This window comes from Colletotrichum orchidophilum (assembly GCF_001831195.1).
Source record: "Colletotrichum orchidophilum strain IMI 309357 chromosome Unknown Scaffold_43.1, whole genome shotgun sequence".
Classification (NCBI taxonomy): Eukaryota; Fungi; Ascomycota; class Sordariomycetes; order Glomerellales; family Glomerellaceae; genus Colletotrichum; species Colletotrichum orchidophilum.
This window is the reverse complement of record NW_019172999.1, coordinates 1-118,563: the sequence shown is the minus strand read 5'-3', so window position 1 is coordinate 118,563 and position 118,563 is coordinate 1. Positions and strand designations below refer to the sequence as shown.

Sequence of the window (118,563 nt, the reverse complement as noted above, 5' to 3'; positions counted from 1 at the left end):
TCGCTTCCGCCGTCAGCCGCCAACGTGCACTTCGCCTGTAATTGAACGAGGGGGAGGATGGATCCACACCGTGACAAAATACACAGATGGATCAGTCCTAGTCTCGCCACTCCTTTCATGATGCTGTTGGAATGATAAGTCATGTCCAAGGGAAGAAAGTCTGGCAACCTAGCTTTGTCACCGCCACCACATCGCACCCGCGCTTCTCTTCTGCCTCCGCCAGAAGAGAACAAACCCCCTAATTCTCCCCTCCCCCTCCCCACTAGCAGCTATGTCTCTGCCCATTCAACCAAGAGGGCCCCCTTTTCTGTGAGAATCAAAAGATGTATTTCCATCAGGACAATCCAAAACGCCCCAAGCTATGCTACAAGACTCTAACCTTTCTCCCTGCGAGATCTCGATAGAAAACCTCTCTTTACGGATATTTACCTTCCTGTATCTCACAATTTATTGTACTCTCTGTTCGACAAGGCCCAGTCCTCATCACCGACGGAAGAAAACCCCCTATCCTCTCTCCCCTAGTCCATCTTCCCATCTTCCCTATACCTCTCAGCATACTCCCCCTCCTCGCCCTCCCCATCCTCATACTCCTCCGCCTCCTCATACTCCCCATCCTCATCATCGATGACAGCCTCCTCATTATCCTCATTCTCCAACAAAGTTTCCCCCTCCGCATCCGTAGTCTCATCCTCGATATCCGTATTCCCAGAAATAAGTAGACTCCTAAGATCATCCTCGCTGAGAATTGTCTCAATACTACCCCTCCGGATCCAAGGCCTCGTCTCCCGCCTCCCTTGCTCAATCAACCTCTCAATCTTGAGCCGGTTGCCGACAAACTTGAGGATAGGGTATCCGCGCTGCTGGCCCTCGTGTATCATGCGCGCCAGCCGCGGTGGGTCCGGGTCCGAGAGGATGTGCACGAAGTCTGAAGGCACCGTCTTGGGCCACACGGTGATGGTCCCGCTAAACGTCTGCAAGAAAAGCTGCGACCAGTCCTGACCCAGAGGCCGGGGCAGCAGCTCGGCGTGGCGGATGAATTTCAGCCATTTCGTCATGTCCAGCTTGAGGTAGTGCTCCACCGCCGACATGACGTACCCCCCGCGCCAGCCTTTGCCCTTGCGGTGAGTGACGGGGTGCCCGACGGACCCTCGCGAGGAGAAGAAGAAGAGGTTGATGTGCGGGTTGACCTGGCTGACAATGGTAAAGTTGACGTTGAAGTGTAGGTTGAGGGCCTTGATGGGAATGTCGGTCCGTAGGCTGCCGTCCTTCCACTTGTGGCCAAAAGAGTAGGGCACCAGCGTCCCATCGCGCTGCTTCATCATCAGCACGACCGGGTTGAGGATGCCCGGAACGGCAGCGGACGCCAGGACGGCGGACCAGATGACGCAGTCCGGGCTGGTGAGGTAGTTGCACAGGATAGTGGGCGAGTGCGGGTCGGCGGGCACGCAGGAGACATTCAGAATGCGGCCCGTCCGCTCGTACGCCTCCCGGAAGGTCATCGAACCTCTTGTCCACCAGCTGCACTGCTTGGCCCAGTCGACCGAGTCGAAGCGGGCGCCAGTCCTCCACCACCGCGGGATCCACGTCCAGAACGTCTCGCGGCACGCGGTGATGCGGTGCGCGAGCGCCGGCACGAGGAGCTGCCTCAGCTCGTCGTCCGTCCGTGTCGCCACGAGGGCCGCGACCAATGCGCCTCCGCTGGTGCCGGTGATGACGTCCGGGAGCAGGTCCGCTTCGAGGAGGGCCTTGATGACGCCGAAGTGGTAGTAGGCAAAGGACGCGCCGCCCGAGAGGCAGAGGGCCGTCCGTCCGTAATTGGCGTGCATACCCTTGAAGATGGAACGCTTCTCCTCCATCGACAACTGCTTCGTGCTCAGGATAAACTTGATGCTCCTCTCGACTGGACACAGTTAGCCAAACCCATTTCAAACTTACACTACGACACGGTCCCAGACACATACCTTCATCAATAAAGTTCTGCACCAGGTTCTTCGTGCCATAGTACGTCTGACTATACAGCCTGGGGTTCTCAACGCCCACAAAATTGCTCTTCACGCACGCCGAAAGCAGCGCATGAAGCTCCTCGACAGCAGGCTTTCCCGACGGCTTCTCCTGCGCCCCCTCGTCGTCCGTCTCCCCGTTCTCCACCGTCTCGGCCCTCTGCCTGCATTTGCGCATCTGGTCCCACACCCTCTTGACCGTCTTGGAGTCGTAGTACGCGAAATCGTTCTCCTCCTTCCACCGCTGCCGGTCGAGGTAGCTGTCCAGCTCCTTGGCCGCGACAACCCAGTCGCGGTAGTTGTTGGTCCGGCGCATGCTCCGCCGCAGCCTCTCCCTCGTGCCGCGCCACGTCACAAAGTGCTCGTACACCCAGATATACAGCCGTGTATATAGATACGTGAGCGCGAGCCCCGCGAGCCAGGCGCCAACGAAAAAGAGCATCGGCCACTTGAGCAGGGCGTAAAAGATGCCCTCGCGCGTCTCGTCCTTCGTCCTCGTGCCCAGGAGCGCCTCGGCCGCCCCCTTGGCCCGGTTCCTCCGCCTTCTCGACCCTCTCTTTGATATTTTTTGATTCACAGGCGCCCAGTCGTTCTGCGCCGTGATGAACATGTTGGACTGCGTTGCCGAGCCATGGTGGTAAGCGCCGCCACCATTGGTGTAGGTATGATTCAGCAGCCCCGGACCCGGAGCCGTGACGTCGCCGGCAGCAGCAGCGGCCGCTGCGGCGACGGCTGATGGATCCTCCCTGTCATCATCGTAGACGGAGCCTCGCTTCGTGACGTCGAGTGAGCTGTGGCTCCGCAGGCCGGGGGACCGTAGGGATGTTGTCTCGTCGGGGGATTGTAACGGGTCGGGCGCCTGGAGGGCCTGTATGAAGGCGGCGAGGTCAGCGTCGCTGAGGAACTTTGTGTTGAACTCGGGCAGGCCGTCGGTGCTGAAATTCTCGGGCGGGAAGCCGTAAATGTCTGTGTTGCTGCCGGTGCCGGTGCCGCTGGGCGATGAGCCAAAGGAGACTCTGGGTTGGTGCTCAGCCATGTCTACGGGCTGCGTCGTTTGACGAGTCTAGGCGCATGATATGGCAGTAGCAACACCTGAAGGGTGAAGAAAGGGCGAGACAGTCAAGATGTGAAGTTACTCGGGAGAAAAGGACGTGTGAGAGACGAGGATGAATACTGACGCGCCCAGAGGAAAGGGATGGGTGCTCTTTCCGAAATGAAGACAAAGTTCCACTAGGGGCGGGTATATACGAAGTACTTTGAGTGAACTTGGTTGCGTGAGTAAACCTAATGTAAGTAACAGGTAGGGAAGTAGTAATCTGCAGATGGACGGGTGATTACAGGGCATTTGTTGGGGAAGATTTAGAGATGCCTCGGGGTGGTGGTGGTCTGTCACTCTCGGCCGGGGGAGGCTTCTCGTTCGAGATGCGCAGACCTCCCTAGGGAATGCGCGCCCGTGATGCCACGGGGTCGGATGACGTCGGCAGTAGCTCGAATTGGATTTCGTTGGGACCTCGGGCGCCTGGGGCGAGGGACATCTCAGGGAAGGCGAGGTGGTGAATGGCCGCCCGCTGCCGGTTGGTCACCAACCGCTACGGCTAACGAACCGCGAGGTGGCAGGGGGGGCCAGTCCCCTCCTCCGTCACTTTCTTCGCTTTCTTCAGTGGATGTTGTACCTGATTGAGGCACTCTAGCGGGATGCAGTGCGAGGAAGGCCACCTTAGTTTGCACCACAGGCAGCCCAGGCCGACTAACACGAACGACCCGTCGTCTGTATGCTGGAGCGAAGCATAATGCCAACATGATATAGATGACAAGCTCAAGCATCACCCTATCTGAAGGAGAAATGTCAAAAAGAGGCAAGTTCTTGTCCACTCGACGGCACCATGAAACACAACCCCCAAAAGGCCGCCACCCAATCCCTACTTTCCCTATCCGGTCCCGTCTCCCCCTCTGTAGAATAGCACCTTACCACGCCTCCGTCAAGATTCAATGTACCCATCAACGGCTGGAGGAGCTGAATGGGAGGGCGGTGGCCTCTGGTGTCGGTACCTTACCTGATCCAAAGTAGGGTGACATGCGGTGATTTACTTATACCTTACTCAAAATACTGATTCATCGAGACGTCAGCGAAATAGAGACCAAAAATCTTGGTAATACACAACCGGCGAAAAGTGTTTGCTACTATCCAGAGAAACCAATGTGGCTTGTGAAATGCTAAATTGCCACACATCTCATTCTCTCCACTGTCTGACGTATGTCCATCATCGCGTTTCCCGCCCCTGACCAACCAAACTTTCACGACTTTGACACGGTGGCCTCGGTCACCATCACCCCCAAGGACAACGCTAGGAAAATCCCAGACCCTAACTGTTTTCTATACGGATGGCAGTATTGACGTACCATCGGGTTACGCATCTCGTCTTTGAAACCCCGCAATACTCCAATTTTGCGTGTCCACGTTCAAGTCGATTTTGATGTCAATGTGGTTGATGCAAAAAGAACTACGCAGAGCAGGCTAATGATTGAAAAGACGCAAATAACCAGATTCCGAATCCCTGAGCCCAATGAGTATTCTAGCCTAACAAGCGTACAAACTGCCTCGTCTCTGGCTATAGCTGGATGCCCGACTGAACAGTACTGACCGAGCAGAGCAACCTGGGCCAAAAGAGGACATTTCCTCCTCCATGTGAACAGATGCAAGATGCCCAATAGCAGCAGGTCAGCCTATTACGCACTCCTCTACCCGTGTTCCCCGAGGATATTGGGCCCAAACGCCCCAAAAGGGATCTTGTTGCCTCCCTCGAGCACTTGACCGGAGCTATCGTAGACGTGGCACCATGATTTCGTTCCTGCGTGGACGTTCCCCATTGCCATTCTTGCCAGATCACCCATGTGCTACTCCATTTCTGCCGTAAGCATCCCCCGCGAGCTCCTTCCAGAGCTTTCGGTCCATGCTTAGACGTACTGCGAGAGCCACCGGATACCGTCACCGTATCCTGTCTTGCGTTAGCTGACTGACCCGAACCGGCCTATCATGTCCCAGAAAGCAAACGCACCTTGTCTGAGGACAACAGAGCACATGAAGACCTCGATGGGTCGGATTCCCTCCAAAGGCACCTTGCCCTTACCAGTCGTCTGGTACATGCCGAGCTGGTGACGGAGCTCCTCCTCCGAGATGGCGTCGGGGTGGTCAATCTTGTTGCCGAGGATGACAAAGGGCACCTTAGCCAGCTCCTCCATGGACAGGAGGGCGTCGAGCTCGGCCTTGGCCTCAGGGAATCGCTCGTGGTCCTTGGCGTCGACGAGGAAGACGATGCCGTTGACTTCGGGGAAGTAGTCCTTCCACAGGCGGCGGGCCTGCTGGTGACCGCCGAGATCGAAGGTGGTGAAGCGCACGTTGCCGATGGCAAGCTCCTCGGAAGCTGGGTGAGGGTGTCAGCTTCTGGACACGTGCGCAGAGCTCATGTCACTGGCTCCATGTTGCGGAAGGGATATACTCACTAGGATGGAGGGTAGGCTGGAGAATAGCGACACGGTCGTTCTGATAAACACGTTGATTAGCAGCTGTTACTCCCATCAATATCGCGGCCCAAGAATTCCCCATATCAGCGCATCCGACCTCCGGTGGGCTCATGGTATCGACATGGTGCGGCTGGCGGGTGTCGGGCGGATCGTACCTTCAGCATGTGCAGCAAGGTGGTCTTGCCGGCATTGTCGAGGCCGAGGAAGAGAAGCTTGGCATGCTTGTTGAGCAAGCCGAGGCTTGAGAGGACGTTGTAGACTATAGAAAGAGAGAACACCAGTCAGTCCGTCATCGTTCAACTAGGGATGGATGATTGGCCACAAGCTGCGGCGGCAACAGCGGCGGCGCACAGCAGATTTGCCCCGTTGGAGGAGGGGGATCGGGCAAACGCAACGGATAGGAAAATAGTAGAATACATACACCAATCAATAATCCACATCTTGACGACGAAGGCGCGAGATTATTGTCTGTATTGTGAGGGTGGTTCGTGGATGACGGTGGAGTCGGTAGGATGAGGTCGGGGAGGTTTCGTCGTTCGGGCTTTTGCTCCCAGGAGACAAGGCGACTGCGTGTAGAGAGGTACCAAGGTCTGGACTGGACGGGACGGGACTGGCTGAGCTGGGGGCTGCCAGAATAGGTACGCTGGCAGGGGAGGTGAGTGAGGTGGTGCGTGGTGCGTGCTGGCTGGCGCAGTTGCTGTTGCGAATTGCAGTGTGTTGAGGTGGGAGTGCCTTAGATCTGGGGCCGCCATGTATCGGAGATGCTCCACAGCTGCACCACTGCTGTCAACTGCAGCGTGGGAAGCACAACAAGGAATTTCAAAGTATAGGTGCGCAAGTCTAGGGTTGCGTCAGAGCGAACCTCACTGTCGACTCCCTTGGGAAGAGACTCACCAGAATAAAAGCGAGGTAACAGTATCAGGTGGATGAAGCGCAGTTTTGGCGTTGACGGTTTTGAGGCCCAAGGTGCCGTGGATACGTGCAAGAGTCTCCTGGCTTTATTCTGGGTAGCCTAAAGAGGGGGGGCAAGGACACCTTGCCATGGCAATTCTGACCCTTATGCTCTCCCGCCATGAATCACCAGCACGTTACCATCTCGGTTTGAATCAAATCATGGAGGCTGCTTTCTGTCAAGTCAACGCCCAACCATCAAAGGTGCCACGTGACCAAGGAACAAATGTTGGAGGTCTGCGATATCTCGCAGGAATGCAGTTGTTGATCAGGCTACCTAATGCTATGTGTTTGCTCGACAACCATACAAGCCTTCATACACGCTATTCCAGGGGGTATTCGTGCTCCAAGTCCAGATGCCGCTGGACTCCCAAAATGATGAAGAATAGAAAATGAAGCGAAAGTCCATGTACGGAGCCCTTGTCCATCCGAGGACAATCCGTTGTTAAGGGGAAAAAAAGTATGTACAATCCAAAAGACGTGAAGATAGTCTCATATATATCATGAAGCCCACCATGCCATGCACCATCCGATGCTAAACGCCTTGCGAGCCGACTGTTGGTCTCGCTGTAAATGCAAATCAAAGACTCCGCCCAATGTAAGTTGTAAGTGTATATCCACCTTTAAACAGAGAGGACGTAGTTGCCCTGGTCGATCTTGCCGGCCATGAGCAAGCCCAGCTCCCTCATACGCTCGCAGCCGAGGCCGCGCTGGGGTTTGCGCTCCGGTACTTGTCCCTTGCGAGCGCGGTTGCAGTACTTTTGGTAAAACTTTTCCTTGCGACGCTGCCGCTTGCGTTCCAAGCCCTTGACAATGTCAATCGCGCCGCGAATGTGAAGATCATTGGCGGGGGCCTTGGGGCGACGTCCCTTGACCATGTGGGGGAACATGGATGGCGGGCGAGGAAGAGACTTGGTAACGGTGAGACCAGGGCGAGAGGCCAAGGTCTTGAAAGTAATAGCGCCGTGGCCATTGCGAGGAGAAGCGGGAGGAGACCTCACCATTTGAGGAGCCGGGGACCTCAGGCGACGGGGTGAAGGACCGTCAAAGAGGCGGCGAGGGGAGCGGCCACGAGCCTTGGGGGCCGGAGAGACACGGCGCTTGATGGGCGGGGGAGAGTGGAAGCGCTTGGGAGGAGTGTGTTCAGGCTTCTTCTGGCGACGGCTTCGGTCGTTCTTGTGGTGCAAATCCTCCATCTTTCCGTGGAAGAACATCTCGTCATCACTGCTGTGGTGAACGGGGTTGTAGATCTCTTCCTCGCCCTCATCCTCAGGGTCAGATGCAGGGAAGCTCGGATCAATGTCCTGAGGGATCAGCTGAAGCTTCTCGCGTCTGCGGGCGGCGAGGCAAGACATGTAGGCATCTTCCATTGGCCTGTCCTCATCAAGAGTGCCACAGACGAAGTCGGTGCTGTCTGGAAGCTCGGGCGTGCCAGGACGGATCTTGATACGCTGGGCCCGGCCACGACGAGCTCGGAGACTGCTGTGAGAGGCGATGGACGAGTCCGAAAGCTGTTCAGGTAGGGACGGTCTGCGGGCGATGGGAGTGCTGTCAATGTTCTGGCTGGTAGAGCGACCTGGGGTCCACAAGCGGAGGTCGTCGTCTTCCTCCTCCTCCTCTTCAGAATCAGCGAATCCAGTTTCCTCATCTGTCTTATAACCGTCAGAGTTGTCATCCTCGTCAGAAGCATCGTCCTCGTCATCCTCCTCATCCTCATCCTGTCCCTCATCTTCATCATCATCGGCGTCATCCAGGTTGTCGAGGTCCTCATCATCGTCAATGGCGGTTGCCAATTCTGCCTCCTCTTCCTCTGCCTCCTCTTCAGCCTCAGTAGCTAGCTTACGGATTGCGTTCTCCTTCTGAAGAGTGTCGTTGATGGTTATGCGACGTCCTTGGGAGGAAAAGGCCTGACGGATCCAGTCATCCTCGCGGGGAATGTCGCTGGCGAACTCGTGGAACTGAGAAGACTCGTTGCTCAAGTCGGCGGGGTTGGCGGTAATGTACTTTTTCGTGGTAGGGGACTTGACAACAACGTCAACATGGGGAGGAGCAAGCGTGGGCCTGGGGGATCGGGAACGCGTCTTGCGAGTTGTTGCAGGGACAGGTGCTTGCAGTCTTGCGGCGGCCATCTCCATTCGCTGGGGAGGGGTGTTCTGCGTAGACGCGGGGCGTTGAGGGATGGGGCACGCGAACTTGATGCAAGACCTTCGCTGAGGCTCCTGGGCCGAAGGCGCCTTCACCATGGGCTGGCTCCGGATAGGCTCAACAGGATTGTTGGGCTTTGCAGCGCAGGCAAACTGGATGCAGCGCTTCTTGGGCGCCTCCTTGGCGGGCTCGTCATTAATGTTCAGAAGACGCATTTCGGGCAGGGGAGGGCTGGGAGTGTTGGCGCGGGACGGGCTGGTCAAGCCAGTATCGCTCGTCAGGTCGGCGGTAGAGGCCAGGCTGATATTGCTGGCCATGGAGCGACGGCGGGCGAAGAAGGACATACCCGGGCGGGCTTCGGGGTCCTCATCTTCGGAAGGGCTGTGAAGCGCCTTGGTCAACAGAGAGGCGTTGTGGTCGAGGGTGTTGCGTCGGATTGGGTTCCGCTTGAACATACTGGCCATGGGAGAGACGGGCAACTGCGTTTCCGGAGGCTCATCGACGTCAGCGGACTCGTCTTCTACCGTGGAGGGCATGTTTGCGCATTGTGTGGACCAGGCCAGGACGTTTGACGTCGCGGCGTCGTGTGTTGTGCGGTGCGTCATGGTGGAGTGGTGATGATGTTGGTCGAGGTTGGGTGCAGGGGTGATTTTCGGGCGCTCGGCTCGAGGCGTGGCGAATGGTTGCTAATTCCAGGCCAATCGATCAACGATGCTTCTAGCAGGCGCAACCGGTCGAAGGTCGACTTCGTAAGAGCTGTTGGTAGTAATAGCAGTAATAGTAACGAGGCTCCTTGCGAGAAGCGGCTCTAGTAGTTGGTGTTGTTCAGTTGTGTGGATAGGTTGATGAGAGGGGTTGCCCTCAAGAGGACGTGCAGCTGAAGATCGTCTCGAAAGACAACTGCTGCAGATCAAGTCGTGTCCCTAGGGACCGTTGTGCTATAAGAATAAAACTGACATCTCGAGGAAAACAGCGTGATGTGTAGTGATAGTTGCCGGGCAGATGGGGGAGATTATAGGATGACCGGGCGTTGCCTCAATGTGAGGCGCGGTAGTGCGTTGATTCAGGGTCCTCGGGGGTACAAGAATAACTATATCGACGTGCGCAGATCCTGGATGAAAAGGGCGAGCGTGAATGCGGCCGTGGGCGTGGGCACAAGGATTGGTGTGTGCGCTGGGCGAGCAGATGACGTCGGGCCTAGCGTGGCGCAGGGAAATGGCGAAAAGAGACGGAAAGGATGGGAGAGTGAGGGAAGGGAGAGGGAGAGAGACTCAGAGAGACTCAGAGAGGGACAGAGGTGGAAAGGCAATGGGTGAGAGGCCGCTGGGATAGACGGCCGGACAGAGAGGAACTTTAACAGGTTCCGGGAATATTCTTGGCAGTTGGAGGACCAAGGCGGGAAGAAATTCAGGATTTTCAGAGGCTGAGGGCTCGAGCGCTCTTCTCCTTGCCGATGTGTACGGAGTACGGAGAACTGATAGCTAAAGCAGTCGAGTATTGAGCTGGGGGAGACCTGACCAGTTGCTGGGGGCTGTTGGAATCCAGGAGACAACCTGGGAGGAAAGGCGACCAAATAGTAGGTGGCGACGGGTAGAGGCCGCGACTAGAGGAGGTCAGTTGGCCAGTTTTGTCAAGGGCGGGCAAAACCCTTTACCGCCTTGTTGGTGCTGCCGTTGCCGCGGGAGGTGTACTGAGTAGTCGGATGGGGGTAGAGCGGAACGGTGAGGTGGTGTGTGTGTAGGGAGGTATTTGTCTGTGGTGCTAGCGTGTGTGGTGTGTGTGGTGTGAGTGGTGTGAGTGGTGTGGTGTGGGTGCTTCTCGTTTGCCAGAAGACGGCAGAGAAAAGATGCGGTGCAGCTGTAGTCAGCCCAGCACGCGACGTAAACGGCGGGAGTTTTCGTAGCAAGCAGGAGGTCGGGAGAAGTGTCTGACTGAGAGGGGAAGAAGTGGGCGTAAGGTGACTGATTGATTGACTGGTTGTTGATTGAGAGACAGAGCGGAGCGAGAGAGGGTATCCGTAAGTGGGCGCGCGCACGCAGTACGGAGTATGCGTATGGCGTATGCAGCTCAGTATGAGGTAAGAGTGGGTTGTCCACGGGTGCGTGGGATATTTGTCGCCAGGAGAGCCGAGAGTCGTCTTCTGTGGTAGAATTGCTCGTCAATGCGTATCCGTACTCTCTTTCCGCGTCGTCCTGGATGAATTGGATTGGTGGTTGCAGTTGATGGTGGTGGTTTTCGGGGTCAGGTGGGCGAATGGGCCGGGGTGATCACTGATGGGTGGCCGGAGAGTCTGATGAGAGAAACACTGGCAGGGTAAGTTGCGATTGGCGTGTGTAGTCTAAGGTGGTTTTTCGGGGTCTTTGTGTGTGCGTGTGCGTGTGCGTGGGCTTCTGCAGTAAGAATACTCCGTGGGCAGGGAACACGACGGGAGGCTTCCTGCGAAAAGGGAGGCAAGACGCGGGGTGGCTGCCAAGCGGTGTATGTGAGGCAGTGGCAGCGGCAAGCAAAAAGAAAGCAGGTGGGATATCCGTAGATGTACCAAGGCCAAGACCAAAGGGAAAAGGCGGAAGAAGCGCCAAAAAGGCAAAAGGGAGAAACACCACAAGGGTATGAGATTGGGATGTTGCTTTTTCGCTGGGCTTGGCGAGATCAAAGTAAGATGTTTGAAGATTCTGGCAGAGCGAGCTGCTGCGCTGTTGCAGGCTGCGGACCGCGGACGGTGCTGGTGGCAGGTGCTTGGCAAAAGCACAGGATAAGCAGCAGCGATAGCAGCAGCAATAGCAGCAGCAGACAACGAATTCACTGCAAATGCAAATCGCATCCAGTGCAGGGGGGCCAGCGCGCGTAGGGTTTTATTGCGATGCGTCTTTTTTTATTCCCTCAGCTCAAGTCTCGCAAGTGGAAAGTAACTTGTGCCTCTGTCCCATTCCCAGCCCGGCCCTGCCCTTATTTTCACTTTGCAGTGTGCACTTAGAAGAGAGGGAAAAAAAAAAAAAAAAAAAGGCCATCAGCATCTGGGTAATTTTGGCAATTGTTTTTCCCCCGACTATCCAGTCGTGGTTTGGTCCGCTCGTGAGTCGGGGCCCCATTGCATTCCCTGCTCTACGCCCCTGTGTAAGGAGTATGATTGGTCCCAACTCTTTTTTATTTTATTTTTCAATTCCGCAAATTTTCCATGGCGCTCGGTCCAGTCTCCCCTTGGAAAATTTCCCTCGTCGACTTTCCGTGGGGATCCCGCCCTTCTTCGAGAATTTTTTTTTCCTTTGACTGCGTGCTTCTCCCGAGACCCGTATGCCTCCGGGGGTGGCATGGACTGAGTTGTCAGTTGTCGATGGGTTGGACCCAGAAAAAAAAAAAACACCGCTAGTCCGGGGACACGCCTGTCTTTCAGGGCTCGCAGGGGGCCCCCCCCATCCTTCTATCCACCGTCGGAGTGAAAGAAGCGCAGGATTTGGGAAGACCCGAAGAGACCAAGACGGGGCCAGCTCCATCAACAGGCCAACAGGCCAACACCAGCGCGGGAGATGGGAGACGGATCGGAGTAGCGGGCGCCACACAGTGTGCAATGACTGCGTCGAGAACCTTTACCATTGTAGAAGGAGTGATTTGGTTGGAAACGCCCAGGGGACGCACGGCTGGAGCGACCTCTCGACATGCGCCGGTGTTGCGGGAATCTGCGGCACTTTCTCGCCTTGCCTCGGGTACCGCGCCAAGCACGCTCAAGCTTCGCGCCGAAAACGGAGCTAGCCGGGTGGGGCCCGGAGACCTCAGACGAAAAGAATTCCTCACTGTAGAAGACAACTGCGTGATTGGCCAGGAATTCTGCGACGAATAACCGTCAAACACCCGAGGGCCCCCATCCGTTCAGGTACGTATCCAACATCCCCAGTTCTCAACCCACGCTGAGCTGCCTGCCCCTGCTCCTCGAGTCCTTCTCAGCCCCTGTCCATCGACATTCAATCGGCACAGCTCTCCATCGCTGGTGGGTGACCAATGACCATTACTGGCCTCACCAGTGGCTGTATCTGTCGTCAAATATCCACACTCACTCAAATCACACACAAACTCTTTCGTTCGCTCTCTCCCTCTCTCTCTCTTCTCGAGGCAAATAGAGGAGCACTTGCGACAGTCGAAGCTGGGCCCTGGCCCTGGCCCTGGCAACCTGGCAAGGTCCAAGGAAGGGAACGAAGCTAGCCCAGGTCGGCTTCTTTGCTAGGACCGACGAGGAAGAGGAAGGCAAAGGAAGAAACGGATCCCGCACGCCATCTCGCATCTGCAATTCCCTAATTGCCCAGGCCGGGTCTGACCTACCCTTCTACGGATACCCACCCCACCCTCCCTTGCCCGGGCTCATCTCATCAAAAGTGACATGCGTCTGCCATAATCTCTTTGTATGACACGCAGGTCACCGCTGGTTCACCTGGGTCTCGGGAGCTAATTCTTCTTCTCTCCAGTCCCCCTCGTCCCCCTCGTCCGGGTCTCCAAATGTCGACACCGTCAAATCACCGACTGACCACCCACTCCGCACAGTCACGGTCATTATCCGTCCTCTCAGAGCCCACACCCCCTCGGGCTTTTTTCTCGACGCCTAGAGAGCCGCCTTGAGTTGCAGATGCAGCTGTCCTGTCCTCGTGAGGTCCTCGTGAGGCAGCCGTCGATTTTCCTTGGCCCATTTCCCACAAGTCTCATCCCATTCCTGTGTTGAGAATCCCACGCTCCGACTCGTCAATCTCCAGCTCAGACTTTCACCTCGACACATTCTCTGCCCAGCCTCCGTTCGTTATGCCCTGACCTACCCTGCCCTGCGTCCAGTCAAGTTACTCCAGAGTCCAGACCCCCCAAAGTACCTAAACAAAACCATCCGTCGTTTGTTTCTCTGTCTCTCTAACACACACACACACTCTCTCTCTCTCTCTCTTTCTCCGCTCTGCTCTATTCCCGGAATGCCGTTGTGTCAATATTACACTACTGTTGACCCGTTCTTACCGGGGAAGAAATGCCATCAACAACATGCAACCCCAAACGCAGTGCCTTGACTCAATGTCAAAATCCCCCCCCGTATACCCGTACGAGCCACCCATTGGTTTGCGTCGAAGCAGTCCATCAAAATGAGACATTTACCTCCTTTCCCCAGCGCTCAGTCCGACTGCAAAGGCTAGCCATCCTCGTCTCACATCTTCAGGTACACCCGCTACCCGCGACCTGCCCCCCTTGGCTTGCACTGCGTTTTCCGTCTCCTCTCGAGCACTTTGGAAAATTGAGAGGGATATACCTTCAAATAACGTCGGGGGAACGCATTTGGAACCTTAGCATCCTCGATTGCTCCTTGTCACATACAGGCAATCCGTCGCGAACATCAGACGGAACTGGGGCCCTCGATACTGGGTACAGGATCGTTGGGCCGTCTCCGATTTCAATGTAGCTCAGGCAGCTGAGGCAGCTCAGCCCTTTAGGTCTATCTCCATGCAGCCAATGTGCGTTGCCAATGGCATTTACGGACACCAGCCAGGAAACCAAAAATACGGTGGCGCGCCCGTTGTTGTTCGTTGCGCACCATTTAGAGTGTCCTAGTGCCGGCCGCGACCATCAACACCACAGGAGCCGGACTACGAAGAAGTTGGTGGCTTCATCTTTCCCAAACCTGCAAAACAAAACATTCTCCATTGACGCTTTAACTAGCGCTATTTTGGTTGTGTTTGAATCTTGCCGGTTTCTTAACACCCCATGGGCATGGTTGCACAAGTTGGCACACCTTTGATCGTGGTGGTGGACATGCAGGGCGCTGCTAGCTGCTTCGTCCGACAGTCGGCAGGTTGTGTTTCCACATGCAAATCCTTGTACTTGGCTTGTGTCGTTCTCCTCGAAGAAGTTCCAGTCAACTCACTATTGGAGAAAGACGAGAGACCTCCATCACCAGAGTGGTTCTCATCCCGCAAGCCCACCGCCCATCAGCAGAGAACAAGCTTCGGTCCGACAGCCCTAACCCGGATCATTCCCCTTCCTGACTCGCCCGGCGCATCGCGGGTTGATCAAGCCTCGGGTCACAGGAAGCGCCCTCCATCCACTTAGGGTGAGAGTAGACTCGCAGGGCAGGAAACTGTGACAGTGATTATATCATAAGCCGAGCAGTCTCTGAGCTTCGTGCAGCTGTACCTTGCCGGCGAGCCGCTGGCATGCAGGATTCCAATGCGAGAGATATACTGTGGCCCTTGACACATTCAGGCTCAAGCCCAAGCTCAAGTTCGGATTTTGAGGAAACTACGCAGCCTTGGAGAATTGGCATGCAGCATGACGGCAGCCAATACTCTCTGATACTCTGCAACAGCTTATTCTTCGTGCTGCGACTCCTTGGCATAGGAACTGAAGGTACACAGGTGCTGAGTTGCCCGCGAGAAGGGGACGAGGGCAAGATGAATGGTTGTCCCAATGCGGCCACTGCGGAAATGCGGTGGATGTGCCAGACCGCTAGCATCGCGAGAGTGAATGGCCCGCCCGTCCCTAAACCGATTCCGGCCGCTTAGCATGTGTTTGAGGTTTCGGGAGGTGAGAGGGCGAGAGATCTAGCTCGGACCCGCCAAGAGATCCAACGGCTCTCCGAATTACTCTTGGTCCTCGCGCGGCGAGACTTCATGCAAGAGCACCGCCTTCCAAAATAGCAAAGGGAGCCTTAACACATGACAAACGTGAGGCTCGAACTTTTGGTCGATTTCTTGGCATAGAAACCGAGTACAAACATGGGAGGCAAGATCACGGTATCGAAATCGAAAACGGAAAAGTTTCATTTTCGAGCAACGCTCCCGGCATGCCGTCTTGGTCTCTTGGGGCCGAGCAACTGGCCGGCCACTCCACGTTTTCCCGCCCCTCCTCTCGGTGCTCCCCACGCTCAGCTCCTAATGTGGGCAGGCGAGGATGCCAGCGGGCGCTCGACAGGCGAGGAGCAGAAAGCAAGATTTATCGCTGAATACTCCGTACTAGCTGACAACAACTGTGCGGAGCGGTGATTACATGGCATTTACGGCACCTCCTCTCATTTCGTCCAGCACTGGGAACGGCCTTGTTCGCCTTCCGAGGTGGGGGGGGACTTCAATGTTGTAAGTGGCAATAGTCATGCCAATGCCATATCTGGTCTCCATCAATGAGACGGATCTATGAAAGCTTGAGGCTTCCCCTTACTTCTGGTCATGTACTAGCATGGCGACGGGGATTTCTCGTCACTGCATGAGCTTGTTTGTTGACAACATCGCACGCCTTTAGCGTGACGATGTAAACGAGTACCTAGGTATCCGTACGACGACGCACTTTTTCGGGGCTCTCCCCAGACAGGACTCAGCCTCGAGCGTGGGATGTCGGACCGGCGTGATTGTTCTCATCACTCACGCCGCTACTGTATGCGCGTGAGCTGTCCCTCGTTCTTCCCCTCCTTCTAAACCACAAGCAACTTGCAAGCAGCAGGTCGCAGAAGTCGGTCGAGTCGTGAAAATACCCCGCATTCTGGAACGAGGGGCAGGAGGAGGAGGAGGCGTGGTTGCGACGCCGCCAAGTGTTCATGGAACTACTGCAGAATGACTGCAACCTCCAACGCTTTCTTTACGCGGTAGCGGCGCGTAGCGTGGGAAATCCGGCCTCGCATCGCTCTCACAACGCAAGTGGTCAACATGCATTACCCACATACCACCCATTCGAGTCGCCAGGGACAGAGACACGCAGCAAGATCGACAGGTTCCAACCAGAAAGGAGCCGGTCAATCCCCCTCAGATCGACCGATGAATTCTTTCTGCCTGTTCATGCCCTCGTGTGGTCAAGCTCACAGCTTTTCCCGCGGCACGGGTGAGGGGCGAGGGACAGCTAGTAGCAAGAGTAGTACGGAATGCTAGCCATCTTATTAGAGTTGCAGAGTAAGCTTCTAACTCTGTGCTCTTTTCTGTCTGTTAGTGCCGTTCCCTCCGTTGTTTCCAGTTTTTTTCTTTTTGTCTTTCTTGTCTTCTCTTTTCTGCTGTCGTCAGACTACTAGTGTGGCAACCATACCCACACAGAGAAGGTAGACAGCTTGGTGGAAGGAGCTTCTTGACATATGAAAATGTGACAGGGGCGGTCAGGGTTCGGGAGGGTTGCAAGTGCACGCGACGATGGCGTCGACGATCAGGAAATCTGGGTGTGGGAAACCAGATACTTTGGCACGTTTGGGAATATGACCACCATCTTCGAGACCTTCGCTAGTTATCAAACTGGAAGCAAAGGAGCTAGCTACGCTACCGACTGGACCTATTCGAGGAAGAGCGGTGATCCCCCTCCCCCCCATTTCCACCTCCAACAGAACCAAACACACCAAAGAAAAGCTCCAACACTATGGAGACGAAAGAAATGGGTGGTCGGCCTTACTACCTAATAGCGTCCCCTCGTCCTCCTTCACCGCCGGGACTGCTGGATTGGAGTGGTGTAGAGGCTGTTCTCGGGAGGCCGCATTGGGAAACTCCAGACTCAACTTGTACCCCTTGTAGTGGTGGTTATTATTTGGCAGCCTGGGGAGGATGGAGATGGAAGGGGGGCTGAGGATGGCTGAAGCTGGGCCTAAATTCCTCACCATGAGCCAGCCACACTCATCTGACAGCGCCAGCCACCGCTTCGACGAGATTGTTTTGGTTGCTTACGGCTTATTAACACGCTAGTTCTTACCAAGGCACGTCTACGTCTCTCTCTCTCTCTGTGTGTGGTTTATTTTACATTTGATTTTTCATTAAGGGGGCAATTGACTCTCGTAAGCTCGAGGCTTTGGGCACGCCCAACTCCAAGCGTCTCAGAGGTTTTGGGCCGTGGCAATCCGATGCTGGAAAGTTTGGCTACGCTATTTTGTTTTATTTCGTGGCATGGTGGATTTTGTTCTTAGGGTCTGGGGATTCGGTTCGTCAACGAAAGGTGAGGCAGTTTCACAGTCTTCAACGCTGAGAGAAGTGAGGCATCCCTCTCACGATTCACTGCTACCGTGTATCGCAAATGGTAGAATCCGCCATGAAGCACTCTCGTCCCCCCTTGTCGTGTTTCGCATGAACGTTTGTGACAAAAAGCTTAGCAGACGAGAGCGAACATTTAGCTGTTAGGCTTCCTTCTCTGTGTCTCGCGAATGCCCAATCGTCATCGGGTCATCCAGTCATGGCTTGAGCACCTTCCTGCCTCGCCTTCGTCCGATCTCATCGAGCTTTCCGTCTCGGTTCCTTCCAGAATATTCAAGGGAAGAAGCCCGACCACATGGTTTCCCATGTTTTTTGACGGGCACACACACGCACACCTCTTTCCTCGGCAATCGGTTCCGGATGCTCGGTGATGGATGAAGTGCGTGAGGGAGGGAACGGTGACACGGCGAGTCACGGATCGCGAGCCGTGACCATATTCTCTCTCCCGTGCCATGTGGTTAGAAAACCCTGAGACGAGGTTTCATGAGCCGCGGATCTTCACTTTCCTCCACGGGCTTCGGGAAGGTGGGACATCTTCTACGGGCCATGGGGGAATCGGCAGTGCCATCAGCCGAAGCAGGGTGGGTAGATTCGCCTCGTTCGCCTTCCCTCCGATGACGGCTTCCCCGGTTTCAAATGCCCAGCATGTATGTGTGTGGCTGGTGCCCTCGAAGGGTCGGTCGCTATTCCTGATTTGTTTTCGTTTTTCCCTTTTCTTGGTTCTTTTGGTGTCGATCTTTGCGGCTGGATGTTTCGTTTCAAAGGAGGCGAGGGTCGCCAAGCCATTTCTTCCTAAAGTCGGAGAATTTTGTTACATTTGTACCTTCCTGGTAGATTCGCCATCTTGCGAGGCATGGCATCGCGGTCAAAGTCTGGCAGGGCTCCTTTCCCATAACGGGCGATGATTGAACCCTGTTGGACAATACTCGAACGTGGCGGCTATCGGTTGTGGTCTGATGGCAGAGGACGATACATATTCATTGTGGAAGTGATTGACGGTACGTTGTTAGTGATCGTCGATCATGAGTGATGCATCAGACCCGGCCAATATTGTTGCCTCGTGTGAGGCTAGGTTGATTATGCTATCCACTGTCCGTCGCGGGTGTCGGAACGTGGGTGACTTCGAGCGAAGTTCGATGTTGATCCGGGACTCGACGAGTCATTTACCTGCTTGTTATCCTTTCGCGTGGCATGTCGTGTATCGTCAGATCTCGGATGTCACGAGGCCGCATGTCATCTATGCTGCTTACATACGGCGAGGCAGGTGAGTAAGTAGATATGAAGTCGAAGATGTAAGTCTGTGTAGGTAAGCTGATTGGCAAGTAAAATGTGACGCAATATGGTTGACACGTGGCTTGGTGCTGGTGTCTCCTGTGTTGCGTCGTTTGATTTGCTTGAGTGTCGATGGCGAGTTGAAGTGTCTTAGAACTCGGTTTTGGTGACAGGTCGGAGCTGTGGGCTTCAGATTAACCATGAGTGCCGAGGGATGTTCTTATCCACAAGCCAGAATCTCTGTTTCTCTTAGGAACACTTTCGACCACGGCAGAGAACATCAATGATACCGTATGAAGAGACTCGGTTCGTCCGTACCATAGAATGTAGTCATTCGGGAGTGTGAAGAACGAGGAATACTCTCCAAAGACAATGTCATGGTGAGCGTGGCCATGCTCTGGAACTCTCCACATGGCCGGTGTTGAGACATAGATTATGTTTGTGACATTCTCGCCGACGGATGTCGAGAGGTATTTATTAGAGAGCAAGACATCATGGAGTGGCATCTGCTTGATACCCACGCAGCCCCCTTTCCTCAGTCACTCCTTGTGCGGTGCTCAGCAATGCACTTGGTTCGAAAAGCTCTGCAAGACTCAGAAGGTGTCATCTATGAAGTTCCAGGAGTCCTATGGACATGCTGTGGTGACTTGGTGTACCGCAGTCGACTCTGTTGTACGTGAAGCGATGGTATGAAGACTAAGGACCACCTAACTGTCTCTTTCATCGTCCCGAGCATCTCGGATATTGTCCTGGCATCTTGACTGCCCTGACTCTCACCTCTAAAAGCCAGAAGATCGTGACCAGTGGGTTTGGATTAGATGTCTTCGTCCTTCGACTAGGTATAGGTATCTAAGTCGTTGGGCGACTGAGCTACAAAGGATGTGAGTTAATGTTGCCCAGAGAGGCTGTCCTTGATTCTTTAGTAATGATATCTCCCGGCCGCGACTTTGCCCGTTGTCCTTCACAAAATTTATGGCTACAACTTCAGGAGACGGACTAAGACGAAAGTGCTAGATTTGTGTAAGGGGCAAGTTGATAGATGTCCATAACTTGATAGCTAGTAGGGCTGTATCGAGTTGGCATTTGCCTCAATAGTGTAGCAACCTAGTGTAGGAGTGGATATAAGTTACATGAGTATCGGTTATTGAGTCCTGGAGAGGTCCTCTATAAGTAGTTATCCCTTGAAGAGGACACTGCAAGCCGTTGAACTTGACACCGTACTCCGCAATCGATACAAGCAGTTTGAGGCTATATTAATGTCAAATGAAAACATCCATAACGCACGCTCCATCATTCGCTTACTTTGGGCAAACTTGTCTTCATTTCGGGCTTCATCTACTCGAACTTGTTCAAATAGGAAATGTTATTGATTGAACAGACGGAAATGAAAATATGGCGAGAACATAACCTATGAGGATTATGATGTGACCCCGTGCTATTTAGGGAGTTGTCTGCCGCTTCTTCAACAATTAGAAGCTGCAAACAAAGCAGCTGTAAGAAAGAGAGAAAATATTGCCTACAAAGCGGAGCTTAATTAGTTGACCAAGCCAAAAATCGTATCAAAGACGCCGGCTGCGGGTGAACATCAACTTGACCTCAGAGTCAAAATCGCTATTAGAAACATACAATCTTGCCATCTTCGAGCATTCTTGCATTGGTACGCCATTGGAAAATATCCGAAACAGAGTCAACGACTTTCGAGCAGTATCATTCAGCCTACTTAAGCGAGGCCAGCCGATTTTGATTTCTGTGAATAAAGAGAGACGTAGTAGCCATCCGCGGCGGATAATGTACGCGAGCAATTTCGGAAGCAAAAGTTGTGCATAGCTGAAGGGTACTGACTTGACATCATCCAAGATGCCTCTAGCATACATATCTTGTGCAATAGGTTACCTTCTGCTGCTGATATCACGTAGTAGTGATGCAACATCCTTCGCACCGGGGCTAGAGTTATCTAAGTGAAGCAGACATCTGAGGAGGAATAGAGGTCCTGAGCATTATTACTACGATTTTGTATGTACTTCGTAGCAGCTAACTATTTGACACAGTAGATCAGAGAGAGACAAATGAGTATGGAAATAACCGCACACGTAAGCTTGCTTCCTGAAAAGAGTGCCATTTAGAAAAGTTTAGTCCGCGATTGGAGGTGTGTGAAGATCGTGCATCATCAGAAGCGATTCTTGCGACGTTTCGGATGTGAATGAGGCCCAGAACGCGCATCGCCATGGCACCACTGGTGCAATGAGTAGACCGAGGTTTTCGCGGGACTGTAACTTCGTCGCTCTTTCGAATTGATGCATGGCACTGATCCTGAATGACGGCCACTTTCAAGGTCAACCAGGTACTGGGTAGGTGAGACACCTTGGCGTCACATTCAGGGGAAAATTTGAACAAATCGAACATCAAAATCACTCAGTTAAATGGAATCTGCTGGGATGAAGAATGGTTAGGGAGATGAAATCGACATGTATAGGAGGAGAGCCAGGTCTTAGACGATGTAGTCGGTGGTTGACCAATGGCAAGTACCAACACGCCTTGAGAAAAAGAAAAAGAACCATAAATTCAAACCTATGGAGTCATATCAGGGCGCTGGATATGCTCCATACGTGCATTTTCCGCCAGCGTAACGACTTGGTGTATGTAGACGAGGTGGCATGTTTTGCCGCAGCGCGAATGATGAACGATGTGAGTCTGAGCCCGTTAACCACGGTTCTGCGTGACGGCTTCTCCATCCGCATCTCCTAATGTTTACTTTGAACGCTTTAGTCAAATATAATATTGTAATGCTGGCCTGCACGTCTATATCGAAGTTGCGACATGGGTGTTGTGTTGTTACAGGTGACAGGCTCGGTGTTGATGAGTTATCACTTAACAGAGGTCAACAAGCTACCTTAAGGATTATGCTGTTTGAGAGCATAAAGTTGCGTCAATGCGTGCTCCTGTGCTCAAATAGCTAAATCAGACCAAACGGGGCTGCTCCGTGCACAGCGGGTCATGTGCTCTACGGCGTGACCAAAGTTTCTCCCGCTAGCCGAATCGCGAATGGACTCTGAGCCGAAAGATTCCTGCCTGCGACCTCACCCGAGCTGCCTCCAGCAACACATCCCCATTGCCAGCTCAGCCCATCATGAACTCCTTCCGCTTCGCGCGCGCGGCCCTCCGAGCCCGCCCTGCTGCCTTCCGCGCTCCCCTCCAGCGCAGAACCTACGCAGATGCCGTTCCGGACAAGGCAAGCTGCCCGAGCCTGCATACTCCGAGCCGGAGGCATCCCGAGTACCCGCTGACGATTTGCAGATCAAGCTGAGCTTGTCGCTCCCTCACCAGGTACGAATTCGATAATTCCCGAGCTCACTGAACGAGAAACGAGACGATGGAATAATGGGGACGCGGTGCGGAAGCCAATTGAAGGATCAGAGCTAATTGCCGCAATACGCAGTCCATCTACCAGTCCCAGGATGTCGTCCAGGTTAACATCCCCGCCGACTCCGGCGAGATGGGTGTCCTCGCCAACCACGTTCCCTCCATTGAGCAGCTGAAGCCCGGTCTGGTCGAGGTTGTTGAGGAGAGCGGCCCTAGCAAGCAGTTCTTCCGTATGTTGCAACCGAGATGGCGCTTCCCAAGGGATAGGAGAGAGGCAGGAAACTGACGAGCGTGTCCATAGTGTCCGGCGGTTTCGCCGTCGTCCAGCCCAACTCCGTTCTCAGCATCAACGCCACCGAGGGATACCCCATTGAGGACTTCAGCGCTGAGGCTGTCAAGTCCCAGCTCGCCGAGGCCCAGAAGGTCGCTAGCGGCAGCGGAAGCGAGGTGGAGATCGCTGAGGCGAAGATTGAGGTTGAGGTGAGTCGCTCTGCGAACGGGATGTTTGAGAGATGTAATGGAAATGCTAATTGGAATTTTCTAGGTTCTCGAGAGCCTCCAGGCTGCCCTGAAATAGAGTGTAAAAGAAGGTCGTGGCAGACACATGACGTTGTACATCAAGACTCGGATTCCCTTAACTCTATCTAACATCGCATAATTGAATCCACTTGCGACGTTTCCAGCGTTCTTTGTCGAAAATCATCATTGTGTGTATGTTGTGGATTCTACGTCATGCATGAGGCGGTCCTTCCGCGGAGTGACTGCACATTGCGAGGCTAAGTACCTACTAGGTATCAGGTCGATCCTGTCTCCTGTCCATGAGGAGGCCCCTGCCTACGTTCCGCCTTTCCGACTTCCTTCGAAATGTACTTATCCTGACCTCACTCGAGGCAAATCCTCTTCCCTAGGTAATGTTCCGCATCGCCCGTCAAGGAGCATCGTTTCTCAAACCGCCACGGCCCATCCAGTACAGCACCAATTCGCACTTCCCACGACATCATACAGTATTACTCAATCATTGCTCATTGTTTCTCAATATGGAAGATCCCTTCGTTGACGACTTTTCCCCATCCCGAGCCAACGTCTCCACAACGGAGCCCGACGATGGCGAAATACCAGAGGGTCTAGTAACTGCTCGACTACAGAAGTTCTCAAAGCAACCTTCTACGTGTGTAGTGAGCCGCAAGCCATCACCTCTAGGCGCGAGGGAACGCGGGAGCACTTGGTCCGGCTAGGGTCAACGCACCAACAAGGTCTTCGCGAGGCCAGCAACACGCAACACGCAGATTGCAGAGTCTGGGGTGCCCTCTCAAGACCACTCATTCCATGGACAGAGACCAAAGAGAGGTTCCAGAAGTAAAAGCCAAGCTGCCACAACTGCGTTACGTCTGCAGCCATTGTACCTCACCCCTCCGCGAGTAACCGACCCACACTCTTCACAGCTTCGCCAGACAGCTTCGACTAGCCGGCTTCGAACGAGACCGAGCAGGACGCTGAATCGACCTCCAAAGATGCCTATGGCTTCGATATCGACTTCGTCAAGCCCGGAGAAGCCCCGTCACTTATCCAACCACTCTGTTTCCTCCACACAGTCCCACGGGACGGAGCTCACTACTTCGACCATTCGAAGACGCCATGCTCGGGACATCTTTGCCGAATTTGGCATTTCTCGTCCGTCGGGATGGCTTTCTGACGACGAAGAAGAGGATTTTTCGCGTCACCGAGACGGAACAAACAGTATTCCCAGGCATGTACTCAATACGTGCCATTCCTGCGGCGCAGAGGTAACTTCTCGCACGTTTTGTACTACATGTGGCCATGCGGTGTGCCCACAATGTGCCAGCGAAATCCCAGACGACGGCTCAACCGACTTCGAGCGTACAGAGAGTACGCATCAAAATGCTGCATTCAGCAAGCATCACACTTCGAAACTGAAAGAGGAGCATATTCGATCTTCGTCCAGTCTGGAAGCTACAGAGACATCGAAGAAGAACCAAAGGGCCACGGCCACCTCGATTAATCTCAACGAAAATCCCTTCATACTAGCAGATAGGATGACGAAGATCACCACAGCCGAACCTCAGATCACTGACATGACGGTTCGCGCTGGACAAGCATCAAGGCTCTCTGATTGTGTTTCCAAACGGACGGACCTGAACATTGCGGAGACGCAGGGAGATTATGGGAATCCTAGATGCAATGCTACCCATGCCGGGCACCATCCGGGCCGTCACAGTATTGCATGCATCGTGGAGCAGCAAAGCTCATTGGACATGGATGACTCGGAGCCGCTGCGGCCTCATTTGCCGTTGACAGACCCCGTTCAAAACAATATTGACAAATTGTACCACCGCGCTGAAGATCTCAGACGCGCACAGCACATCATGGAGCACCTTGCTACTGGCTCTACCGGGATTACAACAAGCATGCAGACCTCTCAAAATACGATAATACCGACTCCCTCTGAACAGCAGATGCCGTCTCGAACCGAAGGTTATGATTTCAATCGCGCCAACTTAATCAGCTTTGATACGGTTATGGCCGAAAATAGCGAGAGCGCTAGGGCTTAGGACGTCCATGGTCTCGAGAGGTCACAGTCTCTCGACGTGGATCCTGTCAAGAAGAGAGGCTCAGGGTCTTTATCTGTCCGTGCTGGGGGACGACTCTCTCGGTCTCCGTCATGGCTAAAAAGCCCTGGTCATGTGTCAGATCGCATTAAGAGCAGACTGACCGCAATGGAGACCAAGAGTTCACCCCAGATGAAGACACCCAGCAAACGGAGTTCCGTCACGGAGGATCTATTGCAAACAGAGGTAGCCAGTCCAGCATCCGCAATATCTGTTCAGAGTGCCAAGAGCAGTGGTCACTTGATACAGGGCCAATCTGAGCAACTCAGTTCCCCATTAGGCGAGGCAGCTATCCGGTGGCCAAAGTTGAAGAAGGTTTCCAAAGAGGCAACATTTGAGGCGGAAAAAGAGCCACTTCCGTGGCTCAAGAGACCGTTGCGTCGTGTGCACAAAGAAGAGAATATGTCGCAGCAAGCCCAGGAACAGAAGACTGCTGATGTTGAGTTATGGAGATCGCAGCTTCGAAAAGTTTCAGGCGGAGAAGCTGAGTCTTCCGAGGTACACAACACACATCACGTCGATCGCAAGCGAGCAGACACTTGCCTCTCCTGCCGTCATGATACACCATCACAATCGCATGCCCATGCCGATGACAAAAAGAGCAAGTCGAATACTGCCACGAACTGTGCAGAGAGGATCGACAGCACGAAGCAAGGTGTGCAGGAGAACCAGGCTTACGCAATGAGTCAAAATGGCCTTGAAGAGGTGAAAAAGTCGATCTCTCAGAGATCGAACTCGAGAAGCTCGACAACGACGGATGTAGAATCGAAGAATGTGAACCAAGTCACCCGAACTTTGGAGGCTGGCTATTCTACATTGGAAAGATTCGAAGCCGGTGAAACCAGGATCAACAGCAGCGTGCAGCAGGTGACTCGATTGTCTCGATCCCTTGACAACGAAATTGAGGTCTTCAGTCCGCTACCAATCATGCCACCGAATCACACATGCTCTTGGAAGGAGCGGTATCTGAATTTGACAGCAGAAGTGCGGCAGTTGAAGGCGGAAATTGTGTCTCGGGACCGACGCGACACGCCTGGATTGGTGGATGTGGGTGTCAACGTCAATCAGGAAGATGACTATGAATTGGGTGTCGAGGGGCTCACCATTGTCATGCATCTCAGAGGCAAAGATGATTTAATCATCAACACAGACTTGACCCATGCCTCTTCCAGACTTTGAAATCGGGAATACTGATGGGTTAGAATTGCTATTTGGACGTAGCGGATGGGCAGGGCACGGGATTATGATAGAAGCATGGATTAGGCATTGCGAAAACCGGAATAAATTGCTTTCATCGCTACGTCGCTGACTGTGTCTCTGGTGATTGTCTAAGATAGCTTTCGCCAGACGAGGCTCTGAAAACGGGTTCAAGTAGAACAGATATTGTTCCCCAAAGCTCTCATAAAGAGAACGGGAACAAGGCCATTGAACATGACATTGGCCTTCGATGTGGGTTCGGGGACATTTTGCCTCATCTGTTAGCACACATGGTAGCCGTGATCAATTGGCATATGCGACAGGTAGATAACAGGTCCCAATGGCTGGAATATCTCGAATCGAATAGGAGGCGGCATCAAGTAGGAAGCCCTCTGCCGGCCGGTCGTTTTACTGTCGTTGTTTCGGACTAGCGACGCCGAGGGCCGTTAGCACGAGTTGACGGGACTTAGGTAAGTAGCCGCATAAGGAAAGGTGCCAGGATGCCTGGGCCCTGGAGGAAAGAATAATGGGGACCTCTCGAGCTAAAAAAGACACTTGAGGGGTTTGAGCCAGCTATGGAGCCTTCTAAGGCGCGAAGTACGCACTGACTACCGGACGTTGAGTTGATTGGATCCAATTGGACCTGGCCATTCGCACTGCGCACGCAGCGAGGACAGGACACAGTGACCTCCTCCGGCGTAAGGTACCTAATTCTCTGCCTTACTCATACATAGTAGTCCCTGCCTTACCTTACTGGCCGACCCCTGCTCGCTCTTCCGGAAACTACCACCGCAGAAGCAGCACCAGCGCAGGCACAAGCACCAGTTATTTCTGGAGGCCACGATTGTCAAAAGAAAGCGACCTGGCCAAAGCCAGCAGATTGCGGCCACCCCATTCCCCAAACCAGTCCCACGAGGTAGACATCATTCCCTCGCGGTCTCTGACTTGTTCCCTTTTCCTTTGATTTCTTCTCGGTCTCGTCTACACTTCTTCAAGTGCAAGCTGTTGCGACACTCTCGCTCTTGAAACCTATTTTTTTTTCTTTCCTTTTCTACTGGGTTGAACTATTGCACAGCTGTCTAGCGACGTGTCCGGATCCGCGCGCAAGGCACCCACTCGGACTTCGATCTCGACTTTACGACTAAGCACTTCCCACACCCAACACAACGACACCAACATTCTAGAGCTCCAGAGCTCGTCGCAGCACCTGTCAAGATGAGTTCCGACTACTCGTACGACGCCGAGGCGCAATTCTACCCCTTCTTCATCCTCGCCATCAGCAGCATCATCACCTTGCCGCTCGGCTACACCCTCGTCTTCCCCTCCAAGGAGATCGAAGCCAAGGCCCCGCGCATCCAGAGCGATTTCAAGCCCGAACATGTCGACCTCATCGACAAGCAGCGCAAGGCCCACGAAAAGAAGCAGCGCCGCATTGTGCGCGTCATTGCCGTCCTCATCGGCCTTGCCGTCATGGCCGGCATGATCTACCTCATCATCCACACAAAGAGCGTCACACAAAAGATCTGGAACCCATATGATATTCTCGGCATCTCTGACGTACGTTGCCTGCCTTTCCCCTACACCTCCAGATAGTGCTGACACGCTGCATCTAGTCCGCCGACGAGAAGACAATCAAGAAAGTTTACAAGCAGCTCTCAAGGAGACTGCATCCCGACAAGGTCAAGCCCGACCCCGCCAAGAACGAGACCATCGAGTCCCTCAATGACGCCTACGTCGAGATCTCCAAGGCCTACCAGGCGCTCACCGACGAGGAGATCCGCAACAACTATATCCAGTACGGCCACCCCGACGGAAAGCAGAGCTTCAGTATCGGCATTGCGCTACCCCAGTTCATGATCTCTGACGGCAACGGCAAGTATGTCGTCCTCGCCTACACCCTTCTCCTCGGTGTTCTCCTGCCTTACCTGGTCGGCTCTTGGTGGTACGGCACTCAGCGCATGTCCAAGGATGGCGTGCTTCTCGAGAGCGCTAACAATCTCTTTCGCGCATACGACGAGAACGTCGACGAGGGTGGCGTCGTTACTGCCCTCAGCAGTGGCAAGGAATTCGACACTGTTCTCAAGGGTGACAAGGCCGAGTCTGGCCTCTCTAAGCTCGAGTCCAAGCTCCTGGCCAACGCCGAAAAGGCTGGTCTCTCTCAAAAGGACAAGCAAGCTCTTGAGGACCTCGACAGCGGGGTGCGCCGCAAGGCTCTAGCCCTCCTGAGGTCTTACCTTGGTCGCGTCGAGCTCGAGGACGCCGCTCTCGACAGCGCAAAGTACGAAGTTGCTCCCGTTGCACACGCCCTCACCCGATCATTCTCTGCCATTGCCCAAGCATACGGTAACACTGGCCCTATTCTGGCGGCTTACTCCACCAGCCAGCACCTCATCCAGGCTCTCCCACCCAAGGCCTCTCCCCTCCTCCAGCTTCCCCACTTCACCCAGGATATCGTTCGCCAGGTCGAGGGAGGCGACTCCAAGGTACACATCTCTCTCCAGCAGTTCATGGATTTGCCCGACGAGCTTCGCAGAAACCTAGTCGTCCGCAACAACCTCCTCACCGAGGCTCAGTACAAGTCTGCCGTTGGTGTCGCTCGACAACTGCCCCAGCTCCGCGTTGCCAAGGCCTTCTTCAAGGTTACCGGCGAGCGATTCATCATCCCCTCTTCTCTGGTTACCCTGGTCGTCAAGGGACGCATCATTCCCCCTGGTAGCGAAAACGTCTCCGAGGTCAACGAGTTGGACCTGGAAGACATTGACCCCGCCGAAGACGACTTGGAGGCCTATCTTGGCCGCAAAAAGAAGACCGTCAAGGGCCCCGATGGCAAGCCTGTCCCCGTTGACGACAAGCCGATTCTCCCTCCTCTCGCCCACGCCCCTTACTTCGCCCGCGATCACGCCCCTAAGTGGTACGTCTTCTTGACCGACTCCAAGCAGGGCAAGATGGCTGTTCCCCCCTTCACCTTCACCCAGTTTGACCAGCCTATTTTTGGCGATGATGGCAAGCCCACCTTCAACATGCAAACCCTCAAGGCCCAATTCGCCGCTCCCCCCCAGGCTGGCCACTACACCTTTGTTATGCACGTTGTGTGTGACAGCTACGTCGGCTTCGACACCAAGATGGAGGTAACCCTTGTCGTCGAGGAGGCGAACAAGGCGGCAGCGATGGTCGCCGAGGATGATATCAGTGAGCCCGATGAAGGTATGGAACCTCCTCTAAAACCAAAAACCCCACCCCCCCCAAAAAAAAATCGAAAAGGAACATCCATATACTAACAGCAATAATCAGATTCGATAGCCGGCCAGATGCAAGCCCTCAAGGGCGGCAGCGTACCGGGCGCCACCAAACCCCACAGGAAAGATGACGATGACTCGGACGAGGAGAGCGGCACGGACGACGACGTCCAGGACGACACGAGCGAGACGAATACCGATACAGAGGACGAGTCATGAAGAGGGGTGGAGGCCCTTTGAGTCTGGGCGGTTAGTTGGCGGGGGAAGGGTTGCTGTGTACGAGGCGATAGAAGAAACCAAGACGTTAGTTGCACAAAAACAAAAAAAGTGTAAAGAGATTCAAAATATACCCAAGTCAGAACATCATCTACACAACACACAGCATGAGCGGGTGCTTAGCGGACTGGACTGGCAGGCTGTTCCGCTGCTTGGGCGGTGTCATCTTCGAACATATAGCTACCGGCGTTGCGTTTGGGTATCCGCGTGTCTTGGCCGCGTGTCTTGGCCATGTATTACTTCCTTGAATCAAAAACGCTTTTGTATTGCATCTTCATCATCGTGCTGTTGTCTTATATCAGGCGATGCGCTCTGAGACTGACACTAGGTAGGTAGCCAACCAAGGTGGATGGTCCACGAGTGAGTAGAACGATCCCGTGGCCCTTGACAACATTAAACTCGGCGATCTCTGCAATCACGATGTAGTCATGACCGGGTTCTATGCTTGAAATACTTGAATGCTCTTCCACAATACCAAGAAGGTGGTCTTTGGTTGTGGTCGCTTGCTGCTACTGCATCAATCCGCCTCGCCGTACATGATCAAATCAGCCAGCCAACCCAAAGACCCATTCTTTTGAAATTATTAAAAAGAAAAAAAAACAACGCCCATCGCCATGTCTTTTCCCTCCCTTCTCTCGCCTTTGCAAATGCGACAATGATTCATGTACACTTCTCTCCATCTCCTACCCATCCCCACGCATCCGGGGTATTTAGTATAAAATCGTTTCAAACCCACCCGCCGCCTCCTCCCTTGAGAATCAAACTCCAGTCGCGCCTTTCCGCCAAGTAACTCGCTTCCGTTCGCTTCGCAGATAGACTTACTCACTAAGAGCCTGGAGAGCGTGCGTGAGGGGAACGACGCGCAAAGATCTTCCGCGCTTCAGACCGGACGCCGCCTTGGGGGGCATAATGGTCGGACTGGACTCGTCTCGCCACTTGCGAAACACGCTCTTGAGGTCTTTCGGGATGCCCTCCAACACGACCGTCGAGATAGGGATAAAGGGCCGATCTTCCATGCCACTGGCCAAAATGGCATACTCCTGCGCAAAGTCGAGGGCGTTGCGGAAGGAGCTGTACTCGCTCTGCGCTGTTCTGCCGACAATGATGTACATTTCAAAGAAGGCATCCAATACATAGATTGACGAAGGGTCCAGGTCAGCCTGAGTAAACGGGCTGATTTCGGAGACCTGTAGTTATCATGGTTAGTGGTGGACTGGAGGACTGTGACGCCGTTCAGCTTACCTGCTGAGCCACAGACGCGTCGGAACGGAAGAGTCTTTGGCAGTACTTGTCGTAGTTGGACTTCAAACGCCAATGGTCTGCAGAGTGCGGCTTCGTGCCATCATGAAAGATGGCCCAGAAGCTATCCGGCTCGCTGCCGTCCTCGATTTCCAGGAGCTCGCCCATCAAGCTCAAGTCCATACCAATGAGACGGGCGCAACTCAACTCATCTACATCACTGCCTTTGCCCTTCCAGAGGTAGCACTTTCCTGACTGTGTAATCAAGAAAGGGAACCCAGAGCAAAGGCTCGCAGATGAGAAGTCAACCTCGTCAAATACAACCTGGCCTAGCATCCGGCGGCCACATAGCATGCTGGGTGCCAAGGAGTCGTATTTGGTGTTGGTACCGCGGCGGGTCATGATCATGCCTCCGAGTGCCATGATGAACTCTGGGGTTTCTCTGCCTTGGTGCATCTTGACGACCTTGCCACCGAGCGAACGAGCCTCCCGGTTGACAAAGAGAGTGGTGTCTTCCACAGTTGCCGCTGATACCTCATCACCGGCCCAGAAGTACACCTCCGTCTCTTTTCTACCAGACTCGTTGGCGAATGTGTGGGCGCAAATGTACATTTCCCGCTCGAACAAGATACGTTCATTATGTGCTTGGACAGGGATCTTCTTTCCGTCTCCAGTAATTTGGAACAGTCTCGTGCCCTGACTTTGAATGTCGCGCACCCGGGGCTTGTTCATCAGTATTTCCGTGGTGTCAAGGCGGTACTCTCTCTGTGGTCGCGGCGTGCCAAAGAAGTCATCCAACAGACTTGAAACCTCCGAGCTTGACTTTGTGGGGGATCGAACAGGAGACGCGATGGGTGTTGGAGAAGAAGGCTTCGGTGGAATAGGTAGAGGCCTGGTAGAAATCCTCGTGGGAGTACCGGTCCTTTGGACTGGGGGCGCAGGGCTCTCGAATCGCGACTTAGCCTCGAGAGGTGGCGACCGTACGACAGCCCCGCCGAACATTGAAGCAGCATTCTTGACGGATACCACAGGCTCGCTGTCAACCCTGTCATTCGACTTTTGAGGCGAACTAGGCCTCGACAGAGGTCGGCCAAAGGTTCTGAGAGGTGCTACGTGAGGGCTATCAAACTGCTCATTGGGCGGCGGCGACCGAACGGGAGACCGTGTAGGTGACCTGGGAGTTGGTTCGGGCAGCGGGCGTCCGAAAGTCTTGATGGGCGCAGGAACTTCCTTCACCTTGTCCGAGAAAGATTTTGCCGGAGAACTCGGCTTAGGCTCGGGAAGAGGTCGTCCGAAAGTCTTGACCGGAGAGACTTCTTCGGTTTTCTGGAGTGCAGGGCTAGGTGGCTTCTCAAATACTGGCTTTGGTCTGACCTCTTCCGCCTTTTGAGGTGGAGGGCTGAAGGGCTTCTCAAATACGGGCTTCGGCTTGATGCTCGGCGAGGAAGCCGGGCTTTCCCTCTTCGGACTGGCAATCTTGGGACTGACAACCTTAGAAGTCTCGATTCTTGGGCTGACAATCTTGGGACTCTCCATCTTGGGGCTCTCTTGCGTCGGGCTGTCCATCTTAGGCGGAATGCCCGTTTTGGGGGGGCTTTCCATCTTGGGGCTCTCCCTTTTAGGACTTTCAGGCTTTTGGCTCGACTGGTTCTCTTCGAAGAACCTTGACATTCGCTTCATATCCAGCTTTTTAGGTGAGGTGGGCTGGGAGGCGGGTTCGCTGGGTTTCTCCTCGACCGGCTTGATCGGGGAAGCCTGGAGCTTCATCGTAGGAGATCGGGACCTGCGCTTTGAGACAGGCTCTTCCTCCTTGGCGGGAAAAAGAGGCTTCTCTGGAGACTTCTCAGCAGGCCTCTCAGCGTGGGCCTCAGCAGAGGTTCCAAAGGGCTTGAGAGGTGCGGGCCTGTTCTTGGCAGCTGCTTGAGCAGCGACTTGAGCTTGGATGGACAACGGCGCCTCCTTTTCAGAACTCTTTTTGGCTTCGTCTACCACCACAGGCGGTTCTTCCTTCGCCGGTGAGACGGAATCCGGACCGGGCTTAGATTCGCTTGCCACTTCTGCGCCGGGTCCAGCCGCGGAGGTAGTTTTGGAAGACGGCGCCTTTCTTCTCGGTCCACGAGCACGACCCTTAGTCATGTGTGTAAGCTGAGGTCCTGGAGCCGTGGGTTCGGCGGGCGCCCCGCTGGATTCTTCCGACTTCTCAGCGTCGCGCGCTCCATTGGTAGTCATAGGAGGGGGGCCACGAGCCAAAAGTCCTGCAAGTGCAGGATTGAACCGGTTCGCTAGGCCCCCAGCAGCGGCGCGCCCTTGAAGTCGGGTAGGAGCACTGCTCTCTTTCTGAACCTCAGTCGTGGGTCCGGGTTGCATCGGAGACTTAATGGAAGGCGATTTGAGCGTGGGTGACCAGTCAGAGGGCGACTTGACGGACGGCGACTTGAGCGAAGAGACCGACTCGTTGGAATCATCCCTGTATGACGACTTTGGCCTCTCGCTTACAGACTTTCGGTGCTCGATAGCGGAAGGCGAAGTAGCGTCTGACCTGCCGGATATCGACTTGCTCAACGCATGTCTCTTCAACAGAGCTTCCGGAACAGGGTGCTCAGCTGCATTGGACTTGGTTCTCGTCACGCCCTTGCCCTGCGATTGAGCAGCCTGGAAGTCGTGCTTCTTCTTCAAAATCGCCTCCTTGAACTCATCCTTGCGCTCGCTCGGCTTCGGCCCACCGGTCATATTCAAGGCTGCTTTGCCGCGCGAAATGTTACCCTTCAGCTCATCCGGCGCCACGTAATTCTGCGTCCTTGTCCGTCGCAAGTTACCAAAAACGTTTTGCAACTCGTTGGCCGGTTCTTTGGAAGAAGCAGCGTCGCCGGAGACGTTTCTAGACTTCAAGCCAGCGCGGAAGTCCTTCTTGGGAGGGGTTTCGGGCTTGACCTTAGCCACAGAAGGGCTGTCAGAGACTGAAGAGCGCTTTGGAATATTCACGGCCTCGGTATCTCCTTCAGGCTTATCCTCGCTGCCCGGGCTTTTGATCGTGCTGGTCCGCAAGCTTGGGCTGCTGATGCTGCCGCCTGTCTTGTGAGTTTGCACTGGCGGTGTATATATACCCTTGAGGCCACTCACAGAGGGCTTGGACACATGGCTTCCCATAGGCGACGAACGCATCAGCCCACCAACACTGACCTCGTGCTTCTGCGATGATACTGAGCCGCTTCGACCAAGGTCGGCACTGGGGTTGGCAGCCTTGTGAGCCTTGGCTTTGTTGAGCTCCACCATCCAGGCTGGCTGGTTCGAAACCGGTGGAGGCTTTGGTTTTGGTGACTCTGGCTTGTTCAGCGCGGTTTCCAGCCAGCTTGCCTTCGTCGGGCTCCATCTCCTAGTATCCATGGTCTTTGAAGGGCTTGATGGCGGCGTCGTTGCATCCTTGTTTTCCTCCTCCTTGTTGTCAAGCTTAGTGTCGAGCTTGACATCAGGCTTGACATCAGGCTTGACATCGGGCTTGACATCAGGCTTGACAGCAGGCTTGATAACGGGTTTGACATCGGGCTTGGCCTCGGACGGAGGTGCCACAGCAGGTGCTTTGGGTGTGGTCTCGATCTCGTCTTGTTGTTCCTGGTTGCTATGACGAGAGGTAGGGCGGGAAGCGGGGCGGGACAGAGACCGAGAGTGAGATGATCCGGTAGGTGTTGAAGCTCCGTCCCGCATGTACATGCTCTGCGGACGGGAGCGAGACTCAGGCCGACTTGCTGCAGCTGAATCGGCGCGCACGAGGCCTGGGGGAGACGTAACACTCCACCTCTTGACGCTATCTGACCTCTTCATCATGGCGCTTTGGACAAACCCACCCATGCCCTTTGTAGGAGAAACAGGTCGCGTGGGCGACGCGCGACCGGATCCTGATGACACGACTGACTTTCGGCGAAGCGCCGTGGGGTCATTCTCGGAGATCTCGGCGGGGGGGTCAAGCTTCTGGGAGCTGCTCAGCGACAGCGGGGAGCCGACTCTGTTCTCTTTCGTCGGACTAGACTGCTCGAGAGATAAGTCTGTCGAAGGACTGCGACTCATGCCGGGGAGCTGGTGGGCGCGCATTGAGGACATGTCGTTGGTGTCGGTATCCTCAATCTGACTTTTGCGGTTGGCAGCCGAGCCGGCGCTGGCTCGATCGGCCGTTTGCCGGAACCACGCGGGGTCTTTAGAGCCCAATGATTGAGAAATTTGGTCCCTGGAGAAGGTCTGCTCAGTGGCAGAGGGGGGGTCTGGAGTTGTGTTCTGTGAGGTCCTGGTCGCATTCTCGGCAGCAACGACGGACAGAGGACGGTTCTTGGATCGATCCGAATGTTGAGAGTTGGGGCGTCTCTGCCATGACAGGGGCCGCGCTCCTTGTACGCCGCCGGTAGGAGAGGTCACGCTCGATCGCTTGCTGTCGGCATCAAAGGGGGAATCGTTCTCCTTGGTTGGAGAGGTCGAGAAGCTGTCCATGGTGTCGGGAGCTACGATGCCACGTGAGTGAGAGCGAGGGCTGCCGGTGTGTTCAAGACCAGGAGAAGAAAGTCTTAGGTCATCGGAAAGCTGTGTCGTGTTGCCTCGAGAGGAGGGTGGTGGGGTGTTGGCCGGGGATGACTTTTGAGGGGAAATGGATCGAGCGCGTTCTGTCAAATGGAGTCAGAGAAGGCGATCCAAATTTTCTTCTTCTCGCAAAACACAGTCGCGCAACGAGGTGGGAGAGAAGAACAGTGTCAATTGCAAGGGAAAAGTGAACGTCGATGATTTCCCTGAGGGACCCATGTGGAAAACAATGGACGAAGGCCGTGTGTGGTGGTCATTGGGGGTGGGAGTCAAGGCGTTGAGGCGTCGCCCGCGTCTCGCCCAGTGCGGCGGCCGTCCCGTCAGTAGCTCAGCTCGTTGGCCAAGGGCAACCTGAACCTGAACATAGCACGGCACGAGCACGAACATGCAGATGGCACACAAGGCAAGCCGCAAAGTAGGAGCTGTGCCTTGGCCGAGTCGGGAAAAGAAAGCTTGTTGAATAGGGCAGCCAAGCAGGTAGATGATGGATGAGGTGAGGGGAGAGACAAGCAGCAGTAGTCACGGGCCACGGCGGGACGTGACAGCAACGACGCAATGCAAGGTGTGGGAGGAGGGGAAGCAAGGAGAAACACAGACATAAATGGACGTACCTGCGCGACGAGCCTGTCGTTCCCTCTTCTCCTGCTGTATCTTTTCGTCGAGTTCGCGTTGGCGGGCGTCGTCCTCTTCGGTTCGGCGAGCATTCATCTCCTTGACATCTTGCAAAAACTTGGAGACATCGTCCATTGTTTGTTCCGACATTTTGAGGGAGACAGAGTCATGACACGGTTGCGGGTGGGGGAGGAATGGAAACGGGTGGTTCTGTATGCGCAGGAATCCCCCCGGTTAGGACGTATGTCGTGGCAAGGCGAACGGGTAAGGTAGTGAGGTCTTTGTTGGAGAAGGATATGTTGTCTATTTTTTTCCCTCCCTCTGTCGCTCTAGTCTTGGTCTGGTCCGTGGCGGGATAAGGATGGGATGGGATAAGGTAAGGTAAGGTAGAATGGGCAAGGTACCTCTGGTTCGTCACCTTTTGGATGGGTACCGCTAGGGAAATGGCACCAAAGCAAGGATCTTGGGCCAAGGCGAGAGCGGAGCGCCCTCACAGACACCAGGTAAAGTAGCCCAAGGTTGGGTACGGATGGATCCAAGACCTGTGCTGCGGATGGAGACAGACTGGAGTCGGGTGACGGGTCTGTGTCTCTCTGGCAACTTTGTTGTTACTTGGAGGTAAGGCAAAACTAGGAACCAACCTTGGGTAGAAGTACGAATAGCTGGGCTTGTTGGATGCGTATGGTTCCCGAGTGTCTGGCGATGTGGGCGGCGGCGGCGGCGGCTGCGGCTGAGGCTAAGGAGCAAGAACCACAATCCTGGGAAATGCAGTCGGCGGAAGCAAGTTGCAGAGCTCTGAATGCAGTCAGTCTCCTTTGGTTTTGGCGAGGCCAGACTCTTGTTTTGTTTGGACAATTGTGCTCGCTGCTGCGCCTGCAAGGTTGAAAGTAAACAAAGGCGAGACGAGGGAAGCAGGTTTTGGGCAGATGGCGACGGCGCTTCGCATGCTTACCTACACAATACTTTGGACTTGCTGCTGAGGTGCTGCGCTGATGCGAGCAGTTGCATCCCGCCCAAGCTTTTGCCTCTTTTCCTTCCATGCCTTGCCAATTGGGCAGGTGAGCAGGCCCCCCTAACAACAGCAAGCAGCCTGCACGTCAGGTCGCACCAGGTCTAGCGTTGCATCCAATGATTTCTTCGGTATGCCCCAGACAGACTACGTACACTAGTAAGAGACGCAATATCAGCAACAATTTCTCCAAAGTCCAAACCATGAACAACAGAGCATCCTCCAACCTCGACACCATCCCCCACTCCATCCTCCGATATCTTTCTTGCCCTCGATCACCTGCGCCGTTGTCTCAAATCATTGCAGCAAGCTTGCAAGCTGCTCCAAGGGTTTCAACTCAGCTTGCCTCAGCTCCGTCAAGCTGTCGTAGTGCGGCCAGACTCGGCAACCTCGTCAAGACCTTGGGGGTACGGAATACTTGCAGGTTGTACACAAAGAAAGTGGAACCAAAACAACCAGGGTACGTACTTCGCTAGGCATGGTGGCACAGACGGGAGTGCTCCGTACCTGTGCCCAACTCCAAGACGCATTGGCCACTCACTTCTCCACACTCGCAACCCCTGTCTCACATTGTATTTATTTCGTAACTGAGATTCCTTGCACCAAATTTCGACATTCAAGCGCCCTTACTGGCTCGATGGGGCGTTTCAATCCCATCGTTTCAAACCGCGATTTCGGAGGGATGACCCGGTCGGTATTCGACTCCAACGGCTGCAATCTTTCTGCTATACGGATAGTGACTAGGACAAAATACACCGACTTCGCTGGAAGGTGCGGATACCATGACCAACCTAACGGACGAGGGACGCCGGTGCTGACACTGAGGGATTCTATCGTCCCCTCGTTTGGGTATTTCTTCTTCTCGGACATCCTCGGACCAGCAACGACCCGATTTTAAGCAGAAGGACGCGATGGACCACATCACCAGGCACTAATTATGCCCCATCCACATATGGACGCGGCCGTCATTCTCGACCTCAGCGGATATTTTGCCTTGCTAGCACGAATATTGATCGTCTCCTATTCACCAATGTGGGTTTGCGTTTCTCGACGCTGGGTCACCCATCTATCTGTCACCTCATTACACAGTCTATCCCGACTCCCGAGCCGCCACAGAATCACTCGGATCCGGCCCTTCCTGGGACCGTCCTTCGAGAACAGCCTGACACGCTTCATCATGCCTCTTTTGACCTGGCCATCTTTATGCCCGTCCATGTTCTCCTGGCCATCTCAGCTTCCTAACGGCGCGCCCGGGAACTAGCTGAGCAGTCTGGCCAGGACTACCTGGAATGCTCGCCGAGTGCGAGGGGAGCCGCACCGTAGTAGTGTGATCTGGCCAGAGGCTACTACCAATGTTACTTGACTGCCTTTGCCTCTAGTATAGGAACAGCCTCTTCTTTGCGTCGTCCACTACCCAAGCCAGGCCTTCCTTGAGGTTGGCGCCGGTCATGGCACTGCATCGCAGGACGTGCCAGCGATGTGTTCTGATCGCCTCCAATTGCAGCCCCTGGAAAGACAAAGTCAGCTTGTTCTCCGGCAACGGTTAACATATCCTGGCACCAACTTGATGAATTTCCTGCTCGTCCATGCATCCGTTGACGTCGGTCTTGTTGGCAAACACTAGCAAACTTGCTCCAGAGAGTCGCTGTCAATGAGGTTAGCATCAATGGATCGCATCCACTCTATACGTGTCGTCGGCGGATGAACCTCTTCTTGCAGCAGACCGTGGAGCTCCTCTCTGCAGTCCTCAATTCTCAGCCGGTCTGTGGCATCAACAACCCAGATCAGCGCATCCGTCTTCTCAAAGTAATTTCGCCAGTATGAGCGTAGTGTTTTTTGCCCGCCCACATCCCCTGTTCTGGTCAGAGTGCCTCCGTGATAACATCAGCTGGGGGACACACAAATGTTGAGCTTGTAGCTGGCATGCCGTTAGCACTGCACTGCGCGGGATGCAGGAGAATGCCGACTAACCCGTCGTAATCTATAGTCTTGATGATGAACCCTAAAGTTGGGCTCACAGTGTTGACGTCTTCACCCATAATCTTCTTGACAATTGTGGTCTTTCCCGCATTGTCAAGGCCTCTGTAAACATCATCAGCGGCGGAAACGGTCCGCAGGCGGGTGACAAAACTGACAGCATCAGGATCCGCATCTCCTTGTCTTTGAGACGTGCCTTTCTCAGGATGGACAACATGACGAACGGATAGCTGAACCTCTCCCCGGCATGTACCGACTAAAGACTTTTGCTTGCAAGACTCGTGTTGTCGGACATGCTCATAATCGCCGTAAGTTTTCTTTGTCAGAAGAGCTGGTGTACACGCGCAGACAGAGGTTCGTCGACGCTGCCTGAATGGATCGATTGGCTACACGTGACCCCGCAGCTTCGGTCTAGACTCGGTGAATACATTACCACCTGTGCTCACCGACCACACCGAGCATATGCCACATGGACTACCAACATCACCAGATGCCTAAGTATGCTAGGCATCTCTCACCATGCCACAACGGGAACAATATGAAAGTCTTGGGTGAATATGCTGAAACTTTCATGAAATGGGGAGTTGAAACTATTCTAGATGGGCTTGAATTCCAATGGGAGTCAAACATCGAGCCTTTCACACGATCAAGGCGGGTTACTGGTTGGTGCAGTACGAAGTAGAATCGGTAATTCCATGAGGTAGGCGGTATTCAATTACCTTAAGTTGCATCATTGGAAATGATAAAAAGGGTGGAAGTATTCACACAAGCCCAAGAGCTTCGATCTACTAGATGACACTGGAGCGACCAAAGGCATCCGCCCAAAATCAGTTGGGAAGAGGGAAAAAACAACTGGGTCATGCAAGTTCCTCCTGCCTCCAACAGGTGAGCAGCCACGACTTCCTATTCTTTGATCTGAAAATATCGTCCTCAAGACAATAAGTTCTGCGCATTCTTCCCTCTGCGAATCTTCCCGACGAAGCATCTCAGCGCCTACCTTGCCTCACTGAAGTCTCTTGCTCTAGCACCCTCAACGCTCTTAGCACTCAACGCACCCTTTTAATTGAGCCTTGAGATTGAACTCTTTCATCATATACATGTAAGTACTTTTGTTCTTTCTCTGTAAAAAAAAAAAAAAAAAGACATACATGAAAACAAAAGTGCTCTTGGTTGGCTTATGACCATTGTTCAGCTAGCTACAGGACTCATTGTGTTTGTTCAAGCACACATCGATCGCCAACATGTCGGCCCGCAAAGAGCCCACTAGCCAAGAGAAGCAGACTGGCAACAATGAGAACCAGTCAAGCCGTGATGCAGAGTATCGAGGCGAACATACTCCCAGACTAGGCAGCCATTTTTCCTGGTCGTCCATCGGCTTGCATCCACAGGAGCTTGGCTCAGCCCGGTTCACATTCCCATCTACCAATCTGACCCCACGTGAGGGCAACACTGATCAGAAGGTCCAATCGAGGGCTCCTTCCTTGAGGATTCCTTCAACAAAACTAACTGAGCCTATCAAACGCTGTACCTCTATTCGATGGGCCAGGGATCTTCCGGTACCCGATAGAAGACCCCCCCTTCCTTCTTTTCTGAACGAACCCACTGCCAGCCTTGAGGCTCGACGAATTAATTTCCAATTCAATAACCGCAGTACCCTCGGCAAAGATATTTTTATCACTGGCCCAGGTTCCGCTGACTACGACTACCTTGCTGAGAAGAGAATCTACAGGGCAAGAAAGAATTTTGAAAGGACCCGGAAGAAAAGGGAGGCAAGAATCGCTTCTCAACGTTTGAAGGCTCAATCCGACGGCGACGACGACGACGACGGAAACCACATGATGACCTCTCCGCTTCCGTTGCCGAGCGACTACGTCCCTCCTCACAAGCGATCCGCCAAGGCCAAGGCCGAAGATCCAGTTGTTGAGACCCAGGAGCAACCCACAACCACCAGCTACTACGCGGAGTCGGACACGGAGTCTTCGGACGATTATGCTGACTCAAGCGTTCTTCTTTCTGAGGTATTCGGGGAGCTGGCACCTCTGACAACCACGGCTCTCGAGGATCTCCCAGAGAGACTAGGCGTCATTTCCAAGTCGAAGAAGAGCCACTCATCTTGGGAAGTCAGCCTTGACGATGAGAATTCGTCCTCTGGTGGCGCTGGCTCGAGCCAGGACAGTGAGGATCTGAATGAGGATTCTGTGCCTGATTCTATCATCAAAGCCTCTCCATGGTTTCTAGCATGGCTCCAAACTCTGGATGGCGAATTCGTCACTTCCTTCCTGGCCGAGAACCAGGATCACCACAACCACGATGTTGACCCTGCCACTGGACAGCTGCTGCCCCGTATTGAGCAACCAACCACTGTCGCTAATATCGAGGACGGGCAGGATATGACGTCCGCGATGATTCACCGTCGCCGCGATTGGACCAGCAACCTGGTAATTCATCGCGAAATTACTGTTCGTAAGAACATGGCCCGTCGTCAGCAGAAGGAGAAGGAGGAGCGGACTAGTCAATCTGCCGTCCAGGCTCAAGAGAAGAAGGAAAAGAGAGAAATTGCGGATGCCACGACGACCTCTGTGGCATCTACATCGGACGGGAACAACCTTCTGGCAGATTGTGTCCTTCGCCCTGGTCAGCCAACCGACGCCGAGGCCTGCGCCGAGATATACAACCTTGCCGTTGGTAAAGATCACCTGGTGATCGACACCTATCCAGTCTCTGCCCAGCGATTCGAATACATAATGGGCGAGTGCAAGAGACAGAAGCTTCCATTCATCGTTGCGACTGCCAAGAAGACCGAATTGAACGACCCGAAGAACTGGCCGTCTCGTGACGCTTACCGACAATACATGAAGTGGAAGAAGTCTCATTCCCAGGAGGAATTGGCCCCTGAGACTACCATATACGGATTCGCCTACCTCCGGCCATATGAGACAGGCATTGGAGGGCTCACCGGCAACGCGACCCCGACTGTCAAGGCTACTATCTTTGTCCACCCTGAGCATCGACGTGGTGGCATCGGAAGTGCCCTTCTCCATCAGCTCCTCAGCCAGACTTCGATCTTGTATCACGGATACGTCAAGTGCAAGTGGGCTGATCCGGATGCTAACGAAGACGCCTTCCATAAGCCCGACTTTCGGGATATTCACCGTAAGTCCTCGACCATGAAAACTGTATCAGAGTCAATAGCTAATAGTCTTCGTTAGGTATTGTCGTCCACACAATGGCCCAGAGCGAGGGCGGTCACAGCCTCAAGTGGATGGAGAACTTTGTGGCGAGTTTCCAGTTCGAGCAGGCTGGCCATCTTAGCCAGGTCTACAAGGTGACCCACTCTCACGGCGCCGAGTGGTATGACCAAGTGATTTGGCAACACTGGGCGAAGAAGATCTCCCCGAAGACTTTCTATCTCGGAGACGAGTCTGAATGCTCCTACGACTACCCCGGAAAGTCCCACTCGCTTGGAGCTCGAAGAGTTGAGTCTCCTGTTCCTCGCAAGGATCACCAGCACAGCGATGGCTATGATAGCGACGACATCTTCAGAGGCTAAGCTTAGTCTCATGCGCTCAAGTCTCGTAGGGCTCTACTAGTTTGGTCAGCCTTTAACGCAGAAGCGAGATCCATTGCCTTGATGGATGATGATGCATCTTGGAGGTGAGTTCTTAACGTCAGCTTCCCATAATGATTAAGACTAAAGTTTGCAAATGATGGGTTCAGTCACCGGAACAGAGCCAAACTCCACAAATTGCGAAGAACCCTTTACCCATTTCACTTCATGCCCACACCCTTCCTATTCAACGCTTGGAAGAGAGCATTGGACACCGACGTCGTGTGCCTTTTAACACGATCCGACTCAGTAGCTTCGCTCGCGGCGCAAATCGGCATCTTGAAGCAACAGGCACACGACTCTGTTTCCGAGAGACTCTTCACTGCTTTTTCCCCATTTGCTATTTTTCCTGTTTTGTTTCACGCCCTCGTCACAAAACTCCCTTCCCCCTTCTCAGAACCCCTTAATTGGATTTCAGATTACACATTCTTTGCGCCCTGACCAAAAAAAAAACCAGGGTTTGAGTTCCTGCTCCCAGGCTTCTCAACATTCATGTTTTCGGAGATCACGAAAATATCATCGTAAACAGTTGAGCGGGAATGGGCCGATACAACTATTAGAGCTTGCTTATAAGTGGACCAGAAGGCTGCTTTAATGATCTCGGGGAAACGACTTGTTGTTGTCTCTTGATATTTGGTCACCATGGCTATTGCCATGGATATTGGAATCCTCTAGATCAGGAAGTTGGTATGGAGGAGGGAGAAAGAAACGAAAGCCCTAGAATGCTGAGGGCAGGTCTTGGTTTTTCTTTCTTTCTTTTGGGGATGTGTGTGCTAACTACCCATAATACTGTCGCGGTAGATGGCTCAATCTTCTTAGAATCCCATCTTCTCTATCCCTGCTTGTGATATTGTAACGACGATTGATGGGTACATTGTGGGGTCCTCCCAAAATGAACGCACAGTCTTGACGGCCCTAGTAGTGGAAAGTCTATTGCTGGAAATGATGCATGTGCAAGAAATCTACGTGCCCAACCCCTACTACCTACCATTCCTACCAAACCAAAGCAACATCTCCACGGAGAATAACCATGACAAAGCGTTGCGAAATGATCATCACCAACGCCGGAAATTAATAAAGCTCATCGAATCATCAGGGTAAATCGTCGAGACCTCACTCATGGGCGCCTGTCCTGGTGCCGACACTATGCTGCGTACGTCGTCATCGTCCAAAGGCAACACCGTAGGCACCGTCCAAGAAGCAGGCGACGACGGCCCAGGTCGCGCAGAGCCTGTCGGTGTTCTGGACCCGGCCTCGGACCCGGACGCAGCAGATCCGGAAATGTGGTCCTTGAAACTCGGCCGGCCGATGCGTCCCATCTCTTCCAAATAGGCTACCCTCTTGGCCTCGCCGAGGTACCATTCCGCCTCCGTCGGGGACAGCGACAATCCTCCGGGAGGCAAATCTTCTGCGCGGGTACCGTCCTGTGTCATGACGTTGTTATTCTGGGGCAAGACGGAGGAGCTACTTACGATACCGCCTGGGCGAGGGCGGCCGGAAGACGGGCTTGACCGTTGTTGTGGCCAGGTGGTGACGACGGATGGGGGTGCGGAGACTGGGGGGTGGGGCCGGGCCAGCTCGTCGTTCGAGTACACACTGACGTCCGTATACAATGGGCTGCTCGGAGCTTCGTTGCTGTACTGGTTGTACGGCTGCGTGTCGAGAGCGGCGGTGGGGGTAACAGGCCTAGGCGTGACCGGTTCGGAGTCAGTGTAGACGCTGCTCGAGTCTACATGTCGAAACCGATTACGGCGTCGGGCTTCGTCTTGGAGCATTGACGGAGGGAGGTCAGACGAGCGTAAACGCTGTTGTCTCCTAGCGGGACTGTTAGCAACGGCATCCTGCCAGAGAGTCTCTTGCTCTTTTCGATCCACCTCTTTTCCCGTACCAAAATCGCGACGGAACTGAGGGTCGGGTTGAGGCGCCGGGTCGCCAAAGGTCGGGTGTATGGAAGATCGGTCGAAAGCACCGCCTTTACCGTTCGCGACGGCCAGGCGCTCGTAATACCCCACAACCGCATCTTGCCACGGCCGGTTCTCAGAGTCAGCGTTTCCATCGTACGGATCGGCGAAGGGGTCCTCGCTGATTGGCATCAAAGTCCGTTCATTCGTGGTCGACTGCCCACCCGTGATGAAGCGCGGGGAATCACTTCCGGATTTCGTCTTGGTGTCCCTACTGGTGATCGCCGACGCCTTAGCTCTTCGTTGTCGAGAAGCTGCGCGTCTCTCGTGACGCGCTATCCTGATATCCTTCAGCATGGTCCGAATCTCCTCAGCCAAAAATGCACTTCTTTTGCAGAGCTCTGTTCGCCGAGGTTCCGGGAACTCGTTGATCCACGCATCCACGACCCTCTGCAGGCATGGCGTCATTCCCTCCGTTCGGGCGATGCAGTGAGCGCGAAGGTCGCCGAGAAAAAGGGGACGAGATCCGAGTGCTGACAAGATACATGCCTCACATTTCGACCTGACCCCGCTCAACACTTTCGGCTGACGACCATAGAGCAGTTCGAAAGTATACGTGTCCATCCACAAGGCCTGCATGTCATCCAGGCGACGAAGAAATTCCTGGATCGATGGTCCAAATTCCGGACCTTTTCCGCGTTGTCGGTCGAGTCGCAAGCGGTCCGTGTCCACTGTGATCTCTTTCAAAACCAGCGCAAAAAGGGCGTGGATTGTCCACGGGTTCAGGCCGTGATGGCTTGGGCAAAGGACTGCAGCCTGTGGTGTGAATGAGGGGTTATATTTCTCGCTGAATCTCATCAACCCACGAGTGACAATGCTGACCACGTTAAATTTGCCGCGTGGGCGTAGACAATCGACAGGTAACTTATTCATCGTCTCCTCTTGCTCCTTGAGCCAGTGCTTGGGGGGCTTTGCAATGCTATACTCTGTCGGGAGATAAAGGTATCGAACCAATCTCCTAACAGAAATGTCTGTTAGATCATAAACACTTTGATACGGGCTGGACATGGTTGAAAGTAAGTGTGGAATGCTTGGGTGAATTGGAGAGTAATTTTCGGAATGACAATCGCTGCCGCTGAGACTGGTTGTGTTTTGCTGAAAATGAACCAAGAGCAGCATCGGACTGTCCTTCTATAGCCAAATGGCGGCGTCGCCAGGTTGTGACCGAAGAATCTCGAACTTGACATCGTCTTCGAACCGCAACTTGCTTGACCAAGGAAAGCAAGTTTGTCCTTTGACTCTCAACGACACAATGCAAAGCCATTGCTGCCTATGGCGTAGAGAAAGTAGCTTTGGGCTGAGCAACCAAAGCGAGAAACTGTCCTGCTTTGTCCTGATCTCTCTTAATTCCCAGCCACACAATAACAGCACAGGCACTCCTTTACGTGGTTTTGTTGCCGTTGTTCGCCAATCCGATAAGGCCAAAATAGTCCAGGCCGCGGTTGTGGTCGCATCGTCTATATCGGTTCTGACCAATGATACCGGGAAAAGCGAGAGGCTAGAGATTGTCGCCGCGCCTGCAGTTGGTCACGTGTGGAGAAATACGGCGTTGGCTCGAGCCGTAGCGGCAATCGTCGGATTGCGAGAAGAGCTGTAACCAGATTCTTGGTTTGTTTGAACCTGAACAAAAAGCGACTCATGTAAGCGACACACTCTTTCAAAGCATCTACCGTCCTAGGAACGACTCACAAAGCAACTCCTCAGCCAGTAGTCGAGTTCTTAGATCTTATGAAAGCCGGAACAGTCTACTCAAATCAGTTGGGGCCTCCAGATAAGTTGAATGCATCGGTCAGTGGTCACTCCAGAAGACTGAAGAGGTGGTTGGCAAGCTGGGGAAGCTTGCGGTGGTCAACAGAATCGCTCTATTGGGCCTGGCGACAAGGCACGACATCTCTCTCATCAGAACGTCTCTACTAGCAACGCTGTCCAGGGCGTGGCTCGATCGTTCGTGCTACTGTCTCGTGTTGCTGCGAGTTTGACCCTTGTCCCGCGAAACACAACCCAAAAAAACCCTCCACATGCAATCAAGCCTGCTGCTATTAAGAGGCAGAACATGGCTGACCTCTGGGAGGCCCATGTTGGAAAAATCAAGTTGCACGAGCGCCATGCCCTTCCAATTCCGTCGGCCCCCATCGTACAGACCAGATATCAAACGGCCCAACTCCCATATCATGCTCGAATTTGTTCGTTATAGACGTAAGGGTTTGGAAAAGAAAACAGCTTCCTTTGTAAAGCTAGGGATCATGCGTGGTATCGGTGATCCTGCTCCTGTCTCATTCGCTCCAGGCGGATCTTGGCCGCTTCCGTACCATCGTCCGGTGTCGCCGGTTCCTTGAACCAAGGATGTTGCAATGCCTGCTTCGCTGTTATGCGGTGCTGGGGGTCGTAGACAAAGATCTTCCGAAGGAGATCCAGAAAGTTCTTGAAGTAGGTTGAGTTTGAAGGGATAATGTCCTGCAAGGCATTAGTGAGCGTTCTTTTGGAATCGTGAATGGCTGTCGCGTACCTCCAATCGTCTCATGGCCTTGACGAATCTCTTGGAAGCTCGGGTTGTCTCGGGCGTAGGATAATCGAGTTTCAATCGCTTGAAGTATCTGCACGGTATGAGTTAGCACTTCCCTTGTCACTGTGCCATGAAACTCTTACTTTGAGGCAGGGTTACCACCACTTCTAGTGGCCATCTTGTTCACTGCTTGGACAAGGCTGGAGTCTATCCTCTGCCCAACAACCATCTCCATCATGGCGAGGTGCTCGAGATTGTCGTGTGTTTGAAACAATGCATCGCCGGTGAAGAACTCGACTAAGATGCATCCTATGCTCCAAATGTCGCAGGGAAACGACCATCCAAGTCCCAAAATGATTTCTGGCGCTCGGTAATGACGAGTGCTTACGACGGAGCTGTGATATTCGTCTTGGAAGGTAGCAGAGCCAAAATCAATCAGGCGAATTTCCGTGTCTAGTAGGACTCTGCGCTGGTTCGCTTGTCGATTGACGGTTGTAGATGAGGAGGGTATCTTTCGGTTGTAGGTAAAGGTCTGGTAAGCACTGTCGCACAAAAGAATGTTCTCTGGTTTCAAATCAGTGTGGATAAGGTTGAGATCGTGCAAGACTGGAATCTGTTAGTAGAAGACCCATTTCGAACAAACCGTCCAAAACTTACAGGCAACGCTGGTAAAGAGCTGTCGAGCAAAGCTCTGAATCTGGCTGTTGGGAAAGGGAACGAAGCTATTGCTCTTAAGGAAGTCGAAAACGCTCTGGCCAAGAAGATCCATGACGATGCAAATGTGACCGCGGTAGTCGAAACAGTCCCTAAGGTGGATACAACGATTGCGATTTTCGTCGTCGTTGGCCTTTAGTGTGGCAAGAACTCGGAGTTCGATTCGAGAGGCATCTCGGTACTTTTGCACGGATCGGATGATCTTGATGGCAACGGACTTGTTCCTCTTGCGGTCTCGAGCCTGAACGACTTTGCCAAACGTTCCTTGCCCAAGCAGCTTTACCATCTGGTCTGCGTAGAAGGTTAGCCGTTTGTGATCGCTAGATTGTGTGTCATCAACCTACACTTATCCGTGAGGTCCGCATCGGGAACAACAATGTAGTGTCCGTCGTCATCGTCAACTTTGGCATTCTTATTATAACCCTGCTGAGGAGACATTAGCACCTTGACGAACGACGTATTGCGATAGACGACGATACTTACATCCTGAACCAATCGTACATGAACGTCGGGCGCTTTCTTGGGAGGGTATGGAGGCGGCTTGTAGGTAAGGAATGGGTCGCCTAGACCTTCAACCTCTCTCTTCTTAGCCTCTTGGGCAATCTGCTGGCGAGTTCTTTTACGCTTCTGGCCAGGCTGGGCATCGTAGTACTCGTGTCCGTTTGAAGATAGGGACGTGGCAGCGGTGGTGTGGATGGCGGAGTTTGTAGTGCGGTCGGTGGAAATGGTCGATCCGCTGGGAGTGCCGTTGTGATGAGGAGTGGTGGTGTGAGAACCAGCGTACTTATTGTGGTAGACGGGGTCGTAGGCCTGAGGCTCGTCGTCCCTTTTCCGCTTCTTGGGAACAGGACGGCTGGTGGCACCATTGGTAGCGGCGCCGTTCACGCTGCCGTTACCATTGGATACAACCCTTACGCCGTTGCCGACCGTCTTGCCGTGCTCTGGCTCGGGGGTGTCATCGATGACGATGATTTCCTTGGGGAGGCCATTTTTGTAAAATTTGTTCCAGTCAGGCTCCTTTGATCGTCTTCGCTTACGAGCGGACTGGGAGGACTGGGAGAGTGAGTTGGTGGCAGGCATGGTGGTGGTGAGCGAGTAGTTCGCGTCGGGACTCGAGACGTCGTGAACGGTCCTCGAACTGGCTGACGAGGCTGAAGGGCCTAGGCCATTGGGACCGGCGTGGCTAGCGGTGGATGTGGTAGAGTAGGCGATGCTCGACGAGTTGGCGTATGCAGAAGGCAATCTCGTCGTCGCTGTGGATGAGGAGGTAGAGAGGATTGGGTTCGCTGGTTGGCGGTACGAGGAGCCTGTGGCAGTAGAGGCCTGGTACGGCTGATGTGAGTAGGGATAATGGGGATGGTGATAATGCGAGTGAGGAGGCAATGTCGCTGTAGCCGTTGTGGGAGTCGACATGATTTTCCTCGTGTCTTGCCGGTGTCGAGAGAATTACCCTTGGACACAGTGAACGAGGGCGCGGGCGGAGGGTGAGGGCGAGGAGAAAAGGTTCGATGATGGAGGGAAGGCGGAAGGAAGGTGGTTTCGCAGGCCTATGCTGTGCCGGTGTGCTGGGCGCTGAGCGCTGGGTGCTGGCACTTGCCCGACTGTACTTTGGTTTGGGGGGTGAGTGGAAGGTGGAGGGTGGAGGGTTCTCAAATCCAAACAGTGGACCACGAGGCAGGTCGTCGGGGTTAGTCCCAGGTATCCGTAGTCGATCCAGCCCTGGGGGGATGAGGGAAGGAGCGGGAAAGCGAGAGAGAGCGAGAGAGGGAAAACAGAATGCAAGCCAGTGTTGTTGGCGTTCAGTGTTCCCTCAGCAAAGAGTGTGCGCTTTGTGTGGCCCTGGGTAGTGGTGTCTGGAAGTGGACTGCAGGTTGACGACGTGGGTAAAAAGGCAGCTTTGCGGTCTTGCCCTGTGCCTCTGCCACGGCGGCTCGTCGCTGCGGTACCGCTAGCTAACCTTGAAGAGGAACCCCAGGGTCTCCGGCCTTGATTTCCCGAGTCGTGCGCAAAGTGTGGCTGGTACGGGTACAGTGTGCGAGGTGGACGGGGGTCGTCGAAGATTCGTTTGATGACAGGACGGACGGTACGGGTATGTTAGGCGTAGGCTTGTGCTGTCTGCGTTGGGAAAGCCTCTTTGCTACATCGAATAGACCGCGACGTGATATGTGTTTCTTTGGTCCGAGAGGATGAAGTTACTGGCAGAAGTGGTGGAAGAAGAAGAAGAGAAGTTGGAGGCGAGTCAACAGGGTAGATTGATGGCGATGAGGAAAGAGCTGAAAAAAAAAACAAGCAGCCCGATCGCTGTGCAGTGGACTGGACGTCGTGGTCAAAAAAGTGACGAAGTTCCGAGGGATGACCGGCCTCTTCACTCTTCTGGTCCGTGGGGAGCAGATGGTGAGGTGAGCAGGAGGAGGGCCCTGACGGGAGGAGGCGACCAATTGTGGAGAATGGACGACCTGGGGGACGAGCACGAGAGGACAGGACGAGGGCGGCGCCGCGGCGTGGTCGTGGACACTGGTGTGGGTGTGTACTGGGTACCGGTAGCGTGCTTGCGAGCGAGCGAGTACGTGTGGGAGCGGAAATGGAAGCAGTTAAAGTGGATGGGGACGACAGGCTACCTAACCTTACGGAAGAGACGAGATGGGGGAAAAGGTTACGTTGGTTAATAGTATCCAGCCTGTGGTACATGAGGTTATGCTGTTAACTTCCCCCATACAGAAGTATAGTCCAGTCTGGCCTTCGCATTTCGGCTACCTCAGCTGAGGACCTGAGGTATCTGCCCAAGGCACCTCACCTCACAGTACCTAGGTAAGGTACCCACGACGAAGCCTGTTTACTTAACTTTCTTGAATTAATCTTTTCTTCATCAAGGACCAAGCAGACCGACCGTGAAGCCGACAAGTCGAACAGACAGAAGTAATGTTTGCTCGTGATTCCAAGTCTCCATGTAACCCACTTGGAGCCAAGGCAGAAGGCGGCAAGACGGTCAAACTCCATTCGCTTTCTCGTGCTTCGAGTCGAGGGCTGGACAAGCAAGGGACCATCGACATGGAGGGAAGACTGATGTGCACTGGGAACTTGGGAAGCGTCATAAACCAAGCACGTAGTGCGTCTGTTTGTGGTGTTGTTGGCCTGAGGTGATTTATCTAAGGTACTTAAAGTACGTAGGTACAAAATCTCCGCCTCAGCATCTGTATTCGTACAGGAGATGGGACAAGTATCTCGAAGGGAGTGGGAGAGTGGGGTCGGGGCGAAGCGCAGGATGGAGGTACTTCCAGACTGTGCCCTGCTGCCGCACCTCAGCCAGATGGCAAATGTACCTTGGATTGACTGAAGCCGGTACTTGATAACGGCTGCAAACCAGTGCCGTGAGGCAGGTGTCTTTCTCGCCTACTCAACATCGCTCAGAGTGTCCTTGCCGCAGCGGAAGCGGTCCCATGCAGCACTGGTGTGCTTAACGTGATTAGACATGTGCCAGAGGCCTTGGGCGGTCTTGGAGGCAGAAACGGCAGACTCTGGAAGACAGCCTAAGACCTGATGGTGATGAAATCGGGATGGGGAGAACGCGTCCGCAGTCACAGTAAGGTATTGCGGAAAGGCAGAGGGGTACTTCCGATATCGTTCCTTATCAAGCGAGATAGGGCGTGTTCCAGGTTGCCATTTCGTGCCGGACCATCAACCGCAGCGATGTTGTCTTGGTGCATCGATCCAGACAGGATGACGGGACGGAAAGCACTTGGTCAGCGGGCTGCAAGTGCTTCCGTGCTTTTAGCCTCTCGCCTACTTTACATCCGGCAGGAACAAGGGGCCTGTCACCGACGTGAGGTACAGGGCATTTCGGTCTCGACGCACACCATATTTCGTTTCCAGTGACCCGTACTTTATTTCGGGGGCTTTGGCGGGCGGTTTCCGGCTTCTTTGTCGAGGTCTCGTGGTGTGCACCAGTAAGGGTTGAGGTTTCATTCCATCAATCGTTACTGCTTGAATCGAATCGAAGCATCTTACTCAAGAAAACTTATGTATGCCCTATCGCGCCTTACCGGAAACTCGAGGCAGGTGTGTATCTTTAATGGAAGACAGGAGAAGGCAAGCACGGGAATGTCCCGCCGTTTCTGGCGAGGAAAGCACGAGAGCAGCAGGCGCAACCCAAGGCACACACCTGCGCAGGGCAGTTCAACGTAGGTAGGTAGAAACCAGCGATAGTGGAGGAGGGCAGAAGGAGCACTTGGAGGAAGGACGCGCTAGGGACCTTCCAAGTTACCTACACTATCCGTAAGGTACTCAAGCAGTGCCTTGATGGGACTGCCCGTCTGGCCGCATTCTAGCGTCTTTGCTGACCCACCGGCTTCATAGGTAGAGGAGACAATCTTCTCGTCCTCTTTGGACTGTGATTGTTACATTGTACCGATACTCTTGTCTGCAATGTTGTCACGCCGCACCGTTTTCTAACAAAAAGTCATTCCGTCGTCCTCTCATCGATTCGCCTCACACACCCTGGTCGACACCCAGCCCGTCTCCCCTCTCCAGCTCTCCAGCTCTACAACTGTCTCCCGCCGGCTCTTTCCTTTTCTGGCCAGAAACCACACCACCTGCAAGCCCTTGTTAACCACGTCTCAATCATGGGGATTGCGGTATGGGGGAAATCTCGCGGCATTGAAGACTCGATAGCCTGGCAATTTGTCCGCCATCGCATCCAACTACTTTCATCCATCGTCCCTATCCTATCCCTCAAAGGAAGGCCAGACATACGGCAATGGTTACATACCCTTTCGGCGAGGATTCGCACTGAACTGTCGAGGTTGTGCGCCCCAGGAACCCATGTCCGATGACTTCGCCCAAGGCTTGACCTGTCACGCTGGCCAAATCAAAGACACGCCAATCCAGCGGCCGCCGCCGGCTTCACGCCTCACGCTCCTCCTCTCACCCACTTCACGCACTTGGCGGGTCGCTTTGGAGCCCCAGCTTTGCTACCCGCCAATCTGCCTGCACGATAATCTTTCAGACGGGTTTAGCGTCCCGCCGGCCTGGTCAAGTCGCCTCTTCCAAAGTCACGTCGTTGCACAGTGAGTGATGGGCTGCTTCTGCTCTATCACTTTGTCACTCCGTCACAGCATATCGCCCAGTCCATGCTCTTTTCTCTCGCAGTTGCGTTGCACTCGACCGCTGCCTCCCTCTCAGTACTTATGTGAACAATATTACACACCTGGGCTACCATGAGAGCCTGGACTGGGCGGGACTGGACTGGACTGGCCCGGCCTGGTCTGACCATCCACACAGAGTACACACACACCAGCCGCCTTCACGATGTGTGGACAAACGAGTGGTTAGGTGAATGGGGCCAGTCCCCACCAACCAACCCCATTGCTACCGCTCCACGGCAGGCAGGGCAAACCAGCAGAAGCAGACACAGCCTGACATATCGCGGCTCCGTGCTGACAAGAGAAAGCCCTGCCCATCTTACCTTAATTCGAGGAAACGCGACACTGTCAGCATCACATTGGTTTGCTCCGAAATCCCATAACCTTTGGCTTCAGCAGTACGTCAGAAGGGTCAAATAACGCAGACCGGATGGATCCCTAAATGGGTCCTGATACTGGCTTCAATGTGAACTTCACATCGTCTCGCCCTAGCCGGTTGTTCTGGTTAATTCTGGCCGCCTCCCGCATCCGCCTCTATAATTCTGGGTACTCTTGCATCATTGCCCTATTACCTCATGGCATGGCACCGGACGCTTCAGCAACCTGAATACCGCCGACCGGCGGTTGGCGGCGTAGAGCATCAGTCCAAACACGACCCAAAAGCATGATCCACGCCTTCCTGGCAGTTGCCCAAGATCTGATCGTGCCGAAAAAGCTAAAGGGCATACCGAGCCGTACCAAGATGCACAGTGGAGAAAAGACGACAAACTCTTCAGCATGAGCCATGGAAATGGGAGCGTTTAACCTGGGCACTCATTTGGCCAACCAGCACTGGCCGCCTTCTAGGCTCAACATCCCTATGGTTACCGCTGCTTTTGATCTGATCCCACCGTCTCCTCTATGGCAACCCAACAGTGCACACTGGCAGCACAATCACCCACAATCACCGACGAATCTCCAAGCACTTCCTAGCGTCTACATCCCTGCTTCCCGTCCAAAGATGCGCCAATGGGGCCCTCGGGGAGCAACACCTTCTGGCGCCTTCGGCCAACCATAGATGCAGGTCACAACACAGTGGGGAGAAGAGGCAAAGGGTCGCAGCCATCACGACGCTTGTGAAAGGGCTCGGAGGCTTTGAGGAATACCCGACTCGAGCGCAAAGAGGCAGGAGGGATTCGAAGCCCTTCTTCGACATTTGGTAGACTAGTTAATCAGCGCAGAGCAGGGCAGGCAAGCAGGGCAGGGCAGGGCGGAGCGGACAGAGGGACATCTGTGCTGGCATCGGCTCCTCTCCCTCGACCAACATCATGCCTGCAAACGCATCTGCGCCTCACGCAGCTCCGTCGTACTCCATCGGTCACGGGTTGGTCGTTTTTCACACCGTTGCAGAATGCTCAAACACAAAAAATGCAGCATTAGTCTCAAAATCACGATGTTGATCACGTAGCGTCCATCGCCCACTGTCAGCCCGTTGCCGAAGACGAAATCAAACGCCTTCGATAGGCTTTGGAGAGGAAAACGGCCCCTCGTCACGTCGACACTCACGCATGGTGTCTCCGCGTTGTACCTGGCCAGTATGTGGCGTAAAGTGCCTGCATGACTCCAGGATACTGAGCCCGTGGCAACCGAGACTAGACAAGCGTAGGCACAGAAAGTGTGCCTCGCCGCGAAACATGGGTGATGAGAGGCCCAGAACAACGGGCCTATATTTCCCCCTCATTATAAGAGCGTTCAACGATGTGATGGGTTGCTCGGCCATCCTGTCAAGACAAGCGATGCCAGTTGATAGTTCAATCCTGCCAGCATGAGCAGCCAAGCATCTGCACCCGAGCTGGATAGAAATTCACAACTTGTCCCTTGACGCGCTGGCCCCATGCATCATCCTAGACGGAGCGTGCTGATGCCATCTGCCACCACTGACGGCTGGAAAGTTTCAGTTCCATGAACGAAAACACGCCGGCGGGTCATTGAGCTTTCTTTTTCGTTACCCAGAGCCTTTGATCCGTGCTTACATCGCAGGTACGTACGCCCGCCTCCCCTTTTGCATGCACGTAATCGGGAGATAAACGTTACCCAATGGCTGCTGCCGGCTTCTACAACCAGAAGAGAGTTTCATAGAGAGAACACGAATTACAACACCGTAAACCAGCTCTGAAAAACATCTTAGGTCCCCAAATCCTTCCTCGCCCTTGTTTCATCGTAAATGAGGCGAGGCAGAGTCATAGTAAGGAGGAGTCAATAATGATGAATGACGCCGACTCGAGGGCGCAACGCTGGCAAGGCACCTCGTCGTTCGAGGCCATAGAAAGCAGCAGAGGTTGCTGATGGGCTGACCATGCACAAGGGCCACGCACCCGCCGCTTCTAGCATCCTAGGATTCCCACGAATCTCAGGATGGCTCTCATTGAACTGCAACAGTACGTGTAGCGATGTAGCTATTCATTCTCGTAGACCTGCCGTCCACGTTCTTGGGCGACAAGTACGACTGCTAGCTTTGGTTTGCTTGGCCTCAACAAGCTATAAGCAACCCTGGTGACCCGTTACCCCTCCCCTCCTTTGGTGGCGATCCCGAGCCAGGCTCGTGATTGCATCGTCCTACGTGAGGTACTCCTCGAGGCGCATAACGGGCGTGGATGGTAATATTTCGTTATAGCCGGTTAAGCTGCCGCTTGTCGTCATCGTGGTGTAGTACTCCGTACTCGCCCGGAGAAAAACGAAGTCTGTCTCTTTTCGATGGCTAAGCCACCTCTCTAGTCCGCCTTTGGCGATATTGTAAATCACTGGGGATGTGATAACAAACCCTACTAACGTTTAACCTCACGCATTCAATATACCCATGCGGATTGTCATGTTTCATATGTTTTGTTCCAAAGTCTTGATCAACTCGACTCTTTCAACGTCACGGCACTCCGTTACATATTTGCGATTCCTCCAAAAAGTACAAGATGGCCAATGGGTCTACGGGCAAACTCTATGCCTCATGGAATTCCCTTTGGACATGCATCAAGGCACAGATCTCCACAGGCTATGCATATTAAGTTGCTGCGAGACAATGACGCCTGGCCTTTTCATTTTCATGGTTCAGAAATGTGTCGGACGGGGGGGTCGGCGAAGCTGCCGTGCCAAGGACGACTTGGGAGCGTGAAACACTTTCAACGTCCGATCTGACACCGGATTCCCAATCCCATCTTACGCTCGTCCGGGAGGACGGAGATCACCCTTTCCCCTTTGACACATGCGATTGCGACAAACGTCTCTGGAAAGGAAGACTGCGTTGTAAGTGGACAGCTGCTTCGGCAAGCGTATCCTGATCGCATGGGAACGCGCAGGCAACGAGAAATATCCGAGCCCCAACGTCCCCTCCCCTCCCCCTCTTTTTCCCTTTTAAGCTACGCACGCTTTTTGAATTATTTACAATGATACATCACCAGCCATAAGCAAACAAAATCTATATACCCCGGTTGAACACGACGAGGCCGCCCTCTCCACCCCGTCCGTGGAATTCGGGCTCGAGCTTGTCGGCGCTGATGCTCTGTCGTTGGGGAAACACGGCGAGGGCGAGCGGGAGGACGGCGTAGCTCGTCACGAGGATGAGGCCGAGGTTGACGGGCACGGTGAGGCGCGGGCGCTGCTTGAGCCACTGTTGGGCTTGCAGGCGGACGAGGACGAGGGGCGGGATGACCATGATGGGAGTTGAGTTGAAGACGCGGCTGCAGGCGGTCTCGCCGACGGCGATCTGGGCAGCCTTCTTGCTGCGGCCTAGGGATTGGGACTGTTGGCTGGCAGCGGCGCCCTCGACGACCTCCTTTGGCTCCGTGTTCTCCTTCTTCTCCGCGAGAACGGGGAAGACGTCGATGCCCTTGCGCATCTCCTCGCCGCGCATGAGGAGGACATTGAGGAAGCCTGCCGAGGCGACGGCGGCGAAGGGGACGAGGCGGGTGAGGGTCGTGCGGGTCGCAGGGGTGAGGTTCTTGAGGCGGGGGACGAGCTTGTTGAGGCCGACGGCGACGCCGCAGGAGACGGAGACGGCCATTGCGTAGGACTCGCCGAGTTTGCGCCAGGATAGCGGGGAGGATTTGTTTGCGTTTGCCGAGTTGATGGCTACGTTAAGGGATTGGTTTACGACTTGCCATGCGATTGTGCCCGCTGTCTGTTGCGAATGCGATTCGTGTTAGGAATTGGCCTCCTCGTGGAACATTGTTTTGCGAAGAGGGAGGGGGGGTTCAAGCACTTACTCCGAGGCCGGGCTGGAGCATGCCAGCCGTTACAACCAAGTTGGTCAGGACAAAGGCGGACATGCGGAACGGCAGGAAGACGGGTTCGGCGGTATCTAGACGCCGCGCGCGTGCGCCGCGTGTTAGTCTCGGTACGGGGGGTTGAGGCAAGCAACGAGCCGTTGTCGTGTGGGAAACGAGGCAGGCAATGATGTGCATTATGGGCTCGTCGCACCTGGGTGGAGGGTCGAGTCGACGACCTTTTTGGCTTTCCAGAGCTCCGGGGTCATTGTCGGGATCTTGCCCTGCTTGTAGTCGGTGAGGAGGGACTTTGCTTGCTCGAGACCTGTGCTGCCGACGAGGAGGGTGCTGTTTGAGAAACATGTTAGTACTTGGTCTTGTCTCTATGGGGGCTTTTGGTGTAGGTAGAGGGAGGAGAAGGAGAAAGAGGTGGAGGGGAGTGGTGGTGAGGCATAAAATACGCGCGAGCAACTCTTGATTGTCACGATGCGATGCGATACGCGCGCAGCTAGGAGGTTTCTTGGGGGGGGTTGACGTACCTTGGATCGGTGAGGCCCAGGTTGTGCCGTACGCGACCCCAGTATGTGCCGAGATCATACTGCGAGGCGGGCAGCTCGCGGCTGCCGGGGAGGGAGGCCGACATGTGGTGAGGTTCGAGAGGTTCTTTGGTGGTGAGCTGATTTTTGTGAAATAACGAGGGTTCTACAAGAGGATCGCCGTCCGTCTTTCTCTCTCTCCCGCGATTGAGAGCTCTCCTCTACGTTGATATGCCCGAATGAGAGAAGTGAGGGGTAAGCAGATCCAATGCAATACCACGCGACGAGGAGGACGAGAGCGGTGCCAATGACGCTCGTGGTACGGCGTTTTTTTTTCCTCTCTTCCTTTTTGGGAGGGTGATTGCGGTGGGTGAAGGTTCTCGTGGGACGGAACTTGGGCTCGCGGTTTTGGCAGACGAACGGAAAAGATGGGTTATCGTCGGGTGAGCCAGCCCCCGAGATCGGTGGGAAGACAGACAGACCCCGGAGGAGGTTATCCGAGCAAGATGATTGGGCGGCGGAGCTTGGACCGTGAAGTGGTCGCAGCTGGCGGCGGGTGGACGCGGGCCAGGCCCAGGTCCAGTTCCAGTGTGTCTGAAGTGGACGACGGGCTGTGACGGTGCAGCGAGGTGATATTGCAATGCTGACAGTGCGATGAGGGGCACTGCGCATGCGAACGGCAAGATTGGAAGTGTTAGAGAAGAGACGAAATTCAACATGCAAGAATGCATATTGCGCAGCAAATGAAATTATTTATTCTCTAGTAGTTCATGAAGAAGAAGAAAAAAAAAGAGACGAAAAAGGGATTCGTATCGTTGGGTGGAAAAAAGCAAAAGAAGAATCGACCTACGTAGGGATCGAACCTACAATCTTCACAGAGTGACTAGGGAGCCGAAATGTGACGCGATGCCATTTCGCCAGCAGGCCTGGTTGATGAGAAGAAAAATTTGGCAACCTATCAAGGGCGCTCCGACACCTGGTCAGTGCGCCAGCTCTTGATGGCGGCAAACATGCTGTTGTGGGGAAGTGGCGGGCTTGTGGGTGCGTGTCTACCCCCCCGTCCCATCTTCGGGTTGGAACGGCCGGGTGGCGTACCGATGCGAGGTCGGGATGGTTTGGCCTGCGAGTATTTCCAAGTAGTCTCTGGTTTCTTAATCTTAGTCTTCGCTGGCTCTGCTTTGATGTTCCGTTAGATTCATCCCGACTCTGATTTTGCTTTGGGGCCTGTGTCGGAGGTGACGAGTGCACGCCGCTATGCTAGGAAGACGACTATGGCCACAACGTAGCTGTTCAATACTTCATCTTTTGAGTGAGACAGAGTATTCTGACTCCTTTCCGTGGAAGAAGCTCCGTGGATCCGGCTGTGGTGACCTAAATGTAAAAGGGATGGTTTATAGAGACTGCATCAAGGTTGCTGGGTACCTGCCTAACCAGTAGGTGAATGCATCTGTTATGACGTTTCGAAATGCCACAATCATCAAAGACGCGATGTGATGTTTGAGAAACTATATGGCGACGATAAGACGCATGAGACACCAGAGATATCATGAGCCGCGGAACACCCTTCGACGATATGAGCAGGAGACCAAAAGCGAGCTTCGAACCACGAATTGGGCGAGACAGCGCTTCACAGCTGCTAGAGACCTTGGGAAAGCTAGATACGAAGAGTCTTCCTATTACCTATGCATTGAACCCGGCCCGCACAGTCTATCTCGTATTTGAATATGTCCTCACTTGCTCTACAAGCAATTCAATGCGAACACCTTCTGCACCAACCACAGACTCCAAGTTTCGACAATATCTATCTATTTGGAGCATTGAGAAGCTGTATACTGATAGGTATCGGCCGAATGCAGGGTGAAGGAAGGAGGCTTTTGACTTCTCAACTCTTGATACTTACGAAACAGATGACGTGTTATCCGTCACATCAACCATCACAGTTACCTCATCACGAGATGGTCCTGACCTGACAGCACTTGCTCCCATGCTCTTCAATGATATCCGCAGCCTGAAGGGTCATGGCGTACATGGAAACTTGCAAATTGGCCGAGATGGAAACCAGGAAGACGAAAGAGTCAGCAACGAACAGACCCGTCAACGAGCTTGACACTGAGGTTGTTGTTGACGACACTAGGTACCCATGACGACCGTTTCGCTAGCTGAAAGCATGATCTGTGTCCAAGGTCAGCTCAGTTCTGAGTGTTTACCAATGGCAAGAACCTCTGGTGAGATCTCGACTCGCCCGTCAACCTGGCCGGCGCGTACGGCAAACGCCTCATGGGGGGAAGCCACCGTCAGAGGCGTGTCGGCCGTAAGCTCGCCATCGAGAACGTCGCGACCAACTAGCTTCAAATCGCTTCTCAGAAGCTTGGTGTCGAACTTGAAAGCCTCCCGAACGGCGTACCTGTCCACCGCCGTGCTGAGGTAGGTGGGATCGATGACGGGCCGGTCGTGGACGTTGGCCGACGAGATGCCTACTGGGTCCCGCTAGGTGTCGATCAGGACCACGCCCTCGTCTTCGGCGATGGCCACCAAGAGTCCTTCCCTGACAAGTGTGAGGGCGGCGAGGAAGTCAATCTTGTTGCCGAGACCGTACTGGGATTCTTTGAAGAGCGGGTTGTCCGACACGTAGGTCCAGTCCTGGGAGGGGTTCTTGACCTTCCACGCCGTGGGCATGAGGAAATGGTCGTGCAGGATCTGGGCGACCTCGGGCTAATCGAGCTTCATCTCGAGTACGTGGTCTGTCAGAACATCTGCGGCAGAGCATGGGAATTTGGGGGTTTCGGTAGGCGCCGGCGCTGAGGATTGTCTCACGGCCCAGGTACTCCGTTCCATTTCAACGACGATGAAGTCCCACAACTCCATTTCCGAGGCTGCACCTATCGCCGGCAGAGTAGTTTTTGAAGTCGGATCGAAGTTCCTTGCTTATGGGTGGTTGAAGTTGAGAAGTCCCTCTCAATGATAGACAATCTCTTGCGTCCAAGCAAACAAGCATATTTATGTCGCTATCCGATTTACGGGTTGAAGCCTAGACTCTTCAATCTTCTAGCAGAGATGTGTCTTTGCAGCAATGAAGCCCTCAGCAATAGCACGGACCCCAGCAACGAGAATTGGGCTGTGGTCGATTTCCACGAGTTATCGAGGAAAGACTGTGGTTGCGAGAACAAACGGCATTGGCAACGCATGAGTAGATGGAGATACTCACCCTCGGAACCTTGACGCGGTCGTCTTCGACAACAGAACACCTCTCATAAAGGCGTGAACTGCATCTTTAATCGAGCGGTATGGTATCCGCAGCTGACCAACGGCAATGGGGTGCAGATTCTGGCGTGTGGCCGGCATCGATTCCGCTGTGCCGCTTCGCTGCATCAGCTTGGCAAGGCTTACGCCGATAAACTCTCGGCACCGAGGTGTAGTCACCATTTAGACCAAAAATATCTGAGCGCGGCTGTATTCGTGTCGAAACTGGCCGAATAAGCACAAATTTGTGCGTCAAGCCGAGCTCAAAGAGCTCTCCGAACTGGGGAGGTTTCTAGACACATGATGTTTTTCCTCGGCCTTGAGCTCATCACACGAAGCCAAAGATGACGACGAATCAAGAGAGGTTTGATGAACGGGAACTCGCCAGCAAAGATCATTTTCTGTTGGCCGCTCCGCAAGACGTATCGATGTTTAGTCTAAATCTCTTCATTCTTCCTGACTGTTTTAAATATAGAAGAAGAATAGAGAGAGAGTGTGTGTGGAAGTGAGAAGAATGTGCCAGATTAGAATAAACCTACAATCAACTCAATGGTTCACAGAATTAATTGGTCTCACGAAGGCTCATGTGTCACATAGGCGTTGTGCTTTGTGAGGTAAGGTTAATTATAGAAAATGCCTTATTTACCCGCGTCATTGAGTCTCTGGGTTGATTTGTGTTGACCTTGCATCGTCTGACGTATTTTCTAAACCATACAAAGCAATAACTAACACGCCGTAACAAGTGTCGTAAGAGCGAAAGGGGCGATGATGTGTTGGCTTTGGGATTATTGTGTAATCGTCACGCTTTCTGATACATGTGATAAATCCATCTTTCGCTGCGTCGTCGTTTATATTTAATCATGCATAATTTGCCGTAAGGTTTTAATCCATTGCCGTCGACTTGACGACTACCTCAGAATTTACCCAGACATGAATATTTTGCTTTCCCCCTTTTCCCTCATCACTGGAATACCTCTCAATATCCGTGTCCCGCGCTTGGTTATATCGAATGTCCGGGCCCAGAATCGACTCAGCGCTCTCATTGTCACCGAAGCCTTTTCCAGCGGATCTCGTTGTGCTTCCCTTTGGTTCGTCGCCGCTTCGTGCCGTTCCCAAGTCCAAATCTGGGGCCTTCAAGCCAACCCTGGCGGTGTAGTCGGTGCCGCCGATTGTCTTCAGGCCGAACCACATGTTGGATCCGGTTGTGTCAGTGTATGGCCCAGGCTTACTGCCGTTTCGGGACGTCCACTTGCTCAGCCAGCCCTTGAAAAGGGGACGGCACACGGGAATTCCGATGCAGACAAGAGTAACCGCCAGTTCTGCCGCGTGCCAGATTATCAGGCCAACCGTATCTTCTATTGAGTGCTCAAGTCAAAACCAATATACTTTAAGGCTGTATAGAGACGACCTGAGGCTTGAGGAGCCACAGGCTCCAGATTTGTGCGAGGTTGACTTACTTGTAAAGTTCACGCTATTCAGGTTTTTGAGCTCCAAAGCCCTCAAAATTCCGCATGCGCCAGCACTGTCATACACGTCAACTTCATGTCACTCTAGGGCGTCTAAATCGACGGTACGGGCTTCCAATAGCATGGGAAAGACTTACATGACGCCCAAACTCATGCTCACATTGATGAGTAGTTTCTCTCTCTTCGGTATCTGAACGTTCCACAGTAATGCCCAGGGCGTGATGGCGTACCAAAAGTCGACAACGACGCTCCAAGCTCCCGCTGCCGTGGAGATGGGACCGGGGTCGATGGGACAGCTTCCGCCGGGGATCAATCGGTCCCAGAGAAAGTTGATTGGCGTACACGAGAACCAGAAGACGAGTAGGGAGACCAAGGCGAAGAGGAATAGGATGATGACGGGAGCAAGAACGAGAATCTGGTGTAGACGAGTGTTCACGAGGCGGAGGAGGAATAATGCTAGAGAGGCCTTTGAGACGACGATGGCGGAGACGAGGATTGTGCTGCCGATTGCCTCGTATAAAATCGCTTTCGGTATGTTGTCCATCTCAAGCTCTAGAATGTTTCTGCCAAAGCCATAGAACGAAGAGATGGTGAGCATGACATCGTAGGCGACAAAGAGAAGCTGAAATAAAAAGCATTAACAGATAGTTGCGGTACAGTTGTGTTCAGTTTCTGTAGACAGACCACTCACGAAAGCAAAGTTAAAGAAATGGTCGTCCACGCCATACGCTTGAATAACGACAAGTCTTGTGTATAATCGCAACAGCACGAAGAACAGAGCAAGACCCGTCAAGGCCCAAAGGACGGCCAGGGCCATGGGCGCATCGCCGCCTAGTCCTATCATGATCTTCAGATCTGTCTTGCGTCGATCTTGAAATCGAGACAACATGGGAAGACAGAAAAAGAGATGGCCTCGAAAACCAATTGGGCTACCGGCAATTAAAGGTTCGGCGGTTCCATCTCCCTCACTCAATATTGCTCCCATTCACGAGTCAAGTTCAATCGGGGCCAGCGGTTGGTGGTAGCGAGACTGGAGAGTCGCAAGGAGAATCAGACTGTTCGAGTCCTTGCTTGAAGGAAGCGGAGCTTGGCAGGTGAATGGACCTCATCTTTTTGAGTTCCGGTGCCCCCCCCCTGGGCGAGACCACTTGACAGGTCGATCATTGACCCAAATAAGACATCTGGAGGCATATTGTGGATAGATTCTGCGGCGTACCCATGTCTTAATTCAAACAAAGGGCAGAGGAGATCGTCACTATCAACGAGGAGTGCCTTAACAGCTGGATCCACTACCACGTCAAAGCACGCGCGCGGCAATTGGATTTTATCCAACGGAAGTAATTGTACTGGCCCGCAAGAGCCCTGATATTTCAACGGCCATCAGAAAACCCCAACTATCTCGATTTCGTCAGCCTTTCCGCTGGCAACGCGAGGAAAGTAGGCCTGCGGTTGGCAGCGTGATTCCGTTGCGCTGCTTCGAGAACAATGACCCTTATCGGTCACGTTAGGAGACAGTACGGATGGCGGCCATCCATATTGTCGACTAAAAGACCGAGAGGTAACTGGGAGTCGATCTGACGAGGAGGTCCAAGAGCGAGTCTATGGCTCGCTACTGTGTTTGCTTGATGACCACACGCTGGTGAAGATTTCTGCCCTCTTCCCCGGCTCTACCCATGTACCAGAATATCAAAGGGCTTTGTTTATAGGTAACTATATGGCGGACGATTCTGGACATGTACACTTCTTAGCCTCGAAAATAGCTTCTCAAAAAACCTTTTGTGTTCACGGTAGTGCCGGTTTGAAGGGGATCATGGTGTCCACATATCTCAGAATTGCCGAAAGATGATGCATTGCAATCTCCACAGCGAAGACATGGTGTACCACATCCGAACCCTGGACTGTCCAATCCTTTAGCAGCGTCCGCTGATGGCATGGACTTAGCAGGGATTCACACCCAAAGTAACATCCACGCACCTTTTCGTGATCATTTGTCATTTCTCACAGCAATGCTGCTCTTGCCGAATAGATCTTTCTCGGTTATCAGTTTCGTCTTGGTGCATGTGGACTCGTGTGGATTGCTGATCTTGCGGCAAGATAAGATCATCTGGTCAAGCTCGGAGCCCCAATACGGCAAGCGACTAACCTCTCAAAAGAAAGGAGTGTGATATCTTACTGCCTAGGGGCAGGCTGACTGTCTGTTTGATTTCTCTCGTGCGTGTATGTGTGGGGGGAGAAGTCTATGTTGGTTTACGTAATCACAGGGTGATTTGTTCGATCGAACCGTGGTGACGAAGGGCCAATTACTCTTGTATTGATCTCTGCGTGAAGTGGAAAAGAGAGGTTCCAACCGTTGGTTGGATCGCCGGTCAAACGCTGATATAGAGACCCTCAGATGGCCCCTGCGCTGGTGCTGACTCGAGGTCGAATTGGGCTTCCAATCCGACAGTCTAGCCTACGATGGGGCCGCTAACTTGTACTTGCACTAGACATCGTACCAAGTACTGCCGACCACAAGCCGTCCCATGATCCCAAATTCCATCACTAATAGAAAGAAAATTCTATTTGAGGGAAACTGGGATGCATCTTTGCCGTTGCACTTGGTTGAAATGTAAGGTGCCGACCAAATGTTTGTAGTGTTGATATCAGCGCTCACAAGAGAAGCTAGGATGCTGAGTAGCAAGAGTTTCATGTTGCTATAAGAGAATGGTGTGGGGATAAGAGTACAACATGCGGCGAAGGAATTCTTACTGACAGTAGTAAAATTATTCAATAAAAACGGGATGATGTCGGGTGATTTAGGGTGATGTATGTTGCTTAGCACAATGAGAAGATATCTGAGTACGAGATTAACCAATTATTCGTTGTTGAATTTATAGTTGCATCGAGGTTCGTAAGGTTTATCCAGATGCGCTGCATTCGTTCTCTCATTTCTCTCAAGTTGCATAAGCAAGCAGACGGATTCATACGCGCTAAATAAGTGACTCGAAGTAGCCGGTAGGATGTGATGAAGAACAGGCGGTTAACCTGTCGAGCAGGCTTCACCTACTCTCAATTGTAGGTTTATAGCTCGTCTTCACAAGCGATGTAGTTGATAGAGTCAATGAGGGCAAGCACTAAGACGACTTGTTAGTTTGGGCCAGTTGGCTGATAAACTTCATTTCGCGCTGGCGGAAGGAGCTACTCGAAGAGTCATGTAAAGGCGAGCCGAGCTAATTAATTATAGCAAGTAGTCTACTTTAGCAACAACTGTATTTTCATTCAAAGACCACCACTCGAGTAGTCAAATGAGAACTCTGATGCAACAAACAGCTAGACTGAACAATCACTTTAATTTGCTTAGAAGCTCCCCCAAAGGTTTTGCCAATGGTACCCAATAGCCCGCACGCCGGTTCTCAATGTCTTGGGTAATGAGCTTGAAGCTTATATAAAACCCCCGAAAAAGTACTGTCCAAGTACAATTGCGCAGGAAATTCCAACAAAGGCGAATAAAAACTTCGCAAACATGAAAAGCAAGCCTGTAAACCGGTGCGGGAGTTGGCCCAGACACCCGGGTCGTCTCCCAGAAGGGACATGCTCAGCAAATGCTAGACCGCCCTCCAGCATCGCCATCTTCCTCTCCATGCCTAGCTGATACTCTTCGTCTGCCAATCGGTCGGCCTCAAGAGTAGATTGACCGCTCGTCTCCGGCAACCCAAATCTCTCATCGACTTGAGGGTTGCTGAGCGTTGCATTCGGGTCCAGCACAAACACTTCGTTGGCGAGGAAACCACGAACTCCATCCTCCCACTTTGTCTTTTGCGCGTAAAAGTTGATCAATTTTATGGACTTTTCGATGGCGTCTCGAGCGCCGATGATGTGATTGAAGGAGTCGAGGTCCCTCGGGTTTCGGGGTTGCTTGGACTCATCGTAGTGCGCGTGACGCTTGGATTGGCCAGAATAGGTGTGGAACGTGATGATGGGCCCGAGTCTGGCAAACTTGCCGGGCTTGAATCTGACAAAACCTGTGACGGGAGTCAGATAGGTGTGGGACCATAGGGAACAAGGGCAAAGCAAGCAGCGAATTCTCGGGGTAGGGCTCGTAAGATCTCACCTTCGTCATCTTTGCCGTCCAGATCTCCTGAGTTGGAAAGGCGACGGAGAGTGTGTCCGACTGCGTACGAGTCTTGGACCATGTGAAGGCAGTGGCCAAAGGCGCGCTTGGAGATGTTTATCTTGCGGTACGAGGGCGTTCTGCCTAGGAATAGCTGTCTCAGGCTTGCGTCTCCGGACGGATCAGAAGAGCTAGAGAAGCGGGTTGGGAATCGGCCAGCAAGGCTGTCAGTCTCCCTCACGTCTTGGACGCCGATTGCGAGCTTATAGATGATTTCCAACCAAGAAAGCATGTTTGCCTTGGTATCGTGCGGATCTTCGTTCGACTGGGCGGCCATTGCGTGGAAGAATTGCAAGTCTCCAAAGTGGCTCCTTTGCGTTAGACTGCTGGGTGCGCCGGCGTAAAAGTCGGCAAGAAACTTGTCGCCCAGCGCCAGTTCGCTGTTGCTCTCTCTGGAGTCATTGAACAATAGACACAGCGGATCGTCGCTCCAAAGAAGACCGCGCATGTATTCCCACTGGGTAGCATCGAGGTTGGTGTACTCGGTTCCCTTTGGAAAGCGAATCTTGGATGTGATGAAGGCGGCGATGGCGATGTCTTCATGGACTGGATCTCGGATCTTGATGCCGAATGGGCCGTTGAACCCGATTTCGAAGGCTGCGCGGACGTCGCTGTTGGCGCGAGGCGCGACTTGTGTCACCAGGTCTTCACCAGAGAACACCTTATCGCTGGCTGAATTCTCGGCCAAGTATACCTCGACATGGCCTGGGCAGTCCATTAACAATGGCATGGACGGTACGGATTCTGAGAGGGAAATACCTGTAAAGGGGTGGCCAGTAAGGGGGTAGTCCAACACTTGGCAAGAGACCAACTTGGGATTACTCGACTTTGTCCGCAGGTAGTTATCGTTCCATTTGCCGTAAGGATCGCAGAACTCGACGTTGAATGAGAGGGGAGTGTCAGGGTCTGAAGGGTGGTACAGCTCGTACACAACCTCTCCCTGACTACCCGAGAAGCCTATGTTTCTTCGTATTAGCTCGCGATAATTACCCGTAGTTCAAGAAACGCCGTTCTCGTACCAAAGCTATCGTTCAGTTGAACTAAGGCTTCGCCCCCAGCCTTGATGGTGTTTGGGGGGCATCCTTTGGCCCAAGAGCCGAGAATGGCCTTTGAACGATCAAGTGCAAAGTCCACTTTTGTCTTGTTGTAAATGTAGATGAATGACTCATAGCCGCTGGCTGGTGTGACGATGGGCTCTTGCTGATCGGCCATTGTTGATATTAACTGGTTTTGGGTTTGAGTTGATAGTGAGGCTATTGTCATTACTTACCTCACGACAGGACTTGTCTTCGATCTTATACAATTTTTGTGGAAAATGTCGTACTACCGACTGATGGATACTAATGCGTCTTGTGACCGCATTGCGATCCTCAAGCTCGGCTGAATTGCCATTTTAGTCCTCCATGCTGACGATAGACCACAGCCCAGGACCCGCAAAGTTTAAGGTGAAAGTCAGCTTCTTGCCTACCCGGGAATTCCATGGATTTACTGCAATAATCAGATTTCGGTCGCGAACCAGTGTAGTGTCCCTATTCTTGCGGTAAGCAGCCAAATCAGGACGCAAGCCGAGAAACAAGTGCCGTTTGGGTGGCAAGGCCCAACTTGTCCATTTCTGGGAGAGCTGAAGAAACCCGAATCGGGTATCTCTGCGGCAGGTCTACGAATGAATACGGGGATAAAAGACTTCCGGACAATCACCAAACCAATTGGGAACCCCGGCAGGTGGGTTGGGCAAGGTCTGGACTCCAACAAGCAGCACCGCGCCAGTGGTTCTGGAACCGGGACCGAACAGGGGTGGTCTGCGGCCTTCGATAGTACCAACAGCCTCACGTCCCTAATAGGGTCCCATGCTCTGGATCGAGTAACGCTTCGGCGTGTCCTATCAGTTCTATGTCGGGTTGTCAAGACTGCCAGTTTTAGCTGCGGACTAGTGAGGCGATCATGTATGGTAGATATTTTCAGCGGTAGGAAGGGTCCAATGGATTCCCTGCGTGCCTGTGAAGTGGCGGGCTGAAGAGTGAGAGGAGGCTTTTCTATCAGAATACGACGAATCGAATATTGTTCAATTGGTTCAGCGGCATTACATGTTTCATACTTGAAATGGACATGGTTTTACAGGAAAATCCCCTCAATAGCGTTCCTCGAACTGAGCTCGCATGCCTTGATGCGACCTCAAGCGTAGGGCTCCAGCTCTTTCTCCGTCCAATTCCACAAGCTCTCTGCGAGCTCCTCATTCAACGCGTTCTTGGAGTCTTTGCCCTTCACACCCACTGGCCAGTAGAACACACCAGTCTCGGCATCCGGACTGACCGAGGCCCACAGCTGGTTCAGAGCACCCTTTGAGACGGGGGTCGACACCAGCCAAGTGACGATGCCCACGATTGGTTTGACGAGAGGCCAGCTGGCTACTGGGCCGCTGATGAGGTTCGTGTTAACAGCCCCGGGGTGGAGCGAAATGCAGCGAATCTCAGGATACCGCTTGGCGAGGGCCTTGGAGTGGTGAATGTTGGCCACCTTGGAGGCGCCGTAGCGCGCCCAGGTACTCGTCGAGGCCATATCGGTCTTGAAGTCGTCAAAGTTGTAGAGGTCGCTTGGAACCCAGTTCTCAGCCGCCGAGGAGAGCGAGATGATGCGCACATCCTTGTCGAGGCCGACTTTGGCGGTGTGCTGCAGCGTCGGCAGGAGGAGCTTGGTGAGGAGAGCGTGGCCCATGTGGTTTGTGCCAAACTGGATCTCATAGCCCTCCTTGGTTACGCCGGGCGGCCAGGCCATGATGCCGGCATTGTTTATGAGGATATGAAGGAGCTGCGATTTTGACTGGAATTCCTTGGCAGCGCGCTTGATGCTCTCGAATGACGTCAGGTCGACCTCGAGAAACGAGATGGGGGCCGCGTCTGGCACTGTCTTCTGGATGTCCTCAATCGCGGCCAAAGCTTTGGACTCATTTCTGGCTCCGAGGTAGATGTGGGCAGGCTTGTGCTTGCTAAGCTGGGTGATTGTCTCCTTGCCGAGACCGATGTTGCCTCCAGTGACGAGGATGATCTTGCCTGAGAGGTCAGGAATATCCTTAGCTGTATCGAAGCGCACCATTGTGTTGATATGTGAAATTCAGTGATGTGGTTTATCAATGTGCAGATGGCAAGAAGAGTAGCTTATTGGGCTTGTCGAGGATGCTAAGATAGTCGAAATGTTCCCCCGAGGCCCCTCTTCAGGAGGGAGCAAGGGCGAAGACGTAATTACGCCTAGACCCAAGCGGGGTTGGCTGAAACTTAGTTTTCTAAAAGCCGGCGGAGCCCGAAACCCGTGTGCGGACTTGCGGAGAAGGTGGGCCCCGGTCCGGCATCTTGGCGACCTCTGTGGCGCAGTCATCGGCCGGAGTAAGCCGGGCCTACGCCGTTTGAGCTACGGCTCTACGTCTCCAGATCAGTAAGCAATCAAATATTTGTGTCATAAAGCGTATAATGTTCTTCTAAATTAGGCAGACAAATTCTACTCCTCGGTTGAACTCGGTTGCAAAACTCATACCCTCTCTGAGTCTCTGACTACAAAAGGGTACTTTTATTACCCACACTTTCACGCTTTGGGAATGGTCCCATGATTCTCAAAGAGCTCTTATTAATGATTTATTGGAACTCGTATGATGACCAGTCAAAATAGCGAAATACCTCATTTCCTAACCTTCGTAATCTTCGACTGCGAATTCCGCCTTAACAGATACCTACTTTCTACTTTCTAGAGGCGAAGTCTCTATCGATAGGCTGTATGATCACCCTGAAATAGCTTATAAAATCAGGTGAGCCGCTATCCGTAATGTCGAGTATCAAGTGCAGCGAGAGACCTCGCTCCTGGAGAAGTTTTTGCCTGACCACAATGCAGGATTTCTCCGCAGGTGGAATCTTGGCTTCCACCTTACTTGCGTCATCATTTAAAGCCTTAATCTGAATGGCAGACACCTCCAGCGTAAGACATATCTGAAACGAGCTGGGCTCGCGGTATTGGCGCCATTTGAAGTTGAGTTTGTCACTATCAGCATTGTAACTCTCCGTTGCATCGAAAGAAACCAGACCTGCTTGGAGTGCTTCAAGACGTCAAATCTGAGGAGAACCATTATCAGTATCGTGCACATATGCATCCAGAGTTTCAATAGAATTGAAGTTGTCACCAGTTATTTCACTTGTCAGTAATCCGTCTCCTTGTTAGATTTGGCTATGCCTTGAAGGCATAGAACTCCATTAAGATTAAAGGCAACTGTACTAACAGTTGACTACACTACTCCCAACTCGCTGGTTACTCTAATTCAATGAGCCACCAACTTCAGATCGCTCAACCCGTTGTATCCATTGTCGGTAGTTTGGTGGCTGCTGCTATAGTCGACAAACTGGCCGACAGAACCTTACATTGTACGGTCTGGCTATCCTTACAGTGTTCCTCTTGATCACATGCGGGTTAAGAGTGGGCACCAGCCAGCCCATGGCCAAAGGAACCGTTGCTTTCATTCTCATCTAAAGCTGGTAGTACAACGTCTCCGGTCTCCATTGGATCAACCGACTTTTCTTCGCTTGTCGAAGTTTTGACTTGTAGCTTGAGAGCTAAGACTGTCGCTATCAGATACGCATTGTAAAGCCCTACCAACGACATGTGGCAGTTTGTCATATCATACATGTTCAACTTGAAGGCCAACTTCGGCGCCAACATTGATTTCATCTTTGGTGGCCTGTGATTCTTTTGCCTAGTTTATCTCAAGCTCTTCCAGCCCGAAACTGGCGGTCTGTCCTACGAAGAGCTTTATGAGATATTCGCAAAGGACGCCACGGTGAGAAGTTTCAAGTCGTATCAAACGCCGGTGCAATTGCGAAATGAGACTGCTACACAAGGTGCTAGTCATTGACGTGAAACACGAAGTATAGCAAGTCGGGTTTGGGCCAAATATCCTTGCGACAACTGAGACTGTTTTGCTTCGAGTATTATGTACCTATCTAGCCTGAAAGCTGGCAGTTAATCCAAGAATTGTATTACTTTCCCCAGGCACACCGGCAAACTAGTGAGTCGAGTAAGACCGTCAGGAGAATGTGCAAGTCTTTGAGCTATTGTTCATTCAATCGTTAAAGGCCGACTTACAAATCCAAACATCCGTGTCTAGGACTAATGCAATAGTGTATCCTTCTGCGCATTCCTGAGGGTTTCTTGGAGCCAGTGAGGCCAAGACCGTAGTCCTGCTGCTCTGGCATATTCCCCTGGCAAGTAAACATGGCCACTGCGGCCGGAGACAATTTGCTTGAAGATGGTATCCACGACAGGCTCCGGCTCAAGCATCTTTGATTTGAAGGGACCCAAGCTGTGTACCTTTTCGATCAAAGCTGTTTTGATGTAAGTTGGATGAATGATGCTATGCACAAGCCAGAGTTAGTTTTCGGAAGCTCTAGTACTAGGTGATCGCTCTCTCTCAGTCTCACCTCGTGCGCACTCTTGGTGCTTTATATCGGTGTCTCAGCTCCTGACCCAGCCCCTCATGAAGAGCCAGCGCGCCTGTCTTGGAGCATGAGTAGTCCACGTTGTTGACCCCGGTCACGAAGCTTGCCATGCTCGCGACTGTGACCACGTGGCCATGGTTGTTGTGGATCATCGACGGTAAGAATTCCTTGATCAAGAGAAAGCTGGCAATGATGTTGACGTCAAAAACATTACGAATCTGCTCTTCCGTCTCGTCAAGAATCGAGGCTATTTTCATGACTCCTGCATTGTTCACCAGGACCGTAGGATCGCCGTGGTCTCGGCGCATTCGGCCTGCTACCTCTTTGATAGACTTGCTTGACGTGATGTCTACTTCATAGAAGTAGGAGTTCGATGCTGGTCGTAAAGTTAGCGGCAATCGTCACCTGAGATGGGTCAGAATCGCGGAAGACTTACGTAGAGGCGTTCTTGGGGGAACAACATCTAGGCTGATCACTTTGATGCAGTTCTTGGCCAGCTTGCGCACCAACCTGTCCCCAAGGCCGCCGGATCCACCGGTAACCACCACCAACTCCCTTCGCCAGTCATACTTGTCTTGGGTAAAATTGTTGAGAGTGGCTTGGCTCAGGAGACTGTTGGTTTTCCGAAGCGCAACTACCCCGAGCAAAAGAGACAGCACAAATCTGGGCCAGCCACGCCGAAAGACCAGCTTCAAAATGCCTGGCGTTTTGAAGCTGCGTATCAGCTCGACCAGTTTACCAGACAAAGTCGCAGGTGACTGGGTTAGTGGGGAAGCCATTGCTGCTGGAGTTCCCCAAGAGTGAAGAGGAAGGATTCGAGACCACGAACGCCTGACGCTACTCGCCGGGCACTTTCAACACTATAGTCGCCGGACCGGCGGATGTACAGCAAAACCGGTGGGTATCCAACGTTCTCCGGCTGATGCTTCCCCGCAATTACAACGTCCACTTAAGATCAGGATAGTTCCGTCACTGTGTAGCAATGACAGCATCTCCGCATCATGTGCCGAGGCTTAATTTACTCAATTTAGTCCGTGCAGATGAACGTGCGACGCTCCTGTATTCAGAAGCCCGCAGCTGCCATTCGCTGTCGGGGTGTATCGAGCAACAGATTAATGATCACACAACCGAACGAGTACTGAGTTGAATAGAACTAGGCAGCAACTCATATAAATAGAGTCTTCTTGAGGGCTGTTTCCATCTTCGCGACGCTTCATACGAAGTCAACATGGGATTCACGATCGAAGATCGGTTCATCACATCGAGCCGGAATGGCCAAAAGATTGCTGTTTCAATCTACAAACCTGATGGATTGAAGCAGCCTGCACCTGTCATTGTCATGGGCCATGGCATCGGCGCCATCAAGGCCGCCGGCCTGGCCCCTTTTGCAAGTCACTTCACCGCCGAGGGCTACGCCGCCGTCACATTCGACTACCTTGGCTTCGGCGACAGCGAGGGCTTCCCGCGCAACGTGCTCGACGTCGGACACGAGCTGCACGATTTCCGCGATGTCATCAAGTGGGTCCGAGAGCCGGAACAAATAACGTGGGTCGACACTGCGCGCATCGTTGCTTGGGGGAGCAGCTTTGGCGGCATGCACACCACGGCTCTCTTGGCCGAAGACCACGAACTGGCGGCCGGTATAGCGCAGTGTCCGCTGGTTGACGGGTTAGCTGGTGTGATGCAGATACCGCTGCTGCGGTCCTTGAGACTTGCGACGACGGCTGCTGCTGATATCATCGGATTGTACGTCCTGGGGACCAAGGACCCGAGGTACGTCAACCTCATTAGCGACGGGTCTTCTACAGCCGTTATGGCATCTCAAGAAGCTTACGAGGGCTGGACGCGTTTGGCACCTGACGACGGGCGCGACTGGCCAAATGTTATTGCAGGACGGTCTCTTCTGAACATCATGATGTCTCGACCGCTGTTAAATATTCATAAGAGTGCTCGCCCGTACCTGGTCGTTCTTCCCACCTGGGATCATGAAGCATCATTGAGTGCTGCCGAGGATTGCGTTAAACGTGCTCCGTTTGGAGAAGCGTTGAGGGTTGACGGGGGGCATTTTGACTTGTATAATGGAGGCATCGCGTTCGAGAAGAATATTGCTGGGCAAAAAGAGTTTCTTAGACGTGTACTCAATACGGAATCAGCTCGAAATTGAAATTTCTATCAAATTTTGAGAACACTTGGAAACATCAAAGTTTATGGCGCCGAAGTCTCTTAGCCAGAGATTGTTCACGGGTTCCAAGATGAGGTGAAGGAGGTAGTCGAAGATGCTGTAGAGGTCGTTGAAGCTTCAGAGAGCGTAGAAGAGCTCGAGGTAGATGAAGATGTTGACGAGACTGACGTTAAAGTAGGTTGTGAAGTGAAGCTTATCGAGGTCGTCGAAGAGGTGGAAGAAGACGTTGTGGTGACTGGAAAAGTCAGAGGATTCGACGCATATATGTTGAGACGATTGTTTTCACCGAAATACTTAGCGGTGTTGCCCTTGCAAAGCATATCACAGTCGTCCGACGCTGCTACACCTCCATCCCTGATCTGGCCATCACACTATCATTGTTACGAGTACCTTACTCAACACCGACAATGAGATATTCAGCAATAGAACAAGCTGAAACATAGCTACCAACAGAGATGTTCTGAGAGCCAAGGGCAACACCAACATTGACTGTGAGAGCCCATCCAAGGACGTTGTCCTTCCAACATTTCTTGTCGGCCTAGCCTGTGGGCAGGACGCTGGGAGTCTTCGGCTTGGCTGATATCAGCGATGCTAGTTTTTTTCGGCAATCAGACAAGGATGCACTACTTCTCGACGCCATTGCTTCCCACCGAAGGAAATATGATGGCGGGTTTTTATTGACCATGCGCTTCTCAATGCAACACCACGTGTCTGTGGGCTTATGCCAATACCTGGGGAGATATATAGTCCAGGCTCTTTCGACGCAACGAAAACTTTTCGTCTTGATCGAGCACGTGAGGTCGTGAGAGGTCTGTACCTAGCGTCCGTGAGTTAGCTGGAACTAGTATGAAAACAGTCGAACAGACTTGGCCAAGTTCCCAATCAAAATATTCCCCCCTTCATTATAGTCTAGAACTTGTGGTTCGAAACCTGCGCTAGTTGGTGAGGTGATCTTTGTCGGGTGACACAAATATTTCATCCGTAACTGTTGCCGATCAACGATGTCTCAGTGTCTCTGTGTGGGTATGCTGAAGATGCCTAGTGAGCCACCTAGTCAGGATGAACAGTAATTCATTCACGGGGCGTCAAATGGTGCTAGTGCCTCTCATAAGGTACTTTATGCATAATGGCAGCTGGTAACTTGGACTGCAAAACTAACTTGGCCGTCTAGACACCATCAACTGCTGGTATTGATGTAAGTAAACTTCCCGACAAGCATTCATAGTCTGAGGCATCAATTTGAGATCCAAGTGCGGCCATATCTCTCTCTTTCTGACCTTTGGTGAGCAAGGTGGACAAGATGCGACCTTGCTGAATAGGGACAAGTGCGCAAACTATTCAAACAGGTAATTGCACCACAAAAAGACTAGGTCGACTGCTCTAATGCAGAAGAAATAACAACGGAGGCGGGTAGGTAGATCATATTCGTAGTCGCAAAGACTTGAAGTCGTCCCCTAGCATAGTGGAGCTTGGAGGGAACTGTACCTAAATTAACTTTACTCTTCTAATCTAGAAGGAGCGCGAACCTGCTTCGTTCTATACCGACAACAACAAAACATCAAGATAATTCTCAATGTTGATGATGCCTTATAATTAAGCATTTAGCATTGTCCCTCTTCTATCCACGGTATATTGGCAGGTTGGCCGCGGTTGTGTCTCTCGGTCTCTGTAACAGGCACTGATCAAGATCAGCACGGTCTTCTTTCTTCCAAGCATACAGCGTTCGCCAAATACCTTTGTGAGCTCCAACTTCTATGGAGAGCGTGGCCGGTACCGTCACTGTCGAGAGTTGAAACCCTGCGGAGTTTTGTGTAGTTGGCGCGTCCACACTCTCTCCTTCTCTCTCTTGATATACTGTTTGCGTCACGCCGACTTTGAGCCATATCCCTGGATCGCGGCAAAGGCATTAGGTTTAGTCCTTGGAATACGTAGCTACCCAGAGACAACCGATACTTGAGCCATCTAAATCCAAAGGCAACGTCTTCAAAAAACTTTTCCTCAAAGAATATCGTTCCGTGTAAGTATCCATCATCCATTATCATTATTACTGGGAGATAGGTAGGGCATCATCGTCTACATCATCTACATTATTTACATCATCTTCCAAACCCCTTTCCACTCACCGTCTTAAAAACCTTTGATCCCCCTCAAAGCCACTCCTCAATATCCCTCCTCAACAAAACCTCCCCCCCAGCAAGCGTGCCACCCGCCAGGGGAACCTTCAAAATCCCAGCACCCACCAGATCCTGCGCAAGCCTGATAATGATCCCATCACACCCCTTAGCCGCCATGACATCCACAGTAACAGGCAACATCTCGGTAGCATTCGTCACGGAACTCACGCTCCCAACCTCGCCCAGCGGAAAGACGTGATCCGGCGCGCCGCTCAAGACGCTCAGCCGCCCGTTGGAGAAGCCCAACGGCACGGTCGGGGTCGTGTTCGTCGGGTACCTGTTGCGCGGGCTCGCGCGGCCAGAGGAGCCGACGTAGAGGAGGAGGCCCGAGGTGCACGCGGACGACGAGACGTTGGAGACGGCCGTGGCTGGGGGGAGGATCTCGGTGTTGAACCAGTCCATGAAGAGGGTCTTGTTTGCCTTTGCGTCGGCGAGGGCGGTGGCGGGTTGCGTGTCGCCCCAGCCCCAGCGTGCGAGGGGGACGGGGTTGACAAAGGGGCGGCGGCCGTCGTGGGCGGCTGGGAGTAGTTTGATGTTTTAGTCAGTGCTTTCTGGGACTATGGGGAAAAGAGATATTGCGGGGGGGAGGTTCTTCTTTTTGAAGAAAAAGCAAGAATAGGGAAAAGAAGGAGGCATAAAAAAAAGGAATGGAGCTTACCGGCATAATCAGCATAAAACGGATCACGCACGAGCGCCGTCTGCTCCTTGGTAATGAGCGTAGCATAGGTCAGACCAAGGACCTCGTCCAGGGTCTGATTCCGCACCGCATCCGGACCAGAGTCCGCCCAGGCGGAAGACAAGTCGAGCGCCGTCAGCTCGGTCCCCAGGAAAGCGACGAGGTCGTCCGCAAACTTGTTCAGCATGCGCGCGGCGGCGCCGTCGTCGGTGGGAAAGTCGACAGTGTACACGGTCTTGGGATACGTCACTTTCGCCTCGGTTCCCACCAAGGAGGTATAGTTGGTCCCGTACAACGCCTTGCTCGCCGCGTCCCAGACATATGGATCCCGCGTCAGGAACCCGGCCGTGTCGAGCGTGGGCGAAAGCGGCATCACGCCGTCCAACGCGACGATGCCGTGCGAAGGCCGGTTGCCAAACAGTCCCTGCACGGCCGACGGTCCGCGGATCGAGCCGCCCGTGTCGCTGCCGACGGCAATATCGAGCCAGGGGTAGGAACCTATGGACGCTCCCGCGCCCGAGGAGGACGAGGAAGGATCATTGTAGCCGTCGCCGCGCGGGTTGAAGGGGGCGTGGTAGTCCACCCAGTCCGCCGTCGCCGTCTCGCCGTTGGCGAACTGCGAGGGTTTCTGGTAGCCCACGATGATGGCACCCGCATCGAGGAGGTTCTGGATCGCGGGTGCCGTGGATTTCGCGGGGGGGTAGAGGGCGTACCAGGCCCTGTTGCCGTTTGAGCCTTTCACGCCGGCGAGGGCGTAAATGTCCTTTACGCCTACGCGGACGCCGGCGAGGGGCTTTGCAGGGGTGCGGGTGAAGTACAGGCGGGAGGGAACGCCGACTGTGAGAGAGGCGGAGGCGGGGACCTGGGCGGAGAGGGTCTGGAATGTGTTGTCTGGGGTCTGGAGGAGGGATTCGGAGAAGGCGCCGGCGTAGTCCGGGTAGAGGCGGAAGGCTTGGTAGACGTCGCCAGTGTGGGTGTCGAGGAAGTAGGGTCCCGAGGGGAGTTTATTAGTCAAGGGTACGACGATGGACTGCGTCTGGTTGCTGCCATCGTAGCTGGCCTTGGTCAGGCATGGGTTGTCAAGTCCGGCAAGGAAGATTGTGCTGAGAAAGGCGGTCTGCCAGACATCGTCTTGGTTCGTCCAGTTGGCAAAGAGGGACTGGAGGGCGTCCTGGGGCACGGGGTCGGAGACGACAGTGACGGGAGTGAAGCCAAAGGCGCGGGGGAGGGATTTGATGTTGAAAGAGCCGTTTGAGGGCTTCCCCTGGGAGAAGGGTGAGACGAAGTAGTAGACGTCGTTGAGCTTGAGGGACGCGCCGGTCGAAGTGAGCTCGGCGGCGGCGGCCCCGACGAGCGCCAAGAGTGCGAATGCCTTCATCGCAAGGAGTGACGCTGGGGTATTGAAGTCTCAGTTCCTACGCCGGTTTCTGGCCTGGCATAGTAGCCTGCTGGACGTAGTGGATGCGACATCTCTCTTATATGAGGAATGTGAATTCATTCTGGGGCACAACTTCCAATCAAGATGACCAATTACCCATATCTGAACGGTAGGTTCCTTCGGTGGAGGGATTTCCTTTTCCTTGCCCAGCGCAGGTTTATCTCTGCGCTCTGTCTATTCGTGCCTTGGAACCTGGGTTAGGTCCAAATTGTCCAGAAACAGGACCATTGCCAGAAAGCAATAATGCTCATTATGCAGACAGGCTTATCTGATTCGGTCGACTTTGACGGGTGCCCTTCGGTGGGTATGGCTGTTTACAGGGTTGCAAAAAATACTACTAGTATTTAGTCTAGTATAAGTATACTTAAGCAAGTCTAGTATTAGTACAAAAAGTCAATACTAAGTCTAGTATTAATAAGTATTAATTTTATATAAATTAATATTAATATACTTTAATATACTTAAGTATACTATTTAAAGTTTTTTCATTATATAATTATATATAAAAAGTTATTTAAATTAATAATTACGTGATAATTTATTTAAACTTTAATTTAATTTATTATATTATTATTATTTACTTATTTTAAAGTGTGATTACGTAATATATTTAATATTATTAATAAGTTATTAGTATACTAGACTAGAATTAATATTTTATTCATATATCAAAACTAAACTAGCCTAGTATTAGTCCACCCTAAAACTAGACTTATTAGTATTAGTACTGCCTAATACTTACTTAAGTATACTTTTTTTTCAACCCTGGCTGCTTATCATAGGACTCCGCGGAGGCTATGCATGCATTCCATTTCGCTAGCTTGCAGAGTCTGAGAGCCGGAACCGGTTCACGAATTGATTATCAGAAACTCACGGCCGATGTCGGGAGTTGCGTCAGTTTCCCCGGGCCCCGAGCATTTTTAAGCCAAAGCCGAAGTTGTCGGCCGTGGCTGGCCCCGCATAGAACCTGGTACTGACAGTTGCATTTCACCATTACAACATAGAAAGATTCGGTGGACATGCGAATACCTGAAAGTAAAGGAGCAGCAGCTTGAGTCCCATCTCATCGTGGGACGTCATAAGCTGGGGAACAGAAACCCAAGACTCAAGAGCGAGCTCGGCGAACGCAAGATTCCCGGCACGGCGGTCCCCCCACCCCCCACACCCCTCCCCCGAATAATAATAAGGACACACCATGTCATCGTCCTCGTGTCTCTCCTGTGAGCCGATAAACTCTGTCGGAACCGATCCGACACCCAAAACCATAAACAGCTGTTGGATCTAGGTCTAAACCTTGATAGCTTTAAACCAAGGTCCATGCGTGAATCGTTTCTCGAGGCTGTAGTAGACTACGCCACTTGCACTCTAGCTTCGACAGGCAGATGAGCAAGACCGACGACACTGCTGGGCGAGGCAGATTGGATGCGGCCAAGATTTATGACGAGTCGGAGTCGGTCATGCCCTTGGCCGACTGCCACTGCAGAGAGACGCCCCCCTCTCCCTCATCTCCAATACCTCCAGACTCCATCCAGTCTTGCTTCCCTGCGTCGGCTTTTGTTTTGCAGTGTCCAAGTGGGGGTTTAGTGATTGCAAATGCCGATAGCGATACGGAGGGCACTCTGCAGTTTGCGGGGCTCTACTGCCGGGAGGCGCTCACCGATCGTTGAAGAACTATCCGTCGGCCCATCAGACAGAGAGATAAAAGATAAGGCAAGAAAAAGTCTACAATTAGACGGCTCGCCCGAACCATTACTCAATATGTTTACGTGACGTGGGGCATGCTATGTACTGTTCAGTATCTCCCGCTTGTTGGAGTTGAGTGAAGAAGAACTGTTGGCAAGGAGGGCCAGTCATAGACTGCTCATTTTCCGACAAATCTTTCTTCCGCCTAGAATCGCTGTGCAAAGTATTCAGAGCTGATCCCGGAGCGACTTGGAAAGGCGAGATAAGTCCCGCAAGGAATATCCCAGCCCCCAGCGGCAAGATAGGCCCTGCCTATAATTACTCTCAATCCGGTCGGTGTTCCGGTTCGACTCCAGTTGACAACCTCATTATTCGTGTTTGACAGTCCTCAAAGACGTTGGCACTAGTTTCTTCACTTTGCAACATCAAACAATTAGTCATTGAAAACTTAAAGTCGTATCGTCATTAGTCAAAACTCATCGGCATCTTCCGCACTGCTAACCCCGTGGGTAGGTAGGGTCGTCAGGCTGAGAGGTGCGTGGAGTGTTCGACAACTTGAGGTATCCTGGGATGTGCCTAGCCGGGCCATCAATGCTGTTGAAAGATCACTTGACAATGTTTTTGTCCCAGCTTTTCCTGGAATGTTTGACCGTTCCGCGCTCTGCTATGCAACCAAATTCCACGTAAACCGAAAATGCCAACGCAACTGGCACATTCCCTCATCGAATCGACCCCTCAACAGTGTTGTATAAGAAAGAACAACCTTGCCTGCCTGTCCGTTGCCGACTTTCCATCTCCCGGCCACGCGCATTATGATATCGACAAAGGCGGACTCAAATCGCCCATAACACAAGGTATAGACTCGAATCGGAGTTCGCACCAAAATAGTCCGAAGCAAACCGCCTCATGACCAGCCGAGAGTCTCGAGCGTATTGCGCGCATCGGACGCGCTCATGCCGCTGACACCCAGCGAGCGCACCTGGGTGCCCTTACGCAACCGCTGCACGCCCACCGCTACCTTCCAGGCTTCCTCTTCATCCAAGACAAACATGTATCGCTTGCCTTCTTGGTCTCGGACTGTTGCGCGCAGCACGTGCAGGCTCTTTGTCTTCCACTCTCCAGTCTGTCCGGACGAAGATGCAATGTTAGTATCTTTGAATTTCGTGTCGCACAAGCCAAGACGACAGCAACTCTTGCAAGCACGCAACATTTCGGTCAGGTAGGCATCGGCTTCGTCGCCCGTGAGCGTCTTGGTGGCTCCCCGGTCCGCCGTACGGGCTCGCTGATTCGCCATCTTTTGAAACAAACCCGAAGGATGGTTCGCGGAATTCATCGCAGGGGCAGAAGCAGCATTCGAATTCAAGCAGTGCGGGGGGCACCATACCTCGACCAGCTTTAGCGTCCAAGCCTTGACGTCCCACTCGCGCTGAGGGACGCCGCGGACGTCGTCGTCGATGAAGAGACCTTCGGTCGTGATTCGCAGGATGAGCCCGTCGGTCACTGTGCCAAACCCCGAAATGAGCTGGCTTGCAGGCGTCTTTGCGAACTGGTTCATGAACAGGTAGACGGCTCTGATGACAATTTTATCGGGATCCTTGGTCGTGTAAGGGCCGCGCATGCTAGGCGGCGGCGTTGTTCTTGTCGTGGTTGCCGACGGGGCCCACGATGACTCGGAGCCGACTGATGACGCGGGTCGGTGTCTCGGCTTGTCGTATGGTCGATACGAGTATTGGTCTTCGTCAACAGTGCGTGCCGACGGTCGCGGCGGTTGTCTGGCCGTGTTCGATGATGAAGCTGCGGAAGGCGCCGGCCTTGGAGGTGGCATGGAGCTAGCAGAAGGGGGAGGTCTCGGGGGAGCGGACGATGCGGAAGGGGGAGGTCTCGGCGGCGTCGAAGCCGTCGTGGGGGGAGCGGGGGGTCGGCCGTTCGGCCACATACTCGTCTTCTCGCCGGACGAGTAGGCATAGCTACTTCCCTTGCGAGCCTTCTCGGCTTCTTCGGCCTCCTTGGCCTTGCGTGCTGCTTCCTCTTTGGCTTTGCGGGCTGCTTCCTCCTCGGCCAGCTTCTTGGCCTTTTCTGCCTCTTCGCGATCCTTCTTTGCCTTTTCTGCTTCCTCGCGCTCCCTCTTCGCTTTTCGAAAGGCTTCCAGTTGCGCCTCGACACGGGCTTTGCGGGCGGCGGCTTCGGCTGCCTCCTTCTTACGGGCCTCTTCGCGTGCCTTGTCCTCCTTCTCCTTATTGGCCTTGACTTCTCGCTCCTTTGCTTCCTTTGCTTCACGTTCTCTGGCGGCTTTGGCTTCCTCTTCTGCCTTTTCCTTTTCGCGCTGGAGTTTCTCTCTTTCTTGACGCTCCTTTTCAAGTTTTTGTTTCAAATCTTCCTTTTCACGTATCTCTTGCTCCAGTTTCTCTCGTCTTTCGCGTTCCTCCTTCTCCCTCCTTGCTCGTTCTCGAGCTTCTCTTTCGCGGAACTCTCTCAGCTTCCGTGTCATCTCTGCTTTGCGGCGCTCTTCCTCCTCCTTGGCCTTACGCTCCTGTTCGCGCTTCTTCGTCTCCTCCCGTGCCTTCTCCCAGGTGTTCTTCGACGGATCAGGTTTTGGTTTCGGAGGAGGATCTGGTTTCCGAGGTTCCGGCTCTGGCTCAGGTTCAGTTTCAGGTTCCTGAGGGGGTGGAGGCTGAGGTCGCTCTTGCCATTGAGATCTAGGCCCGCCGTTTCCCGCGCCGTGGTTGGGCGGCGGGCTATTCGGGGGAGGGCCGTTATACTGGTTGCCGTGAGGCGGCGGAGGCGGAGGCGGGCCAGCATTCGCGTAGCTGCTGTTGAAGTTGGCGCCTGAGCCAAAGCCACCGGGACCAGGGCGGTAGCCATTCGAGCCGTTACTCGTAGAAGCACCCTGGTTTTGCGACTTTCCCCAAGCCCACGCTCCTACGCCGACGGCTATCACAAGCAGGGCCATCCCCATGTTTCCCATGCCTTGGTAGGTAAACCACCATGCCTTAAAGGCAGGCGCCATGCTCTGGAACATGACGACGAGGACAAGAGCGCAGGCGAAGCCAGCGGCAAAGCTAGGGCCGTTGGGTGCCAAGGAGGGCAAGTAGATGAATCCGCCGCCCTTGTCACGCTGAGGAATGACGAATATGTCGTAATTGCCGGGGCCCAGGCCACTGCCAGGAGGAGGAGAGCCCGCAGTGGTTTTGGGTGCCTCGCCATGGGGCGGGGGCGGAGGAGGAGCGCTCATATCGAGCGGACCTCACCTCTTGGTGGAGAGTGGTGCTGCGGACGGGAAATGCCCAATGCTTGAAGTAGAGCTCTGGAGCTCTGTTGGAGACCTGGAGTCTCGCTCAGGTTGATAAAGCAAGCAGAAGTCTAGTGGTATCTCAGGAGGTCCATTGACGGTCGTTAAGTCGTGAAGCGCCTGCAAAGGAGCCATGAGCATTTTCCCTTCTTCTTCTTCTTGAAGCAGCAAAGATATGCGCTATGTGGTAGCTGGATGACAAGCAGGTGTGTTGGGACGACTAGCAACAAGAAGGGAAATAAGAGTAGGGCAAAGGAGTTTGTAATAAGGTACTCACAAGCAACAATGCGGAAAAACAAACGCCGGAAGCCAAGAGGAAAAATACGGTAAGAGACCAAGATGTCAAAGCAAAGAAGGATCCGATAGGGACTTGAGAGGTATTTGGTGTCGATGCTTGGTGCCTGGGCTCAATGAATCGTGTCTTCCCGCTCCGGCCTTGCGCTTTTTTGCAGGTGGCGGGTGCTTGGTGCTTGGTCCTTGAATTGTGTCCGATCGCGAGGAAAAGGGCTGAGACAAAAATAGTCTTGTTGTTCCGGAACTTGCCCTGTTGGTTAGCAAGGCAAATATGGAGGGAATGGAGCTGTCTGGTGACACGGCGCCGTTCCTGGTGGAGGTCAGTTTGGTGGTGGTGTTTAGAGAAAAGTGACGGAGAAGGGGACGAGAAGGGGCCAGGAATTCTTTTGTGTTTACTTTGGGAATTTCCCATGGGCGACCGGTGCAGAGGCGGTGGTGGTGGGATTAGGGGAGCAAAAGTTGGGGGTGTGTAACTGGGCGCTATTGGCTGACAGTACGTACAAACGTCCCCTAAGGTACCTTACCTCAGGGCACTGACAGGCAGTAAGAGTAAGGTAGTGTACAAGAAGGACCCTGTTTGTTGCCAGAAGAGACCCATTTTAACACACTGACCTCTCTTAGGCGAGGGAATGGTGACATCTTGACAGCTGCGAATTGAGCTAGAGGCAGGAAGGCACTCGGACATCCAGACCCTATACCGAATGGCAGCGGCTGCCACCAGCTGGGCGGACCATTGCATGTCTCAGAGATGCGTTTATCTTCTTCTCTCTGCATTCCAACCAGAGCCTTATTCCCCTTGATCACTACTTTCAGTTCGTTAGCTTCGAACCTTTTGTTCTTTACCCGTTGCACCTGCATGAGACCAGCTGGGGTAATGACCTTGGCCGGACTGGAATGCCAACTGAGCGTTCATCGGGAAGAGACTGCCATCCCAGCTTCCACCTCATGGCTGAGAGGATATTCCTTGCAACGCCGAGAGACCCTGAAAAAGTTGAGACAAAAAATCAAACCAACAGATGACCAACCTCCAGCCACCGCTCCCAATCCGTGGCACAAGCCCGATAGCCTCCCTCCTTCTTCGATTACTTAGACATTCAGATTCTACCTGCTGTGCTCAATGATATGGGCTTCGTCTTCTTCCTCCGCCCCTCGCCATCATATCAGACGAATATCAGCCAACGGATGGACGGCAAGCGGCCCTCGCCCACTCATCACTAACAGATCATCACAACAAATTGCTGTTGCCGAGCCCACCAAGACCCTCTCCACCCAGCTCGATCGAGCAAACCGCAAACTTTCAAGACCCTCCTCCCCTCTTTCGACGGTCCAATCCCAAGAATTGGCTCAATCTCCTGCCTATGACAGGCTGTTCGCCGAGTCGTCTGTGGTCTCTTCGAGCGGTCAATCACTGGGGGAAAGGTCCACCTCGGACGCCATGGCAGCGAATCGCGGGTCTTGAGGCTATTCACCCCTGGTAGGCCCCTCGGCGCCAGCACATCCACTTTGGGTGTCGGAGGGTGATGCGGAAGAGGAGGACTTGAGGAGGGGGAAAAGAGGAGAGAGCCATCATGCGCGGAGTCCACACGACCTCCGCCAGTCCCGCACCGTTGCACCCACCTCGATATTCATCATCTTCTTTCGCCCGGCTCACTGGGACTCCCTTGGGTCGATGAGGTTCAGCAACTCGATGGGCTCGAGTACGACCAGCCTCAGTAGCAGGGCACCGTTGGGCGCCAATTGTGACACTGCACCGTCATTTCATCTGAGACTCAGCGGCCGTTGTGGAGCAGGAGGCTTTCTCTCTTCCTCTTTGACGTTTTTTCTTTCACACTTTTAAACTTTTCCCTTCTCGGAAACGGTGGTCGCTCTCGTTGCCCAGCAACCGCGGGAAGTCCCTTGCACCGTGTGCCCCATCCCGGCGCTCGGGTGACGTATCAAATGTCACCAAGTGGACGCGGCCACAATGTGCCACGCTAAACGTCTTTTTGGCGCGCCTTGCCGGCCGGCAACCTTTGGCTTTGCGGATACACGAGTTGGACAGCCACACCCACAAAGAGAGTTTGGGTCTCTCGAGTCAAGGCGTTGAGACGGCAGCCAACTGACGATGGCTTCACTGGGTTATGCAGCGACGTTGATATTCCCCCTTCCCCGGTCTCGTCGCCCAATAACCACTTGCTTCACATTCCTTCTTCGCGAAAACGGGAGATGTGACGGCAGCTGCAGTCAGCTGCATGCAACCAACTCAGCGCTCGATACAGGCAGGGGTGTCCCCGTCCGTAAGCAACCGCCGTCTGCATATGCACGAGGAACGGTCCGGCGCGGAAACACCGTCGCGTCGCTACGAATACTCCATCTCCTGGTTTTGGGAAAGCACAACCACTGCAGAAATGACGGCGGCATAAGTCAGCGCCCAATGCAAACTGTGCTGTTGGAGCGGCTCTATTAGAGCTTCGCGGCAGATCCGTCTCTGGGGGTGACCTGTCACGCAGTGTGATGACGGACTTGCAAGAACCGTCAGAAACGTTTGGCAATCAAGTCCATACGTTGACTGGCGCATCGTATACCTCACACAAGATCATTGTTTTGGCCGGGGAGCTGTTTGAAGGAGATCACTCCTCGATAAAGAGTCGAGATTGGAATCGATTGTGTTTACTTACTGAATTGTGATGTGCCTAAACCACACATCTTTGTTGATCACCTCACGAAGTGCTACTAGCGCTCGGAAGAATCATCAACTACCTATGAACACAGCAATGTCGGCACGCCAACTCGAGACAGCGTCTTCATTTCCAAAGTATTGGCGGATTAAAAAGACAATCGGACCTCTCTATGAGGATCCCGCCTTCTTTCCAGTTGCTTAGAATTGCTTGCTTTGGCTTTCGGATCCCCCTGGACTTTGATGACAATGTGTTTGCAACGAGTACTGAAGTCCAATGGCACATCTGATAAGGCCGTCGAGTGTATGTATGCCTCACGCATCACTGAGAATGACTCTTGTGCCTCGAACTGTAGTACCTGTGCCTTTTGAATGCATCATTTTGGCGAACAGCACTAGCATGAACCTCCTCAAAACATTCTCGAAAGTGTACATGTAGTTATTCCACGCGCACATTGAGGCCGTCAAGGAACCAAGGATCAATCTGGATAGAAAGTATGCTCGAGCTGCCTAGGTAACGTACTCTGGTATTTCCATTCTCAACTGGGAAGCAAAAGGAAAGTTGGAAAAATAGAAAAGAAATGGGTGGGGAGGAACAACCAAAATCGCTATTGTTGAAGAGTATGTAAATGCGAACCTTCGTACTCGCGTACGTACGTCGTTATACTGGAAGCCAAAAACTCCCTCAAAAATCACCGTCGAGCAATTCATCGACGAGTCCGCGCGACCAAAAAAACGGAACCAAACTCCAGGCACCACGCAAAAGCATCTAGTACCCGCCCGCCGAACCAAAGAAACCACACGACGACACCGAGCACGGCCACGACGGCTCTCGCCGCGAAGCCACTTGCGACCACCAATGGTGATGCTGCTGCTGCTGCTGCTGCAGGTCGAGGCACCGTCACCGACACAGACAATTCACCCTCCGACCCGTCAGAACTTCTTGATCCGCTTCTTGGCCACGTCAATCTTGCCCCCGACCCGGTCGGCGTCATCGTTGAGTCGGTCCAGCATCTTGGTCTGCTCCGTCACCTCCTCATTGATCTTCAGTCCAATCTCCTTCTGCCGCCGCACAATCGCCGCCAGCGTATTGACCTGCTCGTCCTGCTCGCTCATCATCTGCCGCTGAAGCTGCACGACCCCGTTATTGTCCAGCTCCCTCGTCCGCTCCGTCTCCGGCAGCGGGGCCCCCAGGACCCGTCCGCCCGTCCTAGCCCCACCGCCGCCGCTTCTCCCGAGTAACGCCGCCTTATCCCCCGCTGAGGCCCACCCTTCCCGTCCGCCGGGTCCGCCGCCGCCGTTCCTGCTGCTTCCTTGTGCCATGCTGTTACTGAGCTTGTCTAGCCCTTCCCTCTCGACGCGTGCAGAGGACAGCAGGTCCCTCCTGCGCCGCAGCTCGCCGTCTCCGAGCCGTCCGCCCTCCTGCATGGCCCTCAATCCGTCCGTGAGGGTGCTCACCAGCGTCCCGGCCTTGACCAGCGCCTTCTTGGCGGCGGCTCCGGCCTCAGCGGCAGCGGAGGTATTGTTACTGTCGACGGCGCCATCACGCCTCGCAAGCTGATTCCGCGCGTCGTGGAGGCAGCTCTTCATCTCGCGGTGAAGGTCGAGCCAGGTCGTCGGGTCCGCTGCGCCGGCGCGACCGCTGGTGATGAGGCCGTGGGCGCTGGCGGAGGAGTTGCCCGTGCTGCCGACGCCGGTGCTGGGGAGGTTGAGGAAGGTGCGCCAGGCCGAGGTGTCGCGCCAGCGGCGGTCGGGGGACTCTGCGATGGCGCGGAGGTAGGACTCGAGCCCTTGGCGGCGCTGCTCTGTGAGGTCCGGGGAGGAGACTGTGGATTTGAACCAGGACTTGCCCGGGAGCGGGTTGGGCGGCGCGGCGCCGACGAGAGAGGTGAGGGTCTGGTGGAGGCCGGCAAAGTCGGAGTAACGCTTTTGGACGACGAAGGATTTGAGGGGGAGGCGGAGAGTGATGTTGTAGAGGGTGTAGGGTTTCGATTCGCCGGTCGAGAGGATGGTTGAGGGGATGGAGATCTCGGCGGGAGGCGCCATGGTGACGGTGCTGTGCCGTGCTCGAAGCGAGAGATGTGTAGAGGAGTGAGTTTTGTTTTTGCTTCTTAGTGATGAGAAGATTGGGATTGCTGGACGAGGTGCGAAAGCCTCGGACGAGCTGGGCGTTTATGTCGTAGCCCCCCTTGTCGATGGTGACTTGGGAAGATGGAGGCAATCAATCTCGAATCTGTTGTTTTGCTTGATCTTCAAGGTCTTCTCTTGCTCTTGTAGAGGAGGTCGAGATGACGTTGAGCGAATGCTGTGGCCGCAAAAAGAACAGAAGGCAGCCGCCGTGCTGGTCAAGTAGTCTTGCGTTTGTTGCTCGGAATGATGGCCTTGGTCAGCAGTTGTTTGCGTCAGGCCCAAAAAGGTTTCGGGGGAATGTCTGAGTTTCTCGTCTCTACTCCGTTCCACCGTCCGGAGAGAAAGAGAGAGGGATAGGTAGATCAGCCGGTGGTCACCTCAGGTTTCTAGGTCGAGGCAGCGCCAGTTGGTTGTGCAGCACGGGCTGCTTTGAGATCCCCTGTCCCTTCCAGCTTCCTAAACGGTAGCCTGCCAGTGGGCTTAGGTAGCAGTTTTGGCACTGGAAGAGAGCGGTCGTTGCTGGTCGTGTGCGCTACCTGTGTGGCGCATTGCGCGGAACCATTAAATTGGGGCGGTAACCGGAATGACCGCATTTCTGGGTCATCCTCAGCTAGGCACCTCGCTTTCTCAGGCACCTGGTCTTTCAGGCCAGGAACTGGGCGGTGCTGACAAGTCCAGGCCGATCCAATAAACCGGTCGATCAACAGTGACCAATACGCATGCTGCTGGAACGATTCACATAGCAATGCACCATGCAATCCAATGCAAATCCATGTAGGAATTTGTTTCTTGGTAGTCAATCAATAAACTGCTATAGAAATCAATGGTTCAATGAAGAAAACAGTCACAATTCAAATTGCAAACCATCCCACCGTAAGGTATTTGGATAGCAGGTAATGATAGTATGCTATTATGCTCCTAGTAGGTTATGCTCAGCGTAGGTATAGTTATGTGTAACTCTCAGGCATCAGACTTTTATTCTGTAACAAGTGTAGACGTTAGGACTGACCTGCAGGCTTACTCGCTGGCCAAAACTTGCTGCGACTCTGAAGCCATACAGAATCAAAATCACGCTCAAAATAGACAGCGTAGCCGTATTGGAATGCAATCTCGGACCCGTGGGCTCAAGGCCTCAGACTCTCCTTGTGCCACCCACCTACAATGACTCGAGGCTCCCAGACAAAACGTTTTGATTCTATCATGACTGCTCATGTGGGACGGGACTGCCGCAAGCTCTGACCGACTTCTGTCTCGACAGTCCGAGGGCCGCTCAGCCTCATCGCCGGTATACTGATTATTACGTGCCGCAGGGTATTTGTACTAGCGCCAAACCCATGTGTGCTTTTACCTCTGGACTCCCCTTACACAACACTCACCCCATCCACCAAAATAACCTTTCCATCTGTACCATCGCCCTGTCGTCGGAGCCCCCGATTTAAAAGGTCTCCTGGTCGTCGACAGCCTCGCCCTCGGCCGGAATCTCGAAACCCTCCTCCGTCGAGTACAGGATGGTCTGGATCTGCTTGACGAGGCCGTCCTCCTGCTTCTCAAGCTCGGGGTCCTCCTCCACGGCCTGCTGCACCAGGAGCTCGATATCACGGAGCTTGCTGAAGTAAAAGTCACGCTCGCGCTCGAGGCCGACAACCGTCTCTTTGAGGGTGGCGTTCTCTTGCTGCAGAGCAGCTGAGCCGGGGCCTGCCGCCTTGGGAACACGCGCACCGCCGAGGGGTGTGGTTCCGCCCCGTCTGGCAGCGGCACCGGTACCGGACGCGGCACGCGGAGTGGGACCACCACCAGAAGGCACGGGGGCGCCCTTTCGCCGGGACACTGCGTCGTACTCGTGGTCGGGGAAGTTCAGGTCCCAGAACTTCTTGGTCCATTGCAGGAACTCGAGGTTGTCCTGCATCTTGCACTTGACCAACGCTTCGACGGGGATGGGCTTATCGACTTGGTGCTTCTGGAAGCAGTCTGTTCAAGCAAGATCTCGTCAGCCGTGACTGTTCTTCCGTGCCGATGGGGGGAGGTGGACGTAGAGGTAGGATGGCGCAAACTTACTCTGCAGCACCTTGAAGTTCTGAATGTACGCATATTCGCTGTTGACGTTGAACTTGACTCTGGACATGGGGATATCCATGAAGATGCTGTCAAACACCTGGCAGAGCGCTGCACTGCAGATCGGGTCAAACATCAGCAATCACCATCGTCAAAATCATCAAGGGTCCCACAATAAACACATGGCGGGGGAGGGGTATCCGATCAGTAACTTACCCGGTACCGCATTGCTCGACCTTTGTGATGTTGAGGGAGAGCAACTGGTTCAGCCACTGGATGAGTTCTTGTCTAGAAAGTCCATGCTGTGTTAGCAGAGAGTTGCGACGCGCAAACGTCTGAGATACTGCTGCGCACAGCACCGCGATGGAAGGGGATGGAAGCTCGCCCACCTGGATTCGCCCATCTTGTATGTGTGTGTTTGCCTCTGCGGCTGGAACTTTGATGACAATCGGGAAAAGACTGCGCGCTCGGGGTGTCAAAGGGAAAATCGTAACGACGCTCGAAACAAGCAGAGACGCGGTGGTGGTGATGATGGTCGAGAGGTCGAGAAGCAGACGTGGGAGAGAAGGAAGGTGCCCAGTTTGGTTAGGACCGAAAATGACAAGTTGTAGAGCAACAGGGCAGAAATTAAATCTCGTTGCTTTGTCGGCGCCCGGCGTGATGGCTGCCAAAATTGTTGCCAATAAAATGGTCTCCCAATCAACCATGGTGGGGTCTATCGGGAGTTGCCCCTGCCACTAGAGCTGATGACAAACACCGTCACGTGTACCAGGACAGAACGTATTGTTTCGTTCCTTCCGTCTGATAAGTGAGGTAAGCCTGAAAGGTCTCGGGGCCCCACGCGGTGCCAACCGCCGGCTGTCTGACCGCCTGTGACAGGGGATGGTCTGTGAAGACGGCAGAAAAAGTTTAGCTCCACCGTCCGTCCAGAAAAATTTCTGGCTCTGGGAACTGCGAAAGCACTAGACAGGCGTGTGTGAAAGCTCGACGATACCCCGCGGTCCCGACAATTGTTTCTCTCAACGAGCATTCCACCTTTCAAAATGGCGCCCTCTCACAAGCGAAAGCAAATTGACGACGACTTCGTCCACACAATCTCCGACAATGACGAGGAAATAGTCGAGGAGGAGGCCGTGGCACCGCCACCAAAGAAGAAGGTGAAGGCCACCAAGAAATCGAAGAAGGCCGCCGCCAAGGAGGACTCGCCGGAGCAAGAAGTCGCCGAGGGTATTTGGGGCCAAAAAGACGAAGACGATGGTGCTATGGACTCAGACTTCGAATTTGCGCAAGACAATGCCATCGAATTCGGTGACGCAGAGCTTGAGGGCTGGGGTTTCGAAGGCGCAAAGAAGTCCATGAACAGCAATGCGTCTCTTGGCGTTGATCTGGACGAAATCATTCGCCGAAGACGGGCAAAGAAGGGCGGCGAGGAAAAGCCGCAGGTGCATCAAGAGGAGGACGCAGCAGACCCTGAGGTGGACAACGACATGGACGTGGATATCGACCTCAACGACGACGAAGACGGAGTCCTGGCCGACGATGCCTTCGGCATGGGTGTGGATCCTGATGTCGAGGATTCTGAAGCCGAGAACGAAGAGGGCTCCGATGCAGAAGACGCCGAGCAAGATGACGACGCAGCATCCGACAACGATTCTGTTGCGACACCCGTGGATCATCCCGACGACCGTGGCTCAGACGACGAAGAGGAGGAAGATGCAGAAGAGCAAGCGAAACGCGATGCTTTCTTCGCTCCCGAAGAGCCGGCAAAACCTGGCAAGAAGGATACAGCATCATCTTTCCAGGCCATGTCCCTGTCCCGTCCTCTGCTGAGAGGTCTGGCCGCTGTTGGCTTTTCCAAGCCCACGCCTATTCAAGCCAAGACTGTACCCATTGCCTTGATGGGCAAGGATGTTGTCGGTGGTGCAGTCACTGGTTCCGGAAAGACGGCCGCCTTTGTGGTCCCCATTCTCGAACGTCTTCTGTACAGGCCCAAGAAGGTGCCTACTAGCCGTGTGGTCATTCTCACCCCTACCCGTGAATTGGCTATCCAGTGTCACGCTGTCGCCACCAAGCTCGCCGCATACACCGACATCAAGTTCACCCTCGCTGTCGGTGGTCTGAGTCTCAAGGCTCAGGAGGTCGAGCTGAGGCTGAGGCCAGACGTCATCATCGCCACGCCCGGTCGTTTCATCGACCACATGAGGAACTCTGCCAGCTTCAATGTGGACACCGTGGAGATTCTCGTGCTCGACGAAGCCGATCGTATGCTCGAGGACGGTTTCGCCGATGAGTTGAACGAGATCCTAACGACCCTGCCCAAGTCAAGACAGACAATGTTGTTCTCCGCGACCATGACGTCTTCCGTAGACAGGCTGGTGCGAGTGGGCATGAACAAGCCCGCCAGAGTCATGGTTGACTCACAAAAGAACAAGACCGTCACCACCTTGGTGCAGGAGTTTGTTCGCTTGCGTCCCGGTCGCGAGGAAAAGCGCATGGGCTACCTCGTGCACATTTGCAAGACCATGCATACAGAGCGTGTCATCATCTTCTTCCGCCAGAAGAAGGACGCCCACCGAGCGAGAATTATCTTTGGACTGTTTGGCTTGTCTTGCGCAGAGCTTCACGGTAGCATGAACCAGGCCCAGGTAAGATCTAGCAAAAGGCTCTCGGCCAAGTATACTCGCTAACCAGTTTTGCAGAGAATTGCCAGTGTTGAGAACTTCCGTGATGGCAAGGTCAACTACCTCTTGGCGACGGATCTTGCATCCCGTGGTCTCGATATCAAGGGCGTCGACACAGTCATTAATTACGAAGCACCCCAAAATATTGAGATTTACGTGCACAGAGTCGGTCGTACCGCGCGTGCCGGCCGAACCGGTGTGGCCATTACACTGGCCGCGGAGCCGGACCGCAAGGTCGTCAAGGCGGCGGTCAAGGCCGGCAAGGCCCAGGGCGCCAAGATCATGAGCCGCGTCATTGAGCCGACGGAGGCGGACAAGTGGCAGGACCAGGTGGACGAGATGGAGGACGAGATTGAGGAGATTATGGTGGAGGAGAAGCAGGAGAAGCAGTTCCAGCAGGCCGAGATGCAGCTCAAGAAGGGCGAGAACATTATGGCGCACGAGGCCGAGATCAAGGCGCGGCCGAAGCGGACATGGTTCGAGACGGAGGAGGACAAGAAGAAGGCCAAGGCGGCGGGGCGCGACGAGCTCAACGGGTCCAAGGGCGGCAAGAAGCCGAAGCTCAGCAACAAGGACAAGAAGAAGCTCGACGCCAAGTCGATGAGGAGCGAGGACAAGGTGTGGAAGAAGGGCAGGGCGGAGCGCGACGGGCAGGGTGCGGTGCTCAACCTGAAGAAGCAGCCCAAGAAGAAGAACGTGCCGGCCAAGGGGAGGACCAGGGCGAAGCTGGCGCGCCAGAAGAGGTGATTTTGATGTGTTGCGGTGTCCAAAAGTCTAGACCAAAATACCATGTTCCAATACCATTTCATTTCTTGGCAGGGGTTTTCGTCCAAAATGGTGTTAAAAGTGTCGAGCCGAACCCGCTCTCTGGCTCCAGTAACAGTATCACCTTAGGTACCATGGGTAATGCAAGTTCGGATACCCTTCATCTACACCCCAGACAAGGTACCTGTGTTGGGTACCTAGGCACGTAGGTAAGCACGTTAGGTAGGTTAACTAGATAGTCTGTGCTTTACTTTTGGGGGCCAAGCAACGTTGCATTTGTGCAATGTCGTCCCCGGCTGATCATTACAGGGCGTCTCAAGCTGTGCTGAAGCTGTGCTGAAAAGCCTGACAGCATGCCAGCTAGCTATCTGTATTCGTAGGTACAGCGGCCCGGAGAGCTTCAGCTTTGGGTGTGGATGACGTAATGACCCGTTTCGCCCCGGAGCACGTCCCCGACCAGGCCTTTTCTCGCACCTGCAGGGCTGGGCTGCAGTCAGCACTGTCAGCTCGGCTACAGAGAGGAGCCCTGGAGATGCATGTGGGATGGATGCCTTAGCTCAGTGGAGAGCTTGCTTATTTCCGCATAATCGCTTTCCGACACTTTGTCGCATCTGCCCCTCAAGCCCCAACGTGCCGACCAACCCACACGGCTTCGGCACCTACGCCTACCGTAACTAAGGTGCTTAGCTTGACTTTCTGAGACCTCGCCCTCCCGCGAGTCACAAGCTCATCATCTCCCTACCTCATCGCGTTCTCCCGCTCCGTTAACCACGAACCATTCACCCCAGCGTTCCAACCACCAGAGCCGCGCGAGATCATGTGCTTCCATCACCCTCTGTCGTCCATTCATCAGCTGTAGAGCGTGGGGGTCAGAAGACGCTGTCGCCTGCCAGCCTCGTACATCGTGCACCCGTCGTCTTGCCCCATTGGCCTACCTTAGACTTCTAAACTGAGCGACTCTCTCAAACTTCTCCCCTTCCATAACGCCCAAAACCCTCGACCGTCCCGCGCCCGTTGCTCCCATCGTCTTTGGACCTCCCGTCCAAGGCACAACTACGAACAAGCTGGCTCCTTTCGGGCGTCTTGGTCCGCCGCGTCCGCATCCTCACAACCGTACAAGTCTCCTCCGATACCTATTTCCGCGAAGCGTACGAGATCGATACCGAGAGCGCCTTCTCAACTTTCGTCTCGACACCTTCCCGCAGCTTAAGCACCGGTTTCAGTCTAGCATCTACCGATACATCCTCGAGCGTCAGCGCAAGCGGAACGACAAGTCCAGGCTCGTCGACGTCTTTGCGCGACACAGTCGCCGGCTGCTCTTGGGTCCGCCCTTGGCCAGGCCGAAGCGGCATGCGAGGGAGCGAGGAGGCACTTTAGGCAAGAAGATGCCCGCCTTCTCAGACTACACGACGACCTACGGCGGAAGTGGAGGCGCAGCAGGCGCAGGAGGCGCCAGCAATGGCAGTAATGGCTATGGATATGGGTCGGCAGAAGACACGCCCACCCCGGGCGAGCGAGGTTTCCGGCGGAAATGGCTGGCTGCGAAGGCCGGGAGCGTGTATCGAGCCGCAGCGGTCGGAGTTAACGAGATCAGGGAAGGCTATGCGCAGACACGGGCCCGGCCTTTGGAGCCGGGGGATGGCATGCCGAGGACGACAATCCCGGGATCATTCCCCGATGTCGCCATCACTGTCCAGGGAGATGATCAAATGGTCATCTTTCCATCGTACGCAAAGAGGCATGTCAAGCAGGATTGGACGGCCGAATACCAACAGCACTCCGAGCAAGAGCCTGGCAGCGTTAGGGACCAAGAGTTTTGGAGGAAAGAGTGGGAGCGTAATGAGGACGAAAAAGCCATCGTAGATATTGATGTCAGGGGGTGGGTGTACTCCCCGCATAAAGGACCGATAACTCGGCGCAACCGCATTCTCATCGGCCTCGCGCGCCAGCTAAGTGGCATTCCGGCTCCGAGACAGGATGCCCCTGCGCCAGCCGATAACCTGTCTGCCTTGCACCAATCACACGAGGAGCGCCGAGAGCAAGAGAAAATTGCGAAGGAAGCAGCAGAAATCGAGAAGAGAGGCCAGGAAGAACGTCGTGTGGCATATCAGGGTGGTTTCAGCGAAGCGCCAAAGGATGTATCCGACGACGATGCGAGTAGTATGTACCGCGCGAGATCGAGGTCACGAAGTGGCACGCAAACGCCAATGACAGCTCCCGGCTCTCCCAAGTTGGCACCGACGAGGCAAAACACAACGGGCAACGATCTGACCGATGTCGAACTGTCTGTTGCGAATGCCAACCTCATGGCAAGAATAGCGCCGTTTATGACTACACCTCTGGTCCAGCTGCCCATCACTGTATTCTTCTACAATGACGAGAAATCGGCGTCTAGGACTGTGCAGACCAACGACGCAGGCCACTTCATCCTGCGTGCCGCCTTGGAGTTCGTCCCTACGCACGTCCGCGTGCTCGCCAACGAGGACTTGTCGGCAACCCAGGAAGTCAAGATCATCGAACCAAAGGGTGTCAGCTTGATTAGTGACATCGACGACACTATTAAGCGCTCCAACATTTCGGATGGTGCAAAGGAAATCTTCCGCAACACCTTCGTCCGTGAGCTCAAGGACTTGACGGTGGATGGTGTTCGGGAATGGTACAACGAGCTGCACGCAATGGGTGTCAGTATGCACTACTGCTCAAACAGTCCCTGGCAACTTTTCCCGGTACTGGCCAGTTACTTCATGATTGCCGGCCTGCCTCCTGGCTCGCTTCATCTGAAGCAGTACAGCGGCATGCTCCAGGGTATTTTCGAGCCAGTGGCGGAGAGAAAGAAGAGTACCCTCACTAGGCTCATGCACGACTTTCCCGAACGCAGGTTTCTGCTAGTGGGTGACAGCGGCGAAGCTGATCTGGAGGTTTACACAGAGCTGGTCGAAGCGCATCCAGGGCGTGTCATCGCCATCTTCATCCGCGATGTCACGACGCCCGAGCAAGCCGGGTACTTTGATACATCATTCGAGAGCAGCGGCGCACGTCAGAGAGGCTCAATGTCCAAGGCCACAGACAAGAGCGATGCCCCAACGAACCGCCCCGGTCTTCCTCCACGCGGTGAGGCAAAGACGGTCGGGCCTGTCATGGGCGATCTCATTGACTTCTCAGATGAACCCGAAGAAACCACGCTGCACGATGCAGCTGCAATGGTCCAGACTCAGGCTAGGCCGAAGCCGCAGTCAAGTGCTACCGATCTTGCCGTCGGCCGCAAGCTCCCTCCGCCGCGACCCAACAAGCCAGCCGCCCTTCGCAGCGCTCCCTCTGACACAAACGTGCCCACAATCAAGGTCAACAGCATGGGTGCCACGCCCCCCCCTATGCCGACTGCTCGCAAGCCATCCGCAGACCGGAGCGGACCTCATCCTCTATCGCAAATGCACAATTCATCTCAGCAGACGGTGGGAAGCAACAGGAGCCTGCCGAGTGCAGCCAAGATTCCAGCATCTACGACGCAAAACGACGTGAGTAAGACGAGCAAAGTCGCACCGGCGCCTCCACCGCCGCGACGTCGGGGTACCCCTTCCAGTTCCCGTAGTCTAAGTCCGCGAGGCGTCGACAGCCGCCGGAGACTATCGGGCAACGAAGACATTGATTTTGAAGCGCTGCCGCCGCCGTCCGCGGCTTCCCGGCCACAGCAGGCTCAGCCGCCGACATTTGTGAGGACCCAGACGGGCAGTCTCAGGTCCGGGTCCACGTCTCCGACCTACGGCAGCCCGAGCTTGGGGCCGACAGCGGCGGTTCCGAATAGAAAGCACGAGCTGTGGATGCGTCGACTGCAGCGGGCACAGGGGGTTTTGGAGTCGCACGGGGTGGCGTTGTACACGTGGCGAAGGGGCGGTGACGTGGTGGCTGAGGCTGTAGGGATGGTGAAGGAGGAGCTGAGTAGGGTCGGCCTGAACGGGGAGAAGGATGCGAAGACGGAGGGGAAGAGGTTTGAGAGGCAGATTAGGAGGGAGCAGTCGCAGCAGCAGCAACAACAACGGCCGTACCAGCAAGGCTCATTTCAGCAAAGAAGGTGACCTCGTTTCGGGGCTTGAGTAGTGATGGGTGTCCGAATACCCCGCGAGGAGGTGTAATTTGGGGGGGGGGGGGGGGGGGGGGGGCGGGGGGGGAGAAGGAGAGGTCCCGCGGAGGGGATGGTGGGCGAGGGGGGCGGGCCGGTGGGGGGGGGGTGGGGGGGGGGGGGGGGGCGGTCCCCAGGGGGGGGGGGGGGGGGGGGGGGGGGGGGGGGCGGTAGGCCGAGGGGAAGGATGGGACGGAAAATGGAACAATATGGCGCAGGCGGTAGTTGATTCAAGTAAATAGTTTTACAAACAAATCTGAAAGTCTTTCCACGCAGGCGAGACTGGTGTTCCGAAGTGTTCAGCATGACGGTCAACAATCTCATGCCCGTGGTTCATCCGAGCATGATGGCGAAGGCTAGGTTAAGTCAAGTCAGGAGTGATGGCGTCAAAGGAGGGGGGGCACGGATCAAGGTAAGATAAGGTAAAATAGACGATGGAAGAATGCATGGCATGTGTGTGGCACCGCATCATCATGCATGCTCCCTTTCACGAGGGGACTAGACGCGACTAGTTCGGATAATCGCTCCGAGTTATGGCGAATGGGGAGGTGGATCTTGACCAAACCCAAAGAGAGGCAGTTTGAAGAAGATGATGGATCTGCTTCAGAATATGCACGTTCCTTTTTGAAGTAGATGAACGGTGTGTCAACGGTCACTTCCCACGACTCCGAGCCTGACTTACTCAGCCAACTTTTTCGAGAATCAAGTTGTGAGTGGCTTCAGCTCATGGCTCTTTCGCTCTTCTCGGGGGTGTAACCCTGGTTGGACGATCAGTCTCGGACGCGATGGAGGTCCGTGGAGGATAGAAGTCCTGCATTAAGAACATCAGACGGGCATTGATCGTCTTGCCGGGATTTTGTCCGATGGCATCCATGGTGCTGGGTTTCGACAGAGAATGAGGCTGATTGGTGGCGTTCGTATAAGCTTTTTTTGAGTTGATTGTTAACCCGCCCTCTTGTATAGTACCTTACCAACCAGATGGGAGGCTCTTTGGGTTGTCGATCTGTCTACCTGGACTTACCTACCTTATACCTCTGCCAGATGAAAGCTTAATTCGCACGGGTTTCAGACGACTGTGGAAGGGTGCGATTTACGCAGTTCGTCTACCTTATGTGAAGCGCGCTATCGTTCTTGGATAGATTTTTCTATTCTGGTGACCAACGTGCTGCGCTGGAGAATGAAGCGTATTGCGGTCGTTGCCCACGAGCTCGGGCTCGCGAGACTGTTGACCTCGAACTCAAAAATGCCCGATTGACTCATTCTTGTCATGAGCGGACGGGGAACATAGGGGTTCGTTGAGATTGACACTGGGGCAGTCGAATCGACAAAGAGTTGGGAAATATAAAGAGGATAGAGTTCGTTCGTCTGTTAGTTTTGCATTCGGACCATCACCAACCACTGCAGCTTTCAAGAGCTGTCAACATTCTGATCACGAAAGCTCTATTTTCCGTTTCATTTTACGCCCGTCTTCGATTCTTACACCCAAACGACTGGGTCGTCTCATATAACAGCTTGTTCTATCAACACCACCAATCTTCCCCATTTGAGACCCAGGCCTCTTCATCCCAGCGTTTTCTGTCATAGCCAAAACGCTACCCTCCCCCATCCCACCACCATCATCTGATTTCAAAAGTCCATTTTGCACAGGAGCACAATGTACATCCGAAAGAACCTCCTCGTCTTGGCCCTCTGCCTCTCCACCCTCGGCCTCGCCTCGCCCACCGCCTGCCCAATGGACGGCTCCAACACGTCGCACAAGACATCACACAAGACGTCACACAAGACGTCCCACAAGACGTCCCACAAGGGCGGCTCCAAGAGCGATAAAGCGCATGCGCCCAAGGGTACCTCAACCCCGGGTTCTGGATCCGGTGGCGGTGGTGGTAGTGGTAACGGGACGAATACGGAGCTGCAGACCACGTTCCCGAAGCCCAAGGGGTCAAAGAACATTGCCGCTGTGAAGATCATTGCCGCGGGCGAGACCTTTGACGGCGGGATGGTGATGTGGGATCGGAGCCCGAGTACCTGCCGCGGCCAGACCGAGGGCGGGGACAAGGACGCCGTGTTCCTTCTTGAAGAAGGGGCTACGATTAGTAACGTTATGATTGGGCCTAATAATGGTGAGGGTATTCACTGCAAGGGCAGCTGTACCGTCAACAACGTGTAAGTCCTCAACTTTTGTCCCCACACCACATTGGTATTTGTAATATCGTCTTGACTGACACTTTTCAAAAAAACGAACAGCTGGTTCCAAAAAGTATGCGAAGACGCCATCACCTTCCGCCAGGCCTCGGGCACATCCTACGTCAACGGCGGCGGCGCCCAGGACGCCGAGGATAAAGTCCTGCAGCACAACGGGGCCGGGACCGTGGCCGTCAAGAACTACTTATGCTTGAACTGCAGCAAAATGTACCGGAGCTGTGGCAACTGCAAGAGGCAGTTTGCACGGCTCTCGACGTTTGACAATATCCGGCTCGACGGCGGGAAAGTCCTGTCGGGCGTCAACGGGAACCAGAAGGACCAGACCACCATCCGGGACTCATGCATCCTGGGCGGCGCAAAGGTGTGCCAGAACTTTGAGGGGAATGATAGCGGTAAGGAGCCGAAGCTGGTTTCGACGGGTCCGGATGGCAAGCTTTGTGTTGCTACTAATGTCAAGACGAGCGGGTGTTGAAGTATTGCACTCTGGAGAGGGAAGCAGATGGACAAAGGTCTCTCTGATGAGACTTTTGGTCTGTTTATCTACCGTATTGGCGGCGAGTTTCAATGTCCATAATTTGAAGCAGTACGTATCATTTCGAAAGCGGCCTAGAGTCGAAGCCCACCAAGAGTTGGACGAGTCTCTGGGTCGAAAGCCTGTAAAGATATCCATATTGCAACTGAATTTGATTTCTAAATACACATTCTCAGAATCCCGCGACGCTGAACTGGAAACATGCAGTTCGCAATGTGTAGTTGAGTCCCGCATAAGCGGCAAGCCGCCCCCCCGGCCCTGGTGATCCCCACCACATCCACAATGAGGGCTTTGAGATTCTTCTCCCCACACGAAACCCACAATCCATAAGCATAATTCTGGGAAGGGAGCGTCATCCCCACCGAGTAGTGTGAACTTGCTCTATCTGGTCTATTAGTCTAGTTGGTTAGGACGTCGGATTCTGATAATGGTTTTCATTAAAGGACTTCCGTAAGCCCAGGTTCGAATCCTGGATGGACCTTCATCGCTTTTGCCATTGTGGGAGACAGAATGATCTCACGATTTCAGCTTTTGATAGACCCAGCTCACACTCAGTTGCACGTCTTATTTGAAACATGAACGTTGGTTGCCCTTAACCACGTGTCGTTACTTTGATGAGCTGCCAAGAACTGGACTGACCTTAGTAAGCGCTGGTGTTAAGGATTGAAGTCGGAAGACAGTGTTTGCTGTGGATCATGTTTATATACATTTTGATTTATATTAAGATCTGTCAAGCGGAGACAGTGTGCACGCGACGCTGAAACGGCGACGTCGAGTTTAACTTGATGTAGGGGACATATTGCTGGGATCCATCAACCTAAGAGATTGACAACTCTATCTTGGCAATGCGTCACTTTTTCTATTTACTTGGGTAAATTTTAAATGATGAATGCTTCCGTGTTTGCTGCTAGCACAAAACTTTATGCTGCGTGCAGTCTCGCATCACATTTAGGACTTGGCGGGGAATTAAACATCCCGTCGTGCAAATGTATGGAATACGGGGTATGACAGGGAAGATTCAGGCAATTTTGTCACGTATACAGGAAGCTCAATTACTCCACGGCCGTGTACTCACTGCTGGGCTACGACGAGCCCGCGGACGTCCGCACGAGGGACATCGAGATCGACCACCTCCCCGAGCATACATCGGGGTACAACCGCTATCGGTCGGGGGGCCCGGGTTTTCCTGTTCTGCGAAATCATCTTTGACTTGTTCAACGGCACCCGCGCCGCGACGCTGCGCAACGTCATCGAATACCAGCTCGCTCGCCCGCTCGACTTCGCCCCTAGCAACATCACGGAGATCCCTTACCTCGACGTTTTGAAGGACAACATCCTCGGCGATCTGGATGTGCGGCTGTATGAGACTGCAGCGGAGAAGCACGTCTACGACCGTATCGTCGAGGAAAGCAAGTCCAGGGGCTGCGACCCGCGAGCCCAGGCGTACCGCCTGGTCCCCGGCCCCAACTGCGGCGACGGGGCCATCAAGGAGGGGTTTGTAGACTAGTTCTCGCTCGCTGCGAGCGCGGGTACGGTGGCGAGATTCATCGGCTTATACGCCGTCAGCCGCACCGGCGGCCGGGTGCCGTTTGCGGAGAGTGACTGGACGGTCGTCGGGGCTCGGAGTTTTGCGTTGAGCCTGATGTCGGTTGGGCTTTGAGTATTAATACACGACGGTACATCTCCGAAGCCGAGTTTGACGAGTTGAGGTATTGGAATATAAGTACCGTTGGTCTTTGAGGATTCCGCCTTGACATGGATGAATCATGGAGATGAAAATGCGTAGAATTAATGTCAAATTGAAAGCAAATGAACCTCGCATTAATATAATTATGTTGATGATACGACAGATCCCAAGCGACTCGGGCATTAAATTTAATGCACTCGAGTCGCCCGAGAAGTTTAAGCACCTACCTAAAGTAGTAGCTAGATACCAAAGTCTAGGTTGGCTAGATGAGGCCGTTCTTTCAATCGGAAGATCAAGATACTTTGCTCGCGACAACGGCGTACTCCCTCAACGCTTCCAAAGCTCCCACGTGCTCCCGCTCAATGACTTGAGCATGTTTAATCGAGCGGGGTGTAATCGAGCATAGGAACGGCAAGGGACTCGAATTGAAGCCATCCGAGTATGCAAAGCTGCGTGTACATCAAGTCAGCTCCAGTTCAACATACAAGGGGCGAGATTACACTCACATGTCCACCTCAATATCTCTGCCTTTCTCATCCTTTTCAGGGTTGACCTTGAACCCCCAGAGTATCCTCGCAATGTTCAAGGCTACAGACGCAGATCCGAGGTGCATGCCGGGGCAGATCCGGCGGCCCCATCCAAAAGCGCTGTGGCCGAAAGTGCCGGGGTACTCGCGGTCGCTCAAGAATCGCTCAGGTCTGAATTCATGGGGTTCTGGGAAGTCTGCTTCATTAAGATGAACTGTTTAGAGTAGTTAGACCTCTGCATGATATCATAAGCGTCTCAGGTTGAACTTACTGCTCCAGAGAGGGGCGATGACGGTGCTGCCCTTTGGAATGAACATGCCCTTGTAGACATAATCCGCGGTGCTTGCGTGGGGAGTGCCGCCGAGGACGGCGACAGGTCGCCAGCGTAACGTCTCTGAGGCTATGGCGCGGACATACTCGAGTCTGCTCAGATCCTCAAACGTAGGTAGTTGGTCGCTTCCGACGACTCTGTCAAGCTCCTCCTGCGCTCTCGGAATGAACTGCGGTCCAAACTTGGTACAGGCTAGGAGAAAGCTGGCCAGAGACCCGGCCGACTTTGGAAAACGGGTGGGCCAGTCAATATCGGTTCGTTGCCCAGAATGCACTTTGGGGGGAGGAGGGGGGGGTATATCTCACTGTTTCGACACCAGCCCCGAAAGGCGAGCCTGCCGTGTACGCTACCTCGAGGTCTGACATGCCAAGGTCGTATTGCTCTTGAAGCAGGTGTTTTGAAAAGGACTCTGGCGCGACGCCCCGGGCGACTTGGTCGCGCACTTCGTCCATGAGCTCGGTGTACATCTGAATGTCCTTTTGCCTCTGCTTCAAGACATCGGCTTTCCAAGGGGCTAAGACGCTGGGAATGTACTTGAGCACTGGGTATCTCTCGACGGCAAACTTGCCAGGGATGCTAGATGCCATGAAAGAAAAAACATGTCAGAAACGTCCAAGATTTTGGGAGACTTTGGAGCGCAGTCCTCACTTGACCGACGTCAAACGTCCCATCGACTCGGCATTGCGCTGGACGACGATATCAGTGGTGATATCCTCCACCCTCCTACCGTACGTCACTGTCACAATCACAGAAGCGGCATATCTTTCAAGATGTTGTCGGTAATTTCCGGGCTTGGTGAGGAGCTCATGCATGAGCACCTTGGACTCGAGACTCTGGACCGGTCGGTACGTCTCACTCTGCCGCTGCATGAAGCCGCTGTGCAGGAGCTTCCGCCAGCGCCGCCAAAAGGGAGAGTAAGAGGCCATCAGGCCCCTCATGCCGCCGGAGAGGAGCTCGCCGCCCATGATGAAGCGTGGTCGCGACGAGAAGATGGAACCTTTCTTTTCGAGGAGGTCCCATGCCGCTTGGGCGGAGCCCAGCACGATTGTTGGAGTCGGGCCCATTTGGAGGTAGACGACGTCGCCGTACTCCATGCTCAGCTCCTGGAACCAGAGCCATGGCTTTTGGATCCCTGTCTTGATGATCTTGGGACCTGGGGGAAGTTGTGAGCGGTGCGAGTAGAGCTTCCATTCTTGTCGTAGCTACTCGAGGAATCGATATTGAGTAAGTCAGCAAAGTGATGGCAAAGAGATACTAGAATAGAGCGTTCCTACCCGAGGGAATGTTAGGGCAACATACGAAGCCCCAATGACCACCGCCAAGTAAGCGAGAATATCAAGGATCATGTTGGAGTGGTTGGTTCTGGATCGAGTTGAGTAGTGGTTGTGTAACTATACCGCTCCCATACGTAGACGTCGAAACTTCAATCTCGTTCGTCGGTTATCTCAAAGAATTATTCGGGGATATCTAGGGGTTTGAAGGCCAGCGAGTCGGAAAACCCGAGGCTGTTCAATCTTCCAGTAATCGGTTCCGCGGCGAGCGCTTCAAGCTCGCCTGTTTTAACAACTGCCGTTCTTGGCAAAGACAGTTCGGCAAGCCACAAGTGTGTCTCTGTCATCTTTCCGGCTCGATAGCCATGTCAAAAGCAAGTCACGATATGGACAAGTCCGCTTGATAACCCCGCAGTCTGCGTCTGAGAATGCATGTGGGTTACGCGGGGGAAGCAAGATGCGTGTGGGGGAACCCCTCCAACAACGAAGCGGCCCATGCATCCTTCTTGCTGACTCTAAACTTACAAACGCCTTGGCTGGATCGCGGATAATCATACCCTGGTCTTTTTTTGTAGTACCGCGGCAGTTGCTCGAGTGAGATGAAGAACACGGACTGTGAAGAGGTACAAAGCCTGAGAAGTCCCTGTAGGTCCGGATCATGATGGTCGATACTCCTCACATGTATCTTGCTTTGAGAAACGTCGAGACTCGGAACTTTCACCAATTCATAGATTCAAGCTCAGATTCCATGCGTGTTACCATGAAACCTGAATCTTCCGGCTGGCTCAGCAAGCCCTTCTTGACGTCGATCCTGCTTGGTATAGGAGGGTTTCTTTATGGGTTGTGAGTCTTTCCACCTTACGACCACATCTAATCAACTCCAGTCTCATGTTATGCCCATAGTGATTCAGGAATCATCACACCCAGCTTAGCACTCCAGTCATTCCTCACATATTTTGGAAACCCTGATGCTCCACTCCGAGGTGCTATCGTATCGGTGTATCAGGCTGGAGGTAAAGGATCCCTTAAGAACAGTAACAAACTTGGCAGCTATCTGACTAACAAACTGACCAGCATGGCTCGGGAGCGCCTGTGTGGGCGTGACAAGCGATAAGTTCGGCCGTCGGAAAGCAATTGCCTTTGGCTGCATATGGGGAGTCATCGGCGGTGCTCTGATGGCGGGCGCTGCCCATGTCGCAATGCGTGCGTGTACCCCGAAATATAGGAAACGGAAGATACAATGCTGAAATTAGAAGCAGTCATCATCGGCCGACTCCTAGTTGGCTTTGCGGTCGGCACAATCACCGGCGTAGCTCCAGTCTTTGGGGCAGAGATAGCCAAGGTGAGCCGCGACACTCAACAGGCGGAGATGTCCCAATGTTGATGCTTTTCAGACTCATGAGAGAGCCAGAATAACGGCCATCAACCAGATGAGTACGTCGGAACCTTTGAGGAATTCTCGGCTCGGCTCACGCATGCTAATGGAAGAAAGTGGTCTCCTGGGGCTTCTTCGTCGCTCTTTGGACCGGCGTCGGCGAAGGCAAATGGCAAAACCCCAACCAATGGAGGCTCGGATTCGCCATACAGAGCGTCCCCGCCTTGGTCCTGGGTATCAGCGTCTTCTCCCTCAGCGAGTCGCCCAGATGGCTCTGTCTCAAGGGCCGACACGAGGAAGCCGAAAAGGCTTTCCGCAACTACCACTATGACGGGTCCAACGACGACTGGTGCCGCAACGAGTTCACCATCATCCAGGTCAACATTGCAGAGGAGCTGCAGGCCCAAGGCCGCCTCTCCTGGGCTGACTTGTTCAAGACTCCGGCGTTCCGCAAAAGACTTTTTGTCGGCTCGTTCGTGTGGGCTGCCGCGATGCTGTCCGGCATTTCGTTTGTTCAGTATTACCAGACGGCCATCTACGCCACGCTGCAGTTCGGCCAGGATCAGCAACTTCTCGTCAGTGGTCTCTACGGTTCTGTGGGACCGGTGGTGTGCTTCCTGTCCCTGTTTTTTGTCGATCGTGTCGGCCGCAAGAAGATTCTCATCATCAGCTCGTCGCTTTTGTCGCTTTGCTATTTGATCATCACCATTCTTGCGGCAGTGTACCCTGCAAGACCCGGATTCCCGACCAACCAAGCAGCCCAGCGCGGTCTCATTGCCTGTATTTTCGCTGTGTCTGCCAACTATTCTGCTCTCTTGGGGCCTATGACATGGATTATTCCGTGAGTATTTGTCGTGGCTGGCTGCCGACCTTTGGTGACTATGCTGATGACCATGCAAGTCCTGAAGTCTTTACCACCGAGCTTCGAGCCAAAGCAAATGCCATAATTCAGGTCATACACTACTCCCTTAGTCTCCTCATCACGCAGTGTTCGCCCATCGCGCTAGCTGCGGTTGGCTGGAAGTATTACGTACGTCAACCGTGTCTCACTTTGCATTCGATTTGGTTTCCGTCTTTTAACTCGACGACTTAGATACTCTTCATTCTCACCAACGCATTCTGTGCTGCCATTTTTGCGGTCTTCTATCCCGAAACCAGAGGTAAAAACTGCTACTCATCTTCCATGAACAAAAGCTGACATCTAACTTGTAGGGAAATCATTGGAAGAAATTGACGAGATCTTTGGCGATGTCAAGATCGTCCGTGACATAGACTTTGCCGAAAAAGCTGGAGTCCAAGAGGTAGAGATTCGTTGATGACTATGAGGAAGTTATAATTTGTCGACATGACAGCAGACGGCTGATCAACTGTCTATGAAAGAAAGTTAATGACCGCTGTGAGCGATAGAGCTCAGGCACTACTATTTACATCTTAAACCACACATCTCTTCTGACCACGAGCCGACATGTCAATATTGAGTGAAGTTTTGGACAATATGAAGCGAGGAGCTCGTGGATTGCGAACAGCCAGTGACAGATTGATTCTGGACTGTGAACAAGGACGCGTGTTCCAATTTCATACTGTCAATCAACCTAATGAGAATCAATGACAGACACGCATGTGTGAAAACTACCGTTCATATTGTACAGATGATAGTCGCGCGTTTAATGCTGAGATTCTGAAACCCCTGCTGGCACGAACCTCGACAAACATCGGCTTTACCGATTCCCAGATCTAGAACATCAATGTTCGGCTCCAAGATCAAAAACTTTTCCATAGCAAGGCGCAATAGCCAGGGAAGTCGTAAAAGCAAAGGCCCTTAAGCAAAGCGTTAGCTGAGAAACGATCTTATAAATGAAGGGAGCACGGGAAAAGGTCCACAACCCCCTGTAGGGTACACATAAGCAGCGATCAAGTCTACCCGACAATCATTGATGGAGGTCATTCATTTCAACATGACATGTCTACATCAGGTTTTGGCAGAACTTTTCTGTATATTTACGCTGTTTGGGTTTAAGAGTTGTTACCAGACTGTCATTCTTTGGTAGTCTCATTACGTAGAATCATTTTGACCTTCATAATGTCCCTCACTGTGCATTAATACTCGTTGAATGTTTCGGATTGAATGGGCATTATTTAATAACCACCCGATACAATCGTCGATGGTCATCCTTATTCTCGTCGTTCCCTCAGCCATTTCCAACCTCTCGACTCAGCCCAAGCGCACGTTCTCGTTCTTCACTTCCCTCACAGCAACGTATGGCGGAGCTTGAACTGGGCTCACAGCCTCCTCTATATCAGCGATTCGGTCTCTCACCACCATCTGCACCGCCGGTGCCGGATCAGCCGGTCTCGCTGCATGCCGCGTCGTTCTCTTTGTAAGATATCTCTTGGCCAGCAGACAGAGAATGACATGTGTCCAAAGTGCAACGGTCCCCAGACTCACAACCATCCACGTGACGGCCGCGTTCTTGGTGACCTGCGACCAGTCGCGCTGCCACATGTACTGGACGGCGACGAAGCAGACGGCCTGCATGGCAACCCACGTGGCGGGGTATAAGAGCACCAAGTTGCCCGTTTGCCCCGGCGGGGGACGGATGCATTTGTGGAGGCCAAAGATCATGGCGCAACCCCATTGCGCGAGACCCAGTATGATGGAGAGGCCCGACATGAGGGCTTGGTCCCCCGTCGTTTCTGCGGCCGCGTTGGCAAAGGTGATTGTTGCCAGTGTCGAGGCGCCCATGCACAAGCTGAGGAGGATGGAGACTGTGGTTTTGGCTTCGTCCCTGAGACATGTTCGCGAGGGCCATGGTGGTGTTGTTCGTCGGCGTGGCCAGATCATTGCCCGGTGGAGAGTAGTGCGGTTGACGGGCATTGCAGGTTTGTAGTTATTGGACGAAGAGGAGGAGGAGGAGGCTCTGATGTTTCCGTCGCTAGGTCAAGATTTCAAAGGATTGGAGGGAACATGGACTATCTGAGGCTGCAAACTTGGAGATGGACGACTCATCCCAGGGCACCATAATGTCGGATCTGATGAAGATTCATCTTATTTAAGAACCTGCTCTATATTGGAGAAATGTAATCATATGGATCTAATCGATGAGGCGTCGAGAGAGTTTGTCTCCATGTACGCAAGACTTCAGTGGCGTTCAAGTGGCCGTAAGTGAGTTTGACCCTGATAGATTTTCTTGATTAGTGTGCTTGAAGTGACATCTACGGATCAAATGCGAGTTAATGACAAGAGCTTGAAATAGAAAACAGAGGGGGTTCGTAAATAGAGCGACGAGAGAGAATAGAGGGAGGCTCGATTATGTTCTCTCATTCTCTAGCGATTCTAGGGACGTGGAGGATGGTATTTCGACCACGGCTGGGTGAAGTGATGTTACAGGTCACCCGATAAGCTCCTTGTCTAGCATTCCGGCCGGTCTCCGAATGGGCCGAGGGTTCGGAGACCGGCCGATAGAGTCGAACCATGAGTTGATGAATAATTAGTATGGCATATTCGACAATCTTCATGGTGGCTTCATGTGCAGTTGCAGTCGTCTCGGAATCTCCCCGACGCAGAGCCCCGGTAGTCGATTTCAAACGAGGTGGAACCAAGTCCAAACTATCAGATCAGAGGGCCCTGTTGAGAAAATATCGCTCACTGGCGAGGCACCCCGCGCGGGTGAATGAGCTCTCCCCAGGATTACGTGGGTCGACTGGACGCTGCTCCTCCAAATCTCCAACACCTTTCCACCCCCTCAACCGTGCAGAGTCGGAACCCGCAACTGTGCAAAGGCCACAATATGCCGGGGTGTGGAGTGGCACTGAGGTCAGAGTTGAGGAGCGAAGCGGCGGTTGGAGGATGAGGATCAAAAAGTCTCCATGGCCCACTGGCAACAACCTGAACCCCACGCTTCATGGTCGTCTCTTGCCCTCTATTAACCCCCTCACCGACATGCCTCGGCGCCCGGCTGCCCAGCGCCGCGCCAACACGAGTTCCTAGGCCCGCGCGTACTACGTACACGAAGACTACTTGGACACGACGCGCCCACGAGGGCATGGGGTGATATGGCCCCCCCTCTTCTCGCTGGTATCTACGGTACAATGCCCCGCTGGGCTCTCGTTTCTCCTGGAAAGCTGGAACCTAAAGACAGCATCGACGATGCGAGGCCTTGACTAATGGCGCGCGCTGCGTCGCTGCGGGGCCGGGTTGTGTTGGATGGTGGGCTCAACTTGTGGATCTTACAGCTACACTACACTAGACTTCTTGGCCGCAACCATGTATTTTAGCAGTTTCTTGAGACCGATTGGACGACGTGGTTCTCTGGTAAGGCCTAGAACTTGGTGCCAGGTTTTTGTGATAGGCTAAGAACAACACCGAGCATCTATCCGTCCTTACGTATCGATGTTTTTTTTTATTTCTCTTTTTCGGACAGAGGATGTCACCTATTGCACTTTTGATAAATCCTTTCCAATTCTCGGTCAGCGCGGTTGATGAGCACTAGGTAGACAGCAGGAAAGGGTTGCGCCAAGCGAGGACCAAGATCAGATTGATGAGCTGTCCAAGCCGCATGCCGCATACAGCTGCAGTACTCGCATGTGGGATTACTCAGATACCAATTCGTACAAAACAAGTACTATTCTCTATTGGGCATGAGTATGAGTACGAACACATACTGTCTAACCTGCGGCCCATCCGGGGTCCCATTAATCTAGATCCACCAGACTGGCGGGCACTTGGAGGGGAGCATGGGTTCTCCCTTGTATCTAGACATCCTAACAACCTCATTACTGAGCCATAGGCCGTGTTTAGCCCCGGCGTCTAGTCCGTGTGCCTGTATCAATGACATCAGCGGGGGTTCCGGGATGCCGTCACGGCCGGCCAATTCCCCAAAAAAAAACTACCCCTCCACCATGCCACCTTATTGACCCCTCGGTTGCTGTGGCTCAGGCACCTTGTGCGGCCAGCTATTCAAAGCCGCCTTTCTCCCGCTGATCATCTTCTGATTCCTTCCTCTCCTCCTTTCTCATGCCAAAAAAAGTTTAATACCCAAAATTAAGCCTTCTCTTCAATCTTTTGCAGACGCCTCTTTTTTCCCCATTCTCCCAAACCACATCAACACCACATATCCCTTCAACATGCCTCAGTCCATTCCCACCGCGTCCCGTCTTCTGGACCTCTTCAGCCTCAAGGGCAAGGTCGTCGTTGTCACGGGTGCCTCTGGCCCCCGTGGCATGGGTATCGAGGCCGCCCGCGGATGCGCCGAGATGGGCGCCGACCTGGCCATCACCTACTCTTCCCGCAAGGAGGGCGCCGAGAAGAACGCCGCCGAGCTCGAGAAGGAGTACGGCGTCAAGGTCAAGATCTACAAGCTCAACGTCAGCGACTACGCCCAGGTCGAGGCGACCACCAAGCAGATCATTGCCGACTTTGGCAAGATTGATGCCTTCATCGCCAAGTAAGCGTCTTCTCCCTCTCTCCCTCTCCCTCTCCCTCTCTCGAAGTACGCTGCGTGACTTTTTCAATGCAAGAAAGTTTGCTAACAATTGTGTGTCTCTCCAGCGCCGGTGCCACCGCCGACGCCGGCATCATTGACGGCTCCAAGGAGGCCTGGGACCACGTCATCCAGATCGACCTCAACGGCACCGCGTACTGCGCCAAGGCCGTCGGCGCCCACTTCCGCGAGCGCGGCTCCGGCTCCTTTGTCATCACCGCCTCCATGTCCGGCCACATTGCCAACTACCCCCAGGAGCAGACCTCGTACAACGTCGCAAAGGCCGGCTGCATCCACATGGCCCGCTCCCTCGCCAACGAGTGGCGCGACTTTGCCCGCGTCAACTCCATCTCGCCGGGCTACATTGACACGGGCCTGTCCGACTTTGTCGAGCAAAAGGTCCAGGACCTGTGGAAGAGCATGATCCCCATGGGCCGCAACGGCGACGCCAAGGAGCTCAAGGGCGCCTACGTCTACCTCGTCTCCGATGCTAGCACCTACACCACCGGTGCCGACATTGTCATTGACGGCGGCTACACCTGCCGGTAAATTGGCCTCGCTTCTTGTTGCATGAAGGCAAGCGGGCGGAACAACAACGACAGCACATGGATACAGGGAGTCAAAAGCTTCCTGGTCTTGGATATGAAGTTATGACTAGTTGAAAAGAAATAATAGACAAAAAAGTAAAAATGCATTGGTAGCCCAATTGAGTGAAGCAGTATATCAGGCTGCGCCAAATTTTGCCTCAAAAAATGGCCAAAATGCCTCATGAGTAAAAGAGCAGCCAGGAAACGTCTTCACAGTTGCCATGGTGTGCATACAATATGTGACCTAAAGTGCCTCGCTTGGAACAATTTGCAACCATCAGATCCCTATCTGAAATACTTGGTCGACGTCCGTCGCCTAGCACTCGTGACTTTTTGAGAGCTCGCCGCACTACGGCCTCGCGATTTCAATTGATCAATTGATGATGTATGCGTGATGACATGACCTCGTTCCTGGCTCCATTTCCTTAGGCTAGCTAGTGTGGGCTTCCCGTCAACACCCCACCCGTCGCGTCTTCCCAACTTGAGCTATCCCACATCGTGATCCTTGGCTTGGTCCACTCCAACTCCATTAAAAAAACTCCATGTTTCTTTTCATCAAGCACGATCCAAAATGCAATTGGTGAAGGTTCTTTTCAAGATCTCAGGTCGAAATGCCTTCCCATGCCAGCTCTCAGCCCAAACACACCCAATCTCCAGAGCTACACTAGTAAATACGCGGCCAGATTCCTCATGGCAAGGAATCTTTGACGTAACGGATTCAGTTGTAATCACACAGCCGATGAAGATGACGAGTGCCTCTATGATCTGTCCATGGACACCCGGTGCAGGTAACGGTCACAGCCATTAGTTTCATAACGGCCACTACTAAAGGCGTTGATAAACCTGAAAGGTATCTTCTCCTCTGTAATCTCGTACAAGTGCCTTGATGGCCACCGAGAGGTCTTGCCTACAAGACCACCCATGTTCATCAACAACAAAAGTCTATCCCTTCTGGCTTTGCTACCGCAACAACACCCAACATCCAAGCCTCTCAGAATGCCCAAAGAACGACCCTAGAGTGTTTTGACTATGAAGTGTGGGACTATCTCCTTCATTCAGGGCTGGTAGACATCTCTTCAAGGCGTTCCGGCATGTTTTAGGACCCAACGAAGCCACCAAGCATGTCATCATGATTTGTACTGCAATGAAATCGAGTTCCTGAAGCTGAATGATGGTCTTTGGTCCAATAGGCCAGGCACAAGAGTGCCACGGAGAACGCCTGACTGGATGTAGAATAAGGTACCTATGATGAAGTAGTGGAAGCCGACGAGTAGAGATGCAAGGTCCCAGAGCCTCAGCGGGACGACGTAGATGGGTGTTCCATTGGTCTTGGGAGCTGATGCGGTCGTGCCCTGGACTTCGGGCTTCATGTAGAAGCAGGAATGTGTAGGTACCTCGTAGATCGAGATGCCGTTGAGGTGGTTTCCTCCCAATTTCAAAATGCTTGATCACTAGCTTGAAAGGTTTGACACCGAGACTTTTGTTTCGGTTTCTTTTCTTTTCCCCTCTAGATGCAGCAGACACGGGTAGCTATGTACAACTCTCAAGGCGTTTTCTCTGAAGACCTCATTTCAAGGTTGGTCAGTCATGTGTAGCATACCATCACCTGTGCATATTCGCCTGCACGTATGTATACATAGATTCTGGACAACCCGTGGATTTGCGGCTCAGGCGGACCCCGAAACGGGAACCAATTCAATCTCAACGGAGACGCCTCCCCCAAGGTCGCCACCAATAGACCGCTTCGTCGTACCCGCAGCGGTGTACAGCGCCAGTCGAAGAGCCTGCCTAGGTCCCTGCTGCCCACCAGAGACGGTTTCGACGTTGATATATCTCGGATCGTCAAACTGACGAACAGGGACGTCAAACGTCCACCGCCCAACACCACCGTCGCTCTCCTTCGCCGCCCGGTCGTTGATGCCGGCGTACGCCTTTTTGAAATCCTCGTTGGTCACGTCAACCGATACCGAATGGACGCCCAGCGATCCGCTCGGATGCTTGACGTTTTCTGCGACGTGATCCGGCACGCGGAGCTTGCGCGGCGTCCGGTCAAAGCACCAAAACGGCAACTCACCCCTCTCCACTTTTACCCCGGCACCGGCGGCGCCGTCCGGGAGGGCAACGGCCCACTTTAGCTCCTCGCCATCCGGCCTGATGCGCCCGCCGGGCACGGGATCGTCGTACACGGCCAGCGACTGCGCGTCACGCACCCGCTTCTGGATGTGGGCGAAGCCGGACTCGTCCTTGAGGGAGTACGCCCAGTCGATGATGGTGCCGTCCGGTTTCGGACCCCACTTGTGCTTCAGGCGGTCCTCCCGGCTGATGCCCTCGACGAAGGAGATGAGCTCGAGGTAGGTGCCGTCTGCGAATATGACGAGTTTGTTTTCAGTGCGGCCGTCGGCGTGGCGGCCGCCTGTGAGGATGGTGAATTCGGTGGAGAGCCAGGAGGGTAGGGAGGTGAGAACGTGGTGGGGGAGGAGGATCACGATGTGATCGAGGAGAGGCGGATTCGAGCTCTGGGTTGTAGAGGACGACATTGTGGAAAGCTCTTGAATGGACTCGTATACAGAGCTGGGTGGCCAGGGATGCAGGTGACTTCAAGACGTGTTGTTGTATCTGCGATGTGAAGCATCTGGGACATCCATCCGGTATTTATCGTTCTATTCCCCGCGCGCCCCACAATGTCACCATTGCTGATAGTCATTGCGAAGAAACGCGGAAGTATCACGTCCGCTATCGGTCGAGAAAACATAAGAGTTTTCTGCCAAGCTATTCGCAAAGCCCTCACGTCTCTTGATGCTTTCCGGTGTATGCCGGACCTACGACGAGTGTTCCGGCACGTGGCCGGCCCTCGTTCCCGTCCCCGCATCATTGAGAAGAAACAGCGTTATGTAATCAAACACCATTATGGTACCTAGACATAACAGTAACTAGCCCAACAGGAGGGACTCGTCTTCATATCTCCCCTATACCGCTCACAAGTAAAACTCGGAGCACTTCTTCTCTCCGAGACTGCCAAATCACCGAGACCGCCACCATTGCCTTAATGCGAGTGTTTCCCATTGCATCCCAGGCAGTGCATCAACAATCAAGTTCTCGTCAAATGGACGTGCGTGGATTACCCCGTCAACTTCTCAGGGGCTTTTTAGAACGCGTGTCGGCAGGCCTACCAGAATCTGCTCTCTCTCTCACTGGTCCCAGCGACAGGGAAAGCCGGCACATCAGCCGGATCTTCATCACGACTTTCCTCATAAATACTTTATTTTATTCATTCAGACAATTTCTACCTCGTTCCGGTGGTCAACGTACAAAAGGAACATCATACGCGGCAGCGTCTCTTTGACCTTTTGCTAGTGCTTGCGCGCTAAAATTTGGAGGCTCTGTCGAAGGATCCCGGGCTGTCCCTGGCCAGAGATGGGGCTCGAGCCGGGCTCAGATTTTGACCTTCTGCCAGACTGAAGCTGACAAGCAGACGTATCCATGACAAAAAGCTGTCGTTGGTGCCATCAGTTCAAGTGGTGCAGCAGCTACTGCTGTGTGACGTTGTCTCGGACGGAGCCACCAGGCGAACAACACCCCGAGTAATGACACCTGAACCATCGGCCCGAGTAGTGCTTGTTGCATCTCTTCTCTTCATAATCATCATGTTGTCACTTATAGACGCCACCAGTTTCTGCTCCAACCGACTCCCGTGGAACTGACGCTCATTCTGCTGGACTTTTTGTAGCGGTCTCGAGGCTTCCGCTGTTTGGAACGGCTCGCTTATGATCAACAGCGATATTTCTGAGCCAAGCGCATTGAATCAAAAACCGAAGCATTGGAACGCCGGCCCTCCGCCTCCCGGCCAGCCCGAGACCCCCTTCCCCCTCCTTGACTCTCTTGAGGCTCACAACCCAACTTGGAGTCCCTTGACCACCGGGCCCCCAATCGCTTGATTTCCACATATTATAGGCTATAGTCCCACCCCGGCGATCGCAAAAGTGTCTGGGACCCTGGTAATAACGGACGCGGATCCTTCCCCCCCCTTGCCTTTTTTGGTGTCCGCACATGAAACTCCCACCGTCTGATGCAGGCCCTCGTCCGACCAGGCTTCGTGGCGCTCGCCGCATGAATCTCGTCGCACAGAAACGACCATCGGATGGCAGGATGGGCAAAAGCTCGGTGGCTCTTCAGAGTCTTTGCAGGTTCACAGCCCCCCCTCCTCAGCTGGGCCATTTGTGGGCAAATAGGGAGAACATTCCCACATCCCAACTTTCGATCCCCGCCCTCCCGTTTGCTGGGTGTCATGTCATGTAGCCCATGCGCCGCCGGCTGCTATTCTTGGACCTCCTTATCCCATCGCAGGATTTTCGATGGCCTGTCGGTAGTAGATATGTCATGCGGCTCCCCGCTGCCTCTGGGTGCCAAACGGTTCTTAATCCCTTCTTCTCGGGACTTGCTGTAACCAAAGCACCCCTTTTGTGTTTGCTTCGTGCTGCCTTTCGCTTCTTAGACCGCAAACTCCATTCTCTTCTTCGGATTGAGTCCCTTCTTTTTTGAAATCAACTGTTGTTTTTTTTTCACTTTCACTTCTTCCATTCGCTCGGTTATCGAATATGTTCTCAAAGACACTTACACTTTTGGGGTTTGCGGCGGTAGCATTCGCGAGGGTGCAGTTCTTGGCAAGTCTTATATAATCTACAAGAGAGACTTGAGACGATGTCTAACCTTTTGCCGCCAGGGAGTTGCGATATCTGGTGGCGACTTTGGCTGCGAGATTGATGTAGGTCCCCAACCCCCCAGACAGCGCATCTCATCCAAAAGAAACAGAGAGACTGACTTGAAGACCAGGGAAGCTGTCCACTGGGCAAAGTCCAGCTGCCTCTCAGCTCGCTGGGCGGCGGCGACGGCGAAGGGCAGATGAACCACTTTGCTCAGAATGACAAGCTCAACATGTTCCGGCTGCGTGCGTCTTTCAGACCCTCCAACTCTTGAGTCTACCCACCACTGACAACCAAACACACACAGCCGTCGGCTGGCAGTTCCTCGTCAACAACCAAGCAGGCGGCCAACTCAGCGCGGCCAACTTTGGCAAATACGACCAAGTCATGCAAAAGTGCCTCGCGACCGGCGCGCACTGCATGCTCGACATTCACAATTTCGCCCGCTGGAACGGCGGCATCATAGGCCAGGGCGGCCCGACAGACGACCAGTTCGTCTCGCTGTGGACGCAGCTCGCCACAAAGTACAAGGACAACGACCGCGTCGTCTTTGAGCTCATGAACGAGCCGCACGACCTCGACGTCAAGCTCTGGGCGGCCACGTGCCAAAAGGTCGTGACGGCGATCCGCAACGCCGGCGCCGCGTCGCAGATGATTCTCCTGCCCGGGACGAACTTCAACTCGGCCGCGTTCCTTGTCAGTAGCGGCAGCGCGGAGGCGCTGAGCGCTATTACGAACCCCGACGGGACGACGGAGAACTTGGTACTCGATGTGCACAAGTACCTGGACGAAGACAACAGCGGCACGCACAAGCCCTGCACGACGGACAATGTGGATAGTTTCAGGACGGTTGCCGAGTTTCTGAGGGCCAGGGGCCGCAAGGGGTTGGTCAGCGAGACGGGCGCCTCGAGTGATGCTTCAGTAAGCAAAGACTTTGTTTTTTTCTTCTTTTTCTCACTCTTCATGGGAGAAAACGAACCGCGGCTAATACAATTGGGGGGGAACAGTGCTTCACAAGCTTCTGTGCCCAAAACACCTTTATCAACCAAAACTCGGACGTCTTCATCGGCCTCGTGGGCTGGGCGGCCGGCAGCTTCGGCACCGACTACGTCCTCAGCCTGACGCCCAAGAAGTCGGGCAACACCTACACCGACAACGGCCTCATGAAGCAGTGCGTCCTCGACACGTGGGCAAACACGGAGCAGAACGTCTCCACGCCGGCAACCCCGCCGCCGGCGCCGCCACCGCCGGCACCATCACAGCCCACCGAATCCATGGTGGCGACCCAGCTCCCGGGTACAACACCGTCAGCGGCGCCCTCCGCCTCGGCGTCAAACTCGGCTGCTCCGACGTTGGCACCGCCCAGCAGCAGCGGTGACGGAGACGGCATCGCGCCACCGACGACGTTTGTGAGCATGCCGACCACCCTGCTGGTGGACCCTTCTACGCCGACGCTGCCCGCGGCGACGGGCCCCCGGGGTGGTAGGAATGGAACAGGGACGACTACGACGAGGCCACCGGCCATTCCGACGGCGGCGGCGGGGCCGGCCGCGCGCCACCGCCGACGTTGGCGAGCACGCCGACCACCCGTCTGGTGGACCCTGCGACGCCGACGCTGCCCGCGGCGACGGGCCCCCGGGGTGGTAGGAATGGAACAGGGACGACTACGACGAGGCCACCGGCCATCCCGACGGCGGCGGGGCCGAGGTTAGAAGTACTTGATAGCCTGCTGGTACTTGGTCTGGCAATCGGCTTGTTCCTGTGAATTCCAAGTTTTCT

At 53.7% G+C, this 118,563-nt stretch overlaps 33 protein-coding genes across 33 annotated transcripts; 12 read left to right on the top strand and 21 right to left on the bottom strand.

Moving 5' to 3' along the window:
- Positions 1 to 518: 518 nt before the first annotated feature.
- On the bottom strand, positions 519 to 3,036 carry CORC01_05972 (patatin-like phospholipase; the record flags this gene model as incomplete). Its single annotated transcript, XM_022617614.1, has 2 exons — positions 519 to 1,900; positions 1,962 to 3,036. The coding sequence occupies 2 exons, from the start codon at positions 3,034 to 3,036 to the stop codon at positions 519 to 521; spliced, it is 2,457 nt and encodes an 818-aa protein (XP_022475855.1).
- A 1,919-nt stretch (positions 3,037 to 4,955) lies between these two features.
- Positions 4,956 to 6,219, bottom strand: CORC01_05971 (ADP-ribosylation factor family protein; the record flags this gene model as incomplete). Its single annotated transcript, XM_022617613.1, has 5 exons — positions 4,956 to 4,996; positions 5,057 to 5,422; positions 5,502 to 5,541; positions 5,678 to 5,781; positions 5,940 to 6,219. Coding segments are annotated over 5 exons (831 nt in total), but the record flags the coding sequence as incomplete, so codon positions are not given.
- An 877-nt stretch (positions 6,220 to 7,096) lies between these two features.
- Positions 7,097 to 9,223, bottom strand: CORC01_05970 (uncharacterized protein; the record flags this gene model as incomplete). The annotated part of the gene is made up of 1 exon (XM_022617612.1): positions 7,097 to 9,223. The coding sequence occupies one exon, from the start codon at positions 9,221 to 9,223 to the stop codon at positions 7,097 to 7,099; it is 2,127 nt and encodes a 708-aa protein (XP_022475853.1).
- Positions 9,224 to 21,965: 12,742 nt separating this feature from the next.
- On the top strand, positions 21,966 to 22,775 carry CORC01_05969 (ATP synthase; the record flags this gene model as incomplete). The annotated part of the gene is made up of 5 exons (XM_022617611.1): positions 21,966 to 22,055; positions 22,133 to 22,162; positions 22,275 to 22,428; positions 22,500 to 22,678; positions 22,743 to 22,775. 5 exons carry the CDS (start codon positions 21,966 to 21,968, stop codon positions 22,773 to 22,775), a joined length of 486 nt encoding a protein of 161 aa, XP_022475852.1.
- A 334-nt stretch (positions 22,776 to 23,109) lies between these two features.
- Positions 23,110 to 23,433, top strand: CORC01_05968 (uncharacterized protein; the record flags this gene model as incomplete). The annotated part of the gene is made up of 1 exon (XM_022617610.1): positions 23,110 to 23,433. The coding sequence occupies one exon, from the start codon at positions 23,110 to 23,112 to the stop codon at positions 23,431 to 23,433; it is 324 nt and encodes a 107-aa protein (XP_022475851.1).
- Positions 23,434 to 23,833: 400 nt separating this feature from the next.
- Positions 23,834 to 24,768, top strand: CORC01_05967 (uncharacterized protein; the record flags this gene model as incomplete). The annotated part of the gene is made up of 2 exons (XM_022617609.1): positions 23,834 to 23,982; positions 24,042 to 24,768. The coding sequence occupies 2 exons, from the start codon at positions 23,834 to 23,836 to the stop codon at positions 24,766 to 24,768; spliced, it is 876 nt and encodes a 291-aa protein (XP_022475850.1).
- A 165-nt stretch (positions 24,769 to 24,933) lies between these two features.
- Positions 24,934 to 26,004, top strand: CORC01_05966 (uncharacterized protein; the record flags this gene model as incomplete). The annotated part of the gene is made up of 1 exon (XM_022617608.1): positions 24,934 to 26,004. The coding sequence occupies one exon, from the start codon at positions 24,934 to 24,936 to the stop codon at positions 26,002 to 26,004; it is 1,071 nt and encodes a 356-aa protein (XP_022475849.1).
- A 1,233-nt stretch (positions 26,005 to 27,237) lies between these two features.
- CORC01_05965 (DnaJ domain-containing protein) lies at positions 27,238 to 29,477 on the top strand (the record flags this gene model as incomplete). Its single annotated transcript, XM_022617607.1, has 3 exons — positions 27,238 to 27,579; positions 27,636 to 29,226; positions 29,314 to 29,477. The coding sequence occupies 3 exons, from the start codon at positions 27,238 to 27,240 to the stop codon at positions 29,475 to 29,477; spliced, it is 2,097 nt and encodes a 698-aa protein (XP_022475848.1).
- Positions 29,478 to 30,352: 875 nt separating this feature from the next.
- Positions 30,353 to 36,098, bottom strand: CORC01_05964 (gelsolin; the record flags this gene model as incomplete). Its single annotated transcript, XM_022617606.1, has 3 exons — positions 30,353 to 30,721; positions 30,777 to 35,419; positions 35,948 to 36,098. The coding sequence occupies 3 exons, from the start codon at positions 36,096 to 36,098 to the stop codon at positions 30,353 to 30,355; spliced, it is 5,163 nt and encodes a 1,720-aa protein (XP_022475847.1).
- A 2,234-nt stretch (positions 36,099 to 38,332) lies between these two features.
- Positions 38,333 to 39,151, bottom strand: CORC01_05963 (ADP-ribosylation factor; the record flags this gene model as incomplete). The annotated part of the gene is made up of 5 exons (XM_022617605.1): positions 38,333 to 38,464; positions 38,522 to 38,602; positions 38,665 to 38,815; positions 38,929 to 39,039; positions 39,093 to 39,151. The coding sequence occupies 5 exons, from the start codon at positions 39,149 to 39,151 to the stop codon at positions 38,333 to 38,335; spliced, it is 534 nt and encodes a 177-aa protein (XP_022475846.1).
- A 1,024-nt stretch (positions 39,152 to 40,175) lies between these two features.
- Positions 40,176 to 42,484, top strand: CORC01_05962 (uncharacterized protein; the record flags this gene model as incomplete). Its single annotated transcript, XM_022617604.1, has 2 exons — positions 40,176 to 42,087; positions 42,144 to 42,484. The coding sequence occupies 2 exons, from the start codon at positions 40,176 to 40,178 to the stop codon at positions 42,482 to 42,484; spliced, it is 2,253 nt and encodes a 750-aa protein (XP_022475845.1).
- A 1,112-nt stretch (positions 42,485 to 43,596) lies between these two features.
- On the bottom strand, positions 43,597 to 45,510 carry CORC01_05961 (uncharacterized protein; the record flags this gene model as incomplete). The annotated part of the gene is made up of 3 exons (XM_022617603.1): positions 43,597 to 44,227; positions 44,275 to 44,356; positions 44,430 to 45,510. 3 exons carry the CDS (start codon positions 45,508 to 45,510, stop codon positions 43,597 to 43,599), a joined length of 1,794 nt encoding a protein of 597 aa, XP_022475844.1.
- A 1,233-nt stretch (positions 45,511 to 46,743) lies between these two features.
- Positions 46,744 to 49,132, bottom strand: CORC01_05960 (uncharacterized protein; the record flags this gene model as incomplete). Its single annotated transcript, XM_022617602.1, has 6 exons — positions 46,744 to 46,956; positions 47,009 to 47,096; positions 47,149 to 47,611; positions 47,663 to 48,010; positions 48,064 to 48,145; positions 48,203 to 49,132. The coding sequence occupies 6 exons, from the start codon at positions 49,130 to 49,132 to the stop codon at positions 46,744 to 46,746; spliced, it is 2,124 nt and encodes a 707-aa protein (XP_022475843.1).
- A 4,298-nt stretch (positions 49,133 to 53,430) lies between these two features.
- On the bottom strand, positions 53,431 to 53,643 carry CORC01_05959 (uncharacterized protein; the record flags this gene model as incomplete). Its single annotated transcript, XM_022617601.1, has 1 exon — positions 53,431 to 53,643. The coding sequence occupies one exon, from the start codon at positions 53,641 to 53,643 to the stop codon at positions 53,431 to 53,433; it is 213 nt and encodes a 70-aa protein (XP_022475842.1).
- A 2,662-nt stretch (positions 53,644 to 56,305) lies between these two features.
- CORC01_05958 (tricarboxylate carrier) lies at positions 56,306 to 57,735 on the bottom strand (the record flags this gene model as incomplete). Its single annotated transcript, XM_022617600.1, has 4 exons — positions 56,306 to 57,007; positions 57,093 to 57,187; positions 57,307 to 57,440; positions 57,632 to 57,735. The coding sequence occupies 4 exons, from the start codon at positions 57,733 to 57,735 to the stop codon at positions 56,306 to 56,308; spliced, it is 1,035 nt and encodes a 344-aa protein (XP_022475841.1).
- Positions 57,736 to 59,576: 1,841 nt separating this feature from the next.
- Positions 59,577 to 63,178, bottom strand: CORC01_05957 (uncharacterized protein; the record flags this gene model as incomplete). The annotated part of the gene is made up of 7 exons (XM_022617599.1): positions 59,577 to 59,737; positions 59,836 to 60,115; positions 60,179 to 60,340; positions 61,793 to 62,223; positions 62,326 to 62,390; positions 62,472 to 62,956; positions 63,026 to 63,178. 7 exons carry the CDS (start codon positions 63,176 to 63,178, stop codon positions 59,577 to 59,579), a joined length of 1,737 nt encoding a protein of 578 aa, XP_022475840.1.
- Positions 63,179 to 64,816: 1,638 nt separating this feature from the next.
- CORC01_05956 (uncharacterized protein) lies at positions 64,817 to 65,023 on the bottom strand (the record flags this gene model as incomplete). The annotated part of the gene is made up of 1 exon (XM_022617598.1): positions 64,817 to 65,023. The coding sequence occupies one exon, from the start codon at positions 65,021 to 65,023 to the stop codon at positions 64,817 to 64,819; it is 207 nt and encodes a 68-aa protein (XP_022475839.1).
- A 731-nt stretch (positions 65,024 to 65,754) lies between these two features.
- On the bottom strand, positions 65,755 to 67,696 carry CORC01_05955 (uncharacterized protein; the record flags this gene model as incomplete). Its single annotated transcript, XM_022617597.1, has 3 exons — positions 65,755 to 66,335; positions 66,425 to 67,424; positions 67,475 to 67,696. The coding sequence occupies 3 exons, from the start codon at positions 67,694 to 67,696 to the stop codon at positions 65,755 to 65,757; spliced, it is 1,803 nt and encodes a 600-aa protein (XP_022475838.1).
- A 960-nt stretch (positions 67,697 to 68,656) lies between these two features.
- Positions 68,657 to 69,574, bottom strand: CORC01_05954 (retinol dehydrogenase; the record flags this gene model as incomplete). Its single annotated transcript, XM_022617596.1, has 1 exon — positions 68,657 to 69,574. One exon carries the CDS (start codon positions 69,572 to 69,574, stop codon positions 68,657 to 68,659), a length of 918 nt encoding a protein of 305 aa, XP_022475837.1.
- A 2,052-nt stretch (positions 69,575 to 71,626) lies between these two features.
- Positions 71,627 to 72,734, bottom strand: CORC01_05953 (uncharacterized protein; the record flags this gene model as incomplete). Its single annotated transcript, XM_022617595.1, has 3 exons — positions 71,627 to 71,870; positions 71,938 to 72,331; positions 72,392 to 72,734. 3 exons carry the CDS (start codon positions 72,732 to 72,734, stop codon positions 71,627 to 71,629), a joined length of 981 nt encoding a protein of 326 aa, XP_022475836.1.
- Positions 72,735 to 73,183: 449 nt separating this feature from the next.
- Positions 73,184 to 74,119, top strand: CORC01_05952 (uncharacterized protein; the record flags this gene model as incomplete). The annotated part of the gene is made up of 1 exon (XM_022617594.1): positions 73,184 to 74,119. The coding sequence occupies one exon, from the start codon at positions 73,184 to 73,186 to the stop codon at positions 74,117 to 74,119; it is 936 nt and encodes a 311-aa protein (XP_022475835.1).
- A 2,165-nt stretch (positions 74,120 to 76,284) lies between these two features.
- On the bottom strand, positions 76,285 to 78,365 carry CORC01_05951 (uncharacterized protein; the record flags this gene model as incomplete). The annotated part of the gene is made up of 2 exons (XM_022617593.1): positions 76,285 to 76,829; positions 76,970 to 78,365. The coding sequence occupies 2 exons, from the start codon at positions 78,363 to 78,365 to the stop codon at positions 76,285 to 76,287; spliced, it is 1,941 nt and encodes a 646-aa protein (XP_022475834.1).
- A 2,647-nt stretch (positions 78,366 to 81,012) lies between these two features.
- Positions 81,013 to 83,340, bottom strand: CORC01_05950 (uncharacterized protein; the record flags this gene model as incomplete). Its single annotated transcript, XM_022617592.1, has 1 exon — positions 81,013 to 83,340. One exon carries the CDS (start codon positions 83,338 to 83,340, stop codon positions 81,013 to 81,015), a length of 2,328 nt encoding a protein of 775 aa, XP_022475833.1.
- Positions 83,341 to 87,280: 3,940 nt separating this feature from the next.
- On the bottom strand, positions 87,281 to 88,393 carry CORC01_05949 (PX domain-containing protein; the record flags this gene model as incomplete). Its single annotated transcript, XM_022617591.1, has 1 exon — positions 87,281 to 88,393. The coding sequence occupies one exon, from the start codon at positions 88,391 to 88,393 to the stop codon at positions 87,281 to 87,283; it is 1,113 nt and encodes a 370-aa protein (XP_022475832.1).
- A 1,519-nt stretch (positions 88,394 to 89,912) lies between these two features.
- On the bottom strand, positions 89,913 to 91,236 carry CORC01_05948 (EB1-like domain-containing protein; the record flags this gene model as incomplete). Its single annotated transcript, XM_022617590.1, has 3 exons — positions 89,913 to 90,445; positions 90,533 to 90,645; positions 90,746 to 91,236. 3 exons carry the CDS (start codon positions 91,234 to 91,236, stop codon positions 89,913 to 89,915), a joined length of 1,137 nt encoding a protein of 378 aa, XP_022475831.1.
- A 336-nt stretch (positions 91,237 to 91,572) lies between these two features.
- Positions 91,573 to 98,048, top strand: CORC01_05947 (uncharacterized protein; the record flags this gene model as incomplete). The annotated part of the gene is made up of 4 exons (XM_022617589.1): positions 91,573 to 93,174; positions 93,229 to 93,953; positions 94,599 to 94,645; positions 94,930 to 98,048. The coding sequence occupies 4 exons, from the start codon at positions 91,573 to 91,575 to the stop codon at positions 98,046 to 98,048; spliced, it is 5,493 nt and encodes a 1,830-aa protein (XP_022475830.1).
- A 1,698-nt stretch (positions 98,049 to 99,746) lies between these two features.
- On the top strand, positions 99,747 to 102,333 carry CORC01_05946 (pectate lyase A; the record flags this gene model as incomplete). The annotated part of the gene is made up of 3 exons (XM_022617588.1): positions 99,747 to 100,255; positions 100,337 to 100,686; positions 101,870 to 102,333. 3 exons carry the CDS (start codon positions 99,747 to 99,749, stop codon positions 102,331 to 102,333), a joined length of 1,323 nt encoding a protein of 440 aa, XP_022475829.1.
- Positions 102,334 to 102,805: 472 nt separating this feature from the next.
- CORC01_05945 (uncharacterized protein) lies at positions 102,806 to 104,717 on the bottom strand (the record flags this gene model as incomplete). The annotated part of the gene is made up of 6 exons (XM_022617587.1): positions 102,806 to 102,962; positions 103,020 to 103,254; positions 103,312 to 103,594; positions 103,677 to 103,947; positions 104,020 to 104,573; positions 104,646 to 104,717. The coding sequence occupies 6 exons, from the start codon at positions 104,715 to 104,717 to the stop codon at positions 102,806 to 102,808; spliced, it is 1,572 nt and encodes a 523-aa protein (XP_022475828.1).
- A 685-nt stretch (positions 104,718 to 105,402) lies between these two features.
- Positions 105,403 to 107,333, top strand: CORC01_05944 (uncharacterized protein; the record flags this gene model as incomplete). Its single annotated transcript, XM_022617586.1, has 9 exons — positions 105,403 to 105,485; positions 105,546 to 105,655; positions 105,717 to 105,845; positions 105,902 to 105,984; positions 106,037 to 106,076; positions 106,135 to 106,858; positions 106,918 to 107,047; positions 107,111 to 107,177; positions 107,230 to 107,333. The coding sequence occupies 9 exons, from the start codon at positions 105,403 to 105,405 to the stop codon at positions 107,331 to 107,333; spliced, it is 1,470 nt and encodes a 489-aa protein (XP_022475827.1).
- An 896-nt stretch (positions 107,334 to 108,229) lies between these two features.
- CORC01_05943 (uncharacterized protein) lies at positions 108,230 to 108,892 on the bottom strand (the record flags this gene model as incomplete). Its single annotated transcript, XM_022617585.1, has 1 exon — positions 108,230 to 108,892. The coding sequence occupies one exon, from the start codon at positions 108,890 to 108,892 to the stop codon at positions 108,230 to 108,232; it is 663 nt and encodes a 220-aa protein (XP_022475826.1).
- A 1,763-nt stretch (positions 108,893 to 110,655) lies between these two features.
- Positions 110,656 to 112,046, top strand: CORC01_05942 (short chain dehydrogenase; the record flags this gene model as incomplete). Its single annotated transcript, XM_022617584.1, has 3 exons — positions 110,656 to 110,659; positions 111,086 to 111,461; positions 111,566 to 112,046. 3 exons carry the CDS (start codon positions 110,656 to 110,658, stop codon positions 112,044 to 112,046), a joined length of 861 nt encoding a protein of 286 aa, XP_022475825.1.
- Positions 112,047 to 113,751: 1,705 nt separating this feature from the next.
- On the bottom strand, positions 113,752 to 114,621 carry CORC01_05941 (glyoxalase; the record flags this gene model as incomplete). Its single annotated transcript, XM_022617583.1, has 1 exon — positions 113,752 to 114,621. The coding sequence occupies one exon, from the start codon at positions 114,619 to 114,621 to the stop codon at positions 113,752 to 113,754; it is 870 nt and encodes a 289-aa protein (XP_022475824.1).
- Positions 114,622 to 116,679: 2,058 nt separating this feature from the next.
- On the top strand, positions 116,680 to 118,549 carry CORC01_05940 (cellulase; the record flags this gene model as incomplete). The annotated part of the gene is made up of 6 exons (XM_022617582.1): positions 116,680 to 116,733; positions 116,805 to 116,846; positions 116,915 to 117,029; positions 117,092 to 117,705; positions 117,792 to 118,193; positions 118,271 to 118,549. The coding sequence occupies 6 exons, from the start codon at positions 116,680 to 116,682 to the stop codon at positions 118,547 to 118,549; spliced, it is 1,506 nt and encodes a 501-aa protein (XP_022475823.1).
- Positions 118,550 to 118,563: the final 14 nt, after the last annotated feature.